Source organism: Ciconia boyciana, chromosome 3 (genome assembly GCF_034638445.1).
Source record: "Ciconia boyciana chromosome 3, ASM3463844v1, whole genome shotgun sequence".
In the NCBI taxonomy this organism is placed as follows: Eukaryota; Metazoa; Chordata; class Aves; order Ciconiiformes; family Ciconiidae; genus Ciconia; species Ciconia boyciana.
In genome coordinates this window covers 11,469,138-11,613,316 of record NC_132936.1, presented here as the reverse complement: position 1 = coordinate 11,613,316, position 144,179 = coordinate 11,469,138, and the positions used below count along the sequence as shown (strand labels likewise).

The window sequence follows — 144,179 nt, the reverse complement described above, 5'->3', positions numbered from 1 at the left end:
GACAACAGATCTGTGCTTTTCATCGGCACATGAAGTGAATAAGAAACTCTGATTTAGCTCAAAAACCTAAAAAACCCACTTGGATTCCCACTATTTTTATAGACTACTGTGGGGAAAACTATGAAAAAAAATGTGGAAGAGAAAGGGAAAAAAATTGAGAAAAAGGTAAGATTTTCTGCAGAACATTTTTACTTTTGGAATGAAACTCAGTAAAAGTCAATTCTCCACTGAAATTAATTTTTTTATGCAAGAAAACGAACTAGAGACATTTAATCAAAAACCCAGTGTTTCTTCAACTCTTCAGACACATTAATGTAAAGCTAATTTCTTAAGTGGACCCAAATATTTTTTATAAAATTTCTTCACATTTTAAAAAAGTTTTGACATGAAAGTTTCTGAAATCCAAAGCAGATAGATACACTCTGTGTGTGTATGTGTGTGTGTGAGAAAGAGGGAGAGAGAGACAGTCCATCTGCCTTATCAAAAATTATGCGAGAGATTCAAATCAGGCCCTGACATGTGAGGCAAAAACAGATGTTTCAACCCACAAAAAGCTTTTCATAAAATGCTTGAGGTTTTGTTTTTCTTCCAATGCAAAAATTAAAATAAATAGTCATATTTTGAGATTGGGGGGGGGGGGGGGTAAACAGAATCCACCAGAAAGGGGTTTTTTAGTCCGAGTCATTCTGGTTATATTACAGGCACTTAGATCCTTGCAAACACAGGGACGGTGAAAGGTGAAAACAACCGACCACCACTGGAACCAGTGCATCATTTAATGACACTTTTTGCCCAGGGTTATCAAACACAAACAGTGAAAGGAGGAAGAGGAAGGGGGAAACAGCCTGGCAGAGCCTGCCATCACTCACCCCGGTGCGAATGCAGAACGGCTCTCCTGCCCTCAGAAACATTCCTCTGGATTTACACTGGAGTAAATTAGAGAAGAATTCACTGCAATAATATAAAACTGTTTACAATTTTAATAGGAAAGAAGGTTAAAAATACAAAGGGAACAGTGAAGCATCTTTTTCACATTACCAGTGTTTTTAAAACTTTATCAGACTCAAATTTAGCTTTTAAATGTAGGTCAGAATCAGAACCAGGTTTCAAGTTCACCAACCCGCCCATGTTTTGTGCTTTCTGCTACAAAGAGGGGTAAGTTTATTAAATCAAAGTTCACAGAACTGGAATCTATAAACCCAAACTTACATATCCTTGTCGTTGTTCAGTGTTGATTTGTTTTGTGATGATTTAGAATCACCACAAGGCAAAAGAGTGTCTGAAAAGAAACACTGGGGAAAAGAAAAAAAAAAGGAAATAACTTCTTAGTACACCCAAATGCTTCAGGAGAAGAAATGTGTAGAAATTTATCTAACTCAGAGAAAGCTTATTAGTCCTTGGAGAAAGGAACACAAGTGCTATATTCCTGTAAAATTTGGAGGTGACTGAATAACCTCATGCTGGACCAAATACAGGCCCATTAAAATCGCTGGGAATCTCTCCATTGACTACAATAGGCTTTGGATCAGGTCTCTTTTCCTTTTTTAGGCAAGGCAACATAAGATGGGGTGAAATCCTATCCCCACTGAAGTCAACGGGAGTTTTGCCACTGACTTCATTTGGACCAGGATTTCACCCCTCCTCCGTTATCAGAATATAAAGTGTGCTTTCCGGATCTAATCTGCTGGTTGTAAAAGAAGACAGGAACAAAAAAAATGCAACACCATCCAAAACACAGCATACATCATGAAATTACAATATTACCATGTTTCCAAGTGGTGTGAGATACTCAGAAGAAAAATGGCGATAGAACATTAAGCAGCATGAGTACCTACTAGATGCTGAATTACCCAAATTACCTGCCAATACTTCTTCATATTCCAAACTGTGGCATAGAAATTTTGTGGCAAATAAAAAATCAGGAGTCACGTTTCTAAAAAGACTGACCCACCTACACAGTCCTACTGGCATTTCTGTGGTTGGTTATCTTGTTAAAGTTACACAAAAGATTTCAGAAACAAAATGTTTGCATCTGATTTTCCATGCTCGATCTTCACTCTCCATACCCAAATAAAAAAAAAGCGCTGCAACCGAACATTTTTTCCTTAAGTTGTTCTTTGCTATGGATACATAAAAAAGAAAAACACTGAGTGCATGCCCATCCAATTTTGCCAGTTGTTAGGCCTAGTGCTTCTTGGGTGTAATTGTGGGGTTGTGTTTCTTTCAGAGCAGCCCTTGCACTGGCTCATCACAGGGTCATGTAGTCGTTGGTCTGGGACGAGGGATGCAGGGAGTGGGGGTGCGTCTTTTGGAGCTCACCCCACATCAGCGTAACGCCCTTGCAAAAGCACAGCTCCAGGTTGGACCCAGGTGCCGTTATGAAGAGATGAGGAGGTGCAGCAGTGCCTGCCCCGGAGGACACCTCCCTCAACCTCCCAAATGAGTTTGAACCTGACCTGCTCGTTCGCTAGGAGCCAACCGGGGAAACACACTGGAAAGAGAAAAAGGCACATAGCGAAATGAAACATCTGAAATCTCTCGCAGTCCGGAGGCAGGCACACGAAAAAGGAAACAATAAGGAGTGCTGTCTTTTTCGGCATAGATTGCAGATCAGAGCCTCGAGACTGGGCCCCAGATGAGAGCGGCAGGATGCAGCTGACGATGTACTGACTCATGTATCCACTGACAAGTAGCAGTATTAAAACAGGGCGTAAAGATGCCACAACTCTGCATGAGCGATTCGTCAGCCAAGGCAGACACAGGCGAGAGCGTTAGCAAAGCCAGCAGTTCCCAACTGGTAAGGCACGAGCCTAGAGCAGATGCAGGGCTGTGCTGAGACCAGGGCTATCTCTATGGCAGTAAAATAAACACGGGCTTTGGGTCCCCCCACCAAACTATGCCCAGCAGAAATGGTTGGCACATGCCAGGTACCACGCTGGCAGTTTCACAGAAGGGGTTCACCGTGAACCAGATGGTCCCAGCCCCCCAAAGCCCTCCTGACTCCCTCCCAGGCCACCATCCCACTGCTGCTATCACCAAATTGAATGGTAACACCTGAGGATAAGGGCAAAAGAAGCATAAATGAGGACAGCAATAAGGCTCCCTGCGGTGCAGAGCACAGAAACTCTCTGAAGGGAGAGTTGGGTGCAGCAAGACTGGGAAACACTGAGCGCACTTGGGAGGAGAGCAGAGTGGAGAGGCCAAAACGAAACAGGAGGCGAGAGGGGAGGGATGTGAAGTCCAAGAGGTAGCCTGGGGCCATGCTACAAGGTGTGCTGAAAACAGAATCACTTTCATGTGATTTCAGGAATCAAGAGCAAGCCTGGAGAGTCCCAAGGGTGTGGTGGTGACTTCAGTTGGTTTGCTGTGATGTCCTGGACCCTCAGGGCTCACAGCAAAGCCAGGCTGAAAAAATCCATGGGGGAAAAAGCATTAAACATTTCAATATGAGATGGCAAGCGGTACTAGGACAGGCCACATCAAAATGAAAAAGGGGACGAACCATACTGTTTGTCAGAGTTATGCCTTCATAGAAAAACAGCTGATGGTTTAAATACCAAGCACCAGAATATCAGGGGCAGGCTTCAGACACTGCCAGCAACCAGGTGATAGTGGGCACAGTTTTGCAAGTACTTTAAACTGCATTGGGAATTTAAGTCCCCAGACTTAAGCATGACGCTCTGCAGCACCTCACTTGGGAACAACACAGGGGTAGAGCAGATCCAGCTGAAACAGGAACCAGACAGCACAGGGAACTGCTGAGAAAACTGCCCGCACCTTATCCCTTCCCTGCCACGCCAGCAGATGCCGTGCAGGGCCCTCAGCGAGCCATGTCCCAGGCACCACTGGCCTGAGAGCAGGATGAGCAAGCGTGCAGCACTGCCTTTCTCTCAGCAGCCCGGCAGCTGGGTAAGACACAGACACTGTGCCTCCCGCCAGTCCCATGCCCCGGACCCCAACAAGGGGGATGCGAGCTGATGCACGAGCGTCTGAGGGACACAGGCAGCTGCGCAAGTCCATCCGAGGACGAACCAGCGCGCACAGCAGTTTGCCAGTATCACTAATTGTGGATTGACAAATATGCAGGCCAGTCTGAAAGCTTCCCCCCCCCCCCCCACTTTTTTCCTGGATGTGATTCTGGCAGCTAGTTCCCTGGTAATCAGATCTCTTAGTCACTGTCTGTCACTATTCAGCCAGTGTTCTTTCACGCTGTAATTGCGTTCCACATGTAAAGTTACTCCTAAAAGCTGCCTTCAATAATTGCTTTTTCTTCTTTGTATCGGGCAATCATTAAAGACACAGGCACAAGTGAAACAATAGACTGTTAGGATTTCTTTCTGACGCACTCGCATGGATGCGATCCAGTTGGCTATTCACAGTATTTTAAAGACAGTGTATATTTACCCACCCAGCTCAGCTCCAAGGTAAGCACCTACGCTCATTGCTAGAGTGGTGACAGGCTTTATTTACTTTCACTGTAATTAAGTGAATTCTGCCACAAAAATGACCTTTTGTTAACTGCAGGAGTATGCACAGGAGAAGGAATGACACCACAGAGGTGGACTGTGGATCACAGGAATCTGCTACGGGCATCATGATATGGCAGCAAAAAGGAGGGAAAAAAATCACTTTAATTCCATGCTAAAAATAGTAATGCTTACGGTTAAACATAGCAGTATTGCCTCCACACATGGTTTGGTAAGAACTCTATGCAATGTGTCCAACCCTAGAATTTGCATTTTAAAACAGACCAAAAGTTGGAAAGGTTCTGGAAAACACATCTTCTAACAAGAAATGTAAAGAGTTCCATTAGGTTAGGCCCTCAAAGAAACAGACCAGTTTTTAAAGCTTCTGAAGTGGAGAGGCATGATATGAGCAACGCCTTAACTGTATCAGAGAAAGGCCCTACAAGATCAATTGGCTGAAAGTGCAAAGTAGAAAAATGTAAACTGAAAATAGGACACAAATTCCTTACAGTGAGAGACTAATTAATCACGGGAACATATTACCCATGGAAGTGGTAAATTCATCATCGCTTGGAGCCTTTAAGTGCAGATTGGATGTTTAAGTGACATGCTCTAGTAGTTCAACAGCAAGTTAGCAGCCACAGTATCATTCACTTATCTAAGCGTAAAATAATTCCAGTTCCTCACACTGCAAAACTGTTGCCTGGAATTAGGTGGCCCTTGTCACACAGTAGGCCAGACAAACTGGGACAGTGGCCCCTTTCAGCCCCAAAATCTATGAACCCCAAATCTCATTAACCTGTGAGCATTTAAATTGTTTTGTGTGTCAATTCATCTCTAACTTGGTTATGTTACACATTGTGCACCTTTAATATGGTACAGTTATGCTGCAAGTAGTTTGCAGGTAAAGAGAAACTAGAAAGGAAAACATGTATGTGCAGGCAGCAGAGTTAATTTGCAACAATTCGAACTCTGGAATGTCGTACCTCCTGAGCGCCAGCTACTCAGTCTTAGCACTTCAGTAATTAATTATAGGAAGTTTTTGCTTACTTTATCTTTTAAACCTATGAATCATTTGTTGGTGAATTCATAAATCTCACTGCTTCAGCTGGTAGAATATAAAGGTTTCTGTACTTCGTTAATCAGAAAGACCCAACAGGCTTAACAGAGACATCTTAAATTTAGCTTTCCCTAGTTAACTGAGCATATTGCCTTAAATGGGAATTTTCAATCTGTGGAGCTGAAGTCCCTATTGACCACACCAGAAGAAAGTCATTTTATAATGGAAATATTTCTGGATAATATTATAAGATAAATCAGATAATATTATAAGATAAATCAGATAAATAAGTTAACTCAGATCTCTGATAGCTCATGACTGAGTTTTGACATGTCAGAAATGCAGGATCCTGAACATTGGTGGGTCAATGAAATGAGCAAGGTCCAGAGGAAGTTTTTGAGGAGAGAGCAGAAGGCTGTGAGCCACCAGAAACATCAAAGGAAAAAGGGAACGACAAAGCAGCTGCCTGTTAAAGAGGAACAATTCCATGAGGTGTTTGCATGTGGTTACTCTTTATGATGGATACAGGTGAATTGAATTCTGAACAGTAAAACAATACTTGATCAGGAACTGCAGGTCATGACCAGTTTCTATTTATTTCATGTAGGCAAACACAGGACAGTCCAAATAACAAAAATACTTGGGTATTTCCAAACAGATGTATTCTGACATTGGGAAAATTATAAGAGAAATTTGCTAATAGGAAAAATGTAGACAAAACATGTGAAAGACAGTGGAGAGTTGTTCAAGAACTTGTTAGATGACCAGAAGGCATATGATCAACAAAAAAGACAACATTGCCTGAAAGCTTGCCTCAGTTCAGTAATATATGGAATGCTTGGAATTTCAGAAGTGTTATTCAAGAAATGGGAAAAGACATCAAACACAAACCAAACCATACAGATTAGCAGCTGTGAAGAGTAGAAGATGTGTGAAAAGGGAAAAAGATCTTAAAGGAAAAAGTCATGGTTGGCAAAACTAGTTGTCAGAAGGAAGTTAAATATATTGAGATCAAAGAAAATGAAGGCAGATTTCTCAGTGACAAAGGCAAAATTCTTAATAGTAATAATGAAGACAAAGAAAAATTAAATAGATATCTGTTTTCTGTTTGACCATTATGTGTTTTAATCAACTACATATGATTAGACAAATTTTATTTCAAAGAGGGGAAAAAAGGGTCCAAAAGAGGGAATTAGATAATATCTACTAAGGATGCACATTTTAAAGCCATCAGCCTGGATAACTTAATCCCAGGAGTCCTAAAGGACTTGCCTAAAGAAATCACTGCTCACTTGTTGCTTATTTTTACTAAATCCCAGAATACCAAAGAAGTCTGAAAGCACCAGATGAATGATCACCTTGTGCAAACATTTGAGAGGGGCAAACTGTACCTACCAGAGTTACAATACTGATTATCCTGACATCAAGCTCAAACAAAAGAATAAAAAAGCACATATGGAATTTAACTGATAACAAAATAAAGGAGAATAATATAATGAATACCAGACAACATGAAATGCTTTATGGAAAATAGTGTTGCTTAAACAAACTTCAGTTCATTCTCTAAGAAGTTTTTTTTGGATAAATGTAACTGTGTAGATGTAATAAAATTTTATAGGGTGTTTGACTTGGTACCACACAACATTCTGATATAAAAATCAGCAGTATATAGTACTAAGAAACTGCATACGAAATATATTGAGAATTAGCTAACCAATATACCTCAAAGTATTTGTAAGTAATGTCACTAAATAGGGCTGTTTCTAGGAGGGTCACAAAATGATGGCTATAAACCTGAGACACCGTACTATCCTCAAGTATTTGAAAGGAAATATAAAATTACTGCTGATAATTTTTGTGGATGATGTAAAGACAGTTGGAATGGCAGACAAAAGGGGGGAAAGGACAACCAGAGTGAACTGAACTACTAGGTAATCTGGGGCTACTCAAAGAAAAGGCTTTTCATAAATTCATATGTCTAAGGAGAAAAAAAAGCTGTTCCTATAAAACAGGAATGGTCTTCTGGAAAGCAGCAGTTCTGAGATGGATTTTAAAGCCGGAGTGGGCCAGGCTGAGGTCCCAGCATTCAGCTGTGGCAAAAAATGCTGCTGCAGCCTTGAGAAACCTGGTAAGGCGATGTTGTCTAAGAAGATTAAATTCCTCCTGTATCTTTGGTGAGGCCAAAGCCACTACACTGAATAAAATTCTGACACTTTTAAAGAACTTTTAAGGTTGCACTACCCTTTTCCCCCCTCCTCCCACACCCAACAAGCACAGACAGAGACTGAAGAACTCTACTGTATATACCATCAATACAGTATGAACAATCATTAAAGTTTTGGTGATTTCATGATAGTATACCACAACCTTATGAGAATAAAGTAATGGATTTCAAAAGTGACCTTTAATCTGCCAGAATACACAAGGACAACTATTGCCAATAGCCAAAACAAAACAAGTTTTCAGTCAAGTGTTTAATTAATTTTAATGTTTAGATAGATTGAACAACACATGAAAAAGGTGAGCTGCCTGAAAGTAAAGTTTAGGTGCTTTACTGCTATCTGTGATTCGGCCAGTTATGACTTTTGGGCTCAGAAAGGGGTTAAATAAGTTATACGTAAAGAGGCCAAACTAGATGATCTCATGGTCTCTACTGACTTTAAACACTATGGAAAAGGACTTTGTGATTGGAATGAGATGCTCTCAGATGGGTAATCCCAAATTGAGGTATTAAAAACACATCACTGGAGGGGTTCTAATAAGCACATGAAAAGCTGCTGAATTTAAACTTTTGTAACTTCAAAATTACTGATCCAAATTTCTTAGATTTTTGTCAGTTTATATTATATTCCCTTTGAGGCAGGATTATTTCTTGCTTATCTATAAAATACCTCATGCTGAAGCTACTTGGAATTTTCCTTTCTCACCATGGAAAATTCTGACTTTTCATCAAAAAATGAAAAATGAAAAAAATTCCGTTTTCAGCCAAAACGTTATTTTTCAGGCGAAACTTTTTCCCAAGAGTGATCATTTTTTCACCAAAATAAATCGCTCTGTCAAAAGCAAAACTTTCATCCAAAAATAATTTTGACAGAAAATTTTTAACCCGCCATATCTACAATACTGGTGGTGCTATAAATAAACAGATCAAAACCACACTCACTTTAATCAGTTACATGCCAGATGATAAAATAAATTATTCCTTCACTTCACCCTGAAGCTTACTAAATTTGAGCTGTGTGGGATGGTTTAAAAAAAATAAAGGTTACCTCTGGTTTGTATTCTGTAGCTATGAAACTGGATCACCTTTTTATCTCCTGTCTGTGTACAGTGCTGATTGACATTTGGACTTCAGCTTAATCTAAAAAAAAGTAAATGTGATTTGTTTCCTACACATGGAAAAGCTAAATAATCAAAGTGTGCAGATCTCAGCTGTGGTATCTAACCGCTATTGGTGGAGCGGTGGGTTTCTTGGGGAGCAGGAAGGAGATTTGAAGTTGCATCCCATGCCATGTGGATGACCACACAATCTGATGCCAACCAGAGGCTACCCTTGCAAGTCCTGACATCAAATGCATTCACTGAGTCAGGTTGTTACGAAATATACTGCAGGTTGAAAGTATTTTGAGTCACCTGCAGCATGGAAAGAACTGGACTAAATTCCTCTGTGCCAGTTTCCAACTTTGATTTCTAATTATCTTACTTTGACTAATTTGTGTCAGAATTCACGTTATTTACTCTATGGTCAGTCTTTCTTTTCAGTCGCTGATGAATGAATAACACTTTTATTCTGCAGATTATCTGGTGACAGCACAGTATATTTTCAGACCAAAGTGTTTATAATCAAAATTTTACTCCTGCTAAACAATACAGGTTGCCTCGTGACCTTTTCCTCTACGTAACAAAAGCCTTTTTAACTGAAGAGTGGCAAGAATTTTCTAGGACAGCAGGTCCCTATCTTAAGGTCACACATTTTAGCTGTGCAAGTGAAAAAAAAGCAGACAGGTCACGTGCAGCATAGTGCAGTGCACACAACTGTCACCTGTTAGAAGTCACGCAACCATCATCCCTCCAAACCAGTCTGGATCCCACTTTTTGTTCCTACAGGACAAAAGTCAGTGCCAGTCTAAGAGTGATAGACAAATTGTTCCAGGCTCTGAGAAAAACCCACAGGAAAAAAAGAATGAGGACCGCATGTAGACATCTCCAAGAGAACATGCAGGAAGATAAAGTGCTGTTAGATCTCATTAGATAAGACTATTGCAGTTGGCTAGCAGAAAGGAGAAGAAATTAGATTTTGCCATTCCTTTAAGTGAAAGTAAATAACAATGCTGGTGAAAACCCATCTCCTTTTCTAAGGTTAATCATACCAGAGCACAGTTTGTCCTTCAGTGATATGTGATGTCTGGCAATTTAAAGTAAATCTCTAATTGGCCAGGAGGAAACAGGTCTGGGCCCAGGATTTTCAGGGCCCAGTCTGAAGAGGTGGAGGACTGAGCCCTGGCTCTGGAGGTAACTCCGTGCTGCAGAGGATGGTCATGGCTCCTGTGATGGATGAGGGCAGGCAAGCTCCAAGGGACTCTGAGACAACTGCGCTTCATGAAGAGGCAGCTCTGAGCTCCGTCCTCTTCTTTCTTACCCTCCTTCTCCGGTCTTTTCTACACTATTTCCAAATCTCTCATATTTTCCAATAGGTGGGGAAATAGGGGGTCCAATAGGGGATCCATCAGCCTGCAGGCTACACTGCAGAAATGACTGAAGTTCCAGACCAGGCTCCTGTTGGCAGCATTGGCTTTAAGCGTTACCTACCTATGGCTGCAGCTATACATCCAGCACTCCCTGAAGCCAGAGGCCACATCCCACCCACAAAATGAAGCATCCCTGAAAGGGAAAAGAAAAAGTTTTGGAGAGGCAGCAGACGAAGGGTTTCTGAAAGGAGGAGAAAGTATGAGGGGTGAAATCTTGGCACTTTCATAGTGGGAGTCTTGCTACTAGTTTCAGCTCTTTCCTGGGCTGCAGTGAGTAATGCTTGCTGAGCCTTTGTCCTTTTGAGGAAGTGGCTGCCCACAGATGAGCACTGAAGGCCTCAGAAAACCTGGTCGCACTGCTCGTCCCAACTGTTTTTCAAGGTGGTAATTTATGCTTTATGAAAGATGAGATCCTGAGGACACAGACATTGGTGTCCAAGGACTCCAAACAGTGTGCATGACAGTGACAAGTGACACGAGAGGGTGAACAGTAAGTACAGAGGTGTGGCAGTAAGTAACTGAAGTGTTTAGGACATGGGATGGCAAAGCAAGCACCCACTCTCACAGCGATGCACCTGGGCACCCCACTCCTTCCACGCTCCTTGGCCAACACTGTCTGGCTATAGGCCTAGCGTACCCCCTGAAACTCAGACTGTCAGTGTAAATTCAGAGAAGAAAGAAATCCCAGCAACCAGCCATGAGAGTTCAACTGCTAGAATATAAACCGCAGCATTACCACAGATGTCAGTGCAAAGGCTTGGACAGGTGTTTTCAAACCAACCCACATCTGTCCTTCACAAGCAACTTTCACTGACAGCCCATTCTCACTGAAACACCACTCTTCTTGGCTTCTGTCAGGGATTTGTTTGTTTCAAGAAACCAGGGTAAAGTCCTTAAAGTTTTCTCTGCAGTTACTCACTCTGCTGCCAGTTAATGCTCAGTACAAATTGCAGACCTCAAAATTCTGGATGAATCCAAAGACACAAAGTCGAAGTAAGGGGGGAAAAAAAATTGTTCTGGCAACCATCCAGTCACCAATGGAACTGGAGGAAACCCTATCATATGAATCATTTAAAAATAAGATCAGTCTGGACACAGCACTGGAAAATGTACCATGGGGAACAGACTTGTATTGGCGGGGGAATGAACAGGATGAGCTAATTCTGTAGGTCTCTTCCATCTCTAGTTTCTGAGGGCCCAGTCCTCAAGGGACCTTCCAGGTTGGGCTCACGCCATGTCAGATTGCTTCAAAGAGCATTAATACAAGAGCTACGATAAAGCTAAGACCGCATTATCACAGTTTTACTGTTCAACTCAGTAAGCACCTTTGCAAAGGTCTCCCAGGCAATAAGACCTGGTCTAAAAGGTCAGAGTAATTTTGAAAACAGTTGATGAATGGTATTTGAGAAAGCACCTCTTCTTTGACTAGACAGAGGCTCAGGGCTCAAAATCCCTATCTGATACTGTGCCTCTTTGGAGCTGGGATTTTGGTTCAATGTATCATTAGAGACAAGGTCCAGCTGTGAAGCTTGGAGCTGGAGTCAGTCTACTATGGTATCTGTTTATATCCAGAAATTTTGTTTGGGATGTTATCTAGTCAGAATATACTGGCAACCTGCCTCATCCCATTCAAAACAAATGCCCTGAATATTGCTAAGTCCAAACAGCAATAAGAAATCTTTTTGGAGATGATGGAGTAGAAAAAGACTCTGAGCCTTCTTCCCAGTCGCCACTTCAATAAACTGAAGTGTCAAGGGATTGCTGTGATCAGTATCAAAACCTCAGATCCGCCCTTCTCTTCTCTGCTCGTTTTCAACTCCCTGAATATAAATTTGACTGGAGAGGTGAGAACAGGCTTTTATCTACAAAGGCCATGAAATGAGCTAGGAGATGTGAGTTTTGTGTCTGGTTCTAGTCATCACTCACTTTCTCTCCCAGCTCCTTAACTTCTTCTTTTTGCAATGGCTACAAAGGAAGCAGTAATGTCTACTTTTTGCAAAATGTTTTTGAATTCTCAGCTAACTGGTGCTTTAGCACTGTGGAGTGCTAGTGCTGCTAGTAAGGAGGAAGGAGAGGAACTGTTGAGGGTGGTGCAAGTGGGTAATGGGACAAAACTAGCAAAGGGATATTTTAGGCTAGAAATCAGGAAAAAATTAACAATGAAGCCCATTAGACTGTGGAATAGGCTCCCAGAGGGAACTGCTGGCAGCCCCACCACTTGAGTCATTTCAAATAAGACTGGACAAAGCACTAGAAAATACACTGTAGGGAACAGCCCTGGGCTGACCTTCAGGGAGCGGAGGGGAGGGGGGGGGGAAACGGACCGCGTGACCTAATGGGTCTTTTCCATCCCTAACTTCTATGAATCTGTTACTGGCTAGTGAAAAATGTGATGTAAGGGCAGCCTGCAGTGATTGGCAGACTAAATGAAGGTCAGGAGTAATTTTTTGGATGCCTTGAGCACAGTGCGTGTCCCAAGCACTGACCACACTCACTCGGCATGTTTAGCCACCTGGCAGCTCCACTGTAGCCAACCCAAATAGTTCATATAAAATTGAAGCGAAATAGCAAACAACCATCATTCTCAGAAATGTTCACTTTTCCTGGGATTTCTTTCTCTCTCTTTTTTTTTCTTTCAGACAATCCAAAAACAAGTGATTGAGTTGAGGTACTTGCTGAGTGAACCCAGCCCGGTCAAGGCTGGCTGGTGTCTGGTGGAACCATTGTTGGAAGCAAATAAGCATTTACAAGAGGAAAGTCCACCCGCTGTATTTGGATACCAGCTCAGGCTACTCTTAGGGCAGCAGACTGCTCCTTGAACTGATAGACAGGGCATTGTACACCTGGGCTAGAAAATCACGCTTGTACCCCTGTAGACAGACATGCATCACCCTCGGCTGTCCACATTCCCTCCTCTGTGTCTCCTCTTTGCAGAGCCCATGGAGATAAAACCGTATGTCGCAAGCACCTGGAAAGCCCTGACTAGATCTCATTCCCTTACACTGTCGAAAACACTCTGTCTCCCGTGATTACTAGTGCTCTCTTGTTCCTGGGGCCAGAGTTTGGTGGCAAAACTGTTTACTGATTCATATGTGCTATTTTTGTGTGTTTTGCTGGTGTACTTGGATTGCGATTCCTGATTTTGCCTTGGCCTCTTCCAGGCTCATCTGCTGGAAGGAGGCAAGATGAGTGTTGGGCACTGCTAAAGAAGAGAGCACTCTAACTGGCAAAGGATCTTGGTAAGGTACCAGAGGAAAGATGGGATGAAAAAAACATGGGCAAGAGGAGGTGGGGGAAGTAGAATCAGCCAGTAAAAGAAAAGGAGGCATGACTAACTGGGGTAAGTGAAGAGGAAAGAGTGGATAATTGCCAATGAAAGGAGAATCTAGTGAAGCAGTGAAAAAGCCAGAGGTGTAAAGTTAATGCACAAGTGGTCACACACAGCTGAAATGCAGCTCTTCAGCTCGGGAGGACTTGCTTTGCCCTTACTTTGGAAGGTTGCCCAAATTTTATGCCAATTTTTATGAAGGCATATTTATGGACTCCAAGCAGTAAAAGCTCACTGTACTGGAAGCACTCGGCACTCAGGGCATGAGCTGACAGACCTGTATGATCCCTGTGTACAGCCCATCAGGCCCTTGGCATACGCTGGAGCCGCTGTGCAGGGAGAGAGACTTCAGGAGGAAGCAGCAACGTAGAGCTCTCACTGCACAATCTGAGGAAAATCACGAATGCAGCCCCCGCTCCATTCCCCACCAAAAGCAAACACCACAGCTGGCTCCATATCATCTCAGGAAGCTGAGGTCCCTCTCTTTGACACTCCCTTTCTATGGTCCTCAAATATAGGCAAGGCAATGAACATTGCTCCCTTTGACTCTATGCCATAAGGCGGTTCCACTGAATTAGAGTCCTCTGAAAGTTTCCTTTTCAGCTACAAGAAGAGGCAAGCAGGGAAGAAATCAACTTTACTTTCCTCCTTTGCTTACCTGGCAAAGTATCTGTAAGTTTATTTTTCTTACCTGTGGTTTTATTTGTCAGTCCAAGTATATCAAATCAAACATAGGTTTTGGTCAGGATGGATCTTGAAGAGAAAATGATACTTTCTCTCAATATTTTGTAGATCAGAAGAAATTAAACAATGGCTGTAATTTCAGTGGTATAAGCAGCAAGTGATGTGGGAAGAGGGATCAGATGATGACAGACAAAATTAATTATGTGCAACAAGACCAATAGACCAGAGGCTGTTATGGGAAAGAATGAGCCAATTTGCACTGCAACCTACATGAAACAGAAAGCATACTCTGCAAATTTAGCGGTGGGAAAAAGCAACATTGCCTTTTCATAGATGGATTCTTCAGAAAAAATACATAAAGGGACAGTGTGTCTGATTCTTGTCCACCACCTACCAATGTTTTTATTTTAACTATTTGTTTGTCAGAGAAGAGCCAAAACATCTGAAGTCCACATGAAGTTATGACCTAAAGTAGATTTAGTCATTGCCTAAAATTAAAAACGCCAGGCTGAATTCATGCTGCTAGTCTGTTCAATTTACAAAAAAGAGACCTTTCAGAGTTCCTCACAGGGACAGAGGATGAAGTTTTGGTTTGGGCCTGTCTTTTATACTTACACCTCCGAAGTACAAAGGGAGCAGTCTACAACCACACTGGTGGTTTTCAAGCTTTTTTGACTTGGACATCTCTAAAACTTTCCCAGCAGAGACATGGATCTCATACAGAAAACCTATGCCTCACATGTGACCTGTTGCAATCTACAGAGAGGAGGCTGAAAACCAAAGTGCTTTAAGGTGGAGAAAAACAGGAGCTGTCTCCTCACCAGAGTACACTTTCAGGGTGAGCACATTCAAATACTGTGGTCAGGTTTATTGCTGTTCCCAAGTTTGATCTTCTTTTTGTCAGCCAACATCAACGTCTTTGGCCCATACCTCAGAAAGCAGCTTTCACCAGCTTTCATGCCAGGTATGGATGGACCATCCCAGCTCAGGGCTCCAGGGAGCTCATTTGGCACCAGTCTTGGCCCTGCTATTAACTTTCCATGTAGTTCTGGGCAAATCACATAATCTCAATATCCCCCTCTGCAGAAGCAGGGATATGATTTCTCCTTTTGCTCATATGTCTCCTAGCTGCCACCAGCATCTCTAACAACCTTCTCTTCACAAAAAGCCCTCTCCTGGATCAAGGTTTCTCATAAAAGGTCAGGCTCTCAGTACAGAAAGCCTCGGGTCCTGTCCCCACCAGCCAGCAGACCCTCCCTTTGCATACACCTGCAGATTGCTGCTCTTGAGCACAGTTTGCAAGCAAGAATCAAATGCTGTTTCTGTCAGGCCAAGTGCAGGATATTAAAGCAAACATGAATCTCTGTGTGCCCAAGGCTTAACAAGCACTTCAGTTTTAAATGTATTGAATATCAAAAGGACAGAGGAAGAAGTCGCTAAACTGTTTCCCATGGTGTTCTCTTTCTACCTGAAGACAAGGCTCATAGACATTTTGATAGCAAAACTCCCCTTTTTCCTCCTCAGTCAACTAAATGTAAGTCTCTTGCTCATGAGTGAACTATGCCGGAGAAGGCTGTTTTGCATTTGGTAATGAATTGCATACCATCTTTAGATAGAGATCTTTTGGACTCGTTTTTGGCATCTCCGAGGAAATATGCTCTCCACCTGCTGCTCTGTCCCATGCAAACACTATCCCCACAGCACGTTTCACTGTCGCAGGCAGACCCTGCCACCTAGTGCATCCAGATGTGTAGTGGCCCTACAGCACACCCAAAACAGCTGGCCAGACCCCTACTCCTCACCTGGGACAACCTGATTACTCCATAACACCCTTTTGTTTAGTCGCTGAAGAAAACACACTGCCACCAGCAGCAGTTTTCCTGAGAGATAGAGCTGTGCAAATATTCTCCCAGGACCCGGATCAGTTCTCAAAAAAAGCCATTTGGATTTTCATTTCCATTTAGAAAATGACATCTCTGTATTTCTCTGCTAGTAATAAACCAGATAAGCAGACACAGGGGCATCCTATTTTGTTCTCCTATACTTCTTAGGTTATACCCCTTTGCTCTGGCTTGCTCAGTCCAGCATCCAACAAGCAATAGTATTGTCTAGCTTTACAGTCCTTTCTTGCCCCTTATTCTGTGGGGTTTGCTCTGTTTCATGAAATGAATGGTCCTTCAGAAATCCCTCAATGCTCTAACTTTGCTTCCAGTCATAGGTCAAGCAGCATGGCTAGTAAAAAAGGAGAGAGGACTAATACAGCCAATGACTGTATTAGAGCTTGTCAGCAAACAAAATCGGACTGAGGTGTCCATGTGTGGCCTGAGTCCCCTCCACAAGACTGAGCTAATCCCTGTATGTGTGACACAAAACACACCAACTTCCTCTGAAAAATCAGGTCTGGGCCAGTGTCAGAGAGGGAATACCAAACTGGACACAAAACAGATGATATTTGACAAATTCTGTTTATCAAAGAAAAATTCTCCTTTCTTTTTACAAGAACAGTTTATAAATCTTCAGTCCAGGTTTTAAGACTAAGAATAGTCTTAACTATTCCACACTTTTCCCCTCACAGAGCCAATGATCCTGTTTTCCAACAGGACAACCATCAGCTGTTTGCACTCTACACTGAACAAATATCCACTTCTTTCCTCATCTCTCATCTCTGGGAAGAAGGTATTCATTTTCCTCCACAGTAGCAATATAATATATTGCTTCAATCCTTCATTAGCTGCCTAATCCAATTCATGTCAGCTTTTCCTCTTTTCTTCTGCCCTGTGTTTCTAACCTTGTGTCTAGAGAAAAGCCCTTTTTGCCATCCATTTTTCCAGCAGTCCACCAGCCTTGCCAAAACTTGCACTTTTCTTCTGCTCCAGTTCTTTTTCTCGCACACTTCTGAAGGTAAATATATTCAAACCAGTAAAGTGGTGTACATTTTTCACAACTCTCATTGAAATGACTTACCAAGGGCCTTGGTAGACTCTCCACCAGTTGTGTGGCTTTTATTTAAGATCAGAGCCAAATCACAGCCACAGGTGAGCAGGGCTGAGCCCCGGGCAGTGGGAAGAGGGGATCCACAAGCTGCCTTTCTCATGCAGTGCCAGAAAAGAGGGGAGGTCCTTCTGAGCCACAGCACAGCTCAGCTGGATGCCAGGGTAGTGCCCTGTTCCTGCCCCAAGGGAAGGATTAGGACTGGTGGTGGGGGCACAGATGGAGTGGGAAGCAGCTTATGCCCCATCCTGATGCTCCTGGCAGCAGAAGCAGAAAGGACCACTCCTCACGTTTCCCCTCCAGCCCCATGCCTGCCTGCAGCCCCTTCCTTGTCCATTTACTTTAGTCCCTTAGGCGCAGTGAGACAAATAGGAACTGCACAAACAGTGGCATGTTTCTCACCCAGGGGGGGCGGTTGGTGTGTGAAGCACAGCTGGGGCTGTGGGGCTCACACCCCTCCAAAGCAGGGGAGCTGTACAGAAAGCCCAGAGGGGAAGGGGTTGGACAGGGTGAGGGGGCAGCAGTGGGATCCCTATCTCAAACAACAACCCCCTCAAACTTTCTGTGTCTCTCAAATCCCTCCCCCGCCCCCGACCTCTCCCAAAAGTTTCATCACTTCCATCTCCTCTCTGGAAACCATGACCTTTCTTCTCCACCTCCTATCTGAAAAGCTTCTACCTCAAACCACCTGGCCCTGTGACTGCCTCCTGAATCACACACCTGCCAAAAAATAACCTTAATCACCTCCATATCTTCTCTGCAGTCCTCTGTGATTTTGCTTAAGCCTGTTTGACACTTGTGGTCTCCAAAAGCCCACAGATCTCACAGTTGCCTACTGGAGTCCTCCTGACCTGTCCAGCATCCTCACCCCCATCTCCTGAAATCCCCTGGCCCTTTCCAGCCTTCCTCCTCTCACAATCCATTCTGCTGCTGCCCTGAAATTAAATTTTGCCTACAGTGCCAAAAAGCCTTCAGCCATCTCTGATCGTGATGGAAAACTTTCTTCAAGTACTCTCTCTCCCAGCTGCAGGAAATCCTGTGGGGCTATTCAGTGACCTCCATAATGAAATAGGTCAGATTAGATAACCACAATAAGCTTTCCTGGCCCTAAAGGCCTCTTGCAAAACAAATTGCATGATCTAGCACATGTAAGAACATGGATTAATAAGGACATTCAGGGAGGTCAAACTCTGTGGTCCTAAAGCCTCTGAAACTACAGATGTCAACAGCACAGTCTAATGTAGTGTGTGAATCTAAACCTGTAGATCTAGAGAGGGAGGAAAACAAGCGTAAGTGCAAAGGAACGATCTATGTAGCCCTGATAATACCAGCATTACACCCATATCATTTGTTTTGTGTTATTAGACAACTTACATAGACATCCCGTATTCCCCAGTTTGAACTAGCAAAATGCCAATGGACAAGGAAAAAAAGCACAAAAGTTTATTTTTGTAGGAATAATGCGATGACACATTTTCAGCAATATATACGATATCGTCAAGCCCTCATTAGACAAGCCAAATATTTTTGTGTAATTTCTGCAATAAAATATGAAAGCAGCAACATTCAGACAGAGAGGCTGGCTTTTGTTAAAGTGGGGCTCCAAGAATAACAGCTTGTGAATTACCAACACCATTGTTTGGAGGAAGAAAGTTGCTTTATATTAACAAATTCATTAAGCCAAAACTGACATGCCTGTTTGTTAAAGCAGCCATTAGCAGTCTCAATCTTTACGGACTTATGACCAAAACAACGCCAGTCGTGGGTCTTGTGTCAAGTGCCCTGACAGAGTAACCTACAACCACTGGGGCACAGATACATTTTCCAGCAGATGTTAATGATGATTTATGACTCACATTTCTTCCGTGTACTATGGCACTCATACAACTCATTTGTGCTACATGCTTGCAAGAGTCATTTCACCCATCCATAATAGTAGTGAAATGCAACTGCCTCTAAGGAAAAAAGCAAGTGAGGGTTGGAACTCCTACGGTAGCAGCATGCAGGTGTCTAGAACAGGGGATGAGGAAGACTTTCATCTGCTAAGGCCCACCTCGCCAGAGAGTCTTTCAGCCTCTCCATAATTTATTCCCTGATCACTCATCTGAAGTTATCAGCCCGGTGGACAATGGACCTGCAGAGCATGTAAACACTGCCTTTTTCAGACAGGGAGCATGCACAGAGACGGGGATAAGCCCAGACCTAAGTGCAGTCCAGGGCCTCAGCACATGGCAAACGTTTTTTCTTTCTCCAGTAGAAACTGCCAAGAGGATTTAGGAAGATGGAGAGTAATTTGCCCAGGAGAAATTTGGCAAGGACACCAGTGTAAGTGTTCCAACCCCTCTGATAAACTTCATATGATCTTACAGCTTTAGGTACACGGTATCAACGTCTGACTACATGAGTACAAGGTTTATTTATTTGTTGTTTGGTCTGGATTTTTTCATCTAAAGGACAGTTTCTCCTTCTCCACAGCGTCCCATATCTTTGAGAGATTTGATCCCAGATAACATGAGAAAAAAAATGGCTTCCACAGAATCATCAAGGCAAATTACAGCAAAGCATGTGAGAATCTGTATTTGAAGCACCTACATTGATGAACATTCATTTTCCTTGTTATCTACTCCTTTTCCAAAGGAAGTGCTTCAGTCTTCTACCTCAGCTGAAACCCCTATTAGCACAGGGCACTTCCATAATCTGCTTTTTGCTGTGTAAGGCAGTCACGTCAAACAATCAGATGTGGATCTGGAAGGTCAAGAACTTGAGTGAACATCAAAATATGACACTACTACAGTGGAAATGCTCTTCCCATTCCTTAAAAATTTGTAGGAACATTAACGGATATAGAGCCATTAAGAGATCAAAGCTTTTACAGAGGAGTCTAATGAAAGCAAACCATTGAAGGCTCAGATTTAGCCCAGTTCACCAAGAAATCTTTCTTGAAGCTCAAATAAATCTGTTTTAGACAAGGATCATGTTAATTTTCACCTTCTTACCTGTCCACACACGTTTCCTTTCTCTTGGAAATGACATTTCATTGTAAAAAGAGATCCCATCAGTATTGTAGAGATGTGCGACTCCCATCACAGATAACCGACATCCTACAACACTATTTATGGAGTGCTGTCATCTGGAAAACGTTTCTCCCCTGCAGTAGTTTATAGCTTATATAGAAGAAAAATGTCAAGTTTGGAATGATGGAGACTTTTAAGTAAGAAAGAAACTCAAGGTTCACTTTAATCCCTAGGTCCCTGAGAAACTCAGCTGCCAAATATCTGTCCTACCCAACAAAGAAAGCCAAAGAAGCCTTACTCCTACATGTCACTGTCTTTTACCAGTCAAAGAGAGCTAAGCTTTAGCTGGATTAAAGCAAAACTGTACAAACCACCAGAGACACATTATCAAACAAACCCTTAGACAGCATGGAGACTACCATGGCAGGATCAGATAGGAAAGACAGATCAGTGTATTACGGTTTTGTGTAACTGAAGAGTAGTATGAAGTAGCAGGAAATCATCTGTGTTATTCCTCCACCCTCCTCAGGGAATGCATGTCCCAATGAATCCAAATCCACCTCTCCTGCAGATCTTTCAAACAGCCAGTGGAAAACCTGCTTCCCTCTTGCTCTGTCATCAGTGACATAACCTGACACCGAAGCACCCACTCCCCCAGCATCCCATGGTCACAGCAGTAGATAAGAAACAAGAACAGGATGCAGATATCTGTCATATTACGCCTGTCTTATACCGATACTGCTTGATAACCTATGCCATGTGCCTGTGATCTGTATACAGATCCTAGTGCCCACAAAAAATCAGCACTGTATTTACGACTTCTGCTGTTACTGTCAAAAGAAAGACATGAGACCAAAGACCAAACCGCAGTAGCCACCATTAAAAATCCATTATATTTTTTCAGTAAGTGCTCTGTTGTAGTTGGGAACAGAAAGAAGAGTAGATAATAAGCCTCAGTCCCTTATGTTAAATAACATTATACTGTCAAACACAGGAAAATATTGGCATGAAAGGAAGATCATGCTACCACTGCCCCTTTATTGAACTTGTTCTGTGTGTTCATTAAAGCTTATGGCACACAGAATGCTTGCTCTAGCATACCTCATAGCATAAACTCCCACAAAATAACAGTTACAGTCATACTAGAAAACAAATGAGCAAATTAATTGCATAATAGGGAAGCTTGTTATGAAAGGGCTGAAGATGATGCTCTAGAACTTCTCAAGGGCATACGATTTGTAGCGTTGAGCTGAAACAGCCCCAGAAAATTCTGTTATTTGGAAATGTGGGCAGAGTTCCTGGTTTGTCTCCCACTTTACTGAATCCCTCCATTTACTCACTCTCTCTGCTTTCGGTCCCACGTGTAGCCTCTGAGTTCTGGCACCCTGTCCAAGTCTCCCCATCCTGGGAATACCGACCCCATTGGTTCTGGAATCAGAATGACCACACGGCACTTATAACATTTCCAGACAGACATAAATACACAGATTAGTCTTTTCTGCATTTTTCCTCATAAAAACAACAGCAGCTTCGAAGTGCATTGGCACAAGCACTGAGATTAAGTATTGCAACCTGCTATTGTTGGCAGGGTTGCTCTGGCTTCTTCTGCTTTCCCCACCTCCTTGTAATCCTCTCTCCTCTTGGAGAGTAGTTAAATGCTATGTCCATTCATGTCACCACGGAGTAGTCTTGGCAGATGCATGCCCCAAGGCTGGGATGTTTTTACGAGAACCGTTTTCATATTTCACTGTTTGCCTGGCTGATCCTTTATCTGTTCTAGCAGTTATACAACTAAACATACTGAACCCTCTGTCAGATGATTACATATTCCATGCTGAATTGCAGGATATGGAAATACTGCCAAACACAGTCCAGGTCTAACTCTGTCGACTTCAGTGCACAGCTAAGAATTAATTCAGCCCTTAAACTCACATTGGTCTTTGAGAATAAATAGAAGCAAATCATCAGTAATATGTCTTGCATTTTGCGCATCCATGCTTTTCTAGACCCAAAGGCTCCTGTGGATACCCTCTAGCTCTGAGTGATGGGCTTGTACATACTACCCCTCTGCGTATTTAGGACGTTAGAATCCCCCAGTTTAAAGCTGAAAGCGTTTGAATCTAGGAGCAATGGTTGTCAGGCTCCTAATGAAAAAGGAAAGATGACAGCGGATGGAGCCCTTCCCTTCACTCCTCACTACTGACCCAGCAGAGCCGGGAGGGAGGTGGAGGTGAGGGAGACAGGAGCAGAGAGGAGCTCGTTTCCCTTCTCCACTTGACAGCAACCTCCCTGTGCTGCCTGCTCCCGGCTACACAGCAAGAGCTCTCCATCCTGGCGGCAGCTGCCTGCAAACAATCATTTGCTTTTTGTAGAAAAATTCAGGGGATTTTTCAGGTTGCTTTTAAACATCCCCAAGCCCAAGGAAAACATGGGGTGTTATTTTTCTGCAGAAAAAAATTTTCATTACTTCTTAAACTCATTATTCCCTAGAGAACTGTTTCAGGAGAAAAATGTTGATCTGATCTATTCCTGCTATTGCTACTGTATCAAACCATTAATATAGCTTGAGGGTCTGGTTTGCACATGATCAGAAGTTAAGCAGAAGACAGATGATTATAGCAAGAGTTCAGGAAGGGATTTTCTCCACAGGAGAATCCTAAGAGAGAATGGACACGTGGAAAGAAGGAAAAGCAAATGTACTGTTCATGTTTCAAAAATAGCTACCAAAATGTTATGTACCTTGGATTTCAAGGTGTTTTCAAAGAGTCTCTGAGTCCTCCTACTAATATTGCCACCCAGACACCTCCCAGCCATTTCAGCAACTTTTATCATGCGTTTACCTGCTGTTACTCTGATCACAGCTGCACACATGCAACCAGCATTCTTTTGTATTAAATGCCTGGAAGGTTTATTTATTTATTCTTGTGTTTTGACAAGAGTGGCAGCCCCACCAGTGAACAAAACAACATAAAAGAGGCCAAAGCAAGGGAAAACATGATTGTAAAAAGGCGGGAAGGAAAGTTTTCAGCAGGAAAGCACTTCAAAAGTATCACAGAGAGTGGCTGAATAATCGTCCTTAGGATCCCTGGGTGACTCACAAACTGAATTGCGAAAAAAAAAGACAGGTCCTGCTAACATTACTGTTTCAGTTCCTCAGTCCCCAAAGATGGAGGACCACAGAGTGGTTCCTCTCCTCAAATCCCTTTTCCCCTGCATGACTTCTGTCCAGCCCCTCACTATCCCAGCTTCTCTGGACCCTAACAATAATTTCTGTGCACAGCAGATTTAATGAGGACTGCATGTTGCTGGCTATTGAGTTGGCTGTAGCTATAATTAGACAGCTGACAAAGACTGGCTTGTTGTGTGCTCTTTTTTTCTGTGATTACATATCATATTTGGTCCATGTGCAAGACGAAAGATGATTTTTCTTCTTTGTCACTCTCCATACTCCTCAAGGGAGTTGATAACCGTATTGGCTGCTTTCTGCCACTTACCTCACTACTAGTAATAAGACATTGTCATCATTACTAAGCTGATAAGTGTGTTGAAGTGACGTGTCAAGGAATTCAGTCAGCCTCCTACCTACGCCAGTGTTTTTCCCCTTTTTTGAAAAGTGTTGCCTTTTTGGGGAAAAAACCTGATAAACAAATATTTTAATTTTGAAATGTTATGCTGCTTATTTCATGGTAATAGTTGGTTGGATTGCATCTCCCAACACACTGTGATGTCCTCCCGTGGCAAAGGGAAGCAGTGCGAGGTGTGAACCCTGGGGCTACAACAGGACAGGGAGATGGGGGTCAGGCCCATATGGGAAAGTGAGGACATGAGGGTGGCCTGAAATGGCACTTTCTAATGATGTTTTTCACCTGCAATATTTCCTGGTTCTACTCAAATCTTTGCATTTTTCATATGGAAGACCCAGTCCTCCCCAGAAATTAGAGCCTTTTAAGGAAAAAGTCCATGAAAGAGTTTTCAAACAGAACATGCTAGTAGAACATTTGTTAGTTCACTAAAATAAACACTTTATCTTCAGTAATCACTGACAGCAATAACTTAGACTCAAAAACAACACAGAGCAGATATTTTGAGTGAGAAGATGCATTTCCAAGACAGTTACTTTTCTAACCATAGTTCAGGACCATACCAACAACAACACACTCTGAAAACTCTCTGTAGAAGTACTTAAAGCTATTCTTCATCTTCAGGTCACTGAGAAGAGCTAGCAGAGTATTATTACCAAGATAAATGAGTAAAATTCCTGAAAAATAAAGCCCAATTTAAAAAAAAAAAAAAAAAAAAAACAAATAAGCAAGAAAAGACTTTTGATCCCTAGTCTGTGAAATCTCCCAGTAAAGGCAATGGAAATTATACTCATATTAGGACAAGGTTTCTACCCTACCAAAAAAGGTCATAAATAAAGAGAAAGGTCAGGTTGCAGATGACTTGCACTCCTCACAACCTGGAGTTGCTGCAGATTGCACCACACCTCTCCAACCAGAACCTGCCCAGAAAAAGGTGGGATGACCTTTTCTCCCAAGAGGAGCAGAAATCTTCTATAAGCCTCCCGCCCAGACACATGGACTGAAAAGGTAACATCTCCGTGGTCGCTAGCCAGAAGTGGCATCATTAACACTACCCTTTATTTCATGGCATCAGAGGGGCAGTGGAGGAATGGAAGTGAAGCCTACGAGGAGACGTTTTTCAGAGAAAAGCTGCATTGTAATTCTACCATGACCAACCTAACTTAAGCTGCTACACATTTTCTATCAGGCTGCTGCTCGCAAGTGAGCAACAAAAAGTAACTTACTCATTTTAGCAGCTGCCACCAGTTTCTACCTTTCTTCCTCTGTCAAGAATGACCTGGCTATTGCTTAGATAGCACACAAAAACCTTTCCCACTGTCTCTCCTGCTTCCTTCCCTTGCTCTGTAATTCAGCACAGCCCAAGCACCTTGTAACGCTCAGAAATAATACCCCAGGGTATAATTCCTAGCACCTTCCCAGTCCCCCCAACCAGCTGCCCCACTTGCCTTTTGGGCAGACCTCTTCACCAGTCAAGCGGGTTGGTAAAAATAGTTCTCCCTGTCTGCCCCATTTCTGATTCATGGTCCACTTAGGTAACGTCTCTTTCACTTACATGGAATGGCTGGGGCCTCCTAGACCCCAGGGACATTACATCTTCATAAATAAGGAGAATTTATTTACAGATATAAATCAAGACACAACGTTTAGACCATGCTACAGGGAAACAGTAAAATGCAAGGAGAAGGAAAAAAGAATAATCAAAAGTCAAGGATTCCAGCCAAATTCTTCTTAAAATAGCTCTTCCAAGACATAGTGAACATTGTATCAAACTCACACAGGATCTCAAGCCAGCATCTTGGCTTCTTTCATGACTCATTTCACTCAGGCTGGGGAGTAACAATTTCCTCCCTAGCCACCGACTAACATGGCTAAGACTAGGTAGATAGAGCTCAACCTGCTGTGATTGATCGGGTCCCTCTTAAGGGGAAATGATGCATTTCATCAAACGCTACTGTACATCAAAATGTCAGTATCAAGAAAACCATCCTCTTTCACAGACAGACACCCCCGCACACCCACACCCATATGTGCACACTCAGCCCAGCAGTCAAATCATCACCTGCTAGTGTTAACGTGCACGCAAGCAATTACAGACCAGACATCTGTTCAGGATGTTGCTCATTGGATTAGTATCTTCGCGCTGAGATGTCTGCAAGTCTTTGAAGCATTTATATTCTAACTCTGTGCTGTCTACTAGTGCAGGATGGTTTGTCTGTGAACATTCCTCATGCTGGTGCAGCATTTGCCAGCGTCAATTACTCTGGTTCAGCACTAAAGCAATGGTGCTAATAGGGGAAAGCCAGCCTTGCGCAGACAGACAAGATGAAGCCCACTTCTTTCAATTATTGCTAAGTGGGAATTATGGAGCCCTACATGGGTCTGTGCATGGGAGAAGGCTTTACTGATTTCCCTATAAACAATAAATAGTGTATGTACCATGTTCTGTTTGGCAAGATGGTCACCATTTCAGAGAAATCAAATAATGATTTGGAAATTAAAAAACCCCACAAGTCAGTTACAGGGTCTCATCTAAATTATACTAAAGTTTAAAAATGTTCCTCAGAATGAATGCCAAAGCAAAGTTTGAGTTTTCACTGTGATTTCTGAATACAGGCTGACGCAACTCCCTCTGAGGGCATTGGTAATATCTTGAGATTTGCCTCAGAGGTAATTAAAAATTAAACTGGACAGCGATTGCCAAGAGCTGGTAAATGCCCTTGCCAAGTCCCTGGTCCTCTGTCCCCAACATTGGTAGCACAGGAACACAGGCCTGGACAGAACACTGCAGAGGTCATCACGCCCAGACTCCTGCAAATGCACACGATCACACTCACAAATGCCAATTCTTCCTGTGCCCATCAGCTTCAAAAAAAAGGAAAAATACATTTGAAATACATGTAAGCTAGACATTATCCTGGACTTCACCATGCCAGACTTCAGGGGGCCATGAATAACCCATGGGCATCCCAGCATCTTCATATGTTCAGCATAATGGCCCTACCTTGCGTGGGCTGAGAGTCAGGCAGACTCGTGTGATTTTCAGCATAGTCTGTGTTACATGCTGAATGTCGGCCCCTTCTCCAAGCCACCGCCACTGCATTGTCTGGTGCCTTGGGGGATGTCTCACAGTGTGCACAGATGTTGCAAAAAAGGGAGACAGATTGGGAGGGGAAAAAAGGAAGGAAGGAAGGAAGGAAGGAAGGAAGGAAGGAAGGAAGGAAGGAAGGAAAGAAGGAAGGAAGGAAGGAAGGAAGGAAGGAAGGAAGGAAGGAAGGAAGGAGGGAAGGAAGGAGGGAAGGAAGGAAGGAAGGAAGGAAGGAAGGAAGGAAGGAAGGAAGGAAGGAAGGAAGGAAGGAAGGAAGGAAGGAAGGAAGGAAGGAAGGAAGGAAGGAAGGAAGGAAGGAAGGAAGGAAGGAAGGGAAGGAAGGAAGGAAGGAGGGAAGGAAGGAAGGAAGGAAGGAAGGAAGGAAGGAAAGAAGGAAGGAAGGAGGGAAGGAAGGAGGGAAGGAAGGAGGGAAGGAAGGAAAGAACAAATGAATGGACACACATACCTAATGCACACACAACAAATTTTATACCTACAGAGTTGGCTAATGCTGCCCACGGCAGGAGCTGAAGCACACACGCTGTGGTTAGACACAACGGTGGGCTACACCTTCCTGCAGCGCAGCCCCCTGATGGTGCAGCCAGCAGCGGTTCGTGTGCCAGGCAGCGTGGGCAGCATCTCGTCCAGCCAGCTGGCATGGGACCCACGGGAGGACCCACAAGTCCCCAGGCTACCCTGGGGGAAAGGCTGATTCCCCACAAGTTCTTGGAGCCATTGAGGCAACAACTGAGCATTTCCCACACGTGGGAGGCCACGCACTGGGGCGTGCTATTAGCGTGTGCGTTTGCTCCACATCAAAACGGAGGCAAAGTCTGCAGCCAGCGCGAGGGCAGCCGAACCGGCTGCTGCAGAGCACCCAGGCACTCTCTCTTGTTTATTGCCTATGTTATATTTTTATCCTGAGCAGATATCTCATGCCTCCTAGCCACGGCCATCGTACTGTGGTGGCTGTGGTTTGTGGCTCGCTGGGCTGCCGGGGAGGGGGGAGCGCACTGGGAGGAGGGAGGGATGGCTGACACTTCATTCAGTGATTGCAGGCCTCCTCCAAGGCTCAGACTTTGAAACAAGACATTGGCAGGCCTGTTTAGAAAAATGATTTCATCCATGTATGAATTAAGCCAAAGAACACAGTACTTGTCCCTTTGGTGTTTATTTTAAAATAATTATTACATGTTCCCTTTTCTTTCAGGAACATTAAACACAATGCTGCACATGATTTTGTTCAAGAGGGTTGCAGATGGCTGCGATGAGGGAAAGTCAGTGGCAAATACTGACATATGCACTATGGCAAGTACTCAAAAATGAATTTCTCATTCTCTTCAGTCTGAGGAATGCTGAAGTCCGATACCATTTTTGGGGAAACTAAGATCAATAACAGCTAGCTGATTTATTTGGTTGTTGATTTTTCTAGTACAGGGCCACCAGTCCTGTTGTATTTCTACTCTTTAAATCAAGTGCAGACCTTTACAACAAAGTGCCAGCATTTGGTAGCAAGAGAGGCTTCCCTTGAGCAGCTGTCCTCTGAAAAACATGCAGTGGTTTGAAAATGTGGTTGCAAAATGTGGACAATGTGCACAGGAGTTATTAATGTTCGCAAGAAAATGTACTGCTTCATCTCCATTATAGTCATTAACCACAGCTGTGGTTTTGCAAGCAAGGAAACCTGCTCTCATTCTTAGAGCTCAGATTCGGATGTTCGCAAGCAGAGACACAGGTAGTTCCTAGAATTCCTTTCCCAGCTACAACAAGAACATACACAGACACTGGAAAAAGACTTTCCTTTATCTTAATAGACCTAGCACACAGACTGCAGGAGGAATTTAAAACAAGGCTTTAATGTCAGATGTTTCATATGGACCACATTTCTCACAGTGAAAAGGGAATAAAAAAATATATATATTTAAAAAAAAAAAGACAATACACTGTCCAGGAAAACAAAGCAAGCCAGCCAGCTCTACAACCATTTGACTAGGAGACGGCTCCAGAGCCGTTCCAGTACTGGCAGTACAGCTAAGCCAGAGTTCTCCTACAAGCCAGATGACACAGTGGGAAAAATATATTCCAGAGCTTGTTATCCATCCCCTGGACCTGCCAAATTTGCCCATATGGGACCACAGGTGTTGGCTCAACCCAAGGAGGAAAAGGATGGAAAAAGGCAGCAAGATGAAGAATATCAGAAACTGGAGCAGTAAGTATCATCAAGCCAGTGCTGAATTTACTACAAGTGTCAATTTCTGATGAAAGGATTGTGATCTTCATAAAGTCCAGTCCAGGTAAGAGGGTGATTATAGATACATGCATGGGCAGACATTTAGAAGCCCAACACGTAATATGCAAATCCAGCCTGGGACATTTTTGCACATGTATGAACACAGTAGTTGTCAAATATTTGAGGGCACAGAGTCCTAGAAAGCACAGCCTTAAGCTTCAGTCAAAAAGGGCCTCTTTTTGGCAGTTTACCATGAAGAAGCAATTCCCCGAGCGCTGTTAAGATAAGTCTACTTACAGTGGTGCGGACAGGTCAGTGTGCTCTACCCCAAATTCCAAGCTGGCCAGATGCAACCCAGCTCCTGTCTGGAAGCTCTATGGCTGTATTAGTGCAGTAGAGTGCCCAAACTGACTACCACGCTGAAAAGCAGGATATATTAACCAGACAGCATTGCTGTGTTAACATGGCTGTGTGGCTTCTGGAGCTGAGACCAAAGGAGTTGAGGTCTCTCTGAACCACGCAGATGTAACCAGGAAGGAATTTGCTTAGCACCTGCACAGGTTTGATATTTCTTCCAAGAGAGCGAACTAAAGCAGAGTTGTCCTTGACTAAGTGCAACATACCTGGATTTCAGTTCCACAGGCTGGCCCGAGGCTGCTGGCTGCAGATGAGACAAATCCCAAGCAGTGCACAGATCAGCACGATATCTGTCATTGGGTATCAAGCATGGGAATTTTAGCATCAAAAGTACAAAAGCCCAGCACTTGAACAGGAACAGCATCTCTTACATTGCCAGCTTGAGCCATCCAAAAGTTACAGACAGGTTCCCATACTCATGAACTTGTCTTTAAATAAAAATCACACCATGAGATATGACTTTAATAACACATTTGGGGTTGATTGCATTTACTTTCTAGGGTTTTAACCACTGGGGTCCACTTCCAAACACTTTCACAACAGGAAGGCTCTGAATATGTTATTTTATGTTATTTTTCAAATGAAAGCTGAGGTTCTTATGCATTCATCTTAACTCCAGGAGCTGTGTTTTTTAAGGCACACACCAAATGTCAAGAGACTCACAATAAAATCACAAGAATTGGCAAGACTGCCTTCGTTGGCTTTGGGGAACGAGCAGGTTGTTGTTGGAGCCACACATTAGAGGGAGACATACTCGCATGTTCTTAACCAGTGAATTATGCACAGAGGTGTAATGGCAATCTGCCCAGCACTGACATACAGCAACAAGAACAGGATGCACAAAATTCCCAGGCCTCTTAAGCTAACGGAGAAGCTTTGTTCATTTCCCTAACAAGGGAACCAATGACATAACCTGTCATAAACATGTTGGGACCATTATATACACAGACATGAGATATATTTAAACTATAAAACCCATTTAATAACCAAAAAGACAGCTGCGTAATCTGCACATTACACTCACAAAAAGGAAATAAAAGTAAAATGAACTGGAACATGTGTGTCTGGAGAGAAAAGGGGTGAGAGAGGCCTGAAGACCTCTCAGAGAAATTCTTCTAGGACCTGCTTCAGCAGGAAAGCACTCCTATCCTCCATTCTCTATGGTGCTCAGTACAAGCTATATTTTTACAGTTGTTTGGGGTTTTTTTAATAGAATGGGCCATACAGTAACAATGAGTCAATTTTCAAGAAAGGGAAGGAAGCTGGGAGCAGGACTTCATCTTCTCCATTGACAGGGGAAACTGAATGAGTATGCATCTCTCTGTCCAAACTAGATAGGTACCACCACCTGAGATCAAGACAAAGTCCAATGAGATCAGTGAACTGGTCCTTATTTTTCTTGCATTGAAGTGGAATCACTGAAGTGGCAGGCACAATATGGCAGAAAAGAGGGATCTGCTCTCTTCTTCATCTATCTCTGCCTTTGGTCTTAAAGGCATTGTAGATTTATGTGCGACTGACTCAAGTCTATTTATCTAGGACTATACTTACAATGTATTTGGGGAGGGGGTACTACAGGGTATGGAAGTTTTTATAAATCATATCACGTTTTGTCATCTCTATGGAGGACATGTTTAGCTGCATAATAACTTATTGAGGTTTTGTCAGGATCAACTTACATTTGTCAGATGCTCTGCAGTCTTCAGAAAAAGCCATAAATAATGGCATTGCACCAGTATTTCATCCTTTTAAATGTTATGATTTATAGTTCATAGAATGGGAAGAAGAGGCAGTGATGTATTTCTCTCCCAACTGCAAGCACTGATCTTCTCAAGAGAAGAACCAATGTACAAAACTCAACAACATCTATCCCTAATACCAAGATAGAGATTGAAAAACCCCTCCAAGGTGCCTAAAAGTCTGTATCTAATTTATGGGTAATTTACAATGGAAATAGACTATATAAAAATGTATACAAATTTGTAGCTTTGCACATCAGGGCAGATAGATAGTTTAACTATAAAATAATGAACATGAAGTGTCTCTTCTGAGCTGCCAGGTAGACATTTTGATTGCCCAGATTTCATTAAACTCAAACCAGAGAGAGCGTGAAGTCTTCCAAACATTCTTTAACTCTATCAAGTGTGTCAGTGCTCTACAGCCGATGACAATATATTTCACCAGAGTTGCCAAAAAATTGTTTAATTTTAAGCGATGCCTGTATTGCATTACTTTTTACAAGTTGAGCCAGCATGTAGGGCACGATCAACTCTATAGAAGAATGAGCCCATTGCCAATGTTTTCTTTGCATCCGAAAAACCAATTTCACAGAGTCATTCCTTAAAACAAGGAGAAAGACAGCAAAAACAACAATAAAACTCCTGTTGTGTCTTCTCTCCTCTAGCCCTCAAGTCAGCTTTGCTTTTCCCAACTTTGCCAATCAGACTTAAGCAAGTGAAGAGTTACAGAGAACGTCTATGCTGCCAAGAGCTATTTCCAGTGGACTTTGATCAAATGATGCTGTAATCCCTAATGGGAAGCATACTTCATTTATAAGGTATTCTTTGGTGTCATTCCCAAGGAGCAGGCATACCAGTCTTTGAGCAGCAGAGCTCTTTCTCTACAGAAAGCGCTACGTTTGTGAGAGGGTAGCACTACCATGTTCAACGCGGGTGTACAGGCCTGCCTGGATAAGTGGGCTTTGGGCGTTAGTCATTGCTACAGTCAGAAAAGGCAGAGGTGGTCAGAGGCTGTCTTAGTGCTAGAATTTCTTCAGACACAGCCTTTTACCCAACAGCAACGACCAACACACAGCAGCATTTTTCATTTTTATCATTTCCAGCGAGGAACACAACAACAGGCTGTTCTGACATTTGCACTTTGCTGCAACTTTGTTGAACTTAAGAGACTCGGGTTATTCAGAAGAGTATGTTATTTTCCCTGAAGTTTTATTCCAAGACCAAGGACAATTAGCTCACATTTTAACAAGGAAGCAATTAAAGAGCATGACATTCATAAAAATGATTTATTGTGCTATTACATTAGGATGAAAATCATCAAAGTTCATAATAGCCAAAGAAAAACAAATATAAATTATCTTCATACTCAGTTTGTACCCCGATGCTTATCAGCCTGAAATGCGTATATTTATTCTCCAGTGCTGCTGTGCAATTTCTGTCATTGTATCTTGCTGTTTGGAAAACTCATCATTTTCATTCTGTGCTGAATAGCAACCCTTTAAATTGAAAAGGTTTAAACAGCTCTTATCTGCTTAAAACTTCCTTCGAAAATAGGCTAAGCTTCCAGAATAAAGGTGTTTGTGCACCCCCAGGCAAACCTGCTGGAGCCAGGTGTCCCACTGGACACGAGGAAAGCCTCTCGCCCCCCAAAACCCTCTGCTTCTTCCATCTGTCTAGCTGTCTATGCATTTATGAAAAAATCCACTCTCATAAATGCTAAAAACTTTTGTTGTGCCTTCACTGTTTTTCATTAACCTTTCCACTGGTTTTACATGCAAACCAAAAAGATTAAGATATTTTTACTGAAATGGCAGTTTCAGACTAACACACTGTGCTCCCATTTTCTTCCCTAGTATATTTAAAAATATCATAAGTATCTATCTATTACAAGATATAAATATGTTAATAACTCCACAAGAGAAGAAGAAGCAACAAGAACACATCCCAGTGGTAGCAGTATGGAACCAGAGATCAGGAGTCTTTCTATCACTGGCTGCGTCTGTGATACTAGGAAAAAAGTTTTCTGTGCCTTAGTTTCATTAGTGAAATAACAACTCATTAACTCCTTCATAAGACTCTTGTCTGCAAAACATTTGAGCACTTTCTATAAAGAAGAATTATGTCCTCTTAGTCAGTCAAGCTTTTCCAAACAATCAGGGTTTTCTCTTCACACCAATATACAGAAGTCCCTTTTAGCAGCCTTCTGCTCTTCACTAGCATCTTTCATAAAAATTCTTCCTGCATCTCACTGCCAGCCCCTCATATTTTGACTAGAGAGCAGCCTTCAAAGTCTGGCAAAAGCTGCATCCCTGCAAAAGGTCCAGTTTGCATGAAGTTTAGGGATCCTGCCATGCTGTCAGAGATTGCAAGCCTGCTAGCCCTTCTTGATGTTACGAGGTGATGAGAAGATCCACCTGACTGAGAATTGCAAATAAGGCCTCCTGAGCAGTAAAATCATCAGGAAAAATCTATCCCTGAAGTTAATAGGTAGGAGCCAGTTCAGATAACCTGCTCTCCTATCCAGGATCTAAATTTGAAGCATGTGGGAAAGCAGGTCTCTGAAAGTGAGCGCCTTACTTATTAATCGCTGGACTGATTCCTGGTTTAGATGTCTGAGCTTCACTGCAACGACAGAGTTCGTTATATATTTAAGTTAAGGGAATTGTTCATCTACTAACTACATGTTAAACTGATTTGCTGAATTGGGGCCTGCCTGTGTTTTAAAGTCATAAGACCTCTCTGTTTTTCTGGACACTGTTTCTCTTACTATAACCTGGTAAACATTTATTTACTAAAAATTTGAACTTTACAATTTGCAAGTAATTTTTATAGGGTCCTTAAAAAGGCACATTCATGACTTGGAAAGCATCGTGCATTATCACATCAATGCAAAGAAAGCTAGTAAGACCTTAAGTACATCTGTTTTGTAGAAAATAAAATTTAAAAAAAAGTGTTTCAATTTCCCATTTCCTTAGTGAATGATCCTTACTTATTTGAAAAAGGAAAACATTAAATGCTCTGCCTCTATGATGAGTTTTAAATAGATATTTTCAATGAATTATCCTGATTAAGCTGCCTGTCAAGATAATGGTATAAATTGCTCCTTCAATCTACATTTACAAACTGATTTGAACAGCCTCAGTAAAGATTCAGACAAAAGTTAAAGGAATCTGATGTAAATCAACAATGAGATTAGTGTTCAGATCTCCTTTAACAGACAGGCTGTGCCGCAGCTGAACAGACTCGTGTTTCAGTTTCTTTTCTGTTTTGCTTTAAATTCCCTATTTCAACTCTGTTTAAATTAAAAGTGTATGAGTGACAGTCTAGAAAGAGTGCTCTGAAATAGATAATGAAATATTTCCAGAACCACAGGTACTGCATCTTAAAAACTTGCATTCACTGAATGAAGGACTGAATTCTACATACAGAAAATATGTTCAAATGTTGAAATATGTTCAAATGTTGAAAAATCAGGATTTTTTAAAATGGGGATTTTAGAATACTTTACATGTGATATGGACTTAAAAGGCAAAAGTGTTATTGATCTTATTAATGAACCTCAATCTCATATAGAAAATGTTGTTATTTTTAGCTTTTCAATTCCCTGCTATAAAAAAAATTTTCTTGCTATGTTAACTTTGGTTTAGTTTTTAAATCACTTGATATTTATAGTGATCTCCATTTTATTTTGTTTGTATTTGAAAGGATTTAGGTGTTCTAGTACCTTTTAACAGCATGTTCTAATACTGTTTTACCTTTTCAATTACTTTACAGCCATTTTTAGAAGAAAAGGAGCAATAATAATTGGATATAAATTTGCAGTATTCATATTCTGAAAAATTATTAGAAGCCTTGAAAAATGTTGACATACCTCAGTACTCTGTTTTGCTCTGGTTTAAATATCGGTGCATTTATTAAAGCTGGTTGGAAAATTTAATCATATATAATATTTTTGTTTTTCATCAGATTTGAATTCTTTCCAGGTTTTTCAGGACTCTCATTTTTCTACACGTCTCAGAAAATCTGTATTAAATGAGGTAGGATTTATTCCAAGTTATCCAGTGTATATCTTCAAAGAAGTATGTTCTGTATATATCTTTTACAATAACTTATTATGTAAATAGTTATTAATACAGAATAGCTGGGAAAAGATTACTTTAAAAAATGTTAATGTCTTTTAAAATGCTGCGTGAGAGAGATTTCAACGAACGTAGTGAATATCTTGAGTTATAGTTCATCCAGTATTTTGTATTCATCAGATTTAACTCTCAAGGTTATTTTCTACTTTTTTGTTGTGGATACATGTTATCTGTTATTTTCCATAGCTAGAAATTAAATCCTGAAGGGCAAGATTTTTGTCTTTTTAACTTGCTGCATGATACATGATTCTTCACTGAAAATAATCTGGTTCGTACGTGTAGTGCAAAACCATCCGCGTGGAGAATGTGGATGCTCAGACTCTGATCTCACAGCTCTGGGCACAGAGGACAGACGGCTGCAGTCACCCGCAGCCCCGCTCGAGCCTGTGGCTCTGGTTCAGGACCCACGCGAGGAGCTGCAGCAGGAGTGGGACCAGTTCAGTAACCCTGAACAACCAGCTCAAGGTCAGGGGGAGTTTTGGGTGCAAGGGCTTTAGTTATAGGTGGCTCTTAGACGTTAAGACCTGAGGGCATCCCCTTCTGCCCCCAGCTTTAAGGACTTAACCGAGGCTAGTGTCGGAACCTAGTCGCTGTAAATTCCCAGGGTGGTCCCAGAAGAAAGACAGGCTTCATCTCCACTTCCAGAGCAGAGCTGAGCTAAGATCGGATGCGATGTCTGGAGGAGCTGACCTCTCTCTACTGACTGCTGTGGGGGTGCGACCTGAGGAGGTGCTTACTTAGGCACTTCAAGAAATTTCCTACAGCTTGGCAGGATGGATCCAGGAATAGGAGTACTGCAAGAAAAGTGGCACAGCTGGGTCATGGATTTTGCCAAAGATGCTTATTATAAGAGTGTTTATATAATTTAAGCCTGGAATGAAATCCTGCTAGACATATGCTTCATTATTTTTTTTACCCTCTGAACAGATTTTCCATCAGTCTCCGTGGTGGTAACCCAAGGTAAAGCCTGGTCAAGCACTGCAGGTAAACACACATGAGTTGAAGCACACAGGCAGTCCTTCTGGAGTCAATGGGCTTGGCTTGTTAAAGTGGGATTATTTGGCATGTGTGTAATGAGCAGAACTTCAAAATGGTGATGCTCAAGCAAAGGCCAAAGGCTTTGAAGGGAGCAAGGCAAAAGGCAGTAGCAGTTCGGTTCCTTTAGGTGACAGGAGTGAGAAAGAGTTGTAATTACTGCTTGAAACTGTTCTTGCTAACCATGGAGCTGCTAACTACCCGTCATTGCCTGAAGCTGCCCAGATCCCAGAGACAGGGGTGACCATGGCCAGTAATTATAGTGATTTCTCCCTTGCCAAGGGAACTGAGCTGCTGCAGCTTCATGTGGGCTCACTCCAGCAGAGAGAATATTCTCAAACTTCTCAAAAAATTGCTTGGAAATTTTTTTTATGCTGGTTTTAAAGGGTCAGGGGGCAAAGGGCAAATCATGCAAGAGCAAAGAAAAACAACCTTAAACAACAAAAGGCCAATTCCAGAGGTGCAAAGAAGGAAACAATGATTATCAAGGTCTCAAAGTCAGGCCAACACAGCTGAAACAGTTTTGATGCAGATCTTGGATTCAGTATGATACTAAGTGCAAGTAAGGGCAACCTTGAATGAGCTAGTGTTAATTCCAGCTTTAGGCATGGCTGCTTCCAAACCTATTTTGCCCAGGTTGTGCCACATCAACAATTTCTCGTGTGGGTTATCCCTGAGTGTAGACTAGGCTCACCCTAGTAAAGCCTGCCCCCTTTTTTTTCCTGTGTTTTACTACTTAGATTACTGTATACTGAATATTCCCCTTGACCTCTATTTGTTGGTTCTTTTCTTCATATATATCACTTTTGGCCTTTCAGCAGCACAAGTGTCCGGGCCACAACAACAACAGGAAAAACGCTGCTGACAGATTGCTGTTTTCATCTGTGATTTAACATCAGTCCTGCCCAGGCTCTGAACTGTTCCACATTGCGCAGGAGCCTAAATCAACTCACTAGGCAATCCCTCCTCGCTCAGCAGCAGGCATCCTCCTTGCTCGGGGCAACAGGAGAACGTGCTTAAGCACACCAAGGGGAATAGATTTAAGGACATACTGAAGTGTTTCTCTGATTTGCAGCCTGAGGAAAATAGCTTTACTGTAGCAACATGGATCTGCCTACTAGTTTGGTCAGTCTGGATTCAGTGGTGAAAATGAGGGCAAATTGAGGTCAGACACCGCAGGAGTCATGAGTGTGTTAAGAGGTGAAGCAAGATCATGACTGAAGAGTACGAGGAAAGCCTGTAAGTCGAGGAGATGATCTAAACCACATCCAAGAGACAGGACGGTGCAAAGCCGGGGATCAATGCAGAATGCACAGGGCAGGGACACATGGCAGGATGGGCTGGTGCCTTCTGGCAGAAGTCAAGAAAGACGGGATCAAGGTTGAGGATGAGGACTAAGGTGTAGGGACGAGTAGGGCTAGGAGCCAAGCACAGAAATGCATTTACGCTAGTGAATTTAAGCTTTCTCTGGTTGTATCCATACCATTAAATGCTCTTAGCTCTCACTGCAGATCTCGTACCTGCCTGTGCTAACTCTCAGACCACACCTGGGAAATTTGAAGAGCGCAAATTTGTCCATAGCAGAAATGTGCAACCAACCTGTGCCCTGGTACAGTTTAAAATACCAATACAGATGTGCCCAGAGACTCTTCACCCAAACACCCATTAAACAAGCATTTGCTGTATTACCAGATTGATCTAGTGCAGGGTCCATTTCCCATGTACATGGGAACCAAAGCCAGTTAGGCATATCCTCGTTCATACTAATGAGAGAATAGAGTTAATATTACATCATTGTGAGAGTTTCACTTTGTAGCCTTAATATTCTTCTAATACAAAAGGTTTCATGCCGTATAGAAATTACCTGTCAATGCACTTTTCTGGCAGCAGGAAGATATGTTTGTCTCTTGTTTGCAGAATCTTGGTGCTGGAACATGACTGGGGGCCATAGGGGAGGAAGGCCATCAAGGGACAGATCCCATCTCAAGGCTACCACCACCTTTTTGCAGCAACTACATTTTCCTAAACCCCCCTTCCTCAAGCCTGAGGAAGGAAACTCAGCTTGACAAGTATGTTTCTCATCAGGCCATCGGGGTGTTTGTTAAGTGACAAAACCAAACAATCCTTTTTCATGGAGGGTTGTGTTGAAAAGTGACTTTCTTTTTATAAACTGGCCCGAGTCTCTCTCAGTCATGTCTGTTTTCTATGTGTGATCATTGCAGGGGAGGGAGGGGAGTCAAAGTGATTCAGCGCTCGGAGCCTCATCCAAGACTCTGCACAGCTTGGATCACCATCATGTTGAGAAGCGGGAAGATGACAGGAGACTCTGCTAGCAGAATGCCTCAGATTGTTTGTCCTTGCACTTAATCCACTTTATGCTTCCTCTCATGCCAACACTAGCAGCAACCAGCAGCTTTGAGACACTGGAGTTTTTGTGTAGCTCTTGCACGTTATTTTGCTTCAATTTTTCCTCTCAGTGTTGGACTTTTTTTTTTTTCCCCTCTTTTGTGATATATGTGGTGGTTATGAAAGGTGTGCCTGTGAAAACAATACTGACAAAGGATTCAGTTCAGTTCACTGGGGAATACAGCAGGAATTATACTGAAGATATCCAGCTATTGTAGAGTCATGGAATAAATTAGGTTGGAAGGGACCTCTGGAAGTCATCTGGTCAAAACTTGTGCTCAGAGCTTCAAAGTTAGATCAGGTTGCTCAGGGCTTTGTTCAGTCATGTTTTGAAAATCTTCAGGGATGGAGATTGCACAGCCTCTCTGGGCAATTATGCCAGTGGTTAACCACTGAGTGTGAATTTTTTTCCTTATATTCAGTCAGAATTTCACTTGCTGCAGACTGTGGCCATTGCCTCCTGTCCTTTTGCTCTGAACATCCGAGAAGAGTCTGGTTCTATCTTCTCTGCAGCTCTCCTTTAGGCAGCTGGACGTCTCCTTTAGGCAGCTGGCAGTGAGATGTCCCCTCTGCCCCCGTTCCTCAGGCTGAGCAAACCCAGGTGTCTCAGCCTCTCCTCCTACCTTGTGTGCTCCAGCCCCTGACCAGCTCAGTGGCCTTCGCTGAACTCATTTGAGTTTGTCCATGTCATTCTTGTACCGAGGGGACAAAACTGGGCACAGTACCCCAGCAAGTGACAAACAGAAAGGAATATCATTTCCCTCAAACTGCTGGCTACACTTTGGCCGATACAGCCTAGTGTTCAGTAGCCTCAGTGCCACAGTGGCACACTGTAGACTTCTGTCCCATTTGGTGTCCACCAGGACCCCTAGGTCCTTTTCTGCAAAGCTGCTTCCTAGCAGTCGGTCCCCAGCCAGTACTGATGCATGGGGTTACTCCATCCCAGATGCAGGACTTTGCATTCCTTTTTGTTGAGCTTCCTGAGGTTCCCGTAGGCCCATTTCTTCAGCTTGTCATGTCTCTCTGAATGGCAATCAAATCTCCAGCACACTCAATGCTCCCCTCAGCTTGGCATCATCCACTGAGGCTCCTGCCATGCCATCGCCTGCGGCACTGATGAAGGTGTTGAACACTATCCCCCCCAGTACTGACAGCTGAGGAATGCCGCTCAGCACTGACCACCAGCCAGACTTCAGCTCATTAACCACTCGCCTCCAGCCCAGCAGTCCAGCCAGCTTTTCAGTCACTTTGTGTTCCACATTTCCCCAGCCTGGCTACAGCTATGTTACTTCTCTTGCCTGGGGACATTCATGTTGCTCTGTGGTGGAGGAAGCAGTTGCAAAAGTTTGAGCACAGAGATCAGAGGCAGGAGAGCTGGGCTGTCTCCCAGTCTCTGCTGCGTGACCTCTGGTAAGTCGCCCAAGCCACAGAGATCAGATACTACATGTTGTTTAAATAAGTCAACCTATCACAAAGATTATAGATGCAGCTGTATCTGGGGCAAAAACTTGCTTGTGTGACAGCTGAACTAACAGCACTGCCAACAACAGAAGCCCATGCCCAGAATTAATAAAGAAATAAAAATAAAAATAAAATTTTAAAAAAGACTTCTGTAAAGATGTTCCACTCCAGCACCTAAATCTTAGGATAGTCTCTTAGTCTCAAGCTTAAGTCCTCCTCTCTACAAAATGGTGACAAGATGACCTAAATTTGTATGCTGCAGGAGTGCCACTGGTGCCACTTCAGCATTGCATGTGAATTAAGAATACAATAATGCAATCAATCAGCTATAAAACTTTTAGTGCCATATAAATCCCTACGCAAGGTGTTTTGCAGATGAGGAGCAAGCCATGTCAGTGACTGGATTATGTCTGTGAATGATGCAGCATGCAGGGTGCTGCATTGCTATTCCCTTCACAACCTGCTATATTTTGGGCACCAGTTAATATCAAAACTGCAGAAACTTGTGTCCAGTGTCAAGATGCACAAAACTTGAATAATTTTAGACAGCTCCATGGGATGTCAGAGGAGCTACAGAGGGACCCAAACTGATCAGAGCAGAGGTAGGGTCAGAAATCAGCTGCAGAGAGGCAAAAACCTCACAGCCATCCCATTGCTGAAAGGGCCTTTTTCTCCCCGCGTAAAGGCTCAGGAATATCATTGCCATCATTTCATATTAGGATTCAGGGAGGGGGGCAGGCACCTTTGTGCATCCCTCTTTGCATATGTTTTCTTCATGCATCTGTAACGCAGGGGAACATCCTAGGTCCCAAACAGGGATAGCATATAGTACCCGTGACAAAGCAACAGTCCTTCTCTAAGCCCTTCTTCCATGTTACTGGCTGGCTTTCCTGCTACCAGGAAATCTGGGCTTAGCCTGAAACTTCATCGAGGTGAGTTTGACAGAGCTGCAAAATAAGTTGTATGGATACTCAGCGATCTGCCACCACCTGCAAACATATCCACCTCCTCAGGCAGGGATGCTCACTGCCCCAAACAGCGAAGAGCCCTGAGGAGCATGCTGCAGCAGCCTGGGAGGTGGGGAAAAGGGGGGGGACGCAATCCTGCACAGTGGGGCTGGCAGCAGGATCCTGCTTCCTTGCCTCGCCAAGGAAATTTCCTGCACAAAGATCCCAGAGCAAAATCTGGCAACATGGCCCAAGCCAGAAATTCAGCCCCAGAGAGAAAGGGGGTCCCCAAGCCCCGGTGACCCGCTGGGCACCCCAACTCACACCGGTGCGTGCGGGGTGATCACCGCCAGGATACGCACAGCTCCAGCTTGTTCATAAGGAGGAAAAGGGAGACACCTAAAGGGAACAGGCAAAAAAAGCACCCACAGCACAAGTGCACCAGGGACGGGAAAGCACGGGTGAAAATCTGCCGTTTTGTCTGTGGTGACACAGGGAGGTCTAAAGGCATTTGGGAAGGGGTTGGAAAGCAGCACCTGCACAGGGTCTGATGCCACCAGCCCCGTGCCCACGCTGCCTCTTGCAGCCGTGCTGGGGGCTGGCCGTGGGCAGCACAGGTGCTATTTCTGCAGCAAAGCTGCCCCTCACCTGCTGCACACGTGGAGCCCAGCTCTGTGTGTGACCCCTCCTGCACCAGCTCCTTGGCCCTGCTCTGATGAGCAGCCCAGGGCACACGGCAGGGGGCTCGCAGGCAGTCTGAGCCCGCAGCATGGACGGCCGTCCCGGCCAGCTGAGGAGTAGCACCGCTGCTGTGACACTACTGCTCTGCTCAAGGGTCCCAGCCGCACCATGGCTGCACTGCCAGGAGAGCAAAGAGGGGGCAAAGGACCCTGAAAGCCATGGGCAACTATTGGTGTTAACGCTACTCTTTGAAATATGGCCAGCCGAGGCAGCTGTTGTCCTACCAAAAATGTCATGGCTGCAGGTGACAGCAGTATCATGCATAAGATCACCCTGGATAACTGGGGACAATTGGCATCAAAATTGTTTCTGACAGCGACCAAACTCTCAAGGGAACAAAAGAGGATGCTGCACCTTGCTGTCCCCCTCGCTGTGGACCACAAGGGCCAGGTCCTACTGAGAGGAAGGGAAGTCTGACAGGTCCCATGAAACCCAAAGACCCAGTTCCTCTAGTGCACCACCAGTTTAATTCACCAATTTCTGTCCGCAGAAAGGGCACATAAGCTGCCAGTAATACCAGGTAGTGACTCCACAGATCATCTTCCCAAACAGACCTCCGCTCACAGGGAGACTGAGGCTGGTGAGTTATATCTCCTCTTGAGTCACCCTGCAAACATTCACTGCTAATCCCTTGTAACCATCCCGGGGAGCAAGCACTGTTCCCATTTTACAGATTTTACATCCCCCAAGGGGATGCGGGGGGCTGCAGCTCATCAGGCTGATGGAAACAGCACGCGACCCCCCGACATCAAAATGACGAGAACAATTAGCCAGTGAGGCTGAGCAGTAGATCACCTCAGCAATCAAACAGGCAAGCGTGGAGATCTCACCAGAGAAGAGAGCAGCCGTGCAAACCACCGAGTGAAATCGGGAAGAAACCTCACAGATCACTGTTAATGACAGCTGCTCAGCAAGGAACAAAGTGCTTCATACTGGTCATGGGCCGAAGCCCACGGTTGTCCATGCTGGCCGTCATCTTAGACAGATGTACAGAGTTAGCTTGCCAGGGATTTCAAGCTTTTGTAGTCCTAACCCGTGTTGCGGTAACCCGAGATAGGAAATAACAAGCGACTTCTTGCCAGCATTCCTGGATGCGCTTCAGGGTGAGAGCTGTCTGCTCCTCTCCGGCCAAGCCGTGCCTATAACTGCGCGACTCTCGGGAAGCACATGAGCGTTTTTGTGGTGAAAATGTGACTCAGCAAGTTCTGCACTCAGCTGGATCTTGGAGGCGGCCGTTGGTGTCTGAAACGGAGGCGAAATACCACCAACGGGCTGATGATAGCTGGCCTCCGTGGGAGGCAGCCGCCCGCCCGCCCGTGCTGCAGCCCGTGCCGGTGCGGATACCTGTCGGGAGCTGGACGGGGGGACGCTGCAGTACGAAGCAGATAGAGAGTGGAGATGCTGTGGAAAGAGACGGAGATGAATAATACAGGTATTAGGGGTAGTCAGGGAAAAGGTTACGGGAAAAGAAGGAGCACAAAGAAGGAGCAAAAGAAGGAGCTCCTCTCTGCAGGAGAACAGGAGTGGGGAAGGACACATTAGGATGGGCCATCTTAAGAGGGAGCAGGGAAGTTACGCTGATACTAGATCAATGTCTGTTGTGGCACTGACTGCAATAAGCATATCAACAAAATACCTAATTCTTTAACACAGCCAAGCTTTTTTTCTTGGTTCTTGCCAGTGGAAGGCTGGGCACCCTTGGCACAGGACACCGGAGGTAGCAGGAAGGCGAGAAGCAGGTCTGGGCTCTGTATGCCCAGGGCCTGGAAAGGGTTTACTTGTGTTTAAATCTTACTGAAATAAATGAGATTTAAGTAAAGGCTGAACTGCTGCACACAATAGAGATGCTTTCTTGAATCAGGCCGTTCATCAATAAATGTTCATCAGATGTATTTCCTTCCCAAGATGTCTGCCTGTGAGGACAATTTCATCATCTTTGAGGTGCTCAAGTACGTTGGTGACAAGGCTACATAGCCACCTGGGCAGGGAGAGCGCTGAACCTCTCAGACCCCAGTTCTGCCACCAGCGTTCATGACAAATAGTATATTTTTTTCTCTGAAATAGCCTCCAACTACTTCAGCAAGACTGCTGCTGAATCAGGACTGCTCCTCACGAGAAAGATGACAGACTCCCATCTTGGGCTGCCAGCTCCTTCATACCAGGACTTTACAGACAACTCTGAAGACCACCATCGTGGCGGCATCACAGGCACTACAGGCAGGCGCAGGGGATGCTCCACCTCCTCCACCTGCATGGAAAAGAAAGTCACGTGCCTTCGGCGGAAAATAAACCCATGCAGTCAAATACCAGAGTGAGGTGGGGGAAAAGTCAGATAAATTAAATAGATGGATCAGATTCCAGCACGCCCCGAAGGTCACTCTATGCAGGGTCTGCAGGAGGAAAGGTGGGAGCAGCGTCGCTCCTCCAGGGAGGGTGCCAAGCTACCAGTCTCTTGTCGATTAATCCTCGGGAGCAGGAGGCGTTGGAGAACACCCTGCCAATTGTAAATGTGGTGATGGGGCATTGGGGGCATATATACGCATCATTAGTCATCCGCAAGAATTTTGTTTTTGTAACCTCTGCATTTTTATCTGTCACTTCGAGCAATAAATATGCACTCCCGCCAGTGATTTGACATTACACTTGCTTTGGATGGTTGCCTTTCCCAAATATTAATAGTAACTCATTGTGGACACAGCATTGGTATTTAGTTAGATCAGACCAGCTTCTTTTAAAAAACAACTTTTCGCATAAAGAGAACAGATGTTTTTAATTTACACAAAGAACAAAAACAAAGTTCTATTGTTCGGTTACAGTGAACACAAACATTACAGGCACACAGAAATTAACACCAATAGCACATTAAAAAAAAAACCTAAAAGCCCGTCATTATACAGGTCTGCTTATGTGCACTTTTTCCACCACTTTAACAATTTAGTGGAATGCAATGATAGCAAGTGTTGCTTTTTGGAATTCATATGAATTTGAGTGTGGCGTATTTTAAAGATAAAAATGGCATAAATACAAGGACACTTTCTAAACACACATTATACAGATAATAATAATAATAATAATAATAATAATAATAATAATAGTTTTATAATAACAAATGAGGAATGTAAAGCCTCACAGTCCAGGGCATAAGCCAACTGCTAGCTCATGGGGATAGGAAGAAATTGCCTCTTTGAGCTGATTATTCTATAGTTGTTCCTTAGAGGGTATATTTTTCTCTGCACCATCTGCACGCAACAGTAAGGCCTCAGCCCTCTGAAACACGATGTGTGCATACAAAAACAGACAAAGCATTTTAGTTGCATCAGTGAGGTTATCTTGTGGTATGGTATGAAGTTAAACCAGAACTATCCCTATACACTATTTTTCCCTGGGGATTTAAAAGCCCTTTGAATGCACTTACAAGCTCTGGCGCATGCAAGTGGGAGCAGAGCTCAGACACAAGTCCATGCCAAGGTGATCAAGCCCTTTCCAGGACAGGAGTGCTACCCTGAAGGTGGAGGTCGCTTGCACCTCTCTGTGTCTCACAAACACACACCCTGAGAAAATGTTTCTCAGAGATAAAGCTTAGCATCATTCCCATTTCTCACCCGCTGGACCCACAACCTGGGTATCTAATTCTCAGCTTACTTCAAGGCATAGCTCTTCCCATGGAGAAGCATCTCCTCTAGCATCTCCTTCCTGAAGATTTTCTAGTGGCTCTCTCTAGTTAGTTGTCTTGGGCAGCTATTTCTAGGTTTGGAAATGCTGACATATGAATATTTTTTTCTCTATTTCAGATTTGCCAGTCCTGCAACTGCAAGAGGACAAAGAGGGCAGGGATCCCTTATCTTGGCTTCTCCCAACTCTATATAAGCAAAGATTCTGCTTTTGGTACATTAAAACCAGATTTCATCCCATTTCCTTTCCCACTGTTCACTAGTTATTTTTTTCTCCAATAATGGCATTTTACTCTATCCCACACTTATAGTAAGTATCAAAACTGTGAGTCTTACTTAAGATCATCACATGGGACCTAATGAAAAAAAAAAACCCCACACTTTCCTTGCATTTTAACCAGTTGGAAAAATAAAGTTATAATTAAAAGACCTGGGACAGAAAAATGAAAAAGTCTTTTTCTGTAGCATTCAGGTAACCTGGGGATTTCAGTGCATAAGAACAACAGAAAGACAAACACCATGACTCAAAGGGCTGGAGCCTTTCTCCACCTCTAAAAACAAGCTTCACTGGGAGAGGTGTTCTATGCGTGCTGCTCCAAGTGGCCAGTTTTAAACTTTCAATCACATTATATAATACAAGACCCAGTTCCAGACCCATGCAGGAAAAAAAGAGAAACCAAAACGTTACGTTCATACGGTACCTTTCAGCTCGAAAGAACCGAAGCCATGAATCATCTTATCCACCACAGAATGCCATCACCTCAACGTCGAAACACAGCAGCTGTTTATTACCCTACAAGAACATTAAGATGGGTGATCTTAGGCAGCCAAAACAGCAAAGAAAACTGAGTAGACAAATATAATAACCTGGAATGCACAAACTTATGCTCCCTACCTTTATAATGAGTACCAGAGGGACTTTAGGGACCACAAGCAGCCGATGCTTCCAGCCGCCCAGTGCTAACAATGCTTTCTGCAGCACTTAAGCGATCCTTGGAAGCCAAAAGCATTTGACCTGGACTTGCTTTGCTTTGCTTGGTTGACAGCGAGGCCAAGAGCTGGCTATCGCACACTGACCACAATTGCTATGTCACATCCAAAGTCGTTTCTGCCACATTTAGAACCACGATTAATGCCAGAAACAGAGTAATCGTGATGCTCTGAGTTGTCCAAAGATCTGGAAACTCATCTCTTCACTGCTTGTGCAAAGAAGGCAGCTAATGGCAGTCGTGTACCTGTCCTGATGGTTGGCTGTTCATTAATAAATTGCAGTCACGCTCTCTCAAACATGGCTCCCTCAGACCTTGACTCTCAGTATCTCGGAGAGATGCTACATGGCTCTTGGAAGTGGCTTATCAAACTTGGAACCATTTGCTATCCAAATACACTGAAGTTTTCACTCAAAATTCAAAATCTCATTGTTACACCACACTCATCACTGTGGTATCTGAGTACTGCCATTTCCAGCTGAATTCCAGCTGCAGCTGGATTCAATGAAGAGCCACTCTGAGTCCGGGGACGCAGAGTTAACAGAGGCCAGGATCAGGCAGTGAGTCCTGCATGGGCTCATGAGAAGTTTGTTGCAGAAGTTGGACTTCGGCTCTTGCTGAATGAGAAAGGGTCTTGTGGCCAAAGGACATTAATTAGGAGATTGCTAAAGCCCCGGGGCTCCGCTCCAGAGCACTCACACAAGCGTGCCACCAGCTCCCTGCTCTATAAAGTGAGTGTGTCTGGCAGGGCGGTGGTGTGGGTTCTGCTGTTACTGCAGAGGTCCTCTGAGAGAGGTGGACAGAGGAGAAAAATTACACTGATTGCACTGTGTCCTGTGAGTGGACATGCCCACTGACTTTTGTTTATCCCAAAGCAGTGTGAAGTACGCTGTAAAAACAATCTCATTTCTACAGCACAGCTCTGCTCATGCATGTGAACAAAAGTAAGGTAAGAATGGTTGGGTAATGCCCCAAAATGGAGACCAAAAGGAGATTGAGCCCTGGGTTGCAATGGCTAAAATGTCAGCCTAAATGTCCTGTACTTCTCACCCCACCATAGCTCATCCATGCCACACAAGCTGTATTTTTTAGCTCACCAAACCTCTCAGCCTTTCTACTTCCCAGGGCACTTGCAGTTCCAGAGCCACAGCTCCCAGCAGGCGCAATGACTTTCTCTTCCCAGGCAAAATGTTTGGCCATTTACAGACCTGCACATGGTCTGACTGATCCAGAGATATCGAAGCACTTCTAAAAACAAGATGTTTTCACCAAAACACTCTCCGATAATCAAACAAATCAAAGGGCGACCTAACTGGATCCACAAAAGCAAAACGTGTAGCTGCCAAAGAACTGCTGTTATCTCTGGCATGGCTGGGTCACTGGGACATTTCACAGAAACAAAAATGTATTTCCTGTGTAGGCCCAATTAAAATAACTCCGGGGAAATGTTTCATGTGCTCTTAAGACCTGAAGCCAAAGCTACCCAACTGGCTTGTAAGGAATGAGATTACTTCCCAGGGGTTGATGGAAAGCACCAAGCACCCTCTGCTGCACTCATTAAAGTCAGGCTCAGCAGCAGCATCTGACCTTGTAAATACCTGGCAGAAGGGTGCTCTGCCCTCCCAGCGAGGAGGAGGCTGCCTCCCACTGCCAGGAGCTCAGATAGCGTTGGAGGGCACTGCAGGATTCAGCCCAGGCGTCCCTCCACCACAGAAGCCACCGGCCTCTCCTGATTCATACACAAGGTTTGGAGAAGACAGCACAATCCCTGTTGTAAAAGGTCAGCTATACCTTTCCTCCTGGGACCAAGTTCCCTCTCCACAGCTGGGTCAGCTTTACTTCAAAGGGAGGAGGACTTCGCTGCCCATGCACAGGTCTCTGGAGACAGATGGAGGCTGTGGGTTACTTGCTATGCAGGTAATGAGACTTCGGTTCCTGCCTCGTTCATTTTCCATCTTGACCTTTTTTTCTCTGTTCACCCCATCATTTGTTCATGTACTTACACTGCAGGATCTGGCTGCTTTTCTTGCTGTTCTGGCTGGGACAAGGGAGGCAGATGGCTCCCCCAGGTTGGTGAAACATGATAAAAGGATAGTGGGGAGAGGCAAGGATGAGAACTTGGTTATTTTGCTTGTAACAAGATGTGCCTCTTCTCTGCCCTCCAGTCCCACTAGCTTATCTGCTCTATATGTGCTCCCACCAGGTTTTGTAGAGAGCAGTTGCCGCTCCAGGATTTTTTGGATGAAACTGAATAAACTCTTGCTCCAGGGAAAGTTCTTCCAGCTGGAAATCAATGGTGAGTCACAAGTGGCTTCCCTGAGTACCATGAAGGCTGGGGAATTACCTAAGTAATCACAGTGTCTGTGATCTGGATGCTGCTGCCATCTACACAATAATTGGTAACTGACCCCAAAGAACTTGCAGAACATCTTTGCCACCTACACCTGGCCTCTTGCACCTCAATTTGGCCAATATCCCTACAGATGAGTAAAGCTCGTATCTACAGCCACAGTCGCCTTTGCCCCCTATAACCAACATGCTGGGGAAAGGAGAAAGGATGGTCTGAGGAAGAAGGACTGACATTTGGCTTTCATTCTTTCCTCTGCTGAGCCCTTACGCATGTCTAGCGAGGAAAACAAAGGTGACATTGCAGCTTGGATATGTCCTGGACAGCACAAATGACAACAGCAGTGTAGGCTGGGTAATACCCAGAAAACACACTATCAACGAGTGCTGAGTGAGTGCTGCAGCAATTAAAGGATTTTTTAAAAATTTATTTTTATTTAACACCACAATGGCAGTTAAATACCCTATTTCAGATTGAACAAAGGGTTTCCATTTTGCTGAGGAAAACAAAAATCTACTTAACCAAAATGAAAACCAGAAAATGTTCACATCAGATTGAAAAAAGTACGTGATTTCACCCTGAACCAGATTTCTTTCTGTTGAGATCAGTCCACTTTTTTCTGGGTTTGGGGTTTTTTCAATTGATTTGGAGGCAGAACTGAAAAAGTCAAGTACAGCAAGGGTGTGGGGAGAAGTGATAGCATTTATGAGAGCAACTGATATCGCTGGAAAAAACAGACCAGCCTTCAGGCACAAAAAGGTTGTTTGTTTCTTCCAGCTCTATCAGTTGGTCTCATAAAAGCTATTCCCTCTTCTTCCAAAATTCTTCTCACTTATCTGCTTAGTCTATCCTGGCTGCAAGAATACATCTACTGAAACAGCAGTTATTAGTACTGTTTGACATATAAAGATGACTGACAAATCTAGAAATTACAATGGCAGCTAGTTAAACCCTATCTATTTGTACAGATTCTTGTATCTAACCCAAGACTAAAATAGTTCCTTAATTAGAGGGCAGATAATTAACAAAATATGATGTTATTAACTCTAACAGCATCAAGAGCTGAGCACAGCCAGCTCCATCATGTCTGTTCCTTGGCTGCCCCATAGGTTTAACAGCATGCAGTGCCTTGCCAAGCAGAGATGAGCAGCAAACCTGACCAATTTGTAGAAATGCCCATCCAAAATAGGTCCGTGACTGCATCCTTTGACCAGAGTGAGCAGCAGATTATCACCACTTGAGGTTTTTTAGAAATGGATGGGCTTAATAGCCCATAACTCTTTTCTAGAGAGCAAAATCAGGGAGGGAGAAATCTATGTGATGCCTCAGAGAAACTCCCCATAATAGTACTTCAAGGTGGCTGTGGCACAAGCTTCTGGACACAAAGAAACGGACATTAAAGTGAACATAATGTGGGTGAGCTTCAGACATGCCAGACTGTCTCATGCACTCTAACACATACCAGCACAGCTTTGCCAGCTCCTTAAGAGCGCACGTCACTGGAGAGCACCCAACCCAGCTGGACCTCTTTTCAGAAGAGAGCTGCGTGAGGGGACCTCAGCACCACTCTGACCCATGACTTGCCCTAAGCTTTCCATCCCACATGTTATTCCCTTTTTCTGTAGATCCTTATGCTGGCCCCATTCTGCTGGATGAGAAACTAGCATCTCGCTGTGGCTATGTCCTGTCAGAAGATGTGTGGGGCAACCCTGTCTTCCGTGCGTCGGTGCTTGGCTGTCATGTGGTCAACGAGGTAAGACCCAGAGGCAGGCTTGAAGACAACTCAGACAGTACATCCTCTCCAAAAAGACAAGATTGAGATATTATAGGCCATTCTAATGGCATGTTTTGAGAACTCAAGAAATAGCGAACTCAAAGAGTTAGTGTTGATGGTGTGTAGAAATGAATAGGCAATGGCTCTCCAGTATGAGGTTTGTTCAGTGTGACTGACATGGGATTTCCTCTCTCCATGAAATGACACTTAGCCTAATGCTGCTGACTAGCTGCCAGTTCTCAAGTGTATCCTTGTAGCTGCTGATTTGCCAGAGAGTTTCTTGAAACCCTCTCTGGAAAGAAGTAGGCATCTGCTTGAAAAAGCAACATTTGCAGTGTGATCCTGGCAGATCATTTCCTGGCTTAATTTGTGTGGTAATGTGCCTGTTAACACATGCCTAGGAACGTAGATCACACACATCTATTAGACCCAGATTTGTCTCACGTAACTTTAGCCATCTAAAAGATAATGTCTAGTCTAAACTAGTTGTTTACACTTCCACAATAGTCAATGGAGAGAAACAGGCATCTCCCGGAGGTGATTCACCCTTTCCTAAAATATGCATAAAAGTGTAGCCTGGATTTCTAATTTCTAAATGTTAGTTGAAATGAAATGTACCTAGAAACAGAACATATCAGAGTAGAAACTTCATTGCTTGTCCATGTTTAGTCTAGTTGGTCCTGGAAGCCCCACAGAAAAAATAAGGCAAAACTTTATGGGCAGAGGTTATGCTAACAAGAACAGGGGGTGTACAGTGTGCTGTGCAACCACCAGGATTTCCAGAATGGAAATTTCTCTGGAAAGGTTTTGCCTTTTTCTGTAGAAAAATACACATCCATGTCAGATAGAAGTACAGTCCATGGCTTCATGTGTGGCTCCTGGAGAGCTGAAGGACCAAAAGGAGCTCTTACTGAAGCTAGTCAGGATAGACACTAAACAGCATTTGTAAGATAGATCTGAACTACCTACGTCAAACTAAAAGCTCCAGTGCTTTCTCTCCATGAGGAGGCACATAGCAGTCATGAATGGGAGGAACATGAACCACATGGTGAGGTAGGTCAGATCTTCCCCTGACTAGCTGCTCCTTAATACTGTGGCAAGAATAGTGCTGAGATGTGATCTGAGGCAAAGGCTGTAAGTACTGAGGCAATGTCTCTGGCTCAGAAAGCCCCTGCATACAAATCACTTAAGACAGGGTGGTATGTTGGAGGAGCTGTCTACTACAGCTCTCAACCTGTTCTCATCTCTCAGATGAGACTGTCAGAAACAGGACACTGGCTGGATGGTCCCATGCAGCTGCTCTTGGGACCTTCAACACTATCTGCTGAATTGCCTGTTTTTCTTCCCAGGCAGATGAGCTGTTTTCACTGACTGTGAATATCAAGGTCTCCTCATTTTCAAGCATGAGGGCAGCTATGACCTACACCTACCCGATGTACTGCTCCTACTCTTCCTGGGCTTCAAGAGAAATTGTGTGTGAAGAAAACTACATGGAGGTAAAAGCTTTCCCACTGAAGGCGAAGCTACATCCAAGCTCCGTGCCAGGCTCAACAACCTCCACAAACTCCTGTCAGAAGTTGATTTTACACTACGTACCAGGCATAATAGTGACCTGCTAATAATCAGCAGAGGGTGTAGCTGTAGATGCTTATTAGCAAAACATTTACATGTCATAGGTATTTTGAATGCAGTGAAATTCAGTTAACTGTACGGTTGATGTAAATCAAGCCACAGCAAGAGAATCAGCAGCCAAGCAGGCCAACTTGTTTAGCTCACAAGAGTACCTTTATGTTATGAAGTGCTGCAGCATCTGTGAGAATGTCATCCTTATACTGAAATAACAAAACCTAGAGTTTGCAGAGCAGCACCCCTGCTCCGTCACACAACTTGCAGGACATCATTGTGAGACAGAACCTGCCTCCCTCTGGGTGGTACGATTTGGCTGTCAGCCTGCTACCAGCATCTACACACCAATGTAGAAATAAGGCACTGAACAAAACAAGCTTCACTGCTTTTTGTACGCACCTACTATAGGCAGGACAAAGAAAGCATATTTCTCCTGTTAGGACTTGAGGTTCTGCAGTCATGTCTGGGTGTTGCAACACACTTAAACCATGGTACGGATGTCTGAGGCAAACGCTGACTCCCAACTCAGTGTCCAGAACTTGCCTCACTCTGCAGCACATGCTGGCAAGGTTTACACCATAGCATCTACCTTAGGTGTTGGGGATCCTACATTTTCCGGTGTTCAGCTTGCATGGGAAGAGGGAACCAGTCCTGTTAAAGCCAATAGCCTGCTTCCCTATACCTCTGGTGGAGAGACCCAGGTGTCTCTGGAAGTCTCCAGAGTAGGATCTAGTTTACAGCTTACCAGATATGAAATAGGACTTTTGATTTACCTGGTTATACACAAAGTATTCCCTCTGCTGTACATGCACCACCATAAATGCCATGGCTTTAACTTCCATTTTAAGGCCACAGAAATTACCGCCATCAAGAACCTCTTTGAAAGTGCTTTAATTACCTCCAGTGAATGTAAATTGCTAAATCCTGACAAACACTGGAGAAGAAATCTGAAAGCCCTCTCTCTGCTCCCCATGCCTGTAATAATGCTGAAGATTTGTTTGTTCCCAAAGAATCTCTTCTGTGTCCCCAGGTGTCAGTGAAGACCAATGTCCCTGCAGTTTCAAATGACTACACCGTAGCATGGATGTCAGCACTACCAGAGGTACGAAGGGAAGTCTTTCCTAGCCTGCCTCTTCTCACTAGTTTCATGAGTCATTCTTGGGGCATAGCTCCATCTCCGTCAAAAAAAAGGGAGATGGCAAAGATGCCATCAAGTACTGAAAAACCTCTCAAGTTTTCTTAGAACTCTAGACTGCAAAAAGACATTTAGGTGGGAGAACAGAGCCATATGCTTGTTACATTAGTGGAAACTGAGTTCAAGACAAACAAAGGTAGGTGGTTCTTCACACAATGGGTAGTGAATCTGTCAAACTCCTTGCCAAAAGATGTTGTGGCTGCTAAAAGCTTGCTTGATCTCAAGGAGAGTCTGGAAAAGTTGACTGAAGAGAAATCCAATAAGACATACAAAATACAAAGAAGCTACAGATATCTCAGGAGTCCCTGAGCTGAAAATTATTTGAGGCTGGAAAGTATTAGGGGGAAATATATACGCTTGTCCTATTTTTCTCATGTCTTACTTGCTCCTTATGCCCATTTTTCCTTTTGACTATCCTCCTATATGGTTATCATTTTGGGACACTCTGTTCTAGGCCGGTACAGACATTCCTCTCTTCTTATCTTTGACACAGTATGGCTACATACTATAAAAGGTAGTCTGTCACTTGGCCTCTGGACTGCTCCAGCAGTCAACAGACATGAAGGCAATCATTTTATTAACAGCACAGGCATTTTGTCCAAGGGGATTTGTTCAAGGCTACCAGTCTAAGTTTCTTCCAGGGCTGCTATAAGACTATCTCTAAAGATGCCTTAAAGAGCTATAGAATTCCTTATCTTTATATATATATCAGGGGTATTTCTTGCCTGAGGTGAACTAGTAGTGTCCAGTGTCACTCCAGTTACTCCAGCTTCTAACAGGAAAATAGGTGCTACAATATCATAGTTTTTTAAAAGACTTTGGTAGACTTAGATCTGATGCAGCTCATCTCTCTCTTGCAGACTCAAAATGTTGCATACCAGCTATGGCAACTGATGTTTGTTTCTCCATCAGGGAGAAAGAGAATAACGGTAAGCGATGCAGCAAAACTGGGCTACAGCTTCAATAATACGCTGTCCCGAGTGTACCTCCGTGCGCCTTATCACAGCAACGAGTCTGACGTCAGCGTGGTGAGTTGTTGCTCTCAATTGGACACAAAACTGTGCCGTTTCTAATGCCTCTCTAGAACATCAGTTCTCTTTTTCTGCCTGCATCCCAACAGGTCAGTGGTGTAAATATGAACATGGTCACTTCCACTTCCATGTACAGGCAGCGGTGGCTGCTTTTGCTGATTGACACAACTGTCTCTTGTCCTGTTGGTAAGGATTTCTTCCTTGTTCACCAAAAATAACTGCCTGAGGAGCTAGTAGAAAATACAGTCTCCCCATTTCCCTGTGACCTACTCTGTAAGAAAAGAGGTTTACAAGCTGCCCTCAGAGCAACATGAGCTAAGAGTCCATGGCTTTAGTCCCAGACAAACATGTTCCCTGCTGTGACGCTGCATTACTTGTGTTCCCAGTGCAGTGTCATGCCTTGTCTCTGGTTTCTCAAACCCCCACGTTAGATGCAGGGAACTGGAGACAAGTAAAACTGCTGCAGAAGGGCCAGGGAGCCTCCCCTGGACTAATCCCACAGCCTTGGGTCTCCCCTGTCATATAACTCCATGCAGGGGATGCAACTCTGCATCCTTGGGACTCACCTAGTCCTTTTCTCTGGAGAGGCAGAAGTAGCCTGGCTTTTTGCAGAGCAGTGGTGGCTGGACCTTCTGTCTCTCACAGAACAGTATTAATGTGAACAATTGATGAGGAAGCAGGAGGTTTTAAGTTGTCGTGATCTTGAAGCCAATATTTCAATGAGAAGGTCCAAACAGGTAGCTCTGGGCCCCATTCCTTTTGCCTTTTGCAAAACTCCTGGGACCAGAAGGACAACGGAGCATGACTGTTGGTTCTTCTGAATAAATTAATTAGTCACCAGAAACTGATTCAAGTCTACTTCAAGCGCCGGGGTTTCTGTGACAAAATAGCTATCAGTTGGCTAATATCCTACAAGGTGTTTCATTAGTGAAAGCTGTAAAGGTACCTTGGTGAAAAGGAGTCAGGGAAAGACAGCCGTTGCAGAGTGAAGACCAGCTGGTAACTCCAATTACCCGGTCTTCTGGGACTGTCTAACTCAACAGATGGCATCAGTTTCACTGATACTACGCTAACATGGACTGTGCCAAGTGTTATCCCCACATTAGTGGTTCAAGAATCCACCTTTCTGTCTAAAAACATTCTAATGGGAGTCGATGGTCAAGTCATAGTAAACCCAGAGGAGAAGAACTACTTACTGGAGCACAATGAGACACACATTGGAATAACTATTCCTATTGGAGCAGAAGGAGGCAAGCTAAAGGTTAGTACAAACCTGTCACACACTAACACATTTGAGGGTCTGGACCATGGAAGGTGTTTCTAAATTATGATCATTCCAAAACATTCCAAACAGAGATTGATTGCTGCTTAAAATTCTTAGATACAAGAAATATTTGAAGACCTAGATTCTCCTTCTCTGTGTTTTGAAAGCACTTACTCAGAAACTAGGTATCTATGATTACAAAACATGATAGAAGCAAGAGACTGTCTTTTGTTAATAATCTATAAGACATACTAATAAATTAAGAGTGAAGGGATTCCTGGGCACTGGAGTTCAATTGTATATGTTGTTACATTATTAAACTAGTCCTGGTAAACTTCTGGTCTGGGTCAGGACGTAATTTCCCAGACAATTTCCATGCAGACAGCATGAGTTACCATGGGACAGGTTCCCAGCATGTAGCTTGGGTGCAGTCACCTGCTTTGGACATAGTAAATTCCTTGTCAAGCTATAATTTACAGGTACAGAGGCAGTGTCGGAAGAAATGTTCAGTAGAACAGAACAGAATGGTTTGGGTTAGAGGGCACCTTTAAAGATCATCTAGCCCAACCCCCCTGCCATGGGCAGGAATATCTTTCACTAGATCAGATTGCTCAAAACTCCATCCAACCTGACCTTGAACACTTAGAAAGGAGCTGGCAATATTCTCACAAGGCTCTTTACCAGTTCCATTTGTGAAGATGACATTAGTGTGATTTTGACTTACCCCTTACCACTTTTTTGTGTTATCGGTGGACACTTACATCACTATGTATATTGTAACACCAGACAGGCTTGGTCTAAAGAACTGTTGGAAGCACTGACAAACTTTGAGAATGAACTGGGACAGAATGAGAGATATGACTGGTAATCCAGGGATTGTAAGAAAATAAATGCAAATATGGTTACTTACTAAATTTAATGAGGACATCCCGCCCAAACCTGATACTTCCTTATTGAGAATCTCAGCAGCATCTGAGCCAAACATGGACCAGACAAATGGGCCAAGTGAACAAACAAGCTCCCCGAGCAAAATCCATCCCAAACTGTACTAGAATACCATTTTCTCTTTCTAGTGTAAGAATTTTAACCATATTCAGACATTCTTCTATTGAGCTATTGAGAATTAACACTTAATCACAAATTTTACCTCCTAGAGCTCCACATTTGGTGGTGTATATGGAGTCATTTACAGTATTGACTTGTTTTTGGAGCACACGTGGACAGATGCAGACTGGCAAACCACAAAGTATACTGTCATCAAATCCATCACCACACCTTTCATGCCACAAATACCAACCGTTATCAACAGTAAGTCATTCCTCTCATTGACTTTTACCAATCTCTTGCTTTTGCTGTGTTATACATTGCTCCATTTGACCTCTGCCACACACCTACCTTCACCAGAATGTTCTCAACTCCCACTTCCAATTTGCTAGCCAAAGTCAAGATTCAAGGTTTTATAAAAAAACCCCAAACCTTTAGCCTTAACAGATGTACCATTTATGACCTGTCATTATAGGATGAAATTAAAATTATAAGTTGCTGATAAGAATGTAAACATTTCTTTCGCAGTAACATCCAGATTTTTCCAGTGAGCACTGGGACCCTAGAATAAAGATGTTGTGTTGTGCGATTATCACGCTGGGGAGAAGAACGGTCTGAGGACAATGTTCATTGATGGCATTTTCTCCCCCAAACTGCCTGCATTTGTTATCTTGGGAGCATACTGAAATCATTGTGCCATCCAATGGTGCAGTAATGTTTTTTAAATTATATTTTCCAATGCATTAAGACACTAAACATCTTTGGACCTGTCTGGGTAACTGATAGAGAAAGAAAAAGGAGCCTCTTAGCATACATTATGATAGTTTTTCCATATTTTATGTGGCTGAACTAGATTCTAGATTTCTTTATAGGCAAGTCATTGCACATCATAGTGCACCTCTAGAAAGTTACTGAACCCACTTTCTATAAAGTTATGTGTATTTGTTGTTAATCTCCTGCAGCTTGAAGCAATTCTCATGTGCTCAGTGTATTTCAGATCTGACTAGAACACAAACACTCATTAATCAGAGCCATTAAAGAGATGGCTGTTGGCTAAGTTTCCTGGAACTTGAATGGGAGGCCACCCCAACCGTCTTCGTTACTTGATCCACATCAGCAGTAATTTGATGTTCTCTCCCTACAGATACTCTGCCAGAGGAAAGGCTATTTAATGTTGCATTTGGACACTTTCTTCCCGATGTTTCTCTGGTGGCAATCGCAATAGGAAATGTGCCGTTTACCCTGAGGGAAGCACAGCACCACGGGTTTAAGATTTATGAAACTCCCTTTTCTAATAGAACCAAAGGATTTATCCTGGAAGTCTCTTTTGATGATCCATATGTTCTAAAGGAGGTAAGACACAGCAGGTCACTTCAGCAGCTGAGTGGAGGAGGTAGGGCAGTCCTTTTTCAGAACATAGTCTGTCTTTTATTAACCAAGAACTGTTCCTCGATCATAAAGGTGTCAATGAGTCTGAGCTCATCTGAATTAAGATTAGAGGCTTGCATGTCCCCACCTTGCTCTCCCTAGGTCTCTGGGAGACATGCAGCATCAAGTGTGATTAGATGGTATGAAATATGACTTCCTTTAGTGTCTGTCAGCATGGCTAATATCTGAGCACACGCCCAGCAGGAAGAGGTTTGTCAAATCTCTATTAAATGCTATCCCTTGAAACAGGAGTGCCTTGGAAAAATAAATCAATTATTGCAATCCTGCAAACACCAGTTACCAACATCCAGTAATTCCCGAACCTACTGTTTATGCAGAGCCATTTGACCGCTGGCACAGGCCATGCACCGTGCAAGCATGTACAGGCAGGCTCAAGGTATTCTAAATGTAATTTTGTTAAGCTTCAGACCATTTGTAATCTAAATATTTGTAAAAAGTATAAACTCACAGAGGGAATTCAACCTCTCATTTCAGTGGGAGGATGCATAACTGCAAGTCCTGTACCACTGTTTCAACCAAATCACGCAGAGCTGTGCTGCTATTTTCTGTTACAAGGAACAACATTGTCAACACACAGGATCAGGACTTGCGCAAATAGTTTTCAGGCTGCAGTCAAACCCCAGTTAAATTGCTTTAAGGATCAAAGCAAGCCAAACATTTTCAGAAGTATTTCTTTCAGGTTGAACAGCAGGTTTTGCTTTGGGAGCACTTTTAGTGAAGTAAATGAGGATATTGAGAGGGATCTCTCATAGCATCTCCTCACACCTTCTGTTTTACCGATTACTTACTCTCCTGGGTTCAGCCCACACTCTGAGTAAAGAAGAATAAGGATTAGGACCCGGATCTCCCTCTATGAGCTCTTTCACCAGTGGGCTACAGAGGAAACACCACTGTGTTCACTTCTGCCTCCATTTTCTGAACAGGCACTACATTCTCCACATTTATGTTTGGCTGAAAAAGCTGTTGAATGCAGTCCAGATTTCTGAATAGTTTTAGGCCAACTGAAGCGATGTTTTTGGAGACTGAGCTATTTTCAGGGGAGAGGAGGGTGTTGGAATAATTATTTAGTGCTGTTCAGGATATACATGCCTGTCTGTGCTGGAAGCCATTGCTACTGCAGCCTTACACTTCTCTCTCTTTCAGTATGTGAATAGAAATGAAACAAGATATACCCTCCTCGTTAACTACACTGTAAGTGTGGGTCCAGAGATGACACTCTACTATCATTCGGCAGAGGTGGAGTGTGTGATTGCTGATATTGGTAAGCTTTCCCCTGATATTAAGTGGTTTGCATCAACAGCATGGATTAGATTTTCATTGAATTCAGCGAGAACAGCACTAGACTGAGGATGAGAGCTTTTGGGAAAACCCCACCCTTCAATAGCTCATTATTGGTAACATAGCCAACTTGCTGCTTTTCTGATGGCAGCTCTTCTGCATACTGGCAAGACAGTCTGCCCTCGAGACACTGAGAGCAATAAAAACTAGTGTATAGAAGAAGTTGGCTTGCAAACTCAGCAAACAAGATGCCTCATAACTTGAACATACATCTACTGGCAAAACTTTCAGACATTGCTACGAGTTTCAGTTTGTCCTCAAATGCAATTTTGCCTCTGTGTCCAGGGCAGAACTCAACGGACTCAAATAAATTGCTGTGAACTCCAAAGACAGCATTTCTGTAAGGAGACAATAATCCACTAAGAGCTGTACTTAGCAGGTTATTGAAACAGTCAGGAAGTCTGATTGGTATTTTCTCAAACTTCTTAGATTTTGCATGTCACGAAGGTGACAGAGTCTCCTCACTGTCCTATCTTATCTTTGAAATAGCTCTAGGTTCAACCCAAAGAAGGCTGACCAAAAAAATATATTTACATACATAGCTCAGCTTGCCTTACTGAAACAGGGAGTAGTCCTGGAAGCAGGCTGGCAGGCCACCACTAAGGCATGAGGATTCCTGATCCCACTGATTGTGAGCTGCTACATCCACAACACAGCCAAAGCCCTGCAGACAATGCCAGTATGCACCTAACAGTGCTGATGCAGTGCCAGTGCAAAATTTACCCGTGACAGAAATCCCCGCCTGGGTCAAATCACTCAAACCTTCCTTCATTGCTAATCCTTCATCCCACCTTCTTCCTGCAGAACTACCAGAAGCAGTTGGTTACTGTGATGAAGAAAACCTGTATCTAGCCATCCCCACTTTTGGCTTGCACCAGTATTGGAACCTGTATCTTGGTAACAAGCTCCTGAACCGGCACGTTGCGCTTACCAATGGGTATCTTGCAGCTACCAATTCTACACACCTGATCTTGCAAATACCTCTGTTTGCTGTGGGAGTTATCTATGAGGTATATGAACTGTATAGCAATGCCTTCTTTAAAGTACGTAGGACTGTTTGCTCATACAGCCACAGTCCTACAGTCACAGTTTGTAGTGCTGTAGTATTACACATATTGGAAAACCTCCAGAGGGAAGGACTCTAAGCCAGTGCAGGACAAGAGGTCCATCGGATATGGACCCTTCTGGTAATGCCATGTATTATGTAATCTGCAGTGCTAAGTTGTCTCTAAAAGATATGCACCAAGTCTTCAAAAACAAACTCCTCAGTATTTTTAGTAAGATGAGGCAAAATGTCCCATCTGCACTGAGCCAGAAAAAATATTTCAATATAGCTTTTATGAAAGAAGCTCTTTTAAAGGAACATTTTGTAGAAATGTTAAGTCATGGCAGGGGAAAATTGATGCTGTAATAAACATCTGAACTATTCTACAATAATCAGCCAAAATTTATCTCTGTGACAGTGACCAATTAACTCATACAAGAAAACTTCTGCCCCCATGTTGCAGCAGGCTCGAGTCTTCACACTGACTTAAATCTTGTGACTTGTTAGTATTCAAGTGGCACAATCTCAAGTGCAGAACTTTATACATATGGATCACGTGCCTTAACAGGAGACCTCTTCCATCACCTTCTTCACAGGAAGTGTCCTTTCAGAAAATCAAAGCAAGGTTTGACGTTGCCCTAAGGAAAGTGAGAACTATGGAGACCTTACAGATGTTCTCCGTTAGCTGCAGTTTTAATTCTTCAGCATTTATAAGTAAGTTATACAACTGATCAATCAGTAAAAAGATCTGTGATTCCTTCCTTCCTTTATAACCAACTCTCTGATTTTCTCAGTATGCCACCCAGATGGTACCATAATGATATCTGCCCAAATGAAAACAGTTCCTGCCATTGATATGAGTAAAACGAAACTAAGGGATAGCTCTTGCAAGCCTAGAGAGTATAATGAAGGACATGCCTTCTTCAAGTTCCATGTCACTACCTGTGGCACTTCAGTAAGGGTAAGCCCATGGCCGGAGCAGATACATCTGCTGGAAGTCTCTGTCTCTCCTGCATTTTCTCTTTTGTTCCCCTGCCCCAGCTCCTGAGAAGATTCAATTTTTAATGAGTTTCCCATATGCACAGTTTGAAGGTGATCACATTATTTATGAAAATGAAATCTCTTATGAGAAAGAGACTCTTCCAGGACAGAGCATACCAACAATCACAAGAGATCCAGACTACAGGTAGGAGCTGCTGCTCACTGACACTGCTCACTTTGAAACAGCTGGTGGAAAGTAAAAGTGAACACAAAAATTACCCTTTCTCCTATTATAGACTAACAGTCTTGTGCTACTATCGAGCAAAAGAGACCCTAGTGCTAGGTGCCTTCACTAGTGATCCATCGACATCACCTCCCTTTGGCTCTGGTACGATGGTACCAAGATCAAATATTGCAGGTAGGCAATTCTCTTCCTCCATTTTTAAACTTCAGAGACTCTTTCAGTTGCAAGTTCCCTTGTTAAGGCATGCCCTGCTTCCTACTAAAGAACCTTACTAACATTTCCTTTTCTGCAGTATACAGAAGGATAAGACAAGCCCTGAATGTAGTTTCAAGAGTGTCCAAAAGTAAGTCTCCTCCTAAGAAAATCAGAAAATTTCCAAACATGTTTTAATTTAAATAAAAGTAAACAACAACAAAATCCCCTGATGTTTTCTCGAGATGAATCTTTCGTGGAATTCTACAAGCCCAATGTGGCAATACTTAAGCGACCTGTGGAGCCTGTGTTTCTCGAGGTGGAGCTGAAAGATGAGAGCCCCGACACTGAGTTATACCTGGAAAACTGCTGGGTAACCAGGTCTCTAGACTTCAACAGCACCCCAAGATGGAACATCACTGTGGATGGGCAAGTAGCTATCGAATGACCAATGTGCTCATCAGCAAAGCCCTCATTTCTTCTAGATCTGTTGATCTGTTCTTTCAAATAGGTGTGAGATTAACGGCAGTGAGTACTTTGCAGAGTTCTGTCCAGTAGCTGTTAGCCCCAGGGTGAGACACCCTTCTCATTTTAAAAGGCTAGCAATAAGGACCCTGGCACATCGACTGGAACAGGTAAGATTAAGTGAAAGGCTCACCTCCCACTCACAGACCCTATCCTCTGAACTTCTTAAGACCATTTAAAAAATAGCCAATTTAAACACTTCACGGACCTAAGACCTAGCCAGAATTCAACCCAAGTAGCCTGACCGGAGCGCAGCTTTAATTTAGTTCTCTTCTCAAATCTGCTCTGCAACATAGTTTCAGTGACTTGAGATTGGACTGGCTGGAGCAAACAAAAGAGTTTGGTATGTAAATATGATTTTTATACAGTGTTTCTGACTTTTTATGGGATCAGATTCATAGCACTTCAGCTCAAAATTTCTAGAACAGAAAAGTCAACTTATATGCCATAATATCCACATGAAGTTTAGCTCTGTTGTCTCCCATCCGTCCCAGCCAGCCAACCATCTCCTCAGATGCCAGCCCAATGGGCAGGGAAGCAAAGGTATGTGGGTTTGGTCTTATACTTTTGAGGTTCTGTCCTCCTCTAATGGGTCTAAGAAAAGCAAAGAAAACCCCAGGACAGTCGCCTGAGGGTGCTTTGCTCCTAGTGCACCCAGTTAAGTGGACTCTAGCACATGTACTGATACAAGCCATGGCAGTACCCCTGCCTGGGCAGCTTAAGTAACCACATAATTTTTTTGACTTGGCTTTTCATAAGCAGTTCAACTTGTGAACTTGCTAGAAATGAACATGATGCAATTCTGGCTTGTGCTGCTTCCTAAGTGCGCAGCTGCATCTAGCACTAGATTGAGTTTCTGTCTAGCTTTGATACATAGCCTCGCTGCAGCTCGTGAGGTTTTAACTTCTCCTGTCTCAGCCTCCTAGTTACCAAACTGCCTGAGGGCTTCTTTGACACCAAATTTGAAATTCAAGGCAGGTTCAGCTAGAAAGTGCCGCATGCAAGTGTTCAGACAAGCCAAAGTCTAATCATCTAATCACCACTTCTGCAAAATGCGGACAAAAGACAAAACGATGCTCTGCAAAGCGGGATTTGATATGGACCAAGTGGTACTTTTTCTTCTTCTCAGGTGTATGTGCACTGTTTAGTGGCAGCGTGCTCTCCTACCAACACACTGCCTGGCAGCCCCTGCAGAGGACAGTGCAGCTCAAGCAGGGAGAGGAAGGGTAGGTGTTCAGGAGAAAAAAAGCCGTTTCAAAGCACTCCTGACCTGATGTTTTTAAGGGATTTAGGACCTCTGGTTTCGGCATCTGAAATGCCTCAAACATGGACTGTGTAACATTACCTTTAGTTCATACTTTAATACATTAGCACTTAACATGCAGCATGTATGTGTCCTTTAAAAACTACACAAATACACTGTCTATCATTCTCAGCCTTTCCAGGTCACTGTTCAGCCAATATCCAGGGCTACGTACTCGCTGGACCAGTCTGGATTGTTGATCCAAGATGATGCATGTAAACTGAATTTGGTAAGAACACCAGGCCCTGCGTACTCAACTAGAGAGGTCACCGTGCTTTGTGGCACAAGCGATGCATAGCCTGTCCTTCAAGACCTTAGAACTGTAAGTTCTGGGACAAGAACTAGGGAACAGGCAGGGTTTGCAGTCTCCTGGTCTAATCTTGAGCCCGTGAGAGAGGGAAGAAGGAGAGCTACCTGCCAAACCAAACACAGGTGGCATGGCTCTGGAGAAGATGCCAGCAGCAGAGCAGGGCATGTTGGAGTTGGGCTGTAGCAGGCAGTTTTGGAACCAGCTATTATTTCAACAGGTTTTCAACTGGACTGCCCCCAGTCTGAAAGAAAATGGATCCAAAATTTTAGAAACAAACACTAAGGCACAAATCATTGCCATATTCCAAATTCTTTTGAAGGGTCCAAATCCTCCAAACTGTTAGGGTTTACCCTATAGCTTCGTCTGCCTTTGGAGAACCAGAGTGATTAATCTGTGTGCTCCAGCCTCACTCCTCTCTTCACTGTGTGTGTGTCTCCAACAGCACCTGAAGGCTCTGCTGTGCTGTCTGCTTTCTAAACAGTGCAACTAGACACAGGAGCTACCTCTTTCAGTGACCACCATAACTATCTTGCCTGAATTGACAAGACCAGACAGTGGGACTCAGGACAGCACCACCACACTGGAAACTGCTAGGGTCTGCTAACGGGATTAGTAAATGTGGTAACCTGTTGCCTCTCTGAAGTGGCTACAAAAGAAAACTTACCAGAAAATAACCCAAGGCTGCAAAATAACATTTTTTGTTTCTTCCAGCTGTTGAAATATGGACTTGCAGATCACTAAAATCATTTCAGCCCTGATTACGGCTGCTTCTCGTAACATTTCATAAAGTGACTGCCAATCCTCCCATGTGAATGTAAAGTGCAAATCTGAAAAGTCAAATAAAAATACATACAAAGTAATGTAAGTGCAGAACATCTCCTTGCTAATGTGCAACAGCAACCATCTGGTGTACCAACATTGGCTTCAAAGAGCCAGCAATCTGCTACTTAAGGCTTCTTCCGCCCACAACACAACAGCCTACTGTTTTTTCCCATTAATGCAGATTTTTTTCTATAACATTGCATCAACCTGAGTGTCTTGGAAACCTGTTAGTTCCTCACTTTCCTCTCATCTGCTCCTGTATGGAAAAGGCTAACTCTACAAAATGGGAGAAGACGGATGCTCTAACATGAGTAAAAAGGACAACTTACCTGGTATTTTGTTTTCTGTGCCCACAGAAAACTTTTTAAAATTATTTTTCTAGAGGTCAAGGACAAACCAGACACACGACCACCTGTAATCACTCTCAGGACATGCCTACACTGTAAGTGAAGGTGTGCCTGCAGCATGAGTAGGTGTTCAACAGTGAAGAGGGGGCAATTGCACTGATGCCAATGCAGGCTAACAGTGCACATGTGTGCAGTCTCCAGTGGGTTTGCACAGCTCGTACAGCCTCTGTCTTCACATGCTGGCCGGTTACGCACGCTTAGTGCATAGATGTGGCACGCTTCCCAAAAGCTGCAGTCATGCCTGTGATGATTGCTGAATAAATGTAGTCTTAAAGCTGTATCTACTGAAGGGCTGAGTTTTGTAAAAAGGAATTGGAGGGTACTGGGATCCCAAGACCCCCTTCAGCAGCAGCCTGGGACATGCCTTCCTCTCTGCTGTATGAGCAGTGCACTCTACTGTCCGGAGCTAACACTGCAGAGTCAAGCAAGCTTACTGCTCCCACACGTTTTCCAAGAGAGCACATTCCCCATTTTTAATGTGAACAGTAACAAACTCATCAGTTTAGGTTAACTTTCTGTTAATCTAAAAAGCAGTCCTCTTGAAATTTGTAAGCTGGGATGAAGGTTAAATAACGATGACTAAATGCTAGCTCTTCTTTTCCCAGTGCTCACTGGACACCATCTAGTTCCACGCAGATGAGCATCAGGTCTGGCGTTGCGTCACTAAGGTCTTGCAGAGTAGATTCAGGTAAACTTGTCTGAAGCAAGTGGGATATCCCAGATCTTTCCCTTTTGCCCTGGAAAGCCAGGAAGGGGTCCAGCAGCATTCCATACCCGTCCACCCACCACCCGGCAGATGGGGGGACCTTCCAGATATGTTGGGAGGGAAAGGGAGAAGGTGAGACAGACCTGCATTCCCATTTCAACAGGCATTTCAGGTTCCCACATTCTCACAGACAAGCCAGAGAAATTCCACATCCTTGGTTTCCTCCTCCTACCTTGGTTGCTGTTCATGGCAGATGATATTTTTTACACTGAATCACACAAGTGTGTTAGGGTTAGGCAGTCATTGTTCAGCTTTGAGGGTGTCTTTCCCAAGCTATGATTCAGCCATGCTGTTGCATGGTGTATTGCTCTGCATCTAGGTTCTCCTGGGATTACTCCCTCCTCTCAGGTGTTGCAGCTGGAACTTCAGCACCTAACTCGTGTCCTAGATTGCAGTTTTCAGGCCTATGGGCTTAAACTCTTTCTTGGATTAGGCTTTCAGGAACCTTTCTGGTCATACCACTATAGTTGAACAAGCCTTCATTATTCAGCCAATGTGGAGAAAAGGAATTAGGAAGGCACAAGAGAGATGTTAAATCTGCAGATACAGGCACACAGGAGTCCCCAATACAAGCCTGGAAAGCACTGAACTTTGGATCAGCCTTTTCCATAGTAATAGGAGCTAGGTTGAAACCTACTGTTGTGATGTCTATGACAGGGCTGGACTAGCTGTTCCTTGCTGGGAGATGAAGATATCCTTCAGGTCCATTTCACATGCTTATTGTACAACACAGAGACATGAATGATGAAAAACCTGATCGTCATGGGCTGTAGGAAGCGATGCTGTGGACTGCATCCAGTCCCTCCCTCCTCATGGACTAAAGAGATCCTACAAGGAAAATCTTGGAAACAGTTAATCTTTGGAAACAGACTAGAGTTCAACTCAAATGATCACAACATGCTGCTAGGTGGACCTCCACCTCGACCGGATCTCACAGCAAACTTTTTTCATAAAAAAGCAACCAGCCCTTCCATCACGCAAGAAAGCCACAGGCTGAGGTTGAATCTGTTCTACTGATCCAGCCTCTGCCTCTATTAAAAGGATTAGGCAGACCAACAATAATCTGCTAACACAAAAGTATATAGAATATTATCCTTCTACTAGCTATCTTCAGTTTTGAACATTGTTTTTGCCTCTTTCTGAACCCTTCCCTTTCCGATAGTCAGGGGAGAGCACGACCTGCAAAGCTGAGCTTGACTGATAGAAAGGTGTTCATTCCCCACAAAATTTGAGTAGCGCACCTTTCACTACTAACCTACTTTTTACCAAGGTTACCTACTAAACGGGACAGTGCATAGTGCAGTCCTCAGCTGTAACAGCCAAAGATTTTCAGGTTTTTAATGCTGACTTACCTCTGTTGTCCACTCGGAGGGAAAGCACGTGGAAGAGGAACACATTCTGGCCACTTGACGACCTAGCCCTTTCCCCTCAACGTGCCGCAGCTTTCCCTTCGGAATGGCTCTCCTTGTTCCCCACCCTGCATCTCACACTAAAGGTATATGAAACACTTCTCATACTGCTCTGTGCCCTGCTAACCTGGGATTTTGTCATCTTTTCCTACCTTTCTGCAAAAGCAAGGGAAAGGCCTTGCAACACTGCAAGTAGTGTGACAACTCCTTGTCCTGTGTTTCAGTAAAAGGACAAATAGGGTACTAGGGAAAAGCATAGGGTGATGATGTTATTCTTTGCCTTGTTCTCTGAGCAAGTAAGATCTTACAGACTGTTGTTCCAGATACTGAAGAAAAACAAAAAAACCACGTTCTGTAATGTATTGAGGAAATCACATATTTTTTGTAAGTTTAGAGGTAAATCACCAGGTGAGAACACTGTTACTCATTGTCAAATTAATCCCAGCTATGGGGAGCAAACTAAATGGAGGGGCTGCCAGTGAAGGCTGTGTGAAGGAAAGAGTCAACGGGCTTTTGGAGAGTAGGTTTATAGGTAGGAAACCTTGGGAAAGCGGCTGTGAATTATTCACGTCTCAAACATTTCTGGCCAGAGTAAAGAGACAGTCAATGTACATTAGCAGCAACCACCTGTTGGTCTTACTGGCACAGCGCCATGACTTTGACTAGCAAACGCTTTGCAATGGCGATGGAGCGGGCAGACCCAGACGCTCTACAGAGGTTTATAATTTTCAAGCAGAGACAACCCCTAAAGCCCGGTAAAGGTGTAAAGCCACAGTACCTCTACATGGCAAAGCATCCAAAGCACACAACCCCTGCTCCTTTTACAAGCTGAGAGGTTGTCTGAATTTCATGTGGAAACACTACGTAAAAAGAATTTTACCACTCTCCATTAGACTTTTAATTCTTAAAGGATTACAAACAGGAAAACTTGTAGGACAAGGGGAGTTACTAAACACATCCTCCTCTTCAAGTGTTTTTTTTTTTTTTTATATTGCTAACGGTGGTTTATACCCTTTCAACAGGCCTGAGTGAAAGAACACCACACAATACTATTTCATAATTTCAGACTGAAAACCCCAGTGAGTCTTGTGTTGTAAAGCCAGAGAATTAAGTGACTCATGCATGCACGTGAAAGGGGAAAATGTGTGTGAGAACCTTACCGGCCAAAATTACCTTGAAAGAATTCCAAATTATGCTGAAATGCAGCATGACAGTTCATCTTTTTACAGGAGAGAGAAGGAAATACTGTGGAGAATCTGCAATAAAATTGCTCCTAGTCCAGTGAAATATTTCTGTGCCAACAATGAATGCATTAAAAGTAATTGAGCAACATTCACAAAACAACACTAGCTGGGAAGTAGGAAGGATATTATTACTAGCATCTTTGTTTTCTAAAATACTTATTTGCTGTTAATCTTTTGATTTTTATCTGTATCCTGTCATTTAAACAGTGTTCTGTGCAGAACCACATCCGTGATCTCTCCTCTCAAAGTAAAACTTCATAGGTCGTATTCACCTGTTCATACTGTCTTTTTAATTTTCTTGGCATGGTTAAGCCAGGAACAGGCTTAGTTCTAGCTCACCTTCTCACCATCAGCCAAGAGTTGGTATGATTTCTCAATTTTTGAGACTGAGGTGGCATGAAACGTGCCAAGTCCTTACATTATCAATGTTGTTCTGGAGACAGAGCACTAAGATATAAAAATGGAAGCAAAGCATGTACTCAGTATATCCAGAAAAGTCAAAAATTAAACTTTTGAAAAGAATGGTCGTTGTTATGACATCACAGCCTGCTTTCCAAACTGTAAATGGTTCCATCCTGCTATCACGCATCATATTTATATAACTTGAAAATTGCTGCTGTCAAGCATCATGAAGCACAAGAGGTAAACGAAGCATTTTCTCAGCCCTGTGCTCCACATTTGCTCACTGCAGCTGTTGCGGAGTTTCATCCCAAAGCTGAAAGCAATCTCAGTAAGGTTGCTGGGGAAGATGTTCAGAGGCTCAAGTCTGTTCTCATGACTTACCCCAAAGCGTCCCACCACCCTCAGTGAGGCCTGCACTTGTGCAGGCTCCATGATCATCCACGGAGAAACTCACCGTTAAGAAGCAGAACTGTCATTAGCATAATTTACTAAAAAAACCCAAAAAATCCTAATGCTTATGTGGGCAAAGAGTATTTCTTTTATTAGAACTTGTACTGCTACGGACATGCAAGGGTGTTTCTTATTGATGATTTATAGATTTCAGCAATGGTCACTCCTATTGTGAGAAATGAAGCTGCCTGGGTATTCACAGCCAGTTCAATCAGATTTCACGTTCTATTTTTCAAGCAGTTGACCTTTCCAATAAAAAGGAGAAAGCTGCAGTTCCTCCCGTGAATAGCACAACTACATCCTCTACCACATGCTCTTCACAGACAACCATGAGATAAAAAGTACATGTTAATTTTTATTCATTCAATTATTAATCGGTCCAATACTTTTACAATGGAATTACAAAAAACAGGTATGTTCTGTTCCTACCTATTTACATAGTGTAGAACTACCTCTAGGAGTGAATGAATTTATGACGAATTAAATGCTTCTACCACATTCCTCCTGCAAGGTACAGCTGGTGTCACCTAAAAAGATCTCACTGTTTTTGTTAAGTGTTTCTTAAAACAGAAACACTCTGAAGTGAAAAGAAGATCAGTTACCACAGCATCTCAAGGACAACACCTTATAATTAACAATTGCACTTTTAGCTTAAATCAAATTTAAACGTGGACAAACGCTGTCATTATTAAATCACTGTACTTCTCACAAGCTCCAATCTTAAGTATTTAAATGTTTTATATAGTTTGATTTTTCTTCCCCATGAAAGACTGATTAAAACTGTTTCACAGATCATTTTAAAAAGAGAACTAGACTTCATTTGCTGTTACTAGGCTTCCAACATCTTTATAAAGTACTTCTGTACAAAATCTGTACCAGTATCTCACATAGATCTAACGTGGTGCTTTTCCTCAACACTAACAATATCCAAACCCAGTTTATTTTGCAATCATAATCCAGTTTTAACTTATTTACCCAAGAATGAGGTTTCTTCAGTAGGTCGTAACAGATGTAAATGATCTTGTGTTTCATCCATCAATGACAAAAATCACGTGTTTAGCAAAACATTTTCGCACCACTAGCTGCATTTTCAATAACCCCGCTTTTGTTTTTCTTCTTTATCAAGAATAGCCTGTTTTAGACTCAATGCAGCATCTTCAAACTGGGGGTTTAACTCTAATACTTTCCTGAAATCTTTCATGGCCTCATCAAAGCATCCTGTCCCAAAAAAAAGAAAGAAAGAAAGAAAGAAAGAATTATGCCTCTGTAACTGCTTGAACTCACAAACCACAGACTAGGAAGAATGACTCCTAATACTTTCACTAACAAAAAGTAGCAGCTCTGCTTACTGGACCCACTACATTTGGATTCTCTCAGAGGCCCAAGTGGGAGTCAAAGGTCTTCAGAGCAAGAACCCGAGCGCCTGTTTTTGAACCTAAAATGGGCTTAAGGCTCAATTCAACCAGCTTATTCCAAGAGAAGGAGCCAAAAGGCCCATGCTCAGGCAACTAATAGCCAGGCTGCCTTAAACCTGGAACACAGGTATACCACCTCCCAGCTGATGCCCTTGGTCAGGCTCCATTCTCCAGTGCCCTCTCTAGTCCCTCAACTTCTGGGTCTTCACTTTGCAATAGCCAAGCCCCGACTAAAGGAACAGGGGTGTCATTTTCTTATGGCATAGTCAAAACTTGGGCAGCAAAGTCCCCAGAGATGGCCGACAGCCCACTGCAAGCTGAGGAGGCTGCACTCACTATAGCTGCACCTGCTTAAGAGATGCTTTATCTTGGGTTTAATGGCGATGTTTGGAATTGGCTGGTTTTACCCCAATGCAAAATTTTCCTAAACTGAAACTGCAACTTTCCCCCTATTTTTCCCCGAATGTTATCATTTCAAATGACACAGCAGCACATCTGCAAATAGGGATACCTAGCTGCATACACAGGGCAGACTCGTAGCTGAAACTTTCTGTGAGTACTTGACAAAAACGTGTCTCCATCTGCACCATTTATTTCTGGTGTGACGTCTTTCCCCTGCCGGTGCCAGGCAGGTCCCTCCGTCTGTAAAACGGAGGGGATTACTCTGCAGCTTCGGGCGCGCATCCTGGGGTAAAACAGCGCTCTCGGCTGTTAATCTGCCCTGGGAGAGCTCCCTGCCCTCCCCTTGCGCTGGGGGGCGGCAGCCCAGGCGGGAGGAGGCAGCCCAGCCGCGAGCGGGCCGTGCCGGGGCAGCCGGGGAGGGTGAAGGACCGCCGCTCGGCTCGCAGGGCACATGCCCGGGTCACCCTGCCCTGGGTCACCCGGGCGAACGGCCCCGGGCCAGGCGGCGCTGCCGTGACCGACTGCGCGGCGCGGGTCCCACGGCCTGGCCCGCGCTGAGGGGCGGGGAGGCGCGGCGCGGCCCGTACCCAGCCGGTAGAGCACCAGGCCCCGGTTGTAGTAGGGCACCTCGAAGCCGGGCTGGCACTCGATGGCGGCCGTGTAGTCCTCCATGGCGGCGGCGAACTCCACCCGAAAGTACTTGATCTGGCCCCGGTTGTTGAGGGCCGTGGCGAGGTCGCGGCCGGCGCTGCGCGGGGACAGAGGGAAAGCGGCCGTTACAGCGGGACCCGCGCCTCCCCCGCTCCCCCCGCCCAGGCACGTACCCGCCGGGGCCGGGGCCGGGGCCGGGGCCGGGCCCCGCGCACCGGGCGATGAAGCGGCTGTAGAGCTCCTCTGCCGCCGACAGCCGCCGCGCCGCCAACTGCGCCTGCGCCGCCGCCAGCAGCTCGGCCGCACCGCCCGGCGCCTCCCGCTCCATGGCGGCGGCTCCGCCGCGCCGCGGGGAGGCGGTGGAGTGACGTCACGCGGGGCGGGCGCGTCCTTACGTCACGGGTACGGCAGCGGCCGGAACGGGATCGGAGCGCCTGCGGGAGCCGTGAAGGGGACGGACAAAGGGCTCTGCCTGGAGCGGGCACCCCGCGGGTCCTGCTGGTGGGGTGCGGAGTGAGGTAACTGGCGCAGCCCGGAATGACGTAACTGGCAGAGCCCTCTAATACACCTTTCTACGAAGGAGAAAGAAGCTCAAACACCAGGAAAGAAAAAAATATTTAGTAATACTGAATGTTTTCCGTACAAAACGGGGTTTATTCTTACCTGGCCTAAGTTTAGGCGAGAGGCATGACGTGCCCTGAGCGACGGTGCAGGAGAGGCCTCGCCCTCTCCTTTCAGGCATCCTAATGCACAACGTGAACGTCGAGGCCCTGGCTGCTGCCGGGTTGCCGAGCACTGGCTGCTCTTGGGGAAGGCTCACAGCGTGGAGCAAGGACCTGCAGCACTTCCAGAGCTGAGGCTCAAATCCAGCAATAAAATGGAACAGCGCAGTTCAAAGTAAAACAGCGTTCCTTAAACCTTCGTGTAGAACAAGGATGACGGTTCAACTCTTGAAATCTGTTCCAACAGATGTCAGCTGCTCTCTTCAAGCTACTTAAAGTAGCTCATTACCAGATTGCCGTTTGAAGGTTGATAGAGGTTTCCTTAACTGGTTGAAGACATCACCAATGGTCAAGAAGCCAGATGCGGACTAACGGCACTGATTGCTAAATGCTTGCAAGCCCTTTATTGCTATGATGGGTTTAAATACACTTGGCAAAAGAAGATAGCACAGATGTATGCCTAAACTGGTACCATTGCTCAAGTAAAACAGTAGTAGAAAAATGTATACAGTCATAATACCACAACTACTGTGGCATTATTTCAACTCAAGAATACTTCCTTCCAAAAATTGTGAATTTTGAGGAAACCCAATAATTTCCTATGGAATTACAAAAACGAAAAAATGGAGCTTGCTCAGAGTAAAGTGTATGAAGATGAACCTACATTCAATTCGCATGGTTTTGAAACTAGGCTCAATTTACAATTAGAAAAGAATGCTTTTACCTTAAACCTTTGTAAAAAATGTAACAAAAAAAAATTGAGTCTAACACAGTCATTTCTTCACATAAATGGAACCAGTAAAGGTTTCTCTTGCGGGTTTTCTGTTTTGTTTTTTTTTTAATGTTTCTGTAATAGTGGCACTATCTGTTACAATACATTACCAGAGTTGTATTTTAAAATATAGTACATCGCTAACATTTTAGAGAGTATTTTTAGGAGACATAACAGATAGGATGATAAACAGTCCTTTATCCTTTGCTATGCTGTACTGTGGCACAGAGGACAGAAGTTATAATTGCTTGCTTCTTTGGCTTTCATGCAATGCTTACATACGCTGCACATCCAGAATCGATACTCCAGGATAGGGTCTCCTGTTGCAACACATACAGGAAGCTTCCCATCTCCACTATTTAAAAAAAAAAAAAAAAAAGAAAAGGAGTAAATAAAGCTGAAAGAATAAAAACATGGTTTTAAAATAGCAGCGAAGACTTGTTTTGTAGAAATTTGCAAAACTGCATAAATACCTAATTGTGTGCCTACAGCTAGTTACAAAACTTGTGATGCTCATCTGTAAAACACTGCTTCTCTATTCAGATGTGCGCCACTTTTTGATTAGAAGTTATTAAATCACGTAACACTTCACTGTTAACGTAGCCAAGTAGGGAAATCTTCACACAACAGAATGCACACCCCCAGAACCATATAGTCAACAAATCAGGACCAGCAGATCCAAAAGATTAAGTGAAAAGAAGCAGTGAAGGCCATATAAAGGTAAGGTCCAATTAGACACCTGCACTACTATTACATTTATTCCTCTGAAGAGTCAACACGAAAGCCACTAGTGAGATTCAGTACATCTGCACAGTAAAATCAAACAAAGACAGGTTAAGATCCTATGAAGAAGGAAATTGATTCACAATCAATTTCCATACTCACAAATTCCATGCTGTTAGCGGGAAACGTATGTCAGACACCATTGTGGGTACAGCCACTCCAAGGACGTACCCCTTAAGTATGCCCTTCATATTCTAATTCTTTCACTTGACATATTCATCTTCTCACACCATGTAGATTTAGGTAATTGACAAAACACTGGAGACTTATTGGTTAATAATAGTCAAATATTCACTTCTTGACATTTGCATCACACCACAATGGTGATGCAAACAGTAACGTTACTACTTTAACGGCACGTGACACCTAATCAAAGGTCCTAAAACTCCTGTGCTCTGTCCCACATGCATTAAAATTAAGGTGAAGTTATATCTTTATGCCCAGTTCCTCAAATACAGTCAGTGTCTATTCTCCCAAATAAGTGTTGTATTACCCTTTCTGCAAACTGGCTAACACCAGCATAATTCTTGCCCAATATTTGGTTTAAGCAGCAAAGCACCTAATTAACTTGGTCGCACAAAACCTGCTAAGAGCCAAAACACAGACAATAGCAGAAAAAAATGCTAGTATTATTACAGTATCATATAAATATAAACCCACCTCTCAAGAACGTCATCCAGATCAGATTTTTTGTTATACTTTGGACAATGTCTCGTGAATATCTCTAGAGCAAGGTCTTCATACTGTTGCCTCTGCTCTGGCCTAAGAGTTTCCAAGGATTCTAGTTTAACAAAGGCTTTTGAACAAATATCAAATGCTCTGTTTGCACATGCACAGAGTGCCAAAAGGGAATAGATTTCAACTGCAGGGATAATGTCTTCATAATCTCGCAAATGAAGAGCTAAGAAATGAAAAAAAAAAATCCAAGAAAGTTATTACATGTCTTCTGAGAAGTGCAAGCATCTGTATGAAATATTTGCTACTAGTAGACAGTATTAATCTTACAAATTGGACACCATGAACCAAAGTCTTTTCATTGACATGACTGAAGCATGCATGGTTCAACACTTTTTAAAAATAAATAAAAATAAGGGGATTTGACTGGGAAATTAAAGAGTCTTTCTGAGACACTTTTTTTTTTTTTTAAACATGTTAGAAGTATTTGAGATGGACCTTCATTACTTGGACGAAGTATAGGGCACTATTTGCTTCTCTAACTCCCACAAATTTTTTATGAAGCTCTACAGGGAGGTCTGATGTGAATTCAGGCATGGCTTATAATTTAAAAAAAGAAACAAAACAGTAGAGAACATCTACAGAGATTTTCTAATTTACCAGATCATATTTGGTAAGTTAGATTTGCATTGTCTCCAAGAAAATACTTTCTAGGTAGCTTGACTGCAGCCATATTCAATTCATTACATGGTTTTGTTTTAAATTCTAGCAAGAATAGAAAAATGTGCCAGCTATAAATGAAATTATGTGCTGTGCAGGTTTGTAAAATTAGAACAGTTTCTTTACAGGGTTAAAAATGAAGTCCTACCTGTTTTAAGTGCTGCATCTACAGAACCTTTATAGAGCTGTCTTTGTGCAAGTATGAAAAAATGGTAAGCCTCAGCTCCTCGCCAAGCATTGTCTGCAAAGCGATTAGTTGAAGAAAGAACATCTTCTTCTAGCAAACCAGCCAAAGCTGAAGCAGTCTGAAAACAAAGCAGTATCACAAGTAATTTTTATATGAAACAGATACAGCAGGAAATGGGGATATATGAAAAGAACTTTTCTGTACTTGGTGATTACACCGCTGTCTGTGTTAACTAGGGAAAATATAAATACATTGACCTAAAGTGAACATTGGTATTTTATACAGTGCATAGGCAGAACATATGGTGCAGATTTTCAAAGATAAATATCATATACATGTGTACAAATATATTCTGTGCACATCTGTAGACTGGTTCATACTTTGGATTAATATTGCATTTCAACACCAGATCTCTTAAAACTTTGTTTAAGCTATTTCATTTGTGCATATGAAGATGAAAGTGTGAGCAGAAAAAAAATTCTTCCATTTCTTTCCCCCATATCTGGAGCCATCTCCCTGTTAAATTATAGCCAACATAGCTTAATCTAATCACAGATCACTCTTTGGAATTGATACTTACTCCTAAATGACAGGAAAGCGAGAGTCTCGCAGGAAAGAAAAATCTGGAGTTTCTTGGTATGATTTTCATTGTTATAGTGAAAACATTAAGAAAAACACATTAAACTTAGGAAAAAAATATCTATTAATACATATTATTTAAATGTTTTAAAATAATACATTAAACAATATGTTTTCATGGAAGACTTGCTTTAAGGAAAACTTTGTTCTCAGCAGGAAAAAGCATTCTTGAAAAAGCATAATAGCCTCACATGACTACAGCTTTACTTATTCTGACTAGGTAGCACATACCAGAATTCAGAAAGAAAAAAAAAAAGACACTCTACCTCTGAACTTTTTCCTTTAATTTTTCCCCTTTGTGCATTTTGCATTTGTTCATGGCACTGTTCTATAAGTAAGGCTGATAATACATAAAGCTTTTTAACTCGCAAAGGCTTTGTCCTTTTCTTTGCCTCTTCATCTGCAATCTTAAAAAACAAAACCAAAGGAATTTAATGTAGATTTTAAAAAAATAAATAAATATTAGAAGAGTCGCTTCATTCTCTTGGACAATTGTGTGCTTGTACAAACCTAGGAAATCATGCCAAAAAATGATTCTGCATTTGAATGTAATAATTTAGACTGCAAACAGAACTATAAATGAAAACATCAAAGTGAAGAATGCACGTTTTTCTACATTTATTTAGCTAACAAGTATATAAAGCCAGATTCTCAGTAAGGATAAATCAGTGTAACTATGTATAAGTCTATTGACTTAATATAAAAATAAACTAAAAAATAGCGATTTTTAAACACTGAAGTTTAAGAAATACATAGCTTTCAATAAGGTCTGGTGGTTTTCCCAGAAAAGAAGAATGGCTTTTGAAAGTAACATATATATATATTTTTTTTATTTTTTTTTTACTATAAATATTTGCTGTAAAAATTTCCTATCACTTTTACAGACTTTATAAGCTATGTACAAAAATCTCTGCAGCCAAACCAAATCTAAGCAACATCTTTATCTTAAAAGCACACCACAGCAGTTTCTAATTGAAGGTACCAATTGAAGAAATACCAAAATTTAACTCCTAGTTAATAACGTTGCTGTTTTTAAAAATAAAGAAGATAAAACTAATCCACACAACATATAAAATAATGTGGACATTGCACCCAGGCCGGTCTGCTATACTCCTTTACTAGGCAATGCAGGGCAACAGGACCTTTTCTGAGGTGCAGTTCACCTCATTCTGAAGTAAAAGTCTCAAAATAAATCTGATGGCTTGTGTCCTGAAAAGTCTCCTCTCCACTGGCTATCCAGGAGGACATCCAGGGTAACTATTTCAGATAGAGATACCTGAATTTAGGAGTTGGATTCATCTTTGCAGTGTCCTGTATAATGACATCTGCTTATTGCACGGACATTAACACTAAAATAACCCCAAGAAAATAAAAGTAGCATGGAAATAATAAAAGCTAGCCCGAAAACCCAGTTATTTGATATAAAAATAAAACCTGCAATACCTTGAACATGAGCTTAGCAGCTTCAAAGAAATAATTGGCTTTACGATAGAGTTCTATAGCATCAAGGATTTTATTCTTTTCCAGTAAATGACTTGCATATCTGGCTAGCAAGGATCCAATCTCTTTCATATTGTGATTTTTAGCCAGCTCCACAGCTTTATTCCACTAGAAATGAAAGCAGACAATTATCAACCTCATTTTTTCAAATACATTCCCAGAACAAGATGGTTGTCCATGAATAGTCTGCAACATTTGTGTGCAATACTTCATCACCATTTAGAACCAGGCTACTATAAAATTAAAGTAAAAAAGCAAGAGAATACAAATGCTAGCACCATTGCCGATAGTGATACAGCAGGCCTGTGAAACAAATGCTGGACCTCTGTCCAAAACCACATACAAAGCAGTTGCTTCTGCTTTGGTAAAAGCTTTGCAAAATCACTTCATTGCTGCTCATAGCTGGACACATGGATTTCAACACTTCTGATAGTACTAAAACCCAGACTCTCAAAAGCATGTCTAAAAGAGGACTTCAGCCCATAAGCTTAAGGCACAAACAATAACACTTTACTTATCCTTCTATACACCTCATTTTGTCTGTGAATTTTCCTGATCTTCAACAGTTTGGCTACTGTGTTTACCCCAGATCAAAAGTTTGGCAGGACTGACAAACTTAGGTGAATCTCATACCTAATAGCCCTTCAGATCCATAAACTAGGAAGTTGTTCACATAAAGACAGCACTACCCAGTCCTGCCATTCCCATACATCAAGTTCCTCATAGCCATCCTCAGTTTCTCTTATTTGTGTTGACACAAATGCTTGCACAGGGAAGTCACACTGGGGAACAGCTTTAGCTGTAGACATACAGATCATTTTTCAGATCAGGTCTTTTCCAGCTACATCCTAATGCAGCCACAAATACATTTGCATCTGTACAAGAAAGGAGGGGGATGTGGAAAATGAGCAGCCAGAAGCTCTCCAGTCTTCCTCCCATTCCATCAGGAGGCAGCACAGCCTGGCTCTACAAAGGCCCACAAACATGTGTGTGCTGAGCATGCTTACCACACACACACACACACAGAAGTAGCACTGCTGCATATAGCTTTGTCCCTCTAATGGTCTAATCCTAATTTCAGATAACTGGCTTAAGCACTTTACTATGAATTTTCCAGAAATCATGATGAATCATCAGGCACTTAACAAGGACTTGTATTTAACTGCGCATTAGGATAGAAATCTCACTGTTAAATTGGTATCAGTAAAGGAGATTATCTGCTGCTATTTTACCTGGTTGAGATGTACACAGGTATCTACCGCATCCTTTGGTCGATTACATTTCAGGAAGGCTGACACAGCTTGTTCACACATCCCCACTCTTACAAACATATAAGCTATATCCTGCAAAAAGCATCAGCACCATGTTAAATTCATTTCCAGATTTTTAGTACATTGTATAGCAACTGCAATACTATTATATTCTTGTTTAATTTAATTCCAAGAAGTTGGGGGTTCCAAGAAGAAGGGGGTTGTTTGCTTCATGGATTCTGTGAAGACAACACATGCTGTTGTAAATCTTTAGATTTACTACTTTCACTACTTAGTGCTACTTTCACACACTGCTTAAATTAAAAAAAAAAAAAGCTATTTAAAAAATTTTCTTTCAAATCAAATCATACCAGAAGGACTGTGTTCTTACTATTTAGAGTATTTCACAAAACTTCGCTATTAGAAAGAGGTTAAAAAGAACGTGCTATGTCTTGTTTGCTCAGACAACTGAAAACGGCATTAAATGAGCATGTTTTGCATTTTTCAAGCATTTTGGATTAATCAATCATATAGTATTAGATTAGGTATTATTTAGTAGGTCATTTCAGGCTATACAACCTACTTTCCCTCCTTTCAGCAGAGTATCTTCAATTTTCATTGTACATTAGCATTCCCACCAGAGCTACCATGTAAGTTAAACCAGGGACAGCAACCAGGAAGAATTCAGGGCAAAAAAAACCCAGTGTAGACTAGACGACAAAATGAAAGCTAAAGTAAGTGTCCAGCCATGAGGAGTGACTTCTCAGTGAAGCATAGCTATTTTAGAGATAAATGCCACAGTTTGGGGAGGGAAGCAGTGAATTATGATTTAGCCACGTGGTCATAAAATGTGATGAATAATTAGGTCTTTCTGGGGAACCTGGACAATAAGGGAAAGAAAGAATGACAGAGTATGAAAACAACAGTAATACTGGAGATCAATACCAAAGTAATACCATTATGCTTGAGTGAGGAGGTCTCATACTGCATTCTTTCTATCTTTCTTTCTTAACCCTCCCACAATGGGAAATTTTAAATAAATATCTGAGCATAAGATAATGAAAAATAAAGGTGTGTTTTGCTTACAGGGAGCAATTTATTATTCTCCGGAAGCGAGTTAGCTAGATTCTCCAGTCCTTGGTAGTCTTCTAGCATGTAGTAACATTCAGCTAAACGTTCCTGGTTTCGTCCTTGTACATAATACTGTACAGCATTTAACCTAATAAGAAAAAAAAGTGTGGTGGCTTCTGATATATAAACACAAATAAAGCTTCTCATTGTGTAAGCCTTTTGCATTTGTAAATTTAAAATGACATTATTTTAAACAGGTAACTTTGCTTGAGAGAGCTTTTGTAGCTAGAATTTCACTGTTTTTCTAAAATGCACTAGAAGTTTTAATTTTCAGAGGTCGTTATATTGAAGTAGTAGCAAGACTGATTCTCTGACTAGCATAAGGTTAGGAAGTCAAGGAATATTAAAACTGTACTCCCACATCTGCACAGATCATGGCTGAAAAAGGACAACTTACAACTAAACTTTCAGAAAAGGGCTTTACTGTTCTGCCTCCATATTCTAAAACACAAGCACTAAGATCTCCAAGACTATTCTCCAAAGTTACCTAAAGCATCCGAAAATCAGCTTTCAAAATCTAATCACAAGTTTTCAACTGGTTTGGGACCCAAGTTCTTTGTGATAACATAGTTTGGGTAATTGCAATATATAGTGGAGCTGTGGAACTCTAGGAGACAGAGTTCTGGATGCTAAAAGTTTACAGGGGCTTAGAAGGCAACAAGAAAAGTTCATGAAAGAAAATTTCTCTGCAACTTATTAACTAGAAAGACGTCAGTTCTGGCTCAGTAAGTACCTGACTGCAAAATGTGTTCTGGAGAAATACCATTACATGCGTGCACTGTTCTTAAAATCTTCCTTGGGTGCCCAGTTTAGGCAATAGCTAGAGACAGATCCAGGTCAGAGAGAACTCTGGACCTTTTCAAATATTTGTGGGTTTAAGCACTCTAGAAAGTTTGAGGTTAGTTTTTAAATTCACTGATGTTTAATAATTCTCTCCTACTTTTTTTTTTTAAACTGATTTTTTTTTCTTTAATACTTTCTACATCCAGCCTAATAAAACTGTAGAGGTATTTCTGCCCCGCCGCCCCCCACCGCCCTTGAAGCAAACAGACTTCTGGCAAAACTGAGATTTTTATCACCTTAATTCTTTGGATAGTTGATCAACATCTCTCTGTTTAAAGGTACATCCATAAAGGTCTGAGCTAAATCTCATCGTTCCAGAATTGTCCCATGTATTGCATCCTGACTTTCCTGATGTCTGTCCCTCCTCATAAATTAAGTCTTGTCATCAGTTTTATAATTTCCTTTGTCATTTCCTTCTTACTAGTTCCTCTACAGAGCATACCATTTCTGACGGTCTGCAAAATAATCTCCAATAGCATTGTGTGCTTGTTCAAGAAGGGCATCATCTGAATCACCTGAGCCAGTTTTCAGTAGCTGCAATACTCGAAACCAATCTCCCAGTTTTATCCGTAGTCCAATGGCAAGATCTCTAATATAAAGAGAAAATAGCAGGAAAAAGTCAAAGACAATAAAATAGCTAACAAAAATCTTGAGAAAAGCATCCAAAAGTATTTTCATGTTCATAACCTACATCACAGGTATCACAGTGATCCCAGATAACTTGTTTACAATTTAAACAGTATTCCATAAAAGCAAATACTCAGAGAGCTCACAGGTTATATCATATGTATGCACTTTCCTATTAGCCATACTCCTGTGTGAGGAGTTAAATGAGCAGCTGGCGAGTTAGTTGGGCTGATGCTACATCAGGTTTCCTCTTATTCTGTATACCATTCTTTATCTTTCACTGCTGACCAGTACAATAGATGGCAGCACCTGCAAAAGGCTAAAAGCAGAAGCGAGATGAGGGGAAAAGCCAAGGAGCAAGGAATAGGAATAATGGAGGCTAAAGCTGAGATGTAATAAAATGGATTTCAGAGACTTCTCTTTCAGATTCAAGATTACTTTGGATGAAGGAGAAAGGACTCAGAAATAGTCTTTCCTTTTTATTATTCATGCATACATATGACCCACCGTGTGTCTGCCTGGCATGTTTTTTCCACCACGTAGAATAATTCTGCATTACTTCATATAGAAGTAATTCTGCAGGTGCATAGAAAACAAACGGGAGAGATATATACACTTCTTTTAAAAATGCTCTAAACTTACAAGTGAGTTAAGGAAGACAATAGCAAGTCAGTACAGTCAGCTAAATAAGAGCATCTATCTAAAAAATTTAAAATTGTATTTGAAAAATGGATTTATTTCAGCCTGATTCATGGTAGGTCCTTATCAAGATTTTTCTAGCAGTGAGGAGACACATAAGGTCAATACAGAATTCCCATATTCTTGTAGCTGGAGAATAAGATGCTCTACTGTTGAAGAAACCAGTAAAAAAAAGTAAGTCTTTGACTTCTGCAATCCTATAATGGCCAAATTTCTCTTTAGCCATGTGGAAAGGAATATTCCCTATCTAAAAATCAGTGTTGCAGTGCAACTGAAGTGCTTATGAGGCAGTTCACCTCTCCAAACCAGCATACTTCCATGGGCTAATTAATTATGTGCAAGAAGGTTTTCCATTACCAGGCTCTAACGTGCATCTCTCCCCAGTTCCTGCCTCCTCCCCCCCGCCCCACTCCTTACTGGGGAAGAGGAAAGTTTCTCATTCTTACAGCATGAAAGAAGAAATACTTTTTCTCCATCATTCCCAACTTTTAAGCTTTGATTAATGGAGCCATGAACAAAAAATACACATGTACATAAGTGATTCATGCTTCTCCATCTTTGACCACCACCTATAGGCTACATTGTACAACTGCTGCTTATTATTTCTCATTATCCTTTTTCAGTAAAGACAGTGCTCTAGCTAATTACTTACTGTTAATTTATATTTCCCAGTAATATAGTAATTTTGCTTTGTTTGTTTTCATTCCTGAGCAAAAATTCCATTGATTGGTCCACAATTTCATCCAGAGTTCTTTCTGTCTCTCCAGAGATTACAGTTCATTAAAAACTCTGTTGTTTGTATATGTAATTGGAAAGAATGTGTACTTGGCTACTAGCTAAAGGCAACAGTACATAAATTAAACGTTAGTTAAGATTGCTTGTTTGTATTTCTGGAATCCCAGTTGAAATACTGACAAAATACTTGCAAAAACATATATGAAACACAGCACTACCTAGAGCAGCTGAGGTTTTGCAAACAGTTTGGAATGTGCTGATTTACATATAGAATTGGTTATCTATGGATACAACAAAATTGTCTCCATCTGATCCTTTTCTGTCTTTCCAGAAACTGGTAAAGAGTCTTCAGTACTAAAACAGCCATTCCTTATTAAGGCAAGCATTTTTTTTTCCAGACTTTTTTTCTTTATTTGCTGCTGAGATGACTACATGCAATTACCTTCTGTCCATATCCAGATACATTCTCTCAGCTTCTTCAAATCTGCTAAAATAGGCTGCCACTTCTGCTTGCTTCATTGACTCGCTCTGCAGGTTGCCTAGACGCTTCACAAATTTAATACCTTGATAATCTTTGCAACGTACAAAAGCTTGTTCAGCAGTCTGCAGATCCAGCTTCTGAAGAGCAGCTTCAGCGAGGAGACGCCTGTATAAAAAACAAACACGACAGATGGAAAAGCAGCTATAAAGTAAATTAAATGAGGATCCATTTAACTAGTCATTATTGAAAGAAGACATTCAAGTTATTGCAATTGTATTGTTTACTAACTAATCTTAATTCAGTTGTATGTTTGTCCCCAGTACCTTTTGTGATATAGCCAGTACTTGCTCAGGCAAAGATGTTCAAATAATTGCTAATATTCTTTTGTTCAGCTGTTTAAATGGACACTGGCTTCGGAGGAATGGGCAGAGTTTGAGTATTACAGTTGTCCTATGTGAAATGTGTTGCTGGTCTCAATGCAGTTCCATTTAGATGTTTCTACCTATGCATATATCATAACTTTAAGCCTTGATGGCAGCCTCAGTCTGAAGGTGTCCAACTAAATTGGCCATAAAAAATAAGTTATCCTTTTAATCCATCTGGATGGTCCTTGTCCAGTTAGCACAGCAGTCCGGGAGAGCAGGGCAGTTTGGGAAACCTTGTACTGGTACTGTCCCATTGGCTAGTTCTGCAAATAGAGATTTTCTACCTTCAGGCCAACCTACATCCATCAGGTGCTTGAACGAGCTCTAGAATTTTCTGCAAAAATAAGGCTAGGAAAGTTTAGACTGGCCGATTGACATTGTGAAACAAAGTGCAGCAGGACACTGACAAAACCAATAATATTATTGCTGTATTCAGTGACCTAAGCCATGCTTAGGCAGTATCAACTCAGTATTTTTGAATCAATTTGAGAAGGTTAGTATCAATTCAACTCAAGTGCTCATCACTGACATCAGTGAAACCAAGAGAAAAACAGAATGGCAAACATAATCAACCTGCAACACGCATCATCTGTTGAGTTGTAGCAGTAAGGGCGCTGTCCCGTTCTCATCTAGAATATATTTGCTTTATATCCAGCACTTCTAATCCATCTCTTCTGCATAAATATGTGACATATCGTCGTTTTCATGATGCAAGGAAACGTAAGTTCATGGCAATTTTGGAGCAAGGTGAACAGCATTTGATATATATTTTGTGATTTTACAAAATCACAGACACAGACTTTCAAAACTAATAGTCATTTTATATTAAATAAATAGATGGTACTAGCAAAAAGCATGAATGACTTCGCAACTCCAAAAATCTTCAGCTAGTTCAAGACATCAGTAAAAATGACGACTCGCAAAACTAACTTTTACCCTACATACTCAAACTAATAAAATTACAGTACTATTACAGAAACTTTCAACATGTAGCTATCAAATCCTGTTTTTCAGAATGTACATTCTGGAGACAAAAGCACAACTGGATGGGAAGGAATGCTTTTTGGGACAAACTTTTAAAGCAAGTTGTCTTGGCCAGTCTTTCAGCAATTCTAAATTCCCCTCTGAACTGTCAGAATTAAGAGAGAACTCTCAACCCTCCTTGATGCAAGCCGAACATCCAATACTGCAAGAAATCAGTCAGCTTCAAAACAGAACCAAAATTACTGAAGAAACTAGTAACTACTAAAGTTACTACTAGTACTTAGTAACTACTAAAGAAACAAAATTACTAAAAAAAACTAATAGGGAAATAATCTCCAGAGAGTTAAAGAGAATTGGCATCATTCAACCAGTAACTTGTCAATGAAGTTTTAGCTTCTGCTACTGACTTTTCATTAAATTATCTACTGAGGGATTTACTCTTCTAGTCCTTACAACACAGGATATTAAACAGATTTCTGGAACTCCTTTTTTCACGGGTTTACTCTTACATGTTTGCTGTGCAGGCTTTTCAAGATTAGTTTAATAGCCGAGTCCATGTTTAGTTTAAACATGCCAACATCTCTTTTTCTCAGATTACTTCTCAGAGGCTGCATCATAACATGATTAACGTACCCAGCCCTTCTCATTTGTGTCCTTTATAGCCTGTCCAAAATACTACAAGGTTAGTCAACTGCTCCTATCTTGTCATCATTCTAATGTGTTCCCTTTACTGGATTTTAAGCTCTTTGTCATCAAGGTTCAATATAAAATATATAAATCAATAAATATGCTCTCAACTTGTGACCAATTTGAATTTTAGTTTAACCAACTTAAAGTTAGCTTTCTGCCAGCTTTTTCATTTCCTTTAGATTTGCCCCTAAAAGCAGGGAGCACTGTGTTTTGGGGCTCATACAGCATAGAGCAAAAAGGTGTCCTGAGCCTGTAGCCTATACCCACTATGGTGACACACACAGCATGCCTTCCATTCTAGGTACTACAACATTCATAAAGTCATAGAGTTCCAATTTAACAACAGCGCACTTTTTTGGGTTCAAGAAATAGGAGCCTGGGGAAGCACTTGCCCCAAGTTCTTTTTTAAGATGGCTGCTGAGGAGTCTTGAACACTTGCTCAGCATCTCCTGAAACATGAATTCTCAAATGCTCAGAAACAAAAACATCACTTACTTGCATTCTGGGAAATCATAATGCCACACAGCTTGAAACTGCCCAAACACGCCAACTGCAAAAGAGGTGGGGAGCCAGGCTAGCAGGGGACTGCAAGGCTCTCTTTGGGCCTTCCCTCAACACTGTATTACTCCTTGGGAGGTGATTCAGCCCAATGAAGAGACATTCTCAGTTAGAACAGCAGCCCTTCAGATTGCAGCTGAGCACTCTTACTTTTTTTTTTTCCTCCTTCTTCTTAAATGATACCGTTTAAAATGTATACTGTTTTGGCTGGTTTTGATTTGAGGTTTTGTACTTTAATACTAGATCTGTCTCAACAGGAAAAGAATACGAAAGAACACAAATTAAAACAAAGTTGGCTTATAAAGAGATTTTACCAAAGTCTGGGATGTGGATTGTCTTCGATGAATTGGGAAGATTCCTCAATGCCAACTTTTTCAATCAATGCTCGACTGTCTCGTAATGACCGAATCTCGAAATTGATGATGTAATCTTTGTTAGGATGTTCAGGATTCTAACATAATGGATAAAGAAACATAATTTTATTCCATGTCACCTTTATTTTCACCAAACATAGCTATCTACTGTACAAATCATTAAGACAGACACCAACTTTTTCTATTAAATAAAATTAATTATACTTACCTTTAATATTTCGTCCAGAAGAACAGATTTGATTTCTAAATCTTCAAAGTTGCAAATATATCCAGAAGTTTGTATAGGTTCCTTAAAGTTAAATAAGTTACAAAGGAATGAACTTGTATTCTGTCTAATTAAATCCTAACCAAATCTGTTAGGTATACATAAAGAGACTTTCTTCTTCTCCAAACTAGGATTAATTGCATTTCCAACAGGAAACAAATACTAAAATCATTAACATTATTGACAATTCCATATACACAGACATAATTAAAAAACCTCATGTTTTCTATAACTAAATTATGAGAAAGAGATAAAGGAACACCTGCCAATATTTAGATTCAACTGAACTGTGTTTTACAAGTATCTTTACTAAAATTGTGTTTATATTTTCCAAAGCATACCAAAAATATGCTCCTGAAAATATCTCATAATATAACAGCATTTTTATCTTTCCAGGACTGACAATTCATTTTACTTATTTGTTCCTAAACAACACTCCCACATTAGAGCTGACAAGATTTTGAGATTTCCAGAAGCAAGTTTTTTTTATATAAACACTTGACTAATTGAATGGTAAGCACAAGAATAATACTATTCAACACTGAGTCATTAACTTACAAGTGAATTTGTAAAATGAGTAGTTTACTTATGTTAATATTTACCTCCGGATCCAAGTTTCTGAAAACATACATTCTTGTTTTCTCCATCATTGCAAACAAATCTGGGTTATCTTTGGCCCATTTCATATCCCAGACATCTTTGCGTTCCAGTTTCAGCTGCTCGCCTATCACTTGCTGTCCTGTACTGTCCACTACCCGTGTATCCAAGTCAAAGAAAGTCAAAACACCTGAAAGGTCTATGATAGCAACACGACTACAGAAAAACAAAGGAAGAAAAAGTAAGACAGCTAAATAATGCTATTCAAGGTTGTAAATCTGAAATAGTTCCCTAAACTGGCCCACTCAGGCCAAATTTCCCCTCTAATCTAATACCAGTATAATTCCATAGATTCAGTGAGATGCATGTGATTTTCACTGATCTGCACAGCAGAGAGAGACCAGAGACATGGAAATAAGTTTTTCATCTGCTTATACAGGATCTGGCCCTGCAAAGGTTCTGAAATATGCCCATTTTTCATCCAGCATTTTGAAGATCCTTAGTACTTCAGATACCAAGTTGAGTAAATTGCAGGTTCTGCCCCTCGCCAAACTTTTCTTGACAGTGCCTAAAATTAACAACTGAAACAGGATTGTTTTTCATTATTTACTAGGAGGCAATGAAGCAGATTCTTAAATTAAAAAGACAGTGCAGTGATGCAGACTGTTAATCTCTAAAACAGGATTTCTTATATTTCTACAAAGGGTATTCTTTAGTTTTTTTCCAGACAATATGAAGTATAATCCAATTAATCTTTGAAGTCATTTAAAATACAGGAAAAATACAATTTCTAAAGGGTTACATTTGAAAATTTCCAGTTACATAGGTCTTCACTGAATCATAGTAGCCTGTATTTACTACAATGCCATTTTAAAAGCATTTCTAAATATTGGAAGGTATTGAGACACCCTTTATCTCTATTAAAATTTCAAAAGCAATTTAGAAAATTAACTTCAAAATGCTTACGGATCTGAGCCTTTTTCACTAGCACAAAGTCATTTAGGAAGGGAACAGCTTGGGTTCAAAACAAAACTAATGTGCCTCTGACTAGATCACATTGCCTTTTAAGTGAAGCAATCTATTTTTGGTCTATACCTAAAAAGGTGAGCGATCTACACACACATTATTAATTTTGTTTGAAATTATAAAGTTGTTTTGAAGTGATTAAAATTGTCTTACAAGTCCTCTTTAGTCAGTATATTTTTGCCTTTTCTGCCAAGACTCTCACACTCTCTCTTGCAAAAAAATAGCTGTTAAGTAGAAAGCAACTTCAGTATTGGCACAGCTGAAGCTTAGGAAAACCAGTCTTGCTAGAAGCATTGCCACCAGCTACAGCTTGTAACAATGGAAGATTAACATGGGATGAACAAAGTTTCCAGGCATTAGAAGGACACAGAAATAGAAAGAAGCCTTAGAGATATAAAATTTCAGGTTATGACATAATTTCATCAATTCATGTCATGATCACAGGAAGCTTATGTTTGGTTCATCTAATAAAACAAAGATATTTTCATAGATATGTTTCCTTAAACTTCCCACACACCCCCTGAAGAGTTTAAAACATGAGAGCTTTACTAACACAGTCTCTCAGTAATCTGATGACTGGCCAGATGTAATTAATTAGTATTTTTTGCAACCATTACTAATAACTAAGATTAATAAATAGTTTACATTAAAGTAAAATTAGTACATAATTATTATAGAATCATAGAATTCATAGAATTAGTATTTTGACAAACTGTAGTGGTTTATTTTAAAATTGGATACCTGCATTAGAAGCAGATCTGTAACTCACCTGGAGTTGCAATTCAAAGACAGCTGATATGCACGACAGTTCAAGGTATACTTCTGTACCATACCAACGCTCGGAAGACTGTATTTCTGAATAGTGCCAGATTCTCTTCCCTAAAGAAAAGCAATGCTTGCTTATTGAGAGAATTTTTGCATCAGTAAACTCTTTAAAAAGGTTTTATTTATATGCTGTCCTAGACAAAAAAGTTTTTTGGGTAAGTGACAGAGCAGAAGTGGAGAGAGGGAATGTCATCACCCTGAAAGTTCTGAATTCTGCTATTTAAACAAGATACTTTCTTAAGATGCTACAATTTACAGATCTGCTTAAATCAGGGATGTCAAAATGAAAAGCCATAGTCCACGTACAGCCCACAGAACAGTTTCAGGAGCCCAACAATTCCCCATGAACCTTCAAACATGGTCTACATAACAAAAAAGGAGAACAGTGAAAAAATCCCTGTCCCACGCTGGTAAATCCACTCAAACAGTGCCATACGACAGTACCAGCTTGCGTCTGAAAGCAGTACTACTGTGTTCATGTAGTGCTGTCTGCATGCTAACAAGTCTCACCACTTACTTCAAGATCTGAGCTAGCTTTAAAAGTAAGTGCTGTAAAATATACTGGTTATTCAAAGGCTTGAGTAACAGTAAACAAATCTAAGTACCAATGTGGTTTATCTTTATTTTGCCAAATGACACACCTGTGCCCTGCATCAAGACACTGGCCAGCAGTCTAAAATGAGTTTGACATCCCTGGACTGAAATGATCACTGCCACTATTTTCTCATGGTGTTTCTGTAGACTGAACAACATATCCGTCTTATTTTACCTACTTCAACCCTTATGCTGGAAGTGAGTCGATATTAAACTTTAAGGTAGTCCAAACTTTATTCTTCGCCCCCCCTGCCCTAAGCCACCCCTAAGATCCTCAGCATAAATCATCCTTCATCTTTGACTTTTTCACATCTGTATACCTTATAAACTGAAAAGCAGATTTGGTCAGAAGCGTTAGAAAATCTAACCACTGTAATATGCATTCAGCTACAGCATGTTTATCCAGATCCAGTCTCAAAGGCATTTCCTCTCATTCCCTTCCTTTTAACCAAAGTAATTGATTAATTATCCTCTTAATTTCATGTTCTCACTCTTATTCTTCAAGTACAGACAGAATCCCATAGTCACCTACTAACCGTCACACTTTTTTCGTTCATGTTTTTTCCTGTGACTCACTGATTTTGTCAAATCTAGTCAAAGGATATAACAAAAAAAAAAAGTCATCACTGGAGTAGGAACATGGGAAAACATCAAGATCTTTCTTGGGAAGGTGGATAAAGTGAAGAAACAGTGTTCTTTTTTTATCTTTGTTCTGCTCAGTTAGTTTGTTTTAAAGCCCACCCTTATGTCTGTTCATCTAATGAGATACTCTTTTCAGAATGGGAAAAAAATGCACCAGCTGTTTGGCATGATACAATACCTCATACATAATACATATGTATAATCCATAAATGTATTAATATGTATATAGTATACTATGTACATGTGATATTATCTATCATCATACATTATACCAATAATATGTAAATAGACACATTCTGTAAATCTTTGTGCATTTACATGCAGCCTAGAAGAGACTTCCCAGAACTCAGATTACAGAGTTAAGTCCTGACCTGGACGTTATCAAACCCTACGTATAAGTACTAACTCAGGCAACTAGTCTGTACTTAAACTGTAAGCACTTAGTGAATTAGCCCTCCTAAAGAAAGAGTCCAAGTTAACAGAAGAACCTGTTAAAGTTATCTTTGAGGACATCTAGAAAGAGATTTCATCTGTATAACTTCTAAATTCAGAAATGCTTTGAAATTATGACTGCTTATGAACATGTTGCAGAAGAATCTCCTGCCTACTAGCACAAGAGGCAATTACGAGTTATTTTAATCACGTAACTTACCACAAGTAGTATCTTATCAGATGCTGTTATTGCACAAATTGGATCTCTTGTTCCCTGAAAGTATACAGCCAATATCAATAGCAGTTTTAATGCAACAGTAAGAATGCACTGCTAAAGAAAGAAGTTTTATTTAAATATACAAGAATGTTGCTAAGTATCCACATGAAAAGGGGCTATCAAGCCTTGTCAGTATACAGTAAATGGATGGTTTATGATATTAGTAGCCTTTGTTATGGGAATCATGACAATAATAATATTAACACCTTCCTTTCTTCTCCTGCCCCTCCTCCAAAAAATAAGAAACCCAGAATGTAACAAGTGTTTAACAGAAAACACAAGAAGGCAACTATCCCTGACCTGTGAGGCCTGTAATTAATTTCAGGTATGTCGGTAAGTACAAAAGCGAGCACACGCATGCACACACACAGAAAGTGAAAAAGGCCGAAAATACTAGAAGAGATTACAGGGGCTATTGAGTTTCAACAAGCTCATACTTTGTTGAAGTAAGGGGAGCTGTGTCTCACCAAGAAGACAGCAGGTGTCTACATACTGGACCCCAGAATACACTTTTCCCTTTGTTCCCTACAGTTTGGTGTATATTTCCAGTAATACATAAAGACACAGTAACAACACATTAACCAGAGGGAAGAAAAATAACACTCATGTACAAAAGGTAGAAGTAAAAGAAAGTTTAAGTATGACCACTTCTACTAATGAAAATCTATGAAAATAAAGCGATGCTAACTAATTCTCTTTCAAGCTACCAGTGACACCACAATAAACTAGTTAAAAACATCACTCACTTCAATAGCTCTGCTGTAATCAAGGTGTCCATCTGCAGATCCTGAAGGGGTGTCATCAATATGATAAATCCTGTAGAAAAGGAAAGTTAAGAAAAAGTGAGCCCAAAGAAATGATCATATTTGATAGCATATAAGTATCTTCAATCCTTGGATTAGAAACCATTGCAATTGGGAAAGAGAATAAAAGCTATGCCTGTTCTTATGTTCCAGTAGTATCCCCTTTGATAACCCTGCTTTGTATTGATATAAAGATATGGTACTTGCTTTCACTTTCACAGCCCCTGATGGTCTATTCCCATATGATCTCTAGACTTTCATTCTGCAGCAAGAAGTTCCTGCAAACCATCAACCACCCCAGTTGTCTCTTTTCAGATGTGCACTTCCATATTTCCTCAGGCTCTTCTCCATACTTATGAAGAACCTCACCTTCATATCCACAAAACTCATGTATTACTGTATTCAGTACTTCATAACTTCTCTTGTGCCTTAAAAAGTAGCATTACAAAAGATTTTAAAATGCTAAAATCATAGTTTGTGCTGAATTACAACTATTTACTTTTTCAGTATTTCTATCAAATTTACAGTCTTGTCCAAGGCTAGGACATTCAGGTACTAGAACAATGTAACTTATTACACCATGTACAAATAATTACTCATTATTATGGATATATGGTGACAGAAGATGGTAGATTTATAGAAAGATGCTATAGCGTCTCTATGGAAGAAAACATAAAATAACACAAAAGAAAATCATAACAAAGTTGCAAGCTTGTGGAGGTGACAGAAAAGTTAGTGCCACTAATGAGCACCTGGGAAGGAAATATTTTGGAGGCAAGATGATGTAAACTTTGGCTTGTTTAGTTTGAGAGGATAAAAGTCCATACAGGATTAGACGTCAAAGATACAAGCAGACACAAGTGTATTTAGAGAAGAACTAGCTGGACAGACTATGTCCTTACAGCCATTGACACACAAGAAGCAGTTAAAGTTATCAGAAGGAATATAGCTGCCTAGAAACTAAGAGTATGGAGGAGAAAAAGGGGAGGGGGAAAAAAGCATCAAGACACAGAGCTCTGTAAGGTAAGCATGCACCAAGCAAATGGAGACACTGAACAGGAACTAATCCAAAAAAGTCTAAGAGATTTGGATAACAAACACACATTTGTTATGAAAAACTATTCTTTAGTATTTAATCTTACAGGCCTGCAAGTCAACAAATCTGAGTAGAAAAATGAGAAGACAGGATTTCATATTTTAGGCGTGGGAGAATCCACCTTTATCAAAGATACCAATGCAAAGGAAGAAAAATGACAAAGCCTGAAGACAAACCTTTCCCTGCCTTCTTTTCTGGTCCGTGCTACCTGATTAATTTCCATTGCTGTGAGCTTCTTGGCCACACGATACTGCCAGATGTAAAATGCTTCTTTTGAAGCTGCTATCACATGCGTTTTGGTCATTGTGACAAACAACGGCCCTGTTACGAAACCCAAATGGTTGTAAAATTAGAGTGGCAAGTATTGGACTAGATGCTAATTTGTAAACTTTTTCCCAGATGGATGAAACCATATCTCCATAGGTTAAAAGCAAAAAAACCAAACCAACCAAACAAAAAAAACCAAAACAAAAACCACACCACACACAACCTAGCAGCAGTTTTCATTAATTGCTAAGAAATTTCACTGGGGCCTTGTGGCCTTGTTCAGAAGAACAAAGAAATTCTTCACAAGTTCTGATTTTAAAATTAACACTTTTCTCCCTATTATTTCAGCAAATTTCCTTGTGCAAATGCAGAAGACATCGAATACCTATAGACAAATTTTCAGGTTAATGACCAGTTCAGGAATATCTCAAGTCTCTAACAAGATCTATAAAATACCTCCATATCTGACATATTTGTAATTATTCAAATATAAATAAAAGGAAGACTACTCAAAAGTTGACAATCTAGAAGAGATTATTTGATTAGCACCACTTAACAGTTAACAAATTTTGAGTTAGACAAGACCTAGAAATGCTGTTTGTATCTTAGTTAATAGCTGGGCCAAATAATTCTTTATCTGCATGGCAGCAAATTAAATATTTAGCAAAGTGTGCATTTAGTCTTACTTTATTGCATCCAAAGATCACAGTGTAGGGCATTTTCTTCACTTTAGCCCTAAGCCCATTTAGAATATGTGGATAAATTGAGTATCTCTTTCCTGCTGTCAATGTTCGGTGAACAAAGAAAAAAAAATATATATATATATATGCACTCAAACCATTACATTATTCTTTATAATAACACTGTCTTGACTGTATTGTGGCTCTTGTTTTTTCCTTTTACAATCCTTTGTTTCATCCTTCTGAAAAGCAGTGAATGCACATAAAAAGGCATAGAAAAATGTAGAAACCTATTAAGTAAATCCCCCAATGTCTTCAAATTCTGCAAGTAAATCAGTATGCTACCAGACAAAACAGGCAGATTCAAAAGAATTGTGTAGCCTAGCCTGTTAGTAAAACACTGAGTCATACAGATAACATGCTGTGACCACAAAATCTGATTCTTTCACAGTGAATCTCAATTTTTTTCTGTATTTTAGCACAGAACAGAACTCTGGAGGGAGCTATAAGCCTGCCATAAAGAAGAGCAGTGCTGTGAGAGACAGATGGGGGAAGATTGGTTTAACAGATTTTATTTCTTTGAAATCAAGAGGATTATATAAGCTACCTGATGGCTGCAGAACACTTTTTAGTATAAATGTATAAATACTGGATAAGAAGGCTTACTGATGATGCTTAACATGTGAGCAGTACAGTTGTTTACATTATATGCAACTCAGTGTATTTCATATACTTACTACACATTCATTTCAATAATTACATACAACTGAAGGTTACAGCCTCCTCTGTTTTATTAACAGAATTAATAAATTCTATGTATTTGCTCTGTTCTTTTATTACCTTGCAGCTGTACATGCCATAACAATCAATGCTTTTATTTGTTAAAAATGAAACCTGAGAATCTCCTGACCTATGAGGGAATAAACCCGAGAATCACCTGACCTGTGACCTTTCCTCTTGCTCAAATCACAAAATTTTAGTACTAAGCCTCATACTTGGACTGAGCTTAGTCAACATTTAAACACTTTACTCCAAGACAATGCTAAACCAACCCCACATCTGAAAGCCATGGGCATTCCTCAGACTCACCAGGTGACTCCCCATTTCACCCACAGCTTCCATGGAGCCTAAACTTACTCATTTGTGCACACTGTGAAGCACCCCAATCTAGGAAAAAAGACATAAGCTCTGTTGTGATCCAGAAAAAAAGATGGCAACACTTCTATGCTTTATCCAGAGGAATACAATCAATTAGGCATTTATAAACATGCCTAAGACTTAAACTGATTGCTGCTGTCAAAAAAACCCCACACACCAACCCGACACATTTCCCTGCCACTTCTTTTATATCAGCTCTAGCAGTAGCTTGACCACAGAGTAAGTTGGATCAGTTCGTTCATCTAACTGAGCTCAAAATTAAATACATAAAAGTTTAGTTTCAGTTGGATTAAAGAGAAAATCACAAATGTTGGAGAGGGCAGGAATGAGCAGACAGCATGGAGGGCAGGGCCTTCCCTTCTTTGCAACAGCAGGCTAAACGATGATTGGATTTAAGCCAAACGTGAAATTGCAGGGAGAGGGATACAAAGCACACAGACACAATCATCAGAATCACAGAATCACAGAATCATTTAGGTTGGAAAAGACCTTTAAGAGCATCAAGTCTAACCATTAACCTAGCACTGCCAAGTCCACCACTAAACCATGTCCCTAAGCACCACATCTACATGTCTTTTAAATACCTCCAGGAATGGCGACTCAACCACTTCCCTGGCCAGCCTGTTCCAATGCTTGATAACCCTTTCAGAGAAGAAGATTTTCCTCATATCCAATCTAAACCTCCCCTGGCGCAACTTGAGGCCGTTTCCTCTTGTCCTATTGCTTGTTATTTGGGAGAAGAGACCGACCCCCACCTCTCTACAACCTCCTTTCAGGTAGTTGTAGAGAGCGATAAGGTCTCCCCTCAGCCTCCTTTTCTCCAGGCTAAACAACCCCAGTTCCCTCAGCCGCTCCTCATCAGACTTGTGCTCTAGACCCTTCACCAGCTTTGTTGCCCTTCTCTGGACATGCTCCAGCACCTCCATGTCTCTCTTGTAGTGAGGGGCCCAAAACTGAACACAGTATCTGAGGTGCGGCCTCACCAGTGCCAAGTACAGGGGGACAATCACTTCCCCAGTCCTGCTGACCACACTATTTCTGATACAAGCCAGGATGCCATTGGCCGCCTTGGCCACCTGGGCTCATATTCAGACGGCTGTTGACCAACACCCCCAGGTCCTTTTTTGCAGGTCAGCTTTCCAGCCACTCTTCCCCAAGCCTGTAGCATTGCATGGGGTTGTTGTGACCCAAGTGCAGGACCCAGCACTTGGCCTTGTTGAACCTCATACAATTGGCCCCAGCCCATTGATCCAGCCTGTCCAGGTCCCTCTGCAGAGCCTTCCTCCCCTCAAGCAGATCAACACTCCCGCCCAACTTGGTGTCATCTGCAAACTCACTGAGGGTGCACCCAATCCCCTCATCCAGATCATTGGTAAAGATATTAAACAGAACTGGCCCCAGTACTGAGCCCTGGGGAACACCACTTGTGACCGGCTGCCAACTGGATTTAACTCCCTTCACCACAACTCTTTGGGCCAGGCCATTCAGACAGTTTTTTACCCAGCGAAACATATGCCCGTCCAAGCCATGAGCAACCAGTTTCTCCAGGAGAATGCTGTGGGAAAGGGTGTCAAAGGCTTTACTAAAGTCTAGGTAGACAATATCCACAGCCTTTCCCTCATCCACTAAGCGGGTCACCTTGTCATAGAAGGAGATCAGGTTAGCCAAGCAGGACTTGCCTTTCATAAAACCATGCTGGCTGGGCCTGGTCACCTGGTTGTCCTGTATGTGCTGCCTGATGGTACTCAAGATAATCTGCTCCATAACCTTCCCTGGTACTGAGGTCAGACTGACAGGTCTGTAGTTCCCCAGATCCTCCTTCCGGCCCTTCTTGTAAATGGGCATCACATTTGCTAACCTACAGTCAACTGGGACCTCTCTGGTTAGCCAGGACTGCTGGTAAATGATGGAAAGTGGCTTGGTGAACACTTCTGCCAGCTCCCTCAGTACCTTTGGGTGGATCCCATCAGGCCCCATAGACTTGTGTGTGTTTAAGTGGTGTAGCAGATCACTAACCATTTCCCCTGGGATTACGGGGGCTTCATTCTGCTCCCCATCCCTATCTTCCAGCTCAGGGGGCTCGGTACCCAGAAAGCAACTGGTCTGACTATTAAAGACTAAGGCAAAGAAGGCATTAAGTACCTCAGCCTTCTCCTCATCTTTTGTCACTATGTTTTCCCCCACATCCAATAAAGGATGGAGATTCTCCTTAGCCCTCCTTTTGTTGCTAATGTATTTATAGATACATTTTTATTGTCTTTTACAGCAGCAGCCAGATTAAGCTCTAGTTGAGCTTTGGCCCTTCTAATTTTCTCCCTGCATAACCTCACAACATCTTTGTAGTCCTCCTGAGTTGCCTGCCCCTTCTTCCAAAGATCATAAACTCTCCTTTTTTTCCTGAGTTCTAGCCAAAGCTCTCTGTTCAGCCAGGCCAGTCTTCTTCCCCTCCGGCTCCTCTTTCGGGATGGCCTGCTCCTGCACCTTTAAGATTTCCTTCTTGAAGAATGTCCAGCCTTGCTGGACTCCTTTGCCCTTCAGGGCTGCCTCCCAAAGGACTGTCAACCAGTCTCCTAAACAGGCCAAAGTCTGCCCTCTGGAAGTCCAAGGTGGCAGTTCTCCTGAACCCCTCCTTACTTCTCCAAGAATCAAAAACTCTGGATTTTTGAATGGATCTGACCCATTCAAAAATGTATCTGGGAGAGCAGTATCTGTATGTGGGAACTGATGCTTTTAATTGCCTTTATAGCTTAAACAATTGCATTAAAGTAGGACATATGGGATTTTTTTTCTAGAAGTGCTTTAGCATTTTATACTAGACAGTCATTAAACAAGCAAACACAAAAAAAACCCAAAAAAAACACAACAGAAAAATCTGTAGAAAAGAAGCTAAAATCCAAGTCTAGACTGGACATTAGGAAACATTTCTTTACTGAGAGGCTGCTCAAACACTGGAACAGGCCTCCTAGAGAGGTGGTCGATGCCCCAAGCCTGTCAGTGTTTAAGAGGCATTTGGACAATGCCCTTAATAACATGCTTTAACTTTTGGTCAGCCCTGAAGTGGTCAGGCAGTTGGCCTAGATATCGTTGTAGGTCCCTTCCAACTGAAAGCATTCTATTTTGTTCTATTCTCCCCCCCTCAGAGCCTTAATCACTGGGCTACACTGCTTCTAAAATGCTTTCCTTCTCGGCTGCGTAACAGCATAGATTCAGCATGAGGAAAGGACTCCTCAGCCACTCCAACTTTGGGCTGTTGCTAGGGCAGAGAAGGAAGGAATGGGATTTGTCATTTCCTGGGAAAGGAAAGATGCTCATTTCAATCCCTTCAGGCTGAGGAAGATCTAGAATCCCTTTCCAGAAAGGTCATTTAACTACTTAGTTTCCTTTAGTGTAGGGAAGTATTATCATCTTATATAGCAGCCTTGATTTTAGCAGCAAGTGCTGCTCACTTGGGCATCAGTGCCCTTCAAAGAATTCGTGCTCTGACTATTAAGCAGACAGAAAAGCAAGCACCTTAAGTCAGAAGGAGGCAAGAGATTCGGACACTCCTCTGCTCAGCATTTCCACTGCATAGCAGCTTTCCATGCTAAGCGTGGACTTCTTAGATTGTGTAGCTCTTCTCACTGATTTTGCAGATAGCTGACTTCAGTATTAATGTCTTAATACTTAATTTTCAGACCTTGAAAATATGTATGGAAAACATTTAAACAGGTGCCTTATTTTTCAGTGATCAAATACTGAAAAGGATTAAACACACCATCCCATCAGAACGCCAACACATGAAACAACTGCCCTTTAAGTTTTCTCTGGCCCTTCTTTCCCTTCTCACCTCATTTCTCTTCACTGTTCCTTCATAAAACCTCCTTCCTGAAGGAGAGAAACTTTATTTCTTAGATATCCAGGAATCTCGAACAACCTTCTGCGATGTCTGTATTTCATCCACACTCACTCCATCTCACTTCAAAACAGTTAGAAAACACCTGCTTTCATGTCTAATCTTCTTTAAAAAACAGTAGATGGAAACCAAACTTAATCCATGACTATATTATTTCACTGCATGAAAAAGCTGAGACACTTTCTAGTATATGAAATAGGATATACAAACACAAGAGAGACAAGTAATCCCACCTAAATCTGATGGAAAGGAAGCAATCTGACAGACAGACACAGGACTAAACTGTTCTTTTCATACAAGCCTGTTACAGGCTGTTCCTGAGAAACTGGGACAAATTTAGTCTGATCAATAGCATCTACCTAATTTTAGATTCAAATGTCTCTAGAAGTGTTAGCTCATAAATAGGAGAAAATGTCAGACAGCAGCAGGGACAACTGAACTGCACATGGGACAACACATGAATGACCACAGTTTACAGAATACGAATACTAAAAATCAGTTATAGTTTACTTTAAAATGATCAGCTGTAAGTAACAGCAATTCAAGTGCTGTTTCACATATAGTTCAGTCATCCTTGTTAAGGCGTCCAGGAGGGAGGCGAGAGAGCTAGGCATGACTCCAGCACTCTGCCTTTAATCCACCTGTATGCTGATCAGGCTGTTGTATTCATTTCACTGGGTACTAACAGTGAAAGATAACTCAACATTTCACTATGTCCACGCTCCTAAGCACATGTAAGAAGATGATATAATCCAGCCTGAGTGACATTTTCTTAGCAGATACCATCTGTTGTGTTTCCATTAAAAAGATATTATATAACAAGATATTTAACCTTCTGCAGTTTACATTTAGTTATTCATGAAAGGACTTGGACAGAAAGCCTGTGAGCCTGTGAAACAACCACAGAAGAAACTGTGTTGGTTAATATTTGTACCTTAGGAGGATGGAATATAATAATGCTACACAATGGAGAAAAGACTAATTTATTGGCTAGCAAACACTAGCTACTGTGAAGAACCCTAAAAACAAGGCACAGAAAGCACAGGAAGAAAAATGCCCTTGGACAAAATAAAGAGCAATATGAGGAAGAGCTTTAAGGTGTAACCATCCATCAATGTCTAAAGAAAGTTGAAGTGATGGCCTTTCACCAGATAATGACTGATTAATCCTTTTTTGCCATCATTAGCAGAGGCAAGCATTAGAAAGCTAATGACATAATTAAAAATTCAACACAATAAAGGGATTAAGCACTTTTTTTTGAGCCCTTCTTGAACTATTGGCTTAGAGCCCAACAATGTAAGGTTTGCATCTCCTGGGGGTGAATCAAACATTGAGCACTGTAAACAATTACTTTGTCATTAGGAGATTAATAGCACTTTGTTGAAACAATTTTATAAAATGTTATAAATTGACAATTTGCACAAATTGTGCCTTAACACAGGTTCTCAGATGCATTATCAAATGCTCTGTCCAGCTACTTAGTATCCCTAGATTAGCAATCTTTTTTCTCCACTATCAATTTCCTACCATCTCAAAGCCCAAGAGACCAGGGCACCAAAATCTCAAGGAGGAGTAAAATCTTTATGTTCAGTAGAGCACCAGGTGATTTCTATTCCAACAAGGGGCAGTCTGGTAAAAAACAAAGATATTGTGTGTTCAATTTGCAGTAATTGCAGCCAGTCAAAAAATATAGTTTCGACTCATGGCAGTCAAGAGCACCCACTTTAGAAAAGGCAGGAGAATACAGATACCAAGTGGTCTGTTGGGGAACATCCTACTATATGAGAACGCATTTTTCGTAAGCATTTGTGAAAATCAAATAAAGTAACAACCTAAGTGTTTTTAAACCACTCTGAAAGATGGCACTTAGAAGTCTGAAACAAGAACAAGAGTTCAAAACAAAAATTACCTAAGCAACTTATTTTCTGGACAATGCAGAACTCAATGCAACAATTTATCACTTTACTAAAAGAGAATAGCCTGAAAAAGGGTTTTGGTAGAAAGAAGAGAAATAAAAATAATTTCACAGACAGATAATATATTTTTTCATAAGTCAATAACACCCCTCCAGTCATCTTGAGTAAGCGATATGTGAATTTTACTTTTGTACTGCTTATATCTTAAACTGCTAATGATTACTCCCACCTGATAATTTATTTGAAGCAGATTTTTTTCATTTATAAACAGGACAAAAGGATAATGATTTTGTTAGAAATTATGCACCAGCTGGAATCTTAAAAGAACTTACAGAAATGTCTTCTGCCTTTAAGGTTTTACAAGGTCATCTCTCTCTATTGACCTCAACAAGGCCAGACAGCTGCTTAAGTTCAGCACCCTGTCAAACTGGAACAATTATACTTTCTACTGCCAAGCAGCTCCAACTGTGATAAACAGCATGATACACTGTATATTAAGACCTTGACTGTGTACAAGTGTCCACACCTCACACAAGTTGACCGTATGTTATAAATATTTCAAGTTTTTCTATAAAGTTGTCTCTTCAAAGGTTACAAAAAAGGAAAGCAACTATGATAAAACCAGTGCAATGCATTCCAAAAGTGTTGCATTTATAGGCATTTGCTTTTCACTTTCACCTTCAATCCTTTCTGTAAGGTTGGTGGGCTAACTTTAAAGGAGTCTTACAGGATGCATCTATTAAAAAAAAAAAAAAGGTTGAATCTTCGGCTGTGTTTACTATACAGCAATGAAAGACTTGCTTGTTATGTTTGAACTACTGAGACTACAGAAATTTTTCAGAAGTCAAAAATGCAAATATTCCTAACCTCAAGTATTTGCCCATCTATGAGGTTGAAGGCTATAATGCTTAGCATTTTCACAAATGAACTCACACTAGGAAACAGCACTGTAAATCTATGCACTAAACTGATCCTCTGACACTGGAGGGAACAGAAGCAGACTGCAGAAAGCTTAGTTAAGCTAAAGGAAGAGAAGCTTTTTCCAGATTGTTTAATCTCTTCAGCACAATTCAAATAGAGTTGGAAAAACAACAACAGCATTTTTCAATTAAATAGCATTTCCTCTAACTGTTTTCAGTCACTGAAGAAGATTCTTTTGTGTACAGACAGCTGTAGGAGATGGGTCGTAATGGGGGAATCAAAGAAACTGCTACCTTTGTTTATAATGTAAATAAATAAAACGATCACACATAGATTTAGAAAGCTCACATAAACTGAACACTAGAAAAATGCAAAGAAAAGAGTTTAAATGCAGAGTTAGAGGTGTACATGCAAAGCTAATTTTGACCATTTGAGTGGGATTTGTCTCACCTAATTTTAGACATCTCTAACAGAGATGAGCTGGTTGCTCTGGGCTTCTTTGTACCCAATTGAGAGCAAAAAGACCCCTTTCAGGAATGATTCACTGAACTTATTTTAGATGTCAGCTGTAGAAATGAGATTAAACTACTCTCTATAAGTCCCCGAATCCTCCTCCCACCACCCCAATCCCACCTGTCAAGTAAGTCCAGGAGACTAGTAGGCACATACAGTGTAGACATCTGATCAGGAGAGGGGACGGGATGGGGGGGGACATAACAGACAGCCCACCCACACCACTACCACCCACCACATCATCTTACTTCAGTGCTCAGGTTTTGGTTTAGGTTTTTTTTTTTTTCCCCCCTCCATCCATTGTAAAATTCTTGGTATTTAATTTCCTGGGTACTTTATTCCTTAAGATTCTGATGTGCCACCCCTATTGTAAAAGGTAGCAAGAGAGCATCAAATTGACATAAACAGAAATTGTGAGACTAAACCACAATATTTCATACACATTCCATAGGACAAAGAAGTCAAACTCACTCATCAGAGCAGGATACTCTTCATTTTAATTATGATCTACAATATAGGGCATGAATTTCACAATATATATTTGACTCACAGCCGACTTCCTCCTGCTATCACTGAAAAACTGAACAATGTTAGAAAAATGAAACTTACAAAGTTAGTTAATATATAATAAAATTGTTTAATAGCACTGGTTGAAGAAAATAATAATCTTATGATCTCAACTATTTCTATTATTTGGTTGATTTTTTTTTCCTACCTATATTCTTCTGTGAATTGTTGTTACTTCCTTGTCTTATAATTCTTCTCCTTACTTTCCTCATCATTTCTATCTTACCAAAACTTTGCTAGACACTTTTCCCATCTATTTTATCAGACAGAATGGCTGCTTCTTTCTCGTTTAATACTAACACCAAGTATTAGCACTATGGCTTGGAACTAACTTCTCTAATGAGATTAATTTAGACAGAAGAGTTACTTTTTGCAGAGAGGATGAAACAATGGCTCTAGGAGGCAATTTACATCAAAAAAAGTTCATGAGGTTTCTTGTCATAATAGCTACATCTCTTTTTAGCACAGGTAGGGAAAAGATTTTGGTTTGGTTTGTTCAAAAATTAAACCTAATTTCTGCAGAATCAGAGCATGTAAGTTCCAAAGCTATATACACATATTAAGTAGACACCTTTACATTAATAAAATAAGCAGGGAGGAATTCTTCCAGGTGTACAATAAGCAATCTGTTTTTATCCATAACCTGTTCCAATATGGCTATGCTCCTCTGCTGTATCAATCATGCACAGAATTTTTTTTTTCCTAAGTATTTTAGCGTGCTCAGAAAGTGCTATACAACTGAGCACAGCAGTGCTATAGCACATCCCACCTTTCTAACATAGTAGAATCACATTAGATGTCTACTGCCAAATACACCTTCTACTTACCATCATTTTAGCTAAGAGGTTCTAAAAATAAGTATATACTTTTCATTTAAATAACTATACTCTCCTCTCTCATTCAAAAGCAAATAAACATTTTTGCTAAAACTTCATTACAAAAGATTTAGCCTTTCAACAAAACAGAAAAGTTAATCAAAGAATCAAGCTTCAAAAAGAAAACTGCAAATGGGGTTCACAGTGTCTATTCTGAATCCAAATTCAGATCTATTTGGATAACAAACCAAAAATAAAGCAAAAACCAGATCAAACAAAAGTGGATTAATTAATCAAAAAGCTCATTAATTTGTCAGTTTGTCTGCACTTCCCTCATCTGTTTGAAGGGAGAAATCGATGATCTTTATTCTCTAGCAAAACTCGCAGAAAACAGTGGTTCACAATTACTTGGCAATGTTCTGTGCCACACCTGCAGCAAACAAGTAGTAGGGAAAGCCTGGAATTCAGATCTATTTATGATTTGGGGGTATTTTCGTACTTCTGTTATAATCCACTGATTTTTTAATTTTATTTTTAATTTATAATCTGAAACTATTTAGATAAAACAATTGTGAGGAAGATGATAAGGAAAAGATGTGATCAACACTGAAATATGAGAAATTGATCTTTAAGATATTTGGGAAACAGCAACATGCTATTTTTAAATTTAAGTCCAGATCAAACTATTTCAATTGCTCTGAGAAACAGGACCCTCTTCAAAAAAAATACATTTTCTTAAAAAGGAGTCGAATCACCAAGAACATCCGTTAAAAAAAAAAAAAAGGAAAAGTAACAATTTTTAAAAATTCTGTTGTAAATAGTTTGTATTAACTGGAAGAATCAGTTTAAATTTAGCTAATTTTTACAAGGAATAGGACTGGTTTTATAAGCCACTATTTTTATTAACAGAATAATTAATATGTCATTTACAACACAAATTACAGTTCACAACGTCGCAGCCCCCGAGTACATGTTTATAACATTTAGGAAGAGTCCAAGTAGAAGTGAGAAGCCAATATAAAATCATAGTTACAACCACGTATAGAATGGAAGGTCACAACATTTGGATGCAAGGGGTGTTACCACACAGTGATTGTTTCATTGAACAACAGACTTGCATAAGAAATTCATTATAGCAACTATAAAAAAAACAACAGAATAAGACTATTGCAAGTTGCTTACCAATATCAATATATTTTGGGTCCAAGGGAGTGCCAATAGAATTGCAGAGAACCAGCACATACTGTATGGAAATAAGAGCAACTGTCATTACTACCACATTTTTTGTAAATTAGTAAGCCGTACAAGGTTTTCTGTGAAGGTGTATCTCATAACCCATATTTCACACAATCTAATGCTGATCAGCAACAGGAAACAGAGGGACCATGACTGCAGTAAATATAAAGCAGCATAAGCATGAGAGTAATGAGATATTTGCCAATTAGCACTATAAATGAAGCCAAGCACAAAACAGGAAAAGGACCAGCTGTTTTAAGCTAAGGAGCAAATCTACCAGACAAAATACAATACGCAGGATGTACCACCAGCAGGGTCCACAGATAACATGCAGGCAAGACAGCCAGTGTCTCACCCCCTGCTCACACACTGTACTGCGATTATTTACTAGCATGATACACCAGCAATTTCTCAGTGACTCAACTCTCGCCTAGCTGTTCATGCAAAGGACAATCTAATAAACTGCATCAGACCCCCTTGCTAGCTCCCAGAAGTTAGGACCCTTGTTCTATCTTTTGCAGACCTCCATCTCCTTGAACCTCCAAGAGGGCTACAATGCGGGAAGAATTGTGAATAATGCTATCCCTCCACCCTGCAGTATCGCAGATACTACAGAACTGATGAGTTTTGTTAGTTTTGCCCTTCTTGTAATCCTGCTCGGGAAGGTTTTGATAGCACAGATACCTCAGATTGGTCTGTTAAACTCGGGAAGATGCAAATAAATAAAAATTGACCTAGACATCAATGTTTCATTGTTGTTGCTGATGTTTTCATTTTTCCAGACCTAAATCAAGGATTAAATAGCTTTATGATGATTGCACAGGGAAATAAGAATGTCTTGAATGAGAAGTGTGGAAATTAAGTAGCAACTTTTACTGTAAAGTCTTTAGATTAAAAAAAAAAAATATATATAGGCTGCCAACACTTGAATCTCCTAAGAGCTGTTATCCTGACTCTCCAGGAAATGGAAGATAATTAGTTCTTCATAGCTCTTTCACCTCCTGAACGATTCATGTAATTGTGGTAGCAGACTACAGCAACTGTACAGCTTACCTCTTTAAGCTGACAGATTGATAGCTTATTAATCACATGAGAATGGCAGAATTCAGGTTTTCAGCTACTGTATGAAATTCATTCTTGCAAAGAAAAAGATCCGAACAAGGATTTATTTTCATTAAATAATTTATTTTTCTGGTTCTGCCACCAATAAACACCTCTCACAAATAGTATTTTTATTTCTTTGTTCATGAGTTAAACTTTCCACCAGCATTCTCAAATTTCTCTTTTCCACCTCTGTGGGAAACCACACCTGGCTTTTTAAACTATTTATTGTTCATTTCCATTATGTTTATATTAATTCTTCTCTGGTAAATTATCCCAACAGTCACTCTTTAATCAATTTCTCTTTTATGCCCTTTTTACTTATTTCTGAGACTCGAAGTCAGAGACCAGAGATCAGAGATCTTGGATCAGAGACCACCAAAGGGTGATGGAGTAACAGTATCCAAGACAGAGGCTGCATGAGCTACACAGGGTGGTGCCAGGACAAGGGAATTTGCATCGTCCGATTTGATCAAAGCAGAAAGCTCAAGCCTTGCTATGGGTATCTTTGCTATGGGTATCAAGTCCTTTGTAACTAACTGACATTCACATCCACTTGCAACACCTTTAAACAGTTCCTGCCGAAATTATTCTTTTTTGCCCCATCAGCTGTTGCTGTTCATTTTGCCGTCTTGAAATCACAATTCTAATGACCAAAACCTATTGCAAAACAAATCTCTTTTTCAGAAAGCAACTCTAATGAACTGCTATCCAAAGGATTAGCTTGTTCAGTTCATTTCTTAAAAGCTGACCCCCCACAGTGTTAATAATTACACTGGAGCCATTTCAAAAGAATTGAAAGATGCTTATTATCTGTAATTTTCAGATGCTAAAATTAAATCTCTTATTTATGCTCAAGAAAGTTACACTAAGTCTCTCCACTGTTTGTTTCCTACTTTAAAAATACAGCCCAGGAAAATCTCATTTTATTGCACTCAGTTTCACCAAATGGTTTTGGCCATGTATACCATATTTTCAATCCATACGACAGTACACTATTTATTGCACAATCAAGCAAAGCAGCGCTAAAGCATTTTTTTTACCGTTGCACCAATTGACTCCGTCTCATGCTCCTCCTTTGTAAGCAATATACAAGTGATATAGAAAATAATTCAGAAGCGAACGCAGTAAGAAAAACCATGTAACAGTTAGCATCACGCTAACCGAACGCACATTAACCACAGGATACATTTATCATATCATTTGTCACATTTAAAATAAATAATAAACAAACAGAGCAGCTTGTAGTAACATGTGATTTATATCACCTAAAAAATTCCCCTTTTTTTCCCACTCCTGACTGATTAAATATTCGTTACCATTCTGATGCTCTCCTGCTTTTAGCTTTTCTTTGGAGAACTGTTCTAAATATTTCTAAAGAACATTAATCTTGAAGGCTGCAGTTTTCATTAAGTTACTAATGGCTACAAGGAGTTAAAATATAGAGGCAGTTAATCGGTTCTGCAGATTTTTGCTATTAATTTGTTGATTGTTGGGGTTCTTTGTTTTTAAACACTGAGCCCATTCAAGTCCTCAACTGAATGACACACTCTGAGACAGCTTCAGAATCTTACATTTCATCTTATTCTGGCTGTAAAGCACTGACATATGGAACAGAGCATTTCAAGTGAAAATTAAAAGCAAGACTTTACCTGAGGTTGATTTTCATCTGCTTTAGTTGCTAAAACACAGAAGTCTCCATAAGTTGTTATGGAAATCAAGCTCTTGACATATTTCACATACTTCTCATTGTTTTTTGTGTCCCAAAAGACTACACAGTATTCTGGACGATCAGGTCGGGTATATGCATAAACAACTGTATTGGAGCAGTAACCCCACTGCCAAGAGAAACAATTTTGATAAAACCTATCAGAAATTATAAGAATTCAATAATAAATTGTTCACAGCTATGAAAGAAAGTGTTTATTTCATATACACAATCAGTATTCAATATTCTTTACCTGTCAAGGGATGAACTGATTTATTAAAAGTATGTGAACACAGCTCCGGTAATAAGTTATTTGCATAATATTAAACTGGGAAAAGAACCCCTCCCATCAAGCAGAATAACCTATCACAATCAGAATTGGAGGATCAACCTCAAAATGCAACAAGATTTCTTCCTTGTTCAGTGGGTACACAGAAATACCCACTGTGATGATGGTATTGCCATGAAAATGCTTGCTCTATGACTATTGATTTGGAAACCCAAAGTTCATTTCCCAAGGGAAGTATAATAAACACCTCAAACAGTGCAATTCCTGAAGCAGACAAAAATAAGCACTATACTAGAGCACTATAGTAACTCACATCACCTATTCCATATTAGTAACACGAGAAAACCCCTCCCTTCCCCCCAGAAGAATATAATTATTCACATAACAAGTAGAAGAAAGGGCAAAAAGGCAAAAGAAGAAATGGAATATCCAAACACTGTAAAAACCATGAAGATGTAGTTTATTGCATTCAACTGATTTAAATTATAGAAATTAATAATGAAAACCCTTTCTAACACAGCAGAATCAGAAAATATCTCGGAAAGGAGGTGAAGCTGACAAACAAATGAGATATAAAGCAAACCACTTAAGGACGATGATGCAATTGTAGAAAAACTAATAGAATTCCCTGTATCAGCATTTACTAGAGAGAGAGGAGAAAGCTTGTTAGAGAGCTGGCCAGAAGGGTTCCCACACTCTACAGGGAATGAAACCGAGACAATAAACTAAAGTATCAGCAAAAGAACTTTTAGAATAGATCTATAAAGTGAATGGTAGTAAATTGTCAGAACCCAATGGTTTTCACTCAATTAGAGTTCTACGGGGATTCGAACACAATGCTGTGGAGTATAGCCAGAGGAACAGGACTGGGCAGATGTAAAAAGCGTTATGATTCTGGGAACCATAAATCAGTAAATCCAGCTTTCACACAAGGCAGAGATGTTAAAAAAAAAAAAAAAGGAATTAGATGGACATGGATAAATACAACACACTGGAACATGTGGGTTTTTTAGCCCTGGAAGTTGTACCTCATTCATTTATTATTATCAATTATTATTATTTATGATCTTTCAGGCAACAGGCATGTGAATGAGGATGACCCCACTGATATGACCTACTTGGATTTTCAAGAAAATCAAGCTCCTTTTGAATACAGGAAGAACAATAAAAGGATTGGAATAAAGATAGTTTTTGACAACCGAGAGCACTACCCACAGGATCCTTCCCAGAGATGCAAACTGGAACTTATACTATTCTGAATATTCAAAATTTATATGAAAGGAGTAAGTTATGAGGTAACAAGTCAGTAAACTGTAAATCATGTTTGTCAAATCTAAAACTGATTTCAAGAAGTGGCCAAGGATCCCAGAATGCTGGATGATGCGGATATAAAGTGAAATCCAACGTACATTTGAACAAAGTAATATACACCAGAAGAAATGTAACTAGAGCTATAGACTCTAAATTGGTATTACAACTCCAAAAAGATATCATGTAAACTATGAATAGTTTAAAAAAGATCAGCTCAATTCATAGTTTTTACTGTCATATTAAATTAGAACCCCCTTTCTCTTATTATGGTAATACTTGAAAAATACAGGAAACCAGATTATTCGGTAGATTGGTAAATGGTACTAACACTTCATCTCCAGGTCATTAATTCCAATCCAGCCTAAATTAACGACAGCTTTGAATCACTACCATTTAATGACTGTCACCTTTTAGAATATCTAGTTCCTACAAGGGAGTTACTGATATAATCAGAAAGAACATAGCGGTAGTAATATGTATTATTTATTGAAGGACAACGCATATCATTCACCATAAAAATATTTAACATTGAAACTGAGTATATTACCACTGGGTTAAGAGTTTATTTGCTCAATTTATTTGCTCAATTAATTTGAGCACATCTTTTTCCACTTTAAATATGCAAAAGGGAAAAAAAAAAAAAAAAGAGAGAGTTTACACATGCAGTTTCCAAAACTAAGGTTTCAAAATATTATTCATTTGCAAACTGTGACAGATCTTGAAATACACATGGTCTCATAGATACTGATGAGTTTAAGAAAAAGCAATAGGCCTGTGTTACAGCTGTTACACATTTCCCAGAATAAACATTAGGTAGCACTTCCTGCAAGGCTAATTTCTAGCTCAATTTTCCAAAGTCTTTTCCAGCAGATTTACAACAAACTATTTGAAATTGCTTCCTAGCAGATTTGTGTTTATGATTTTTCACAACTGAGTGGAACGATACATTTCAATATAGCTGCAGTATGTTCCTCACATTAAACTCTCTCTTTAATCACAGTGGTTACACACTGATGATTAAAGAACATATCCTGTGCTGGAAAGAGAAAGTATACAATACTATATACTGGACAGTAATCGCTATTTTTTGTTAAACTGTAAATTTAAGTGAAATAGTCCTAATTTCTTAAAAAAACCCAGACAAACACACACACACGTATGGTAGACAAGATAAAAACATTACTTAGAATTAGCTGAATACACACTTGTAAAAAGTATATTGGGAATTGAAATGTAAGTAGGAAGTACGCCTATCAGATTGCATTCATTTCTACTGTTCACGTTTCTATACAACTCTGCTGGTTCAAACTAATAATTCACCACCAAAAAACTGACAGTAAAAGTAAGGTTAAAACAATTCCCATTGTATCACTTAGCCCACTGAGTTTAACCAAACAGTAATGAAAACACTGGAGCCTTACCTACATGACAGCCTCAATTACTACCAAATTTAGAACCATGCCCAATTCTGTTAATATTAACAAAGCACACATTTCCTTATTATGAAAATAAAATCATAAATTCATTATAAAAGCAATGGCTAAATCATTCCATCACCAAGACAAACACTCACATTCCACTAAAACTTCAAGTCAGTAGTGTTGATCAAACAGTAATCATAAGTTAAGCATTGATTTATATATTAAATAAATTTACTTTTTCAACTCATTCAGAAAGAGAATAACTAACAGGAAACTTATTAATACAGTTAAAGTGCCACATTTCTACATACCTTGTAATCTGGACGAATATTTGCAAAATATATGTAAGAATCAACAGCTAGTGCAATTTTCAGTCCACTTCCCTCCCAAGACAAGGCAGATATCTGTTTCCCAGGAACTTTCAGTGTGCGTAAATGCTTGTTTAAAACAAGGGAAGAAAGAGATTCTGACTTTATAACAGGAAAACCACTCTAAACCACATAAACAACAGTTTTGATAGTTGATGAAAACCAAACATAGATCTTCTTTATAGTACCCCATGACTCCCAAATTATAATACACATCCAAACAAAGGGGGAGATATTTAACATGCATTACTATAAAGTGTTCTTTTGCCTCAATTCTTTTTTTGTCAGAGAGAAAGAAAAAATAGGACTCACTGATAGTTCAAACTTACTAAAATAAATAACAGATGGAGAATGACAGTATGAACATTTTTTCCTTTGGTTGGTAATTTGAATCACCTTTATAATTTCAGTCGCTACTAAAATAAATTCAAGTACTGATACCTGACATGCCTCAGAAGTTTCATTTATGCTGGAAGTGTATTAGTCAGTTGATGTACAACACCCTTAACTACAGCTGATGGTTTAAACAAACAAATAAATAAAAACATATAGCTATTCTATGTCAAGAGCATACAGTGCATCAGCTGCAGAGGTACACAATTTGCAGTGGGGTAATGGACATTTTCCTCTTCTCTATTCCCTTTCAAAAAAAGTCTAAGAAAGGCAGTTAGATGTCCATTTACAATTTAAGAGCTAGCAAAGAAATACACTTTCCATCTTGTTTTTATATCTTTATTTTGCTGTAGAATTTGAAGTTGAATGAAGGAAACAATTGAAAAAAAATGTTTTCAAAAACTTGTTTTCAAAAAATTTTTTCAAAAACTTGTCTTCAAGTTTTGAAACAAAAAACTTGTTTCAAAAACTTGTTTCAAACAGAGCACTTGTTTGTGGGAAGATTTTTGTTTGCAAATAATATAGATGTATGTAATAAAGGATACATTAATCTACTATTTACTGTAAGATTTTGAATAAAAAAATGCAAACTTTTTACTGAGCAGAACACTGATACTTATGCTTAGATCTAACTTTCCTTTTGAGGGCATAACTTTGTACCTAAATAAACTGTTATCAATGAACTTACACAGTTTAGTACCTATTTCATGCCTTTGATCAGATGCAAATATCACATCCAAATACTGGTCACACATTATTCACAGAAGATACCATATTCCAAAAAGTTAAGTCCGTACCTGAATATCAGAACTAGTACAAAACAATTCTAAAATCTAAAGAATTTACCTCTAAGCACTAGACACAGAATCTGGAACACCTGTTTCAGTTAATCTGAAGGACACTAGCAGCCGGAGACGTAATGTTATTGCCAAAACCTTTGGTCCCATTTAATACTTTCAACTAAGGAAACCCCTACAGATGATGTTGGATTTTAACCCCTTCCACAGCACAGCTCACAGCTCTACCCTTACCACAGTCACCCTCAGGGCTGACGAGTACTTCCTCTGTACAAGGGACAAACTTCCTCACACTCTGATACCTAACACTAACTTACTGATTTCCAGATATATTACTAGGAGGAAAAGTGACATTACCTGAAATTACCTTGCAAGGCAAGAGTAGCACCACAAACAAAAATATATAGGAAAGTTGTCCTAGAATCATAGAATCATTAAGGTTGGAAAAGACCTCTAGGATCATCTAGTTCAACCCAACACCTCCATGCCTACTAAACCATGTCCTGAAGTGCCACATCTACACATTCTTTGAACTCCTCCAGTGATGGTGACTGGAGGAGTCTCTCAAATGTTGAATATTTAACATCTTATAAAAGAGACAGGAAGTACAAAAAACATTTACAAAACAATATCCCCAACAGACAAATGAAGATTAGAAAGAGTTTACCTTTTCTGAGGTTTCTGAGCCATTGCTTTTACCGATACCAGATGCCGTTTTCTCAGTTTCACTGATTCCATAAAAATAGAGAGAAGCATTCCCTGCCGTATTTTAAACTCCTAATCTACAGATACCTAGGTCTCTTACGCAGCCAGTGGAGAAAGACACATACTTCCAAATTTGATACACAGATGTTAAATGAGCATCTTAACTGCTGCCTAAGCATTCAAAACCGCTTATTGACTATAGTCTGAACTCAGGTATCTGAGTTAGGTGTTCAAAGTTAGACACTATACAGATCCCTTCACTTAGTGTTTTATGAGATACACTCAGATTTTTGTGCTGGCCACTAACTTGGTGTTCTAAAAGGGTACCTGGTGCTGTGTCATCTTTCCAGATCCAGATGGATATACTAGATACCTTAGAGCACGTTAAACACACTAAACAGCTACGTTTTGGCATCCAAATTCCACCAGTAATGACCACATAGACAAAACACACTAAGATAAAAATCCTTTACGTTATAGAAGTATATTAAATATTTTTACCTCACCAAACGGGGTATAAAACTGCACAATGTTTACATCTTTGTCTTGAGAAGTTGCTTTTAGGGAGCCTGCCACCGCCAATACGCTTCCACCGTGGTTCCACTGAATACATACTACGTTCATACCAGTGTCAATCAAAACAGGATCTAGTTTTTAAGAAATAAACATTAATGATATGAACACAAGCAGATGTTTTGGGTCAAGAGTAGCTGAGTAATTAGCACCCCTCATTTTGTACCTACTGTGGTCATTCTCATCTCTCATTATCTGGCATCTTCCATTGTCATAACAGACAGCAAGACAAGGACAATCTGGTTCAATGTAGCCTTCTGTACCATGGTACCAATGTATTCCAGCAATACTGAATGCTCCAGTTAAGTTCACCAAACAACTCAGTTTCATTTTCACCTAGACAAGAACAGTTAATTATTTAAAGTCATATACAACATGCTATTTAGAAGAATAATTTATATCTCTACTGATACCTTGCAGAAGACCAGATGTCTATGCAAAGGTTTTTTTCCTCTCCCAAGAAAAATTTTCACATTCTCAAAAAATTTTAAGAGTTTGAAAAACTTCCTTATTCAAAGCCAGATCAGACATATGAAGACATTTATTTTAACTACAAAGAAGTACTTTAATGTTGGCATTTTCGTTCTTTGAAAAGTAACTTAAAAACAAAGAAAACAAAACAAAACACCCCACCACACACACAAGGAACCCCACTGGAACTTTGCAAAAAATAAAAATAATCTCAAACCATTCCTGGCCACAAGATTTTTTTAAAAAATAAACCTTTTGTCAGCTTTTTCTTTATAAAAGTGTCTTGAATAATATATAAAAATAATTGGAAAAAAATAAGTGTCCAAATTAGAACACCAATTAAGATAAGTTCACTTTTGTAATAATTAGCCATGTACATCTGGTAACACAGGTAAGGGTTTTTTCTGAAAGATAAGAGTGCACCTGGATTACTTCGAGGAGGGCTACCAGGTAAGGGCAGTTACCAGGTAACTTACGGAAGGAAGGGCAGGCACACACAACCACACATATTGTTGATAAAAGGTCAGCGGGCAGCAACAACAACTTCAAGAATTTCAGTAATTTACAGCACATGCTAGAAACACTAACTTAGTGGGAAGAAAGATACAGTGGAAAGTTAAAGAAAATAAAATGGGAAGGGTAACAGATATTTTCTTAGGGAAGGGAAGGAAAGGAAGAGAAAATTCACCGTAATAGGCACCTAAAAGTCAAGAACGTGGTTCCAAATACATTGCTCTTTTCAAAGTCAGTGTTTTATTTCTGTTTAGCATTTTTTCATAGTCATATGCAAATATACCAAATAAGTAGATAAACGTAAGTAAACTGAAGTTGTAGGAATGCAGCAATATTATAGTTACTTCCTTTCATTTTTCCACTTATTACCAGGCTTTCTCTGAAGCATGTAACATTCCTTATGTAATATGACAGGAGCAATGGGAAGTGACAGGAGCAATAGGAAAATAAACTACTCCTTTATTCTAAAAGCACGCAAGTACTTTTAACGTGAGCTTCATTTAATTTAATTAGTATCACCATACATATTTTTACATATCCAATAACTATTGCAAGGAAAAAAGGCATCAGTTGATGTGATATTAATTTAGCTACCAAGAAAGAAATATTGATATTAGAAAGCTGCAGGGCATAAATCTCGAACAAAAACTTTGTGCACAAGACCTTGTCCAGTTCTCAGTACTGAAGTCCACCAACTAAACAAACAAACATTAAATAAATTAAGAGGAAGTAAGTTTTTATGCCTGTTGAAGTTAATACCTTTATTATGCCACCATGAACTTACAATAAAATTTCCCTGATTGCCATAAATGTGAATCTCTCCATTTGCCATTCCAAAGAGTAAAATTTTGCTATCAGAGGACCAGGCCACATGGCTCAGGTGGGTTCCTTTCAAGTCTTTTCCCCAAATTCGATTGCCTGTAAGAGAACATTGATTGTACTTAATAAATATACCACAAAATTAAAACTAGGATGCAAGCTACCAATGTAAAAATTGAAATAGCTAAAGAAAGCCAAAGCAACAATTAGAAAGTAACTATTAATTGTATTTATCTAGAGAAACAGAGCCACTATGTACATAATAATGAAAACAAAAGCTATGTAATACCACAACAATCAGTAGAGCTTAAATTTTACCATCCACTGATCCAACAATCACAGCTCCATCTTCATATACAATACAAATCTTTTGTCCATCAGCATTCCAGCTCATACTTCGAACAACAGATTTATTTCTATTGTTAATCATCTCTTCATACCAAGCACCTATTAGTAGTGAATGAAAAATTGAGTTACACTTCTGATTTGATAATCCTCTAGTGGATTCAAGGTACACGCTAATCACTGAATTCAAACGAGTAAAATTACTCTCAATTAAAAAGATAAGCAAATAGGATGATAATGACATTTCTTAGCAACATGAATTCCTGAAGTTGTTAAAAAAAACAAATAAAACATAATACAGACACACTAGAAGTCTATAAAAGTTACCAAACAATCAAATTAGGTGTTCAATGAAATGGAGAAACCTAAGAATGGTCTGCTTATAAGTAAACATGAGACAGTAGGTTACATATGACTCTGCAATGTAATATACAACAAAAAGATACAGTCACAATGAATTTTGGAAAGGAATTAAAAAGGAAGTTGTTCCGCCCTTTCTGTAAAAGTCTAGCAAGACTACACTGTAGAATCCCCCAGACTATACAAATATAATTATTGTGAAACCCAGTGTTCAGATGTGAGCTACTTATTTCCAAGAAGAACCTGATAAATGAGGAATCGGAGAGGGGAGCCAAAGTCCGAGAGGGGCCCTACAGGAAGAGATCCGTGCTTACTTAATTTCAGAACTGACAAGAATACACTAGGAAACATAAACGGAGGGAAGAACCGACTTTGATAGGAATGTGTATTAAGTAATTTACTGGTTCTTTTCCAAAACTAAGAGATTATTTATGTGACAGTAGCCACCATATATCAGGCAGAAAGACTAATCAAGTGATAATCTTTATTCCTGAAATGAGAAGCTGAGCCAAGATTTTATTTGTTTCCATTTTTCATTACACAAAAATCCCCAAAAGAAAAAGAAAACCCTTTATTTTCTTTTTCTTTCCCGCATGTGTTGGAAAGTGGGTAGTTTGACCGAGAGGTTTGCTGGCTTTCAAATGAATTTAAGTGTATCAAAGAAGTACATGTATGTGTGAAAAGGTCAAGAACAATAAAAGCCAATTACAGCAATACACTGGTTAGTCATATTAGTTCACTGCCTTAATTAAACATTTCTGAAGATTGTTTTTACAAAAGTATTTAATTGATGTTCTAAGCAGGGTTGCTAAGTTCTTCTAGTTCTACCAGTATGTCTGTGCTTGATGCACTTCGCAGAACTATTTAAATATTACAATGATACCCAGAACAGAACCTACAAAAAGAAGCACTGCTTCTTTTTTTTGTTCAATATACTATTTTCCTCCAAGGGAGTAAACTAACAGAGATAAGGAAATAAGAAATTTATTGCAGTTTACCAAGCATATGGCTAAGAACTGATATATTCTCCTAAGGCAGCTCTGCAGGACAAATGCCTTTTTATATGTGACTACACTACGAAAAATGTAGACAAGTATTAGAATAAAATCTTGGGAATTGTTTTAAATCTATTCTGAGCTTTACAGTCTGCAAAATAAAAAGTCTGAAAAAGAATTGTACAAATTGCGGGGGGGGGGGAGGAAAAGATTTCTCACAACATGGAATATTATCCCATCTCGAATTTATCCTGTAAAATACCTTTATACAGCATCCACACAATGATGAGTCCATTTTGATCACTGGTAGTTAGTTTTTGATACTGTTCATTCCATGTCACCACTTGCACAGAACCTAGAAAATTATACAAATTTTTTATTTACACCATTTAAATCAGTTAATAAAAACCACCACATCCAACTTAATCAACCTGGAGCTTTTCAGAAATTTGCACTGCTGACTTTGATTTCATTTTAGGCATTCTTTCTGTATCACTAGTTTCCTCTTTCAAAACTCTGCTAAACAGCTCCTTTTGCTTCTGTATTCACCCACTTGAGTAACATCCTCTCCAAATTCTGCTCAGAATATTGCTTCAATACGCAAAACCCAAATCATAGTTTTGCGGTTTCTGACCGCCTCTGACGTGTTAGTCCGGGAAGCTGACAAAACTTGACTGTCATAAGAAGTTTTGGCTTTTTCTTCCTCTTAGTAGTTTGATCCTCAGTAGTGCTGCACTTTTAAACACAATCTCCCTCACAATCACCAAAAAGAGCACTCTACACACAATTCCTTCAGATCCTCTAGTCTCATATGGGATCCTACTCATAAATATTTGACTTGACTGGAAACATCTTCAAACCGTTTATAAGCAGCACCTTATTTCATCAGTTCAACACTGGATATGAGATTGGCCACTTCAAGCATCACATTCTTTCATGCCCTCACCACTAGTCATCCATTTCCTCTGTATCCTTTCCATTTTTCAGCATTTCAGTCATAAACTTTATCAACAGATGCAATCAAAGATATCATGAATGTCGGAGATTTTTGAAGATAACAGTACTCTATTTCAGAATTGAAGACATTAATTCAAAATATGCACTAAATCAATTCCTCACAATTCATTTTTTTGATCATATTTAACCAGGCCCCTAAAATAACCTGACTGTTGGCAGGTTTCAACTGCAAATCTTCATAAAAAGACCATTTCTTTAAATAACGTAAGGATTTTAGCATTCTCTTCATATCCTATTGCCCACAGATGATGACCCTGTAACACTTCTCATCCAAGAGTTTAATTCCTCCCTAATTCCCCTGCATTCAGTTTTTACTTTCACACACTATCGTTCTCTAGCCTGTTTTCTAAGCTCTCTAAACTTTGTCTGTACGCTATACTGCAGTCTACATAGGTACACATTCTGTATTTTGTCAATAAAGGGAAAATGAAAATATATTTAAGACAGAGATCAGGTTTACTGAACTAACTTTGATTTCTTTGGAAGAAAACGTAAAGCTACCATAACATATAAGCAAATCTCATAGACGCTATCAAAAAAACCCAACTTATCCACATATGTGTCGCTAGAAAAAATGCTTAAGAAGGCTTTTAGTCTCACTTCTCATTTCAGCTTATCATACAGAGATTAAAACTTTATATTCTATATACAGTGTAAGAGAAAATTGTTCTCCTTTTTTTAAAAAAAAACCCCACGGTAGAACATCATTGTTTCTTTAACTCAGCAGTTCCAGCATCAACTGCGCATCAATTTAGCTTTTCTCTTCTGCTATAAAGCATTCTTTGTCTGTCATCTACCAAGGCAGTATGTGAACAAATGTATGGAAGCAAATGTATCATGATCTTCTATGTAAATACCTAAAAATATATTCCAGTCCCATGCAACTGATTAGCACTTCCAGATTAACCATGCTCAGATAACAAGTACTATACCAGTAGCACTGCATGATTAAAAAAAAAAAAAAAAAAGTCCCTCTGTAATATAACACACACAATAGCATCATCCACTTAAATAGAAATCAATACTTCCTTCTCAGAATAATGAATGGGGACCAAATAATTTGGAAAAAGCAAAACCTGAGGTAATACAAAACACAAGTTAGGCTGTAATGTCAAAGTTCACAGACTTAACCTTGCAAAATCCATAAGCAAAATTTAAATCGTAACAGGCAGAGCAGAGCTTGGTTTGTGCAGCATGCATTCTGTATATCACATACCATATCAGCCAGGAGAATTGAGGTAAGGCTAAATCAGTTTGATTCTCAACCCAGTAATTCACTCACAGATCATGAAAGACTAACTGTAGGTCTTTCATCAGATAACTTGGTAAAAATAGATAGCCAAGCTGTTACATACCTGAGTTGAATACTGATAATCTTTATTTCAGGCTTATAATAAAAAGTTATAGCAAAATTACTCCATCAGCTTCACAAAATCTTGTTTTTTAATTCTAATCAGAAGTATATTAAATGCCCAAAGACACTTACCACTATGACCTTCAAGAGTTTGATTCACAGAAAGATTGCTAGGAGCTGCAAGTCCCTTTATTTTTGCTTCATCTAAAAATGAGAAAAATAGCTATAAAATAAACCTAATAAAGCATACATATTACTGCGTCTCTGTCAACCCTGCAGCTCTAATCACTATTTACATACATAAAATTACTTCACCTAGAATTATGTAAATTGTAACTGCAGGATGAATTTTCCACCCCTCAGTTCAATGTGTTTGCTACTCACATCTGTCATCCAAATTCATATACTCTTCATGGTCTAGCAGTTTTTCAGGAAAAAACAACAAAACAAACAAACCCACAACAACAACAAAAACCATGGCTATCACATTTCATTATATTCAGAAAAAGGTTTAAAAGAATTTGAAAATATACTAGATTTTACTTTTCTTGGAACATATTTATTTAAAAAAAAATACACAGCTTTCTCACTAAAATAATGAAGATAGTAGAGAACATTCAAACAAAATCAATAAATAATGAAATAAGTTCCAAAATAAATTGGAAGCCTATACAAAAAGAACAAGAATGAAACGTATGCCCTGAAAAAAAAGCAGCACTGAAGAAAACTTCAGCAGATATAACAGGTAGAAAAATTACATGTGTGCCATGTAAGACAAGCTGGAGGAAAACAGTGTTCAAAAGAAAGCGACAGCACATTTGATGTTTATGCAAATACATAAATATCTATGTACAGATTTAAAACATATGCAATATTGTCAAGTAACTTGTGTAAGGAGTTATGCTTTCAGATTTCTGCAGTGTGGTGCATTTTGTTCTTAAAAAAAAAAAAGTCTAATTTACCTGTCTGTGTTTCTAATTTTAAAACTTTCAGTAATCCATCCTCTCCACCACAGGCTATGAAACCTTGATCTTTATTCCAGGAAATACATCTTAATCGAACATTACCAGGAATTGCAATCTGAAAAAGAAATATTTCATATCTCTACATAGTTCTAAGACTCATGTTTTATTTTAAAATATTCTGTTTGAACACCTCAAAGACACCTGTGATAGCACACAAGATAAACTTATTTCTATTAACAGATCAGTACATGCAAAAAGAGACAGAAGACAATTAGAATTACAAGCACTAGTGAAACTGCAACACAACAGAAAAGGGAAATCTAACATATGCAGTAAGTAATAACAACAGAACATCTCCAAAGGTATGCAGAGAAGGCACCATGAGCAACAAAAGAGGTGACATGACCACACAGTGCACAGGCCTTTGCCACGAGCTGGTCTCCAGCTGAAGAGCCGCGTCCAAACTCTCCTGGTGGAGCAGTTGCTTAGGAGACAGCTGAAGACCAAAGAAACCCCAAGCCCCAAACCCAGGCCGAGAGGGAGCAGAACGGACAGAGCTGGACAGCACTCTGAGCAGGGACCATGCCCGCAGCCGCACCACCAGCGCCAGCAGAGCCGCAGCGGCCGCAGGCAGCGGGAAGGAGCCCCGAAGGTCCCCTCAGCTCCCTGAGACCTCCGCGCTCCCAATCCCCGGGGGTTCCCGGGGGGGGGGGGGGGGGGGAGAACTCCGCCTGCCCCGAAGGCTGCCTGTCCCCCGCCGCCCGACTTTCCTCCGTGCCCCAGGAGCACCTTCTTGCACAGGTAGATGAACATCCTGGAGGAGCGGGCGGGCGAGGGGTGCCGACCCACACCGCTCCTCACGACGGGCCCAGCGCGGCCTCCCTGGTAACCGCGTCACCCTGGCAACGGCCGCCGGAAGTTCGCCCCGGGCGCGCGCTCCTCTACTTCCGGGAGCGGAAGAAGAAAGAGACGGTTCGTTTGCTGCCGCCCGCCCTCTGGATCCAGGCGCAAGCGCTCCCGCCCCTTTGGGGCGGAGCCAAGATATGGCCCCGCCCCCGAGGCGTCGTGTGAGGCGGTGGCAGCTGTTAGGCACCGTCGTGGCCTGCACAGGCGCCTGCCTGCCTGACCGCCTGCCCGCCAGCCACCCTGCGTGCCAGCCTCCCTGCCGGCCTGCCTGTCACCCTGCCAGCCTGCCACCCTGCCCGCCAGCCGGCAGCGAAGCCGGAGGATGGGCCCTTGAGCGGGGAGGTGGGCTGGGGGTTTACCCGCCCCGGCACGGTGGCAGCAGCGGGCAGCACGTTAACGGTTGTACTCAACGTGGGTAGAAAACACTGGTAATTCATTAATAAAGGTCACTCTGCTTATACATGAAGGAAAATCCAAAAGCTTGCGAATCCCAAAGTGTTTGCACACAGTGGTTTTAGTATAACTTATACCAATACATCCTCAGTTACCTCAACCTCAGAGCTGCCCCAGGTGTTACCATCCACTGAGGTAACTGGTGGCTGTGGCCGAGGCCACAGGCGTTGGACGCCGTTCCCGCTCCCTCGGAAGGTGCTGCTGGCACCCACAGCCAGGTCTGGTCAGTCACGCACGTACACAGGTGAATAACGCCTTGATTCACTGCATGAGAGAGGGTAAGCAAGCCCCATGGCTGCTGTTCTAAAGCTCTTGGACACTGAGCAGGGCAGAAGGCAGGGGGAAGGACCAAGCCTGGGTTTGTGCCCGCACGAGGGGTGCAGGGGGCTTCAGGAGCAGCCCGGCTCTGCAGCACTGGCTCCAAGATAGGTTGGACCCAGCCACAAAATAAATATTTTCCATACTGAAGCTGTTTTGTAGCGGATCAACAGAAAAGGGGAACATGGAAGATGTACAAGACGGTCTGTCCTGTGTCTTCTGCATCCTGCTCTAAAAACTTGCCTGCTTGACATGGGAGTAATAGAAGTGCCATGTCTCTCCGGGCACTCCCCTCACTTTTATAGCAGCTAAGCACTCCACAGTGCAATTATCCACAACACAAACACTGAAATATAAGTGATTTGTTCAATGTCAGAGGAGGATCATGACAAAGCCAAGTTCTCAAACCTGTGTCTCATCAAGTTTAGTGTGTTTCCCTCTTCTCAGAGAGGCTATCTGGAAATGTAGAGAAATAGAACCAGCCATAGGTTATCGTCACATCATTTTATTGAAGTTACATGAACATGCAACAGTGAGGAGCACTGGGCATCCAGCTTTTTGACTGATGCCAACTTAGAACTGTAAAGCAAAGCTGGCTGAGCCCCTGTAAGCGTCTTAGAGCTGAGTAAGATAGCTAAATGTAATGTAGAAAAAGCCTGTGGTCAGGCAGTTGGACTAGATGATCATTGTATGTCACTTCCAACTGAAATATTCTATTCTATTCTATTCTATTCTATTCTATTCTATTCTATCCTAAGCAGAATAAAAATAATTTTTAAATACCATCCAAAAGATTAAATTTAGTTCTTTTCATAAGTTCTCTGCATTAGTCTTAAAGTTCTACTGCCCCAATAATTAAAACAGTATAATAACTCATTCCCTATCAACAAGTACATCTATATTTAAAATTAAAATGTTCAGTCAGTAGGCCATGCTGGTACGTCCCATTTTAAAGAAATCGCTTATATCACTTTGGAATTTTATCTGGTGCTCACAAACACAAAGTGAGACAAGATAATTGCTCAGAGGAATTGAATGTAAATACTGTCATTTGTAACATAAAACGGAGTTATGAATACTAATGCATGAAACAAAGCCTGCCCAGCTGACAGCTTGCAAGACACATCTGGCCTCCAGGACAATTTTCCACTATTGTATAAAATTATACGTCTCATCTGACAACTGGCCTTAGTGTAAATGGGACTGATGTCATCCACTCCCAGTTGCCAAGAAGTCGAAAAGTCTTGCATTAGATTTACAACTTGTTTATTCTTACGAATTACGGAAGCCAAGGCATACTTATAGCCCTATAAATCCCTATATAATACACGTGTCTAAGCAGAGGACACGAAAGTAAGCAAAGTGCTGGATATAAAACTCCATGACTTACAGAAAAAATATGCATACACAGCACTTTGAGGAAGCAAGTGTAGCATAGCTAGGTTGTCCCACACTAACTTTAATTGAACTACAGCAAATTAATTCAGTGGGGACACATCACAAAATATCAACCACAGACCAAGCCAGCAGTCTTGTAGAGTTTATAGTCTCATTTTTAGCCCTTGCTGAAGCTGTGTCCCATGTTCACCTGTGCTGTTTAGTATTATAGTAGTATAGTATTATAGTTTAGTATTATAGCTTAGTATTATAGTATTATAGTATTTAGTATTATTAACTTAACATTACTGTATAGACATCTGAAATCTCACTCTCATGTGCAGTGAACATGGTAACTGAACTTCTGCCTGCCGATTTTCCTTGCAATTGTTTGTATCTGTTATGTGCAGGGTATGAAGCAAGCACAGATGTCATTATAATGTGTCCTTGGCATACCAGCTACTGATACAATATTTTTTGTAATTATATTGCAAAGCTCTACAAAATACGTTGGATTTTTCAATTCTAAAAAAAAAAAAAAAAAAATAGTTTTGACTCCATCTTCAAATTTATTTAAATACAGTTTCTAAAGCATTTGGATTATTACAAATGCCAAGTGTGCAAAACGAGTGGATTCCTTTAACAACTAAATTTTTAAATTGTTAGCTTGTGTGTTTTATCCTACAAGCCTGATTGACACAAGTAGTCCCAGTAAAGTCCGTGGTATGAACAGGAATTACTTACTAATAATATAAGTAAATCTTGCAGGATAAAAACCTTAAATTGAAGGACATCTTTCGTCCTCTGAGTGTTAAACAACGTTATTAATACTTGAAATTACTATTAAACCTTTTATCTGTATTAACAAGGACTTGTAGATTTTAAAATCAAATGGTTCTTTTTCAAACTATGTGACTTGGGGATAGTATCCTGTTGAATTATGTAGATTTCTTCCATTTATGCCTCCTTTATCTTTGAGGTTTTGTTTCCTTGTTTTTGTTCAACACTTTATTTCATAACAGACATCCTTTAAGTTGTATACAAAAAAACTTCCAACATCAGTGTGCTGATCATACTTTATTTTATTAAAATAAGTTACAAGACCCCAAATTACTTTCCCATTTAATGGACTGGTGACACAGGCACATTTTTTACTCTGCCTTGTCATTTCACACTTTTATATAATGTGATATACCGTATCCATTCATTTTTTCTGTATTTACTTTTAAAGAAGAGAATAAAAATGCAGTTACTGCAGAAAAGCAGTACCTGCTGTACTACTTGTAGTACAAACTGAAGCGCAGCAGGTATAGGTAGCTTTATGGTTATGAAGTGACTGTACATGAAGATCCTGAGGGTCACTGTATTTTCAAGACTGTTGTCTTCCTGAAGTCTTCTTGACCTTTGTCAATAATAACAAACCAACTGCTGTAAGCTGTGCAACAAAATAAAGCTTGCTGAACACAATAAAAAGGATTGCTTCTGAAAGATTATTTTAAAATTAAGTAGAATGACAGCTCAGACAACCTGCTGTCTGCCTTGATACGCCTGCAGCTTCTCAGACACTTCATCTAGTGATCAGCTGTTAAGGGCAATATAATAGATAGCTATAAGGTTTGGTTTATTTATAATCTTTCTCATTGCTGCATTTTCAACAAAGAGTCGGTTTTCTAAATGAGGTCAATACATTCTTGAACCAGAGATTTCAAAAGATTTTAGAGATCTGTCAAGGTCTGGCCACTTCCCAAATGATCTCAACAACCCTCATTTCTTAGAAGGGGTTGGGCCAAGTGACATTCAGGGATGAGGAGCAGCAAGTGGTTGTCTCTGCTGCTTTTTCCAGGTTGGCTTGAAAGGATGCTAGGGATACAAATTGCCCACCAAAGAATAACTTTGAAAGAAAGCATCAGTTCTTTGTGATAAAGTACTCTCCTACATCAATTACTATTTGAACAAGAGCACCTTTTACAGGAAAAAGCATGTAGTCTCAAAAATTTCCAGTGATGAAAATCTTCGTAAATTGTCACAGTGATCAGCTGCTCTCACTTCTAAAAATTGTGCCTTACGTTGAATCACAGCTTGCCTAACTTTAACTTCCAGTTATTAATTCCTGCCATTGCATCTGAGGGCATTTATTCTGAGGGCATTCAAGTTTGCTGTGGTACCACAGAGTTCACCACTTTCTCTTTTTTTTGTTGTTTTTTTCTCTCCCACATGTTTGTGAAATGTCTAATCCGGGGGCTGACCACATTTCTCTTCACTGCCGCAGGGGCCGCACTGTGGCAAATGAAGCCGGCAAATCCCAGCACAGCGTAGCTGGCACCCGCCAGCCTGCACCTCGGATGTCCCGTGGACCCGAGGCTTGCTCAGTGCCTCCAGCCTCGGCAGCCTTTCTTGTATATCCCAGCAGCTGGATATTAGTAGGCTAGCACATTTTCACTGAAAAGAAGAAAGTGCATGACAATTGCTTGGGACAGTGCCTGCCTGCGGAGGTGGGACCAGAGGAATATCGCAGCTAATGGGACTGTTGTCACACTGCCTGTGAAGTTGTCTTGAAAATTTTGGGACATAATAGGAGGGCTCAAAACTGAGCATTTGCTATAACAGTACAAGTCATCTGGAAGAATTATGAACAGAGCAATGCTTGATGTTCAACATAGCATATATTATCTAGGGCATCTAGGGACATTTTATCTGTATCTTGATACTAAAGCCCTTCAATGAAATGTGAAAGCATAATGGTATTTGCAACATCCAAGATTTTGCTCCATAAAATTTCTAAAATCACCATGAAAATGCTTTCTGTTTTGAGGGATGTTGCTTCCCTGGCTTATATCAAAACAGCTACCTCTAAAATACCAGTAAAGAGCTGAATGCAGAAGATGATGTAAGAAAAAGGATATATTTTGCGGACAGAGCTTCAAGGCGTGAGGTGACTGAGTCCTGCAGGGCTGCTATGGCTTCACACTTACAGGATTCTTCAGTTGTTACAAGACTGCTCGTTATGGCTCCTAAGAGAGAAAACAGCATTTAGAATATTTATGATAATTATCGAATATTTAAATCCCAGGAAAACGCTTGATTCTGCAATGGGAGTTGAACTCATGCTGTGAGACTACAGCACGCACTGCAACCCAGGGCAGTCAGGAGGGAGGGACGGCAGTGAACAGGGGCCGGTGTGCAGCCAGAGACACGAGTGCCATAGTCCAGAAACAGGACAGGCAAGAGAGAGCTTGACTCTAACCAAGCAGGGAGCAGAGCAGGGAGTTCCTAGCCTGCCTGCCTGGATCCTCTGCACTCCTTAAATTAGTCCATTATTGAGTGAAAAATAAAAAGAGGCTTGGGTGCAGGGACCAACCAGCCTCCCCCATCAACTCTAATCACTAGACTAGAATGAATCATCTTTTCACATGTTCTCTCTTCCTCTCATCCAGAATATCCCCCACCTCAAAATGTAAGGCACCCTGGGAAGTAGAATGAGCGTGTTCAAGTGATGCAGACTGAGAAGAACCTGCAGTTCAGGTCTCCATCTTGTGCATAGTACTTTGACCATCAGACTATCCACACAGGAAGGCCACTGGCATCACTGTAAACAGAATCTATAAAATTAGCTGTATTTAAGGCAATGACTAACTTGGGCTTCTTTCAGAAGAATCATAGAATCACAAAATGGTTTGGGTTGGAAGGGACCTTAAAGATCATCTACTCCAACCACTCTGCCATGGGCAGGGACATCTTTCACTAGATCAGGTTGCTCAGAGCCCCATCCAACCTGACCTTGAACACTTCCAGGGATGGGGCATCCACAGCTTCTCTGGGCAACCTGTTCCAGTGTCTCACCACCCTCACAGAAAAGGATCTCTTCCTTATATCTAAATCTACCTATCTATAAAATCAAGATTGCTGCCCTGTCAAAGCTGGATTGTAATGGCATTTGGGGTACCCATCACTCCCAAACACAGCACTTCTGAGAATGCATTAAAGTCCAAAGTTAAGCCTCCAGGGAGTTTTGCAAGCCAAGCAGGAAGGCACCTAGTGATTTTAGGCACATAAAGAGTTGGTCAGTGTCAGAAATTGGTCAGTTTGCATCAGTTTCTGAGATGTGGGTGGAATTTAGATACCTAAGTCTCAGCTTGAGAAGGAGTTAGAAGAATTGAATTTACCACTTGGTAAATAATACAAAAATGAAAGCAGGAACACATGTATGAATTTTAAATACTAAGTAATAGATGTTCTGTGAGTTCTTAGCTGCATGAAAGGCAATTTAACGTCACCTACTCCATAAAGAAAACAGGAGTTAAAGCAAGCTGCACCACTTGCTGCAGGCTAAGAACAAACATATCAACAGCTCCTGAAGCACCACTACTGTAGTCAGATTACCGTCTACATCTGAGACCAGAATCATAAGCTTCCAAAGGCAGAGCCTCCTTAAAAGAGGGTCTACAATTATGAAATACCCTTTCAACAAGTTATCAAGAAGGATTACTTGTATGTAATACCTGTCACTTTATACATGTGTTTTTACGTTGCTTGCAAAGGCAACGACAGCAGATTATTAAATTATTTTTTCTGTAGATATATAAATGCATAGCTGATCAATTCCAAACAAATTATGTGAGCATTGTAACAGTAAAACAATAGAAATATTATACCTGCATACAATTACTCTTTTTTTCCAAATTGTTCTGGTTTCTCTTTTTGCTTATCAGTCATGCCATTGATATTTCCATTTTGCAAGGAAAGTGATGGCTGCTTGAATTACAGAAAAATGACTGAAATATATCAATTTCAAAAGGTTGTTCATTCAGTGTTTCACTGAAAAAAATCTATGAACAGATTCATTTCTAGCAGTGCAGAAATTAATTTGTCTTAGAGCCAATGTTGAAACCGGTGTCTTCTTCATTCCACTGAACCTGTATTTGTTCAGCTCCCTTCTTCGGAACGTTCCACCGGCTTTATGGTTGATGTACAAAGAAGAGCTGTTCAAGATTCAGCTGGAGGAAGGCCAGTTCAAAATATCACACCAACCGTTTCCAACCAACTGCCAGTTAAGTTTTCATGTTTGCATTTAAATTCTCCAGTGACAAATACAGATCCTCCTTGGATTATGTGTGTTTTAACAAAATTACTTTTCCAGCCAACTTTGGCAACTGCACAAGGGTACCCTGAAGTCTTCTACGGTCCTTCTGTGAAATTTAGAGTCTTCCAGTATTTGATATTCAAATTCTTGGGCACTCCCGTTGCCACTGGGATGCCCAACAAGTAATACAAAACATGCTAGATTTGTGTTTTTACACTGCATTTATGTTTAAGTCCAGACCTACAAAAAATTACTTTTTTTGCAGATGGTGTTTGGCTATATCCACCTATTTTATAACTTTGCCGTTACATAGGGTCCTTAGCCACTTGATGTAATGGCAAGTGATTCCTGCTCTGAACCAGAGATCAGACTAGGTACTTCTTGAGGTCCCCTCCAACCCAACCTTACTTATGATTCTACATCAAATGGTGCACAGGTTCTTCCAACAGTTGATGCCATTATTACCCATGTGAAGGGAAAGCGGTTGGTGAGTTCATGCCTGCCCCACTCAGCTTGGAGGAGTGGACAAGAACATACGGTTTAGCATTGCAGTGGTTCTTCTGACACCAGTTCTGTTCCGCACTGGCCCCCCTCCATCCTCCAAATGCTGGTATGCAATTGAGTCCCATGCCCCAGAGACAGATGCCCCAGAACCCTGCCTTGCCAATCTCTCCAGTTATTCCCACTTCATAAGGAAATGCAAATTATAACAGATGATTATCTTTTTTTAAATAGGGTGAAGTCCTTAAATGTGTGGTGATAGGTAAGAGTCAACTGTAGTTTTAAATACATAACTGCTATAACTAAACAAGAAGGATCAAACTAGCTCAAGACATTAGTGGAAACAGGCAGAAAAGAATGAAAAGGGATTATACTTTCAGGGATTTAGTGAGTTGATAGAATGTTTCTCAAACAGATTAAAAGGATTTAACACATTAAAAAGAGGTACTTCAATAAATATATTCAGGAAAAAAACCCATTAAATTATTATTTGAGCACGTTTTCTCATCTGGATTTAAAGTAAAGCCTTTATAGCAGTCACAGGTATACGATCCAGCATTACTGACACAGACCTGCTCACAGTCATGGGTTCCTGGTGCACATACATCAGTTCCTACAGAATGCATTTTGGAGAAACAGTTATCCGAAAACAAGGTAACATTTTTTAATACTTCCCAATGGCAATGCTGTTCCATGCTGGGAGCCTATCTTATATGAATCTTACCAGGAACTACTGAGATGTGTAACTGATCTTGCCTTGGAGAAGTGAGATGAACTAATTGTCTTACTGGGGTCTCCCTCAGTCCTTACTTTGTACAGTTTATGCTCACTCTGACTGCAGCTGCCTAACCCCACCAGATGTGAAGTGCCAGATCACCTCCAAAGGCATGCTATGAAAAGTTTCCGGCACACAATAACTTTACAGTAAGGAGACCGGGAAGGAAAGAAACATTTTTTAAAAAATTACATTTTTACTATAACACAAAGTTAGCTGAGAAGCTAAAGAAACAAACAGCAACATGAAATTCAGCCTGGAGGGGAGGACACCACCTCAGACTGTCTCCTGCATGGTGGTACGCAGTTTCCACAGTACTGCAGAGTGTGTGACTGTGTGACTAACCCCAGCTCTTCTCTCTTCAATTATTCCTCAGTTCTGGGTTTGCTGAATATTGCATAAGCAGCTTTTTAAATACAGTGAAGGCCTTATTTATAAGGTGATAAAGACCAAATGGTAAGCAGTTACTAGCATTGTTGCATATAAAGTGCTTTATATCTCTGAATGTTGCTTGAAGTGGAAAAGGCAGAGTGACATAGGGTTATCTAACGATAACCTTACGTCTTCTAACGATTGAATGCATGTGAAAGTTTCTCAAACAGATCTAAATATATTAACCTTCTAATGAGAGCTATTTTAATACATGTACTTAGCTGGGGAGGGTATGGGGGGATAGGGAACAGCAATCTGCTCTTACTTGAGCAAGTCTTCTTGTCTGGATTCAGGGTGTAGCCTTGGTAGCAGTCACAGGTATAGAACAGATCATCTCTCACGCAGACCTGCTCACAGTCATGCCTTCCAGGTGCACACATGTCAACAGCTAAGGAAGGTGTTTGAGAAGAATATTAATCAATACTCAAACTTCAGCCTTTTTAGGTGGTGTTAGTAATTCCCATTTGCAAACATATCTTCATTTGGATTCAAACCAGGATGTTTTTATTGCGTGTCAGCACGCTATTAGCCATAGCAGGGTATACAGAATGTGTTTTTATCTGGCTATCAATATAACAAAATTAATAAGATTTTTTGGAATACCGGCAACACTTTTTTGCAGTTGTAACAGATTTCAAAAGGAACTGAACTAGCAGTGACCCAGTTACAAAATAATTATCTAAAGGAATTTCAGAGAACAAATATCTGGATTTTAAGAGACTATTTGGCATTATTTCAGCTCTAATTGAGTTGGATAAGACACTGTTTTATGGAGTGAAAAGACCATAAACAGAAGAGTATACATGGCTGCTAAAAAAAAAAAGAGAGACGTGGCCAGTTACAAAGTGGGTACTTTATGTGTGAGGCTGATGTTTTCTGCCAAATTTAACACGTCAACTCTGAAAGGGCAGGCTGAGAAGGAGTTCCTATATTTGGATATCTTTGCAGTAAGGAGGTCCAGTAAGGCACAAGCAAAAAAGAAAGAAAAAGAAAGAAAGAAAGAAAGAAAGAAAGAAAGAAAGAAAGAAAGAAAGAAAGAAAGCAAGCAAGCCCCTCCTGGACCTAGACTATTTTTCTTGTATCACAAAAACCTGGATGTTGAGAAATCATTAGCAGCATACTGCAAAATGAGATTCAAAAGGAAAAAAAAGCAAGCATATTAGGGAAATAATCTGAAATTTGAGTATGCAGGGAGAGAATCAGTTCTATGAAAGAAGGTTCAGGATTAGACTCCCAAAGGGGATGCCTAACTGAATTCACATTCCCTCAAGGATGATTACTGCGTCTATATAATGCCAGGTGAGAATCAATCTTAGGAACTATATTTACAAAATCAGCTCCTAAACTAGGCAGGAAGAAATATTGAGGCCCTCTGGCTTTGCCTCTTTGAGATGCAAGAGATATGACTTAATTGGAGAGATTTGGCTAGGAATCTCCTGGAATTGGAAGCCTAGGTTCAGCGCTTTGTCACACAAAATGTAGTAAGGAAAGTGATTATGATGGAAGTGGAAAAAAGGATTTTGGGTAAATAAATCATCAGTGAGACATTCAAATAAACGAAGAGTGAAGTTCAAATGCTAATTAAGTGAAAATAATATAGAATACATATTAATTTGTAGGTACTATATACTCCTATGTACATCCTGAAGTACCAGCTACATCTATGGTCCTATTCTCCACAAGAGCCCAGCACTGGGAAAGAACATTTCCCTCCATCCTCTAGAGCTCTAAGGCTGGAGTATTTTTTAAGGTCCAAACACATCCACCAGAAAGAGTGATCACACTCATGATGCATGGGCCTCAAATTATTAGTGGAAACATGTAGAAAAAAAGTTGCACTGTGTTTTCAGGAACTGTACAGAAACTCTTGGATGATTTGTCAGAAAAATAACATAAATTAACCTGATCTTTTCAAGTTAGTTGTTTTTAGCTGAACACAATATTTCCTTGTTCAGATCTTACCTGAGCAAGTCTTCTTATCTGGATTCAGAGTGTATCCTTCAAAGCAGTCACAGCTGTAGGATCCATCATTACTCAAACAGACTTGTGCACAATCATGCCTTCCAGGTGTGCACATGTCCATGGCTGTGGTGAACCATGTTTTAGAGAAGAAAGCTATTAATCCCTCCCAGACACTCAAGCGTTTTAAGTGCTTCAACGTTTATAAGTACAATTTAATTAGGATTCAAATTAGGATTCAACCAGTGCCCTACTACATTATTACATTATGCTGCAGAGAACTGAATTCAGCTACTAATTATTTAATGCAGGAGGCAGATATCTGGACTGCAAAACATTACTATACCACATCTCACGCAATCTGATTTTCATCAGCAATCCTAACAGCCCTGAACATCCCCAGTAAGGATGAAGCTAAAACACTATACTGAGATGAGCAATAACCTGCCACGTGTCAAGGCAGAAGTTGTTTCTTGCAACATTAGCAGTAACTATGGTGAATCCAAATTTAACTTCATACTTTCATCCATGAGCTGAAGGCAGGCACAAAAAGCCAGGCATGATATGTAGAAATGCTATTAAATGGCAAAGAGATATAAAGCCTAGTGAGAACAAAGGCAAACAAACAAAAAAGCAGGAGCACTAGAAGATTATGTTCTCTCTTCAGAAATAAGAAGAGTGAAAACTTCAGTGAGAAGAATGCTTATGTGCTCTCAAAGGGAGGGATGCACTTAGCAGTTATAAAATAGCTACCCTAAGGCTGGTGCTGCTCAAAACTTCTGGATTTAAAGAAACAACTCCAGAGAAGTATTTGGGAAAAAAAAGTTTTTATAATAGGCTAACTTTTCAGGGTGACAATTCAAGAAGCGGCTGCAGGTGTAAGACTGGGGTTGCTATATCGCAGATCCCTGCACAGCTTGGAAGCAGAAGCAGCAAGATGTAAAAAAAAAAGACTTTCGACAGGAGAGATGGAGGGGACAGGGGAAACTCATCAGGTTTAAGTTATCTATGGACTACTGTCACTCACTCTCCAATGGAGACACAGTGCTGGTGGGCATCTCTGGAATAGATTCATGGAATCATAGAATCATAGAATGCTCTGGATTGGAAGGGACCTTTACAGGTCATCTAGTCCAACCCCCCTGCAATAAGCAGGGACATCTTCAACTAGAGCAGGTTGCTCAGAGCCCCGTCCAACCTGACCTTGAATGTTTCCAGGGATGGGGCCTCCACTACCTCTGTGGGCAACCTGTTCCAGTGCTTCACCACCCTCATTGTAAAAAATTTCTTCCTTAAATCCAGTCTAAATCTGCCCTCCCTTAGTTTAAAACCATTGCTCCTTGTCCTGTCACAACAGACCTTGCTAAAAAGTCTGTCCCCGTCTTTCCTATAGGCCCCCTTTAAGTATTGGAAGGCTGCTATAAGGTCTCCCTGCAGCCGTCTCTTCTCCAGGCTGAACAACCCCAACTCTCTCAGCCTGTCCTCATAGCAGAGGTGTTCCATCCCTCTGATCATTTTTGTGGCCCTCCTCTGGACCCGCTCCAACAGCTCCATGTCCTTCCTGTGCTGAGGACTCCAGAGCTGGAGGCAGGACTCCAGGTGGGGTCCCACCAGAGCAGAGCAGAGGGGCAGAATCACCTCTCTCGACCTGCTGGCCATGCTGCTTTTTATGCAGCCCAGGATACGGTTGCCCTTCTGGGCTGTGAGCACACATTGTTGGCTCATGTCCAGCTTTTTGTCCATCAGTACCCCCAAGTCCTTTTCTGCAGGGCTGCTCTCGATCACATCATCCCCCAGCCTGGATTGAAACCGAGGATTGCCCCAACCCGGGTGTAGGACCCTGCACTTGGCCTTGTTGAACCTCATGAGGTTCACACAGGCCCACTTCTCCAGCTTGTCCAGGTCCCTCTGGATGACGTCCCATCCTTCTGGCCTGTCAACTGCACCACTCAGCTTGGTGTCATCTGCAAACTTGCTGAGGGTGTACTCAATCTTGTTGTCAATGTCATTGATGAAAATATTGAACAGCACTGGTCCCAGTACGGACCCCTGAGGGACACCACTCATCACTGGTCTCCATCTGGACACTGAGCCGTTGACCGCTACCCTCTGGATGCGACCATCCAACCAATTCCTTATCCACTGAGCAGTCCACCCATCAAATCCATACCTCTCCAATTTAGAGAGAAGGATGTTGTGGGGGACTGTGTCAAAGGCTTTACAGAAGTCCAGATAGATGACATCCATTGCTTTTCCCTTGTCCACTGATGTAGTCACTCCATCATAGAAGGCCACTAGGTTGGTCAGGCAGGACTTGCCCTTGGTGAAGCCATGCTGGCTGTCTCGAATCACCTCCCTGTCCTCCATGTGCCTTAGCATAGCTTCTAGGAGGATCTGTTCCATGACCTTCCCAGGCACAGAGGTGAGGCTGACAGGTCGGTAGCTCCCAGGGTCCTCCCTTCTACCCTTTTTAAAAATGGGCACAATGTTTCCCTTCTTCCAGTCACCAGGGGCTTCACCTGACTGCCATGACTTTTCAAATATCACGGAGAGTGGCTTTGCAGCTACATCAGCCAATTCCCTCAGGACTCTGGGGTGCATCTCATCAGGCCTCATAGACTTATGTATGTTCAGGTTCCTCAGGTGGTCACAAACCTGATCTTCTCTTACAGTGGGAGGGGCTTTACCCCCCTGGTCCCCAACATGTTGTCCATTGACTCGGGAGGGGTGAGGAGAGCAGTTGCCAGAGAAGACTGAAGCAAAAAAGTTGTTGAGTACCTCAGCCTTCTCCTCGTCTGTTGATGCTAGGTCACCATTCGTGTTCATCAGTGGAGGTACGCTTTCTTTAACTTTCCTTTTCTGGTTGATATACCTGTAGAAGCCCTTCTTGTTATTCTTTGCATCCCTTACCAAGCTCAGCTCCAGCTGTGCCTTGGCCTTCCTGACCCCATCCCTACACAAGCAGGCAGCGTCCCTATACCCTTCCCAAGTTACCTGTCCCTGCTTCCACTGCCTGTGCAGTTCACTCTTGCTCTTTAGTTTGACCAGCAGGTCTCGACTGAGCCGTGCTGGTCTCTTCCCTTCCTTGCCTGATTTCCTACATCTGGGGACAGAGAGCTCTTGCACTTTATGGAAAGCATCCTTAAAGGTCTGCCAGCTCTGTTCTGCTCCCCTGTCCCTGAGGACCATTTCCCAGGGGGTCCTACTGATAACTCCTTGAAGAGCTGGAAGTTTGCTTTCCTTAAATTTAGGGTCCTGACTATACTCCTCACCTGTGCCATATCCCTCAAGACTGTGAACTCCACCAATGCGGGATCACTGCAGCCTAGGCTGCCTCCAATCTTGACATCACTGATGAGCTCACCTCTCCCAGGGACTAAGTGATGTTTATGAAGTACTGTGAAGACCATAAACTGGTAGGTAAGTGCCAAATTGCATTTTTATAATCAACACATTTAAAGAAAAATGCAATTTTACTGTTACTGGAACCAAGGGGAAAGTGTACAGGTGAATTCTCATTTTAAGAGTTGATGTCTGTAAGCGATTTTTCAATTAGAAACAAATGAAAGTAACTCACAGAAAGCATGTGCATGTCTCCATGAGTTTCATATATTATAGTAGCCTTTAATTCTTACCTGAGCAAGTCTTCTTATCTGGATTCAGGGTGTAGCCTTCATAGCATTCACAGACATAGGATCCATTGTTACTCACACAGATCTGATCACACTCATGCCTTCCAGGTGCACACATGTCCCTAGCTGCAAGACACACGTTGGAGAAACAATGCATTAATAAAAAGTAGTTTGGAGTGGAATGCATATTCACATTTTTTAATATATTTCTATTTGGAATCAGCTCAGAAATGCCAATAGTAATTGAAGGAATTAGGGTAAGTGGTAGGAGAAAATATCTATACAGTGTCTACATCTGAAGACTTTGTTTTGGCATCTGGCCCTAATGAATGGTTCTGTAGGCATAATAAAAACATGGCAATGGACTACTTCTCACCATTACTTGCAGTAGACTTATTTATTATTTATTATTAGATTTATTATTATTGAAGGAGATACAGATGTTCAGAGTTTCAAGAGAAGTACACAAGTAGCTTCTCAAATCCTATCACGGTGTTAAAAAGTTATTTTTTTTCTAGTTGAACACATTACTGAAGGAGTAATACCTGAGCAGGTTCTCTTATCTGGATTGAGAGTGTAGCCTTCATAGCAATCACAAAGGTAGGATCCGCTGTTACTCACACAGACCTGCTCGCAGTCATGGGTCCCAAGTGCACACACATTCACAGCTACAAAGGGCATTTACAGAAAAGACATTTCAGTCATCCCAAAGGAGAGAAACAGTCATTAATAATTTATGTGTACAAAAGTACATCTTGAACTGTTTGCTGGATTAGTAGTAGTAAATGTCAGTGCTGTGTCACCATCGCAAAAGTTACAGGCATCTTTTGCATCATTCTGTAGCCAGAAGAAAGACGTCATAAACAACATGGGAACAACTGCCCTGCAATAACTCACCACCTGAGGTGGCAGAAAGGCAAGATTAATCTGAAAAGGGTACAACAGGGAGAGAGAGATTTTAAGCACTTCGTAACATTACACTGGAAATGAGAACTCAGCTATGAAAAGGACCTTCTGTCTTACTGTATCCAGTCCCTTTCTATTACAGACAACCAGTTTAAATAATCCCAAAATGTATCAGTCACTGTCTGGCATCTTACTAACTTCTGCTCACTGGCATACAACCTGATTTATGAATACCTGCTGCACTGTAAAAAACTCCCATGTAAACTGAAATGCAACAGAAAGCACAATAAATAAAATAAAATAAAATAAAATAAAATAAAATAAAATAAAATAAAATAAAATAAACTGCAATAGAGCATCAAGACTAGGAGGAAAAGAAAAATGACTCAGAGGCACTAAGATAACACACTGTCTTCTCAGGGATGAAGAAGGTGTCTGCATAATGATGGTCCAGATATATCAGCCAGCAAAGAAGCCCGCCAGTGCAAGATGGGTATGTAAGGGCTGCAGCTGCCTTGTTCCATCAGGTTTAAAAAGTCAAGACCAAAGTTTCAGAGAAGGTAGCTTTACAGGCATGTGAACCTCCTGATTGAAGGACAGTGCAAAAATAATGTCCAAACCTCAGAGAACTGAGAAGCTGAAACTGCAAACTACAAAATGGGATTCAGTTTTTGGGGACCAGCTAATTCCCCAGCAGACAGTAAGGCTACCTCATCAGACTGAGAAAACAGAAAATAGTGATAGGAGAAGCAGCGTGATGGATGGCAGCTGGTATAAATGTGTTGTGGTGACAGGGCAGACAAAATGCCTGTTGTAACGCTGGGCTGTCTCTGCAATGCACTATGTGTGTCGACAGTCTTTTCCTTCACAGATGGTCTAAGTAACTAACTAATTAACTTCTGACCAATTTTTCTCAAGTGTATTTAGCTTTGGATCTGCTGCTTCTTTGGTCACCTCAAGATGCCTCTGTTTCTCTCCTCAGACTGTAAAGGAATCCTAGATACTTGCTTAAACTTAGATGATTTTTAGATTACTAAATTTAGATGAGATGAAAAAGGAAAGGGGAGAGGGAAGGGGGGGAAAAAAAAGGTGGAGGAAAAAAGTGGGAAGGGGAAAAAAAGGGGGAAAGGAAGGAAAGAAAGAAGGAGGAAAGGAAAGGGAAAAGGAGAAAAATGGGAAGACAAGTCTGTTATTACCTGAGATTTTACTTAGATGAGTAGTTATGATGTGGATATTGACTACTGGTAAAATCAAACTTCAAAGCAATAGTGGTGAGATAAGAAATGAAAAGCAAGACTGCTAGAATCTTCTCATGTATTTCTGAATGCAAGGCAACATTGCCCATTTTCTAAACATGAAATATTTAGATGTCCCCTAATAAGGCTGATAGAAACTGTGTCTTGTATTTCCATTGGCAAAAACAAATCTCAAACCAAGACAGCGTCTTTTCATTCTGCTACACCCTTGGGAGTCAGAGAATTCATCTCCATGACTTGTGAACAAACTCTGTGGGTGATATTTTCAACCATAACTGAGAAGCTCAGACTCAAATAGTCAGATTTTGTAGTAGGAAAGTCAAGCTTCCACTGACTTGGACACCAATTCAAGGCTAAGATTTTCCATCTCCAGGATGGTCTCATGTTGAATGATGCTCTCAATGCATCAAGAACTTGATCTCAGCCAACTATTTTGCCCCTGAACATTAGTTTTCCTGTTTTCAGTTCATCCTACAAACAAATTTCTTAGGCTTGGCCAAAGCAAAGAAAATCCTAATTGTCACTGGTGAGTCTAGATTTCTGACCAAAAAGCAGTCTGGAGCTGGAAAAGACCCAGTTTACCCACACTGTCTTACAAGACCCTCTTAGATTCATTTGGTTTGTAGGAACCTTTTCAAAAACTATTCTCCTTACCCCATTTTTGTCCATGAACCCCACAGATTCTGGCTAATTGAATGCAGCAACTCAGAGTTACACTGGAAGTGTGTATGTGTGAGCTCTCTTTGGTTTATCCTCCAGCTTAGTAGGGCCGTAATTCCTATGCTTCAGCACAATAAACAGTACATTTACTCTTAAGAACAAGCGATTTTTCTTTGGTGCTATGAAAGGACTTGCTTTGGCAAGAACATAGGTGGAAAATTAGTGCTATGTTCAGAGCATACCTACCTGTCCAGCTAGGTGGGCACTTGTACCCGCTTCCAGCTACCAGAGAGAGGATGTGGTCACATCAGCAACACATGATGTCAAGCCAAACCTCAGGCATTTCCTATGTTAATTATTGGGCAAGGTATCCTGTCTACAGATGGTCCTACACATTTATTTCATACCTAGAAAAAGAGGTCTATTCACTCTAAACGTATTCAAAAGGTATGGTGGTAATTTTTAGTAAGGCTCTGAAATAACGAAGTAACACAGTGCCAACCAAGTTCCCAAGGCAATGGCTGTTATTTTAATTCTCTTACAATGTTCTTTACACCTGATTTTACCCATTACTTGCTGGAGGCTTATTTTACAAGTAATTTCCTTAGAAATTTACTAGAAAAATCTACTTCATACAAGTTTTGTAATTGTCAAAAAGTCGTCGTTTGATTTTTGTGGGTAGGGCTGTGGCATAGCTGTCTATAGGGAGTTCTAAATACTCCAGATAGATGACCTTTTTTTTTTCTGTAAATGACAGTAAGAACCCATACTGGCTTAGCGTCATTAGTGGAGTTCTAGCCCAAACCCAATATACATCCAGCGTTTTTCCGAGACCAGCCCTCAAAGAGCGAAGCTAATTCAACCTATCCAACAGGAGGTGCAGATACAGCTCCCTGTCTAAATCAAGTTGCAGAGAAACAGAGAAAGGTGCGAGTCTGGCATGCTGAAGAAGCCCAGCAATGTCTGCAGAGTGAAAGCCCATCCCAAGATGACCTGCTGTTGTGTTCGGGCACTTCATCCTGCACCAAATTTCTCAAGGTAGTGTGGCAGTTCACCTGCCACACTGATTTTCCTACTCTGAATCTATAAGGAGCCCTTCAGCACCACACTTCCACACTCCTTGCTTCCCAGTGAGATGGGAAAAGAGATGGACAGACTGCACAGCTCCAGTGTGCGCTCTCAGTAAGTCAGTAAATGTATGTAGCTGAATCCCAGCCAGACTGTCATGCTTTCTCTTGCACTAAATCGGACCAACTGCACAAGGAGGTCCACTGAAATCAGGTCTGTTACTTGCATGGTAAGGTCACTATTCGAAATGAAAGGTCATTACTTTGCCTCCAGTGAATAAAAGGGTTGACTTGTTTGCTCAACAGATAGCAAAATGTATCACTTAAATGTGATACATAACACTTCTCAAAAAGAAAAACTTCTTTCTTAGGGAGTGGAACCACAGCAGGAGCCAAAAGGAGCCAAATTACACTACCCTCTTGGACTGACCACCTTACCACAGAAAGTGTCTCTGAATTTGGATGTCAGCTTTTCGATCACACCATAGGTCTCCACATAAAAGATGTGTTCATCCAGTGGTTCACTGGCCATTACCCTCAGGGACTGCATGTCTGCCCGGTCTACCCCAACTGCATAGATCTCAATGCCAGCTGTCCGGGCGCTTGCTGCCACGTCTTGAACCTGGTCTTGTGGTCGTCCATCTGTCACAACAATGACCACCTTGGGGATATTGAAGGTTGCTGGTCGGGTGCCCATTTCCTCAGTGAAGACTTCATCCATGGCAGTTTGGATGGCAAGGCCAGTCATTGTGCCAGCAGACAAGGGCTCAATGTGAGATATAGCCTCCTTCATAGATGCTTTGTCAAAGTAGGTCCGGAGGGGAAACTCTACCTTGACAGTGCTAGCATAATTCATGACTGCCACACGGGTTGTTCTTTCACCGACATCCAGAGTATCAATCATTTTTGACAAAAAGATTTTCACTTTCTCAAACTCTTCAGGTCGGACACTACGGGAACTGTCTATGATGAAGACGAGGTCTAGTGGCCGGTTCTTGCAGGCAGTGTCTGTCAAGAAGGAAGGAAAACACTTCAGTTATCTCCTACACAGGAGCGGAGCTCTCACCCTAGAGCAGTGAGAGCTGTCATAGCAAACTACTCCTACCAGATAAATGTTGGCATTCTTGATTCTTTAGGAAGAGGCTTAAAATTATAGTGAGCAACACATTAGAAATTCTTAAATATTAATTTTGACAAGTAGTAAAAAATGGAACACTTCTAAGCAAAAGATAAGTCCACATTTGAGCCCATAAAATGTCTAACTATCCTTGAAACAAAGGGTTGTAGTCCACATGTAACAGCCAGCACAGAAGTGTAGCAATGATATATAAATGTACTTACTTTTTATTTTTATAAAGATAAAGCCTGAATTCCATTTTTATAAGCTACAGAAATAAAATGGTAAAACAACTGGCTAGATTACCCAGTGAACAGATCCTAACAATATTTTTTAGGATAGTAACAATATAGATTGCTGATTAGGAATTATGTCTTGTTTGTAATTCACAATCCAAAGTACACAACAAGAAGAAATAAAGGCCAACAGGAAAAAGATGCAAATGATGCTGTGATAAAAGCTTCTTTAGAAGTTGTTAATGTTTGAAGGCTTCTAGAGCAGAGAAGTAAACAAAATTATTTATGAAGTAATTTTACATGTAAAAATTAACATTTACACAAATATTTGTAGCTTCTAAAACTCCTCACTGATATATAAATCTAGACTGAAACAGGAAAGCCATAGCTCAGATCAGACAAGCGTCACTTCTAGGAAGACAAAAAATAATCAAGACAGCAATAGAAGGCAACTGAAGCTGTACACTCTCTGTCCTGATATCCTGACCTGACATTGGCGATACCATCAAGGTATGGATTTGTATTGCTGATTTATGAAAAACAGACAACCCAAAAGCTCAGTATTTCTACAAGAGACATTCCTGCTCAACAGTGCATTAAATAGCAAAATGTGAGGTGTTCAGTTTGAATATACTCCCTGAAGAGCTGTTTTAGGAACCTGACACACCTTTCCCAGCTCCTGTCAAGCTGACTTTTATTATTCCATTCCAGTTAAAAAAAAAAATAAAAATTTGTCACACATTCCTTAAAAGTACAGGTGAAAACAGCACTTTTTTTTCAATGCATTAAAAAACATTTTTCTCTTGTGCAACTTGGAGGGAAAAAATCAAATTGCATAGATACATCTTGCTACCATCAGGAAACACAGTAGAGAGTTGATTTTTCCTGGGGACAGAGGAATGGACTGGATGAATTTAGGATCCCATCCAGGTATATTATATATAATTCTACACACAATCCCATAATTCAATTTTTGCATAAGGATTTAGAGGAATGGCTTTGTGCCCTTTGGAAAGCTGAGAAAACATGAATAAATGTGCATGCATGTGTAGCTTAAGACATGAAAGAAAAAGAGACTCAATGTTTGTCCTATAAAAAAAGACCAAATCACAGATTTGTAGGCAGAATTATCTTTTTTTAGATCAGGAAAAGAAAAAAAACTTTTCAGCAGCCTGATCCTTCTGTGAGTCTGAAAGAGAGGTTTTGAGAAATGAACACAAGTAGGGACGAATTATTTAGGTTTTAGAGGTAAGCAAGGCCAGCTTTGAGTGAAAAAAGGTAGTTGGCACTTCTGCCTACAAGCGAATGGTCCGTGGACAACTGCAGCTCCAGCAAGGTGTCCCTGGGGCATAACTTTCCTGTAATCGCTGGTAAAACTAAGCATGTAAGGAACATCCTAAGAGAAGCAATGGCAGGCGGTGCCCGCAGCGGCCGGCTAGCAGCGAGCAAAGCGTGCAGCGAGCGAGCAAGAGGGCCTCGCCCCCGGCAAGGGCCGGCTGCGGGCAGAAGGCAGCTGCCGCTGCCCCGGCGGGAGTACGGTACCTGCCGCGGCGTGGCTCCCGGAGAGGCCGCCGCCCGGCCGCGGCTGCCGGCGCAGGCGGTGCGGGGAGCCCCGCGCGGCGGGCGGCAGCGGCGGCAGCAGCAGCGGCAGCAGCAGCAGCACCAGGCAGCAGCCGGGGATGCCGGGCGCCCGCCGCATGGTGCCGCCGCCCGCCCCGCCGCCCGCCGCCCCGCATTTAAAGGTGCCGGCCGCCATGGGGGGGACGACCGGGGTGGCATCGGCTTCCCCCGCCGCCTCCTCCCCGGGGCGGGGGCCGGCGGCCGTGAAGGCGCGGGCTGCCGGCCCTCGCTCCCCCGCCCCGAGGGGGCGTTCAGCCTGGGAGAGAGGGCAGGGCTGTAAAGAGCAGAGCTAAACTTTGGGAACTTGCGGCACGGTAAGGGTAGGGTGCACACCTGGGAGCAGGGCGAGCTGAAATACAAACTCGCTCTTTCTGCCTCCACTGGAATTATTTGATCCGGGTCTGCTAACTTTGCACGTCTGGTGTCAAGCCATCTCCAAGGCAGTGTTTGCAAAGAATGGGAGAAAAAGCTCACAGCGTGATCGCCAAGGCACAAGAAACTGCCTTCCCTGTTGTCAAATCTAACCTAGGGCATTTTGTTCGGTCCCTAGCATTGCAAATCCTGCCAGTTCCTGTGGGAAGCTGCAGCAAGCTTTAACGGAAAGCAGAGTTTAGGGTACAAATCCACTATGATCTCCAGCACAGTCTTTCAGAAGACACCTTTTCTGCACCCACAGTCAACATGCTGGATT

General features: G+C 41.2%; 3 protein-coding genes across 5 annotated transcripts; all 3 read right to left on the bottom strand.

Annotated features, from left to right (window-relative positions):
- Nucleotides 1–70,240: 70,240 nt before the first annotated feature.
- Nucleotides 70,241–72,824, bottom strand: TTC32 (tetratricopeptide repeat domain 32). Of its 3 annotated transcripts, none has more exons than XM_072858512.1 (4): nucleotides 72,545–72,824; nucleotides 72,308–72,468; nucleotides 71,835–71,960; nucleotides 70,241–71,121 (listed from the first exon to the last, which is right to left on the bottom strand). In XM_072858512.1, exons 1-4 carry the CDS (start codon nucleotides 72,697–72,699, stop codon nucleotides 70,994–70,996), a joined length of 570 nt encoding a protein of 189 aa, XP_072714613.1. In that variant the 5' UTR covers nucleotides 72,700–72,824; the 3' UTR covers nucleotides 70,241–70,993. The 3 variants fall into 3 exon arrangements, with proteins under 3 accessions (XP_072714613.1, XP_072714615.1, XP_072714614.1); XM_072858513.1 differs by having other exon boundaries at nucleotides 70,987–71,121; nucleotides 71,830–71,960; XM_072858514.1 differs by lacking the exon at nucleotides 71,835–71,960.
- A 658-nt stretch (nucleotides 72,825–73,482) lies between these two features.
- Nucleotides 73,483–122,168, bottom strand: WDR35 (WD repeat domain 35). Its single transcript, XM_072858511.1, has 27 exons — nucleotides 121,983–122,168; nucleotides 121,191–121,308; nucleotides 120,361–120,432; nucleotides 118,120–118,212; nucleotides 116,476–116,604; nucleotides 116,123–116,256; nucleotides 114,525–114,690; nucleotides 114,283–114,428; nucleotides 111,830–111,955; nucleotides 108,442–108,627; nucleotides 105,635–105,695; nucleotides 93,900–94,044; nucleotides 92,571–92,640; nucleotides 91,768–91,821; nucleotides 89,824–89,933; nucleotides 88,034–88,244; nucleotides 87,375–87,455; nucleotides 87,107–87,243; nucleotides 84,097–84,300; nucleotides 82,036–82,182; nucleotides 80,706–80,838; nucleotides 79,602–79,712; nucleotides 78,313–78,477; nucleotides 77,136–77,276; nucleotides 76,192–76,348; nucleotides 75,309–75,549; nucleotides 73,483–74,220 (listed from the first exon to the last, which is right to left on the bottom strand). Exons 1-27 carry the CDS (start codon nucleotides 122,004–122,006, stop codon nucleotides 74,073–74,075), a joined length of 3,510 nt encoding a protein of 1,169 aa, XP_072714612.1. The 5' UTR covers nucleotides 122,007–122,168; the 3' UTR covers nucleotides 73,483–74,072.
- A 3,149-nt stretch (nucleotides 122,169–125,317) lies between these two features.
- MATN3 (matrilin 3) lies at nucleotides 125,318–143,704 on the bottom strand. The gene is made up of 8 exons (XM_072858510.1): nucleotides 143,411–143,704; nucleotides 140,954–141,523; nucleotides 137,172–137,294; nucleotides 136,630–136,752; nucleotides 132,998–133,120; nucleotides 131,301–131,423; nucleotides 127,151–127,258; nucleotides 125,318–125,821 (listed from the first exon to the last, which is right to left on the bottom strand). Exons 1-8 carry the CDS (start codon nucleotides 143,622–143,624, stop codon nucleotides 125,766–125,768), a joined length of 1,440 nt encoding a protein of 479 aa, XP_072714611.1. The 5' UTR covers nucleotides 143,625–143,704; the 3' UTR covers nucleotides 125,318–125,765.
- Nucleotides 143,705–144,179: the final 475 nt, after the last annotated feature.

What these genes read in the sequence shown, in the direction of transcription:
- TTC32 (XM_072858512.1), bottom strand. Translation starts at nt 72,699, where the DNA reads ATGGAGCGGGAGGCGCCGGGCGGTGCGGCCGAGCTGCTGGCGGCGGCG. An exon ending in CCCGGCCCCGGCCCCGGCGG is followed by an intron (nt 72,469 to 72,544) that starts GTACGTGCCTGG and finishes GTCCCCGCGCAG; the next exon opens with CGCCGGCCGCGACCTCGCCA. An exon ending in GAGTCTGCCCTGTGTATGCA is followed by an intron (nt 71,122 to 71,834) that starts GCTAGGTATCCC and finishes TTTTTGGGACAG; the next exon opens with GATGCTTTGATGAGGCCATG.
- WDR35 (XM_072858511.1), bottom strand. Translation starts at nt 122,006, where the DNA reads ATGTTCATCTACCTGTGCAAGAAG. An exon ending in GAGAGATGAGAATGACCACA is followed by an intron (nt 114,429 to 114,524) that starts GTAGGTACAAAA and finishes CTTAAAAACTAG; the next exon opens with ATCCTGTTTTGATTGACACT. An exon ending in CTGCTAAGCTCATGTTCAAG is followed by an intron (nt 77,277 to 78,312) that starts GTATTGCAGGTT and finishes TTGTTTTTTAAG; the next exon opens with ATTGCAGATGAAGAGGCAAA.
- MATN3 (XM_072858510.1), bottom strand. Translation starts at nt 143,624, where the DNA reads ATGGCGGCCGGCACCTTTAAATGCGGGGCGGCGGGCGGCGGGGCGGGC. An exon ending in AGATAAGAAGACTTGCTCAG is followed by an intron (nt 133,121 to 136,629) that starts GTAAGAATTAAA and finishes GGTTCACCACAG; the next exon opens with CCATGGACATGTGCACACCT. An exon ending in TGAAGCTCTGTCCGCAAAAT is followed by an intron (nt 125,822 to 127,150) that starts ATATCCTTTTTC and finishes ACAGCTGATCAC; the next exon opens with TAGATGAAGTGTCTGAGAAG.